Source organism: Wyeomyia smithii, chromosome 2 (genome assembly GCF_029784165.1).
Source record: "Wyeomyia smithii strain HCP4-BCI-WySm-NY-G18 chromosome 2, ASM2978416v1, whole genome shotgun sequence".
In the NCBI taxonomy this organism is placed as follows: domain Eukaryota; kingdom Metazoa; phylum Arthropoda; class Insecta; order Diptera; family Culicidae; genus Wyeomyia; species Wyeomyia smithii.
The window spans coordinates 253,212,836-253,357,014 of NC_073695.1; the positions used below are offsets into that span (position 1 = coordinate 253,212,836).

The window sequence follows — 144,179 nt, forward strand, 5'->3', positions numbered from 1 at the left end:
GCAGGTAAACTTTCTTTTTTGCAACAGGCAATGTTCGATCTTATGAACGCCATGTTGCAGGCAAAATCAATGATTGAAGCCATTCAAATAGGCACAAATTTTACTATTAAATGTGCATATTGCAATTATTACTGAAACATTTTTGAAACCTAACATAAAATTAAAATATGATCCCAATTACGTGGTTCATAGATATGATAGGATTCAGGGTTCCGGCGCTGGAGTTGCAATTGTTATTCATCGCCGAATCAAACATCGTGCTCTTCCCCATCTTGAGACGAAAGTTATTGAAACTTTGGGAATTGAAGTTCAAACTGAACTTGGGATTTTGTTTATTGCCGCAGCATATTTACCATTTCAATGCACACGCGAGCTCAAAAATTATTTTAAAGGTGATTTACAAAAACTCACCAGAAATCGTTCGAAATTTTTCATAATCGGCGATTTTAACGCTAAACATCGTTCATGGAATAACTCTCAAAGTAATTCCAATGGCAAAATTTTATTCAATGATTGTTCTTCAGGATACTATTCTATTTTGACTCCGAATAGTCCTACATGCTTTTCTTCTGTAAGAAACCCTTCAACAATTGATTTGGTGCTAACAGATCAAAGTCATGTATGTAGTGATTTGATCACACATGCTGACTTTGATTCTGACCATCTTCCAATAACTTTTTCTTTATCACATGAATCAGTTTTAAACCCTATGAGCTCTGTTTTGACGTTGGACTAACGTCTATATCGAAGTTAGGCACCTGAATTTGAAAATCTAGTAATTCAACCGGGGAAAACCAGGGAAAAGTGGTCAGGTTTTGAGCGCTTATATATCAGTCATTTCTTTTCAGAATTTCGAGGTTTTGGCATCAACCGATCAGAAATTCTTTTACGGTTGAATTTATGTAACAAAAATAACCTATTGTTCGAGATACACTATTGAAAAATTGATAAATCACATCGATTGTCTAAATCATACCGAGCAACCAATCACCACCTCTCTTCACAAGCACAGTCGACACTAACGGATACAACCGATCTGACTTTGTAAACAGTCTCACAGCTTTCAACCAATAACGAGCTCGCTTTCGGTAGCTGCAACAGGTGTTTCAACACCGTTTTAAAATGCTTCTTTTATCATTACCACTGAACAGATTCTAAACACCAATGGCTTGATTGATAGGGGAAATATTGCGCAAGATTGTCATATAATAATTTAAATATGTTTTCGATACTAAACTAGTTAAAAGTTGTGTTAAAAGTCGTGCACATTCAACCAATCACAAGCTCGCTTCTTGTTTGCTCGCGGATGGATTTTTGCTTTGGGCTATATAATAGCCTGTGTCGTCTCATAGCAGTCATCAGTTAACAAGTGAAAGGCCACCAGGCCGGTCTTGTATAATCAGCAGCGGTGGCTGATTCCAGCGGCCAAACTGAGCTGCAGCAGAACCAGAGCGGTGGTATCAGGCAGCAGCGGCGGAGGTAGTTTCTTCATTCTTCAGTTCGGTGCTCCTTCGATCTGAGTTGGACCCCACCAGCGGTAATCCAATTCAGATATCGTTGGGTGAAAACGTTGGGTGTGTGTGCTGTGTGCACATATAGCGTATGTGCATCTGTATTGCTATGACGTTTGCGATGATAGGGATGGCGCTGTTGCGTGTGTATGGCTAGCTATAGCGTGTGTAAGACACTAGCATGTGTAGCATATTATGGCTATTGCGTGTATATCTTCAGCGTGTGTACGGATAGTTATAGCTTGTGTGTGGATAGCTGCTGCGTGTGTAATGATTAGTTATAGCGTATGTATGGATAGTAATAGCACATGGTTGGATAGCTTATGCGTGTGTATAGATAGGTGTATCGGATGTATGGAAAGGAATAGCGTGTGTATGGATAGCTATAGCTACAGCGTGTGTATGAATAGTTTTAACGCGTGTTTAGATAGTTATAGCATGTGTGTGAATAACTATAGCGGGTGTTTATCGAAGATTATTATTGTCATTGAAAATATTAAAACGTCTTAACGAACACAGTTGTGAATTTGATTTTACAGCAGCGATTTTAACTTCTTCAGCCAGTCTTCATTCATCGAGGAAAAATTACTACCTATGAATGATCAACACTTATTTACTAGAAATTTGATTTAGATCAAAACGGGTTCTTTTGAGTATCATAAGTTATTGGTAAAAAGAGTTGCAAGTTTTCTCAATGAGCATTCATTAAATTTTCGTTTTTGTTTCTCGGTGCGCGGTTTTGATTTTGTTTCTCGCACACAGAGAAAGAAACAGACTTGTCGCTATCAAACAATTAGAAATGCTCTAAATCACAACTGAAGAAGTTAAGATATTTTCCTGTCACTCGCCCAAACCTTGATAACAACTACCGAAAAACGTGTGATTGAGCTCTTGCTATATTGAGTTATTGAACCAAACGTATTTTTTTCCAAATACATGAAGTTATATGCTGGGCTGGAACTAACCTAGCATGAGGTTTATCGATTAAATGTCAAACAATTTTCAAATTTAAAATTTTCGGTTGAATCGTTCTGGGCTCCAATTTCAGATAGTTTCGTAAAGTTTGATTTTTGCTTAGATAGGAAAATTTTACCAATTCGCTCAATTAAATGATTGTCTTGGTAGTGCATCAAACAAAGGGTTGATTCGAATATGTATGAAATGACAGCGATTAAATAAAAGATATCCATTCTTTTAGTATATATTATTATTTATAACGTTTTAACGTCTCAGCATCCAGAAATGCACTGTTAGATAAAATTGCAGCAAATACTAGAGTTGCAATTCTCTCTATTATTTGTTTTAATGGAATATAAGAATACCATAGTCCAACGTCATGCGGTCGTGTCTTGAATACCACCCTCCTACTTTTTATTTATAACAAGGCTAATTGGGAAAGATACAAAACTCATATTGAGAGAAATTTCAATAATGAACTTGATTTGCAAAACGAAGTGAATATTGATTCTGCTTTGGAAGCATTAAAATGTGCAATTGTTGATGCAAGGAATTATTCTGTTCCAAAGGCTCAAGTGAAATTTGATTCATCAATAATTGACGAAAATCTTCAGCTTCTAATTCGTTTGAAAAATGTCCGCAGACGTCAATATCAACGTTCTCGTGACCCTGTTTTTAAAACTATTTATAAAGATTTACAGAAAGAGATTAAACATAGATTTACTCTTCTGAGAAATCAAAATTTTGAGACTAAAGTTGAAAAATTGAAACCATATTCAAAACCATTTTGGAAGCTGTCGAAGATTCTTAAGAAACCTTCAAAGGCTATTCCAGTTTTAAAAGATGGTGAACGTTTTCTTGTATCCAATGAACAAAAGGCTCAAAGACTTGCTCAGCAGTTTGAGAGTGTTCATAACTCAAATTTGAATTTTGTGAGTCCAATTGAAAATGAAGTCACACGTCAATTTGATTTAATTTCTTCCCAGAATGTTTTACCTGCAGAAATAATTAAAACTAACTTGAATGAGATTAAATCAATTATTAAAAATTTCAAAAATATTAAAGCACCTGGTGACGATGGAATCTTTAATATACTAATCAAACATCTCCCTGAGAGCACAATGGAATTTTTAGTGAAAATTTTCAATTGCTGCTTCAAAATTGCATATTTTCCCAAATTATGGAAAAATGCAAAAATTACTCCCATTTTAAAACCGGATAAGAACCCAGCTGAAGTTTCAAGTTATCGACCAATCAGTTTGCTTTCTTCAATAAGTAAACTGTTTGAGAGAATTATTCTTAACAGAATGATGTCACACATCAACGAAAATTCAATTTTTGCAAATGAACAGTTTGGATTTCGCCATGGGCATTCCACAACTCATCAATTGCTCAGAGTTACTAATATGATACGAGCTAACAAATCTGAAGGTTATTCCACTGGAGCTGCTCTTTTAGACATAGAAAAAGCATTCGACAGTGTTTGGCATAGAGGTTTGATTGCGAAATTGCAAGCTTTTAACTTTCCAATTTTCCTAATCAAAATTTTAAAAAATTATCTTACTAATCGAACTCTGCAGGTTGTCTATCAGAATTCAAAATCTGATAGATTTCCTGTTAGAGCAGGTGTGCCTCAAGGTTCAGTCTTGGCTCCAGTCCTGTACAACATATTCACTTCAGATCTTCCTGATTTGCCTCCAGGATGCACAAAGTCATTGTTCTGCGATGACACAAGCATTTCCGTAAAAGGAAAAAGTCTTCGTGTCATATGCAGTCGATTGCAGAAAAGTTTAGATATTTTTTCTTCCTACTTGCAAAAGTGGAAAATCTCTCCCAATGCTTCTAAAACTCAAATGATAATTTTTCCGCATAAGCCTAGGGCTTCTTTCCTCAAGCCAAACAATAATCACGTTGTCAAGATGAATGGGGTTATTTTAAGTTGGTCCGACAAGGTTAAGTACTTGGGACTAATTTATGATAAAAAACTTATTTTCAAAGAGCACATTGAGAGTATACAAGCCAAGTGCATCAAATATACGAGATGTTTATATCCTCTTATTAACAGGAATTCTAAACTTTGTTCAAAGAACAAACTTTTGATTTACAAACAAATTTTTAGACCAGCAATGCTTTATGCTGTACCGATCTGGTCAAGTTGCTGTTCAACAAGGAAGAAAACGCTCCAAAGGATTCAGAATAAAATTCTGAAAATGATTTTGAAGCGTCCTCCTTGGTTTGGTACACTCGAATTACATAGACTTACTGGTGTTGAACCATTAGAAGCTATGTCAAATAAAATTATTAACAATTTTCGACAAAAATCGTTGCAATCCTCAATTGCTACGATAAGCTCTCTTTATAGCCAATAAGTTAGCAATTAAGTTAGTTGTAAGTTTACTTCCCCTTTTCTGACAAGTAGGTTTAAACCCCTACGAATGATAAGTCCTAATTGCGAAAGTAAACAAATCCTAACAATTAAAATTACAAATTTCTAACAGTGTTGAGAAGTCACCATTTGTGATTGGACACACATACTCATTATTTACTAATATTTATCATAAATACTTAAGCTACTAACAAATCCCCCCTTAAAAAAAAAAAAAAAAAAAAAAAAAAAAAAACAGATCCTGGATTAGTTCAACCCGAATCAGCCCAATGATGCCAATGAATGTTGAACATTTCTCGACTTAAACTGAAATTTAATGACATTTCCATCATTTGGCAGTAATTTTATGAGCATACAACAGATGCCGTTTGACAGATAAAATAACATCAAGTTAGTTCAGTTTTGTGTGTGAACTCAGTAGCAATATCATGTCGAAAGAAGTACAATATTCACGGGGTATTCTGAGCAAATTCGGGTTAAGAATAGCTGAATATACGCTTTTAAAGACCTATAAAAATATTACGTCAGATTGGGCTCAAATTGACGAAAATTTCTTCTGAAGACCGAACAAATTTCAAACGAAAATGGTCCTGAGTTGTAATCTGAATGGCAAAAAAAATGCAAATTTTGATTTCCACAGCAAAAAACGAGATATCTAGATAAACATTTCACAAAGTCCTATCTGCTTTTATCGTTTTTCCGGAGCGTCTTTTTATTTTGGTAATGGTTCAGCTTTGGTAACTCTCCCAATGTTTTCGTTCAGAAGGCTAAAGTGATCCCTCCACTATCAACTTGTGCAAATAACGTGTCATAAAAAATGTTTAATAAATTGTAGTGGTTAATTGAAAGTAATCGATCAAAACATCGTTCAAAGCAGAAAGGACTCTTTGAAATGTTTTTCTAGATATAAGAAAATGTTTCAACAATGACCTCAGAATGGCGGAAAAATCACATTTTTGAAAACAAAACTTAGTTAAAAAAAAAACAAAACGATGTCAAACTGAGCTTATAATAACGAAAAAAATACAACAATGAAACTGATCTAGATCCAGAATGGCGAACAAATGCCTCAAAACAAAAAGGAAAATATTCTCAAAATGAATGGTGCCAAGCTATAAAACGCTTCTGAATGCCGAGAAACAAATTTAAATTAATTTGAGCTCAGAATGTTAAAAAAGTTTATGCCAGGAACGGTTAAAAATGAAAATGATTTCCGATTGAGCTCTTGATGATAAAAAAAACATCGGTAATGAAAAGAAAATCATTCTAAATCGAGTTTCAAAAGTGAAAAAACGCTTTTAAAGGCCCCAACAGGTCAAAAAAAAAATCATGCCGAACTAAGAGCAAGCCCACCAGTGGCTAAATTGAAGTTTCTAAAGCTAGTTTGGCAACTCCCACCATAACGCGGCAACCGCACCGGGCGTTGTTATGTTGGTTTGGGAAATAGCAATCCCCACCTCGGGTAGTAGCGAGTTATTAAATTTGGCAACGCGATAGCAACGAGCCGAATCGTTGCTATTTGATGAAATGTCAAACTGTTGTTTTTTTTGTGCTCGATAGTGAATGTTCGTAATAATATTACGAAGATGATGAGTGTTTTGAATGCGGACTCAATTGGTCGGCCTCGGAAGACGAAGTGTTTTGCCTCGCTTGTTAAACACGTCGTAGGACGCAAGTGTCGGCGTGAACCACTACTCAATTTTATTTCCGATTGAGCTGAATTTTGCATAGGGTGTTTTTTCGGGCAGGTAAACATTTTGTATAGGTTTTTAATTGAGATGACCATTTTGGTTGGCATTTTGGTCTGCAACCTAAACGATGCGGAAAACTCAAATCCTCACAAGATTGGCCAATATTATTCAATAAACCTGGAAGGTTTAAGCAAATTTGCTCGGGAGTATTACCAACTATTTTCCCGTTTCGTTCGGTCGTTGTATAAAAAACAACTTTTCTTCTTTACCGCTGTTTCAAAAACAACCTAAGATGCGTTCGAAAGCGGCGTTGGAAATGGTCATCGGTATAGACCGTTGTTAATACGCTGGATGGCACATTCCTCCGTTTGGCGTTTTATTTTTTGGGTATTTACTAGGCTGAGAGTCGCCCCGAATCTTTCCAAAAACCATTTTCTCAATCGCGTATAAGGAAATTTGTTTTGCGAAATCACTAGAATCAATCAAATAATCGAAAACAATTTACGCGTTCTATATTTAAGTTTTTTTTGGCGGCAAATTTTCAAATAATAATAGCAAACTGTGGGAACCAAGACAGCATGAAAAACAGAATACAACTAATGACAGTTCGCCAGCTTTCAGTAGAAAAGTAATTTAAGCCAACGTTGCAGGACGTGCCCAGTTTTACGGAATTTCTTTAAATTAACATGTAAGGATGAAAAAATTTATGGACGCACAAGTAAAAAATCTGCAAAAGAATTATGTTATCGATAACTTGGGAGAACGGAAACAAAGTTATGTGAAATGGAGGGAACATTTTATGAAGTAGAAAGAACGTAGATCATTCCGGAAACGATTGACTGACGGATAAGTTGGTTATTAGATCCGCAAAAAATAATCGAAATACATCACAAACAAACATTTTGCCAACGCTGGCTAGTGACGGTCTTCAGAAATCGGCAACTGCCGGTGTGAAAAAGAAATAGTGGAATTGGTAATCCCCATTAGCAACGACCGGTGCGAAAATCGGTTGCTATCCAAAATAACAACGGCCAGCGTTGTGAAAATAGCAACTCAAATGGCGACTCACCGGTGCGCTTGCTCTAAGTCAAGAAAATCTGAAAACGTTTCAAAAAATTAGAAAAAGTTTAATTCCATAAATGGCGAAAAAAACTTATTAGGACCAGGGAAGAAAACCTAACCGCAAAATAATCCAGAATAGAATTCAAAATAGTGATTCCCAGTAAAGCTAAAAAGAAGTTTTGAAACGCTAGTGAAGAACATTGAATGAAGAATTTACCAATATAGGAATGCGAATCCAATTAGGATCAGCATGACTAGACAACGCTGGAAAAGCTCAATCAAGGATGTGAGGTGTAACGTTACTCATAATAACTTGGAATGATAAAAAGGTCTCTACGGCAAGAGAAAGACAACGAAGGAAATTACACCAAGTTTAATTTAGAGCAAGCCCACCAGTGGCTAAATTGAAGTTTCTAAAGCTAGTTTGGCAACTCCCACCATAACGCGGTAACCGCACTGGGCGTTGCTATGTTGGTTTGGGAAATAGCAATCCCCACCTCGGGTAGTGGCGAGTTATTAAATTTGGCAACGCGATAGCAACGAGCCGTATCGTTGCTATTTGATGAGCTAAAATTTTACACAGGGTGTTTTTTCGGGCGGGTAAACATTTATAGTTTTTTTTTTCAATTCGAGATGACCATTTTGGTTGGCACTCTAATCTACACGAAGCATAAAGCTCTAGTCCTCACAAGATTGGTCAACCATGTAATTATTTCAATAAACCTGGGAGGTATGAGCGAATTGCTCGGGAGTATAACCGACTATTGCTGCTGACTCTTTTGAAGGCATGTTAGTCTCAGTTTCCCGTTGCGTCCGGTTGTTGAATAAAAAACCATTTTTCGCATCTACAGCTGTTTTAATCTTCGAAAACAACGTAGGACGAATTCGAAAGCGGCGTCGGAAATGGTCATCGGTATAGACCGGAGTTTCCAAAAAAAAAACATTGTTAAAACGCTGGATGGCGAACTTCCTCAGCATAGCGGTCAATATTTTACCGTTTTCCAAGCTGAGAGGCACCCCGAATCTTTCCAAAAATCCTTTTCATACTCGCGTATAAAAAGATTTGTTTCGCGAAATCATTTTCTTCGTCACTAGAATCAACCAAATACTCGAGAACAATTTCCGCGTTCTACATTTAAATTTTGTTTGGCTGCAAATTTGCAAATATTAAAAGCAAATTGTAAGAATCGAGATAGCACAAAGTACAAAATACAATTAATGACATTCCGCCAATTTTGAGTATAATAGTTATTGAAGGCAACGTTGCGAAACGTTTCACGGTCTTACGCAATTACTTTAATTACACATACAAGGATAAAAAAAATCCATGCACGCACAAACGAAGAAACCTGCAACAGAATTGTGTTATCGATAATTTGGGAGAACGCAAACAAGGTTTATACAGAGTTGCTTGAAATTAGGGGATATTTTGTGAAGCAGAAAGAACGCGGATCTTTCCGGAAACAATTGACGGACAGATAAATTGGTTATTACTAGATGCGCAGAATTTTTGGGGGAAATACGGCACACACAAACATTTTGCTAATGCTAGCTAGTGACGGTCTTTAGAAATTAGCAAATGCCGGCGTTAAAAAGAAATAAATGAATTGGTAATCCCCAATAGCAACGACCGGTGCGAACATCGGTTGCTATCCAAAATAGCAACGGCCAGCGTTGTGAAAATAGCAACTGAAATGGCAACTCACCGGTGCGCTTGCTCTTAGAATGACGAAAAAATGCTTCCGAGTAGGCAATAGGCGATGCAAACGAAAATGATCCAAAATCAGATCGACTTGAACTGTCCTACAGTACGGTCGCATTCTACCAACAGCTCGAGGCTAAGTCTTAGACTACCGAGAGATATTAAAATTTTGTTTTTCGCTTTCAACAGGTACTCTTTTTAAAAGACTACCTGTTGAAAGGCAAAGCAATAAATTTGTTTTTAAAGTTAACGAGTGTTTAGTGAATTAATTTGGTTTGAGATATTTCTACTTAAATTCTATAGTGAAGTGAAAGTGTAGTGAAGTTGTCCAGTAATGCCTGGAAAAAATAAAAAAGCTCGCTTTGATGCGGCATCAAGGAAACGTGAGGCATCTCCTCCAAGTGACACTGAAATTTCGACTAACAGGTATGATATTCTTTCTTCTGTTGGGGATCTAGAATTCCAAACTTCTCATACTGAGCATAAAGCCGTTATGAAGAAGGTTAAAGTTCCACTTATTGTGGTATTTGTAGCAAACTTTAAAGCATTTCGATCAGAACTTTCATCATTTTTATCGAATGTGAAAGTTAATTTTCAAATTGGTCGCCAAGGCGAAATTCGTATTTTGGCCGAATCTTTTGATGGCCATAAACATCTTTTACAGTATTTGACTGAAAAGATGTATAATTTTTACTCTTTTGATGCCAAAAACGAGAGACCGTTTAAGGCTGTGTTAAAAGGTCTCTCAAATGATCAAAGTATTGATGAAATCAAAGATTGTTTGTCAGAATCACTTGGTTTTGCCCCCAACCAAGTAATTTTGATGAAACGAAAGGCAAATGCCAAAATTTTTCAAAATGGAATACACCAGGAAAACAACTTAGTACATTTTGATCGTACCAAAGTACATAATTTAAAATGTTTGAAAAAAGCACGTGTTTTATTCAACGTGCGAATAAAGTGGGAAAATTTCAAGAGACATGGAGGAATCCATAATCTTACGCAATGTCGGAATTGTCAAGCCTATGGTCATGGAACTCGAAACTGCCATATGGCTGCAAAATGTATGATTTGTGGTGACACTAGTCACACGAAAAATATCTGCCCCGTGAAAGAGATCACTAATAGTTTCAAATGTGTAAATTGTGGGGGAAATCACAAATCTAATTTCTTTAATTGTCCTGTAAGGTCAAAAATTATTACTTCTAGACAACGTAGGAATTCTAAACAACCGGTTGTCAATGTGGGTAATCAAAAGACTTTCAGTACTGTTCAGGCATCACCAGCACTTTCATTAGCAGGTGTGTCTGTAGGTAACAATTTAAATTCAGATAACAAATTTCAGAAAAATAATCCTGTTCAGGTAACACCAGGCTGTTCATATGCCAATGTCCTTTCAGGTAATATTTCAAATTCAAACAGTAACAAACCATTCGTGTTTGGTGCTGAAAAGTCAGCCAGTATTGATTTAGGTAATCCAACTCCCGAAAAGATTGAATACCTACAACAATCCATGCTGCAGCTAATGTCCGTTTTGTTGAACTGTAACTCGATGTACGAGGCTGTTCAAGAAGGTATAAAATTTACAACTAATATTGTTATGAAATTGAAATTCAGCAATGATTTTAAATAATGCTGTAAATTTTCTAAATTGGAATGTTCGCTCTTTAAAAGCGAAAGAGAATGAATTTTTCAATTTTTTAACAGTCCACGATGTGCATATTGCAGTTGTGACTGAAACGCTTTTAAAGCCAAATATTAAACTAAAAAAGAACCCAAATTATATGGTTCATAGGTTTGATAGAATTGATGTTGCCGGTGGTGGAGTTGCAATAGTTATCCACCGTCGAATAAAACATCGTGTTTTACCCCATCTTGAAACCAAAGTTATCGAGAGTTTGGGAATTGAAATTGAAACAAGTATTGGCATTTTATTTATAGCCGCAGTGTATTTGCCTTTTCAATGCACTGGTGAGCGAAAAAATTATTTCAAGGGAGATTTGCAAAAACTCACAGGAAATAAATCTAAATTTTTAATCATCGGTGATTTTAATGCGAAACATCGATCTTGGAATAATGCTCAAAGCAATTTCAATGGAAAAATATTGTTTAATGATTGCTCGGCTGGATTTTATTCAGTTTTATTTCCAAATGGTCCTACATGTTATTCTTCTATTAGGAATCCATCTACAATTGATTTGGTACTAACAAATCAAAGCCATTCATGCAGTGATTTATTAACTCATGCTGACTTTGATTCTGTTCATCTTCCCATAACATTTTCTATTTCCCATGAAACTTTTTTTAAATCCCACTAGATCTGTGTTAAATTATCACAAGACTAATTGGGATAGATATCGTTCTACGATCGAGGAAAATTTGAATGATGATATTATTTTACAAAATAGTGCTGACATTGACAGAGCATTAGAAAATTTTAGCAGCTTAATACTCAATGCCCGGAATTTATCAGTTCCTAAGGCAAGAGTGAAATTTAATGCACCAATTATTGACAGTGAACTTCAACTTCTTATACGTTTGAAGAACATACGGAGACGTCAATACCAAAGATCTCGTGATCCTGCTTTGAAAATTATTTTTCAAGAATTACAAAAGGAAATTAAACATAGATTCACTCTCTTGCGAAATGAGAATTTCATGAGAGAAGTTGAACAACTAAAACCTTATTCAAAACCTTTCTGGAAGCTTTCGAAGGTTCTTAAGAAACCCTCGAAGCCCATTCCAGTCCTTAAAGATGGTGATTGCATTTTTCTAACGAATGAACAAAAATCTCAAAAACTTGCTCAGCAGTTTGAGAGTGTTCATAACTCCAATTTGAACGTAGTAAGTCCTATTGAAAATGAAGTAAACCAAAATTATGTTCAGATCACCACCCAAGAATTTCTTTCCGAAGAGGTATTGGAGACAAACTTGAATGAGGTGCGAACCATTCCCAAAAAATTCAAAAACATGAAAGCACCAGGAGATGATGGGATTTTCTATATCCTCATCAAAAGACTTCCCGAAAACTCTCTAAATTTCTTGGTAAAAATTTTTAACAAATGCTTTGCACTAGCACATTTTCCTACGAAATGGAAAAATGCCAAAGTCACTCCAATTTTAAAACCCGAAAAGAATCCAGCTGAGGCATCAAGTTATCGACCAATTAGTTTACTTTCCTCTATTAGCAAACTTTTTGAAAGAATACTTCTTAATAGAATGATAACACATATTAATGAGAACTCAATTTTTGCAAATGAGCAGTTTGGTTTTCGCCATGGGCATTCCACTACTCATCAGTTACTTAGAGTAACAATTATGATTCGAACTAATAAATCTGAAGGCTATTCGACTGGAGCTGCTCTTCTAGATATAGAAAAGGCATTCGACAGTGTTTGGCATAAAGGTTTAATAGCTAAAATGTCAAATTTCAGTTTTCCGCTTTACCTCACAAAAATGATACAAAGTTATTTAACTGACCGCACTCTTCAGGTTAACTATCTAAATGGTAAATCCAATAGATTGCCTATTAGAGCTGGTGTGCCTCAGGGGAGTATCTTGGGCCCAATCTTATATAACATTTTTACCTCTGATCTTCCTGATTTACCACCAGGCTGTGAGAAATCTCTGTTTTGTGACGATACAAGCATTTCCGCAAAAGGAAAAAGCCTTCGTGTTATATGCAGCCGGCTTCAAAAAAGTTTAGATATATTTTCTTCACACTAACAAAAATGGAAGATTTCTCATAATGCTTCAAAAACACAGTTAATTATTTTTTCTCATAAGCCAAGAGTTTCATTTCTCAAACCCACCCATAACCACGTTATTAAGATGAACGGTGTGGTCTTAAATTGGTCTGATCAAGTTAAATACTTGGGGCTAATTTATGATAAGAATCTTACTTTCAAGGAGCACATTAAAAATATCCAGTCAAAGTGCAATAAGTATATCAAATGTTTATATCCTCTTATCAACAGGAATTCTAGACTTTGTCTCAAGAACAAACTGTTAATTTACAAACAAATATTTAGACCAGCAATGTTATATGCAGTTCCCATCTGGACAAGTTGTTGTGCAACCAGGAAGAAGACACTTCAAAGGATTCAGAATAAACTTTTGAAAATGATTTTGAAGCGTCCTCCCTGGTTTAGCACGAACAAGCTACATAGGCTCACTAATGTAGAAACATTTGAAAATATGTCAAGCCAAATTATCAACAAATTCCGACAAAAATCGTTGCAATCCTCAATTGCAACGATTGGCTCACTTTATAGTCAGTAAGATAGTTTTAAGTTTATTTTAAGTTTAGTTTTATTCCTTTTATTCCTTTTTTTTTTCTTGACAAGTAGGTTTAATAATTTTCCTACAATTACATTATCTTAACTGCGAAAGCTAATAACATTCAATAATACTAAAAAGCGTACAAATATATATAATAGTGTTAAAATGTCACCATTTGTGGCAGAACACACAATACTAATTCTGAATAGATATTTTAGTACATAAATAAATCATTACAAACTCCCCCTCTATAAAAAAAAATGATCCAAAATTGTGGTTAGAATGGCAGGAAAGACTCTAAAAGATCCAAAAAAAGAGAATTAGCTCCGAATCGCGACAACTGCTTATAACGGCTTGAAGGTCAGTAAAGAAAATGAGACTGAATTAGGTTTTCGGAATGGCAATAAAGACTACGAAAAGTTAAAAAAAAAAAAATGATTCCGAATTGAGCTAAAAATAGCAAATCAGTATGAAAATGCCTAATAAGTAAGTTATTTCAAATCGAGCTCAGGATGACAAAAACCAGTTCCCAAATGATAGAAATGGTAAAAACAAAAATTCAGCTCTTACCGACAACGATCAAAAATTGAACTTGGAAATTTGAATTTAATAAATATTTCAAATGGGCCAACTTTAAGTCAGAGAACATAAACAACATAAGTTAGGTAGAGGAACGTGCGGCCTGGTAGTACATACCTTATCGGGGAATTTTAGGTATACATTTCAAAAGCCATGAGAAATGATTACCATGATCTCTGTTGAAGAGGGTGGCTGGGTTTTGTTTGAAAATTTCTAAACATTCTGCGATATCTAATTTCCAACGGGATGTTACAGATCGAACTAGACTAATATTGTCATAGCGTGGTCTTCGTGAAAAATATGTTCGGCTTCTTTGGATCTGAAATGGTGAGCTGTTCCCTTTTCAGCGTCTTTTTTAGACTTTAAGTGTTCTGAAAAATGTTCTTTAAACCGAATGTCTAAATTTCTTTTGGTTTGGCCAATATAAACTATATCACAATGTGGACATGCAACTTTATAAACATCGGCATTATGTATTTTGTCAATTGTATCTTCAGTAAAACCCAATCTTATTTTGATTTGGTTGTTTCTACTACTGTAGATAATATCCATACCAAATTTCCTAAATTTTTCACGACGTAGTTTACGATGAAATCAACATCGTATCCAACAACTACTCTTTTCCGATCTTCTGTTGGTGTTGGGAGTGTTGTGTAACATTTCCTATGTTGGATTGGTTTCTTTTAATCACTAATAATTAGAATGGTTCCTCTATTGTATCCAGTCAAAAATATATTCCAATTCGTTTTTCTTTCCTTCATTACTGAGAGGTTAAGATTCCATGCAGTGGATCGTACGGTAAAAAGCAGCCATTTTATGTTGGAAGGAGTGGTTAGAATTGCTAGGTATTTTTTTTTTTTTCTTCACATAACATTTATTTGACACGGCACAAATACAATTTAATGTTTAACGGCGCCAATTATATCTGATGACTTAAAAACTAAAGCAAATTTTTTATCCTCGCTGCCGACTACGAGCTGAAATTAAGTCTAACTTAAAACTAGCATGGGATTTCCAATCAGTGTTTTGTTGTTCAATGGTCGTCTGATAATCGTCGAATGGCATGTATGGATTCGTTCTGCTGAGCCACGATGTCGTGAGTTGGGACAGAGGCTCGTAGTCCTTGGGTCCTGGTTCTATTGTGCGGGGTCTGGTTGCTGGTTTTGTGCTTAAGGTTCAAACGTGTTCTTGTCGTTTTGTTGGGTGTAGACGGAGGGGAACGGGACTAGACTGGGGCGTGGATGGATTTCAGGAAAACGTATATAAGGGACATGTAGGATAGGTCACGGCTCGCCAAGACATCACGAACAGGAACAGCCGGCTGTCTACCCTCGGCCTGCAGGGAAGCTATTAATTTAGACCTGGCGTCACGGTGTACAGGGCATGACCAAACCACATGCTCTATGTCGTGATAACCTTCACCACAGGCACAGATACCACTTTCCCCGAGCCCAACACGACGGAGGAGCGCGTCAAATCTATAGTGATTGGACATAAGCCGGGACATCACGCAAATGAAATCCCGACCTACATCCAACCCCTTGAACCACGGGTTTGTCGATACTTTGGGGATTATGGAATGTAACCACCTTCCCAATTCCCCTCTGGTCCAAGCATTTTGCCAACTGATGATCGTATTCTGACGTACAAGTGCGAAAAATTCATTAAAGGCAATTGGTCTTTCATAAATATCACCGTTTGTTGCGCCCACCTTAGCCAAAGAGTCCGCTTTCTCATTACCCAGTATCGAGCAGTGAGAAGGGACCCACGCTAAGGTAATCTGAGTAGATTTTTCGGATAAAGCACTCAGATGTTCCCGTATTTTCCCCAGGAAATACGGAGAGTGCTTAACATCTTTCATCGATCGGAGAGCCTCAATGGAACTGAGACTGTCCGTAAAGATGAAATAATGGTCCGTGGGCATTTTTTCGATAATCCCTAGGGTGTACTGAATTGCAGCTAATTCTGCGACGTAAACAGAAGCAGGATTATCGAGCTTATGGGAGACGGTTAAATTGTTATTGAAGATACCGAAGCCAGTGGACCCATCAAGAAGTGATCCGTCAGTGTAGTACATATTGTCGCAGTTGATGTTTCGATATTTATTGGAAAAAATTTTAGGGATCTGCTGCACGCGTAAATGATCCGGGATTCCACGAGTTTCTTCTATCATGGATGTATCGAAAAACACAGTAGAATCAGAAGTATTTGATAAGTCGACACGATTTGGAATATTCGAAGAAGGGTTAATATTTTGGGACATGTGATTGAAATACAATGTCATAAAACGGGTTTGAGAATTAAGTTCGATTAACCTTTCAAAATTTTCAATCACGGGACGGTTCAAGACCTCACATTTGATTAGAATACGAGAAGACAGGCTCCAGAAGCGGTTTTTCAATGGCAGTACTCCAGCTAAAACCTCCAAACTCATCGTATGGGTCGACTGCATGCAACCTAAGGCGATACGCAAACAACGATATTGTATTCGCTCCAGTTTGATCAAATGTGTGTTTGCTGCGGAGCGGAAGCAGAAACACCCGTATTCAATAACAGACAATATCGTTGTTTGGTAAAGCCTTATAAGGTCTCCTGGATGGGCTCCCCACCATTGTCCGGTTATTGTACGAAGAAAATTCACTCTTTGTTGACATTTTTTCATCAGATACCTCACGTGACAACCCCAGGTGCCTTTAGAGTCGAACCAGACACCAAGATATTTGTGTACCAAAACCTGAGAAATCGTTTTACCCATTAATTGTGTTTGAAGCTGAGCAGGTTCATGCTTCCTAGAAAAAACTACTATCTCAGTCTTCTCCGGAGAGAATTCGATACCTAGCTGTAAAGCCCAAGCAGACAAATTGTCCAAGGTATCTTGCAATGGTCCTTGCAAATCGGCAGCTTTGGCTCCTGTAACAGAGATTACACTGTCGTCTGCAAGTTGTCTTATCGTGCATGAATTTGCCAGACATTCGTCGATGTCATTTACATAAAAGTTGTAAAGAAGGGGGCTTAAACATGAGCCCTGGGGAAGACCCATGTAGCTAATGCGAAAAGTTGCCAAATCGCCATGCGTAAAATGTATGTGCTTTTCGGACAACAAATTGTGCAAAAAATTGTTCAAAATTGGAGAAAATCCTTGTCGGTGAAGTTTACCCGAAAGAATGTCAATAGAAACGGAATCAAAAGCCCCCTTAATGTCCAAGAACGCAGACGCCATTTGTTCTTTACGAGCATACGCCAGCTGAATATCTGTTGAAAGCAACGCAAGACAATCATTCGTCCCTTTGGCACGGCGGAAGCCAAATTGAGTTTCTGATAGTAGACCATTTGATTCGACCCAGTGGTCTAAACGACGGAGTATCATTTTTTCCATCAATTTCCGGATACAGGATAGCATTGCAATCGGCCTATAAGAGTTGTGATTAGAAGCTGGTTTCCCTGGTTTTTGGATGGCGATCACCTTCACTTGCCTCCAATCCTGCGGTACAATGTTTTGCTCCAGGAACTTATTGAACAAGTTCAACAAGCGCCTCTTGGCATTGCCGGGTAGATTCTTCAACAAGTTGAATTTGATTCTATCTAATCCAGGCGCGTTATTGTTACAGGACAGGAGGGCAACTGAAAGTTCTGCCATCGTAAAAGGTGATTCTATCGCGTCGTGGCCCGGAGACGCATCGCGAACAATATTTTGCTCAGGAACAGAGTCCGGACATACTTTCCTGGCAAAATCAAATATCCACCTACTTGAAGACTCCTCGCTTTCGTTGACCGTTACGCGATTCCGCATTCTTCGGGCTGTGTTCCAAAGAGTGCTCATCGATGTCTCCCTCGACGTCTCGTTCACGAACCGACGCCAATATCCACGTTTCTTTGCTTTAGCCAAGCTTTTAAGCTTGGTATCAAGCTCCGAATACCGTAAATAGTCGCCAGGTATACCTCCCGTCTGGTAGGCCTTAAACGCGTCGGATCTTTGCGTGTAGACATCGGAGCACTCTTGGTCCCACCACGGAGTGGGAGGCCGTTCTTTGATCGTTACGCCGGGATATTTCTTCGTTTGGGCTTGCAACGCGGCGTCGAGAATCAAGCCCGCGAGGAGGTTGTATTCTTCAAGTGGTGAATGATGTTGAATCGACTCGACCGCTTTTGAAATCATTTCCTCGTATAACTTCCAATCGACATTTCGTGTGAGGTCATACGGAATGTCAATTGGTCGCATGCGAGTTGACCCGTTAGTAATTGAAATAAGAATAGGCAGATGGTCGCTACCGTGAGGATCGAGGATTACCTTCCATGTGCAATCCAACCGTAGCGACGTCGAACATAAGGATAGATCCAAAGCGCTTGGGCGCGCTGGAGGTTTCGGGATACGTGTCATTTCACCGTTGTTTAAAATAGTCATGTCGAAGTCATCGCAAAGGTTATAGATTAAAGAGGAGCGGTTATCATTGTATGGGGAACCCCAAGCCACGCCATGAGAGTTGAAGTCTCCCAAAATCAAACGTGGCGAGGGAAGAAGTTCTATTAAATCAAAGAGCAGCCGTTGCCCAACCTGTGCTCTGGGAGGAATATATATTGAGGCAATACAAAGCTCTTTACCTTGTATTGTCATTTGACATGCGACAACTTCGATGCCTGGAATCGAGGGGAGGTTAATACGATAGAAAGAATAGCACTTTTTAATCCCTAAAAGTACTCCCCCATATGGGGTGTCTCGATCAAGGCGAATAATATTAAAATCATGGAAGTTGAGATCAATATTTGAAGTAAGCCAAGTTTCACAAAGGGAAAATGCATCGCATTTGTTTTTATTTATCAAAACTTTAAACGAATCAATTTTTGGTAAAATACTTCTACAATTCCACTGTAAGACAGAGATAGAATCCTTCATATACGCAGTTGAATTAGGCATCGAAGGATACAATCGCTGCAAGGAGAGGCCATTGGGCAGTCAACTGCTTCAAAAATGATCTAACTGTTGGGAGGAATGCTGTAAGAAAAATTTTAATTGGATCGGGTACATTGAAAGTTTCAAAAATCCAGTCCACAATGTCAGAAAATTTCACTAATCCAGAGTTTGTTTCATCAACTGGGAGTGTAAAAGGAGCAACTGGGGTTTTAGATGTTCCTGGCAGTGCTGGGAACTCCTTCTGGGACTTTAAATTTGCCAGCCCAGGAGGAGTTTGCTTCGGTTTTTCCGCAGCACTGTTTGGTTTGTTTGTAACTTTCATTTCACTTTGAGAAATCTTAGGACCTTTTCTGGGAAGTTTAGGAGAGGAAATATTTTTCCTCTTTCTAGACTCCCCAGGATTGGCGTAAGATGCTCCCGCTGGTGAATCGTCAGAATCGGTTTCCTCAGAGGGCAACAGATCGAAGGGGTTCGAAGTAACGGGAGAAGTGGTAACGGTCTTCTTCAGCATGTCAGCGTAGGAACGCTTTGAACGCTCTTTGAGAGACCGTTTTATTTTATCCATGCGCTGCATGTACACCGCACATGTCGAGAGCTCATGCAGATTTTCTCCGCAGTGAATACACTTTTCAGCGTTAACACTGCAAGAATCTTCCGCATGAGACTCCCCACACTTGCCACAACGTGCCTTATTGCAGCAGTAGGCGGCTGTATGGCCTAACTGCTTGCAATTCAGGCAGTTCATGACGCGGGGCACGTAGAGCCTCACAGGGAGACGAACCCGGTGGATCGAGACGTGGCTTGGTAGTGCAGACCCGGCGAACGTAACTCGAAACGAGTCTGACGGAGTGTATACTGTTTTGCCACCGATGATCGATGCTGACCGCAATTGCTTGCAGTCGAGCACCTTTACTTCGGGACACGTTTTGTTCTTAAAGCACCCTTTGGCACTTTGCAGTATACACTCGACGGACAGACTCGAATCGGTTATGACACCGTCGATCTCCACGTCTCGTGCGGGTATGTAAACGCGATACTCGCGTGTGAAGAGCTCAGAGCAAGCTATATCGTTGGCCTCTTTCAGGTTACCGACCACGACACGGAGCTTGTTAGGCCGGACCTTGGAAATTTCGGTCACGCCCTTGTACTCCTTCGTCAGGTCTTTAGAAATCTGCAAGAGGTTCAACTTTTTCGATTTCGGTCCTGCCTTTGGCCGAAAATAAACAGTATAGCTGCCCTGGGCTCCGTCTGGGTAAAGCCTGGGGCGAGGGGGGACTGAAGAATGAACAGGGGAGGGGGTAACAGAAGGGTCAGGGTCAGAGGGGTTCGGGGATGGTGGCGCGGGAGGCGAGGGATCTACATCCATCGCGCTATGTTTAGCGCACTAGCGCTGACAAGAACACGTACCTTTTTATTTCTCCCTTCCAGTAAGGTTGGTTGTCCGATCGTTCGAAGTAGCAGCCGTTACAGCCAGCAGCACCAATACAGCAGCACCAAACAGCCACCAGCAGCGAGCCAGGTGTGAGATCACTCCACACAGCGATACGACTCGCTGACACTGATGGCTTCTTCTTTTTCCTCGTTTGTGTCTCGTCCACTGCTGTAGCACAATCCAGCCAGCAGCCAAATCGGCTTACGCACCAGCTGGCAGTCACGATGCGAAACAGTTGCACAAAGGAACGACCTTGATCCCGGATTTATTTCACTCGACCAGGCAAACAATGCCAACACTTGTTCACACGTCTTTTGTTTTATACTCTATCGGACCGATCACCAAACACGTCCAGTACTGATGCGTGTTCGGCACAGAATGAATTGCTAGGTATTATCCGTTTTGTATGGGTTGGTTTCCTGAAGATTTCGAATTCAAAATGATTGGAGTTTTAACTAACGATTAAATCCGAAAAAGGGAGCCTGTTGTTTTGTTCAATTTTAAAAGTAAACCGGATGTTTCTATGAACATCATTCAACATTTCAAAAAACCTTTCCAATTCCCCCTGTTTAAAATGCAAAAAATATCATCCACATACTTCCACCATCTATGTGGTAAGGAGTCTTTTTCCTTTAATTTATTTTCCAAAGGTACCACAAAAATTTCAAATAGAAAAGATAAAAGCGCGTTCCCCATCGGTGCCCCTTGTGTTTGTTTGTAAAATTTATCACAAAATAAGAAATAGTTGCCTCCCATGCAAAGCCGAGTTAACTTTAAGGAACTGCGTACTTCAGTTTTTCAAGAGCTGCCACATCGTTGAAAAAGAAGCCAATTCTCCAAGAAAAAATATAGCTTCTTCCACTGGGGCTTTCGGAAAGAGTGCTGTGACCTTGAAAGAAACCATTATCTCGTCAGTATTGGAACCCCCTGAGGACTTCAAATTTTCGACAAAATCTCCTGTGCTTCTAACAGATCGACTAGGAAATTTGTTAGGCATTGATTGAAATTCCATGACCAACCATTTTGCCATTTTTTCCGTTGGTGCCCTACAGCAAAAACGATCTGTCTCATTTCATTACCAGGTTTATGTACTTTTGGAAGACCCTTCATTCTGGGATGGGAAGGGTTTGAAATACGAAGACTTTTTAAAGCATCGCCAATAATAGGTTGTCATTCTTCAATAGTTTTCGCAAAATTTTTCACCATGTTGGCAAGAGGGTTTACTCTGTGTTGCCTATTTGGGCCATTATTAATTTTCTCCAACGTTTGTTCATCGTAATCATTTTTGTTCAAAATCACAATTTTATTCCCCTTGTCAGCTTTTAACTAGAAGACAGGTTTATTACGCAATTCTCTAATCGTCTGCGAATCTGTGTCATTATTAATATGATGTGGAACTTATTTTGAATATATCAAAGAATGATGTACGCATCTCACTAATTCGTGCGGTTGAACATTTGCAGCTTCCTATCCCACTTTCAATATCAATGATAGCCTGCTCAACATTTGGATTAGAAGAAATAGCAAAGCTGAGGCCTTTGTTCAAAAGATTTTGTTGCTGTCGAATTGAATACAAAATGTTCTATATATTTTACCTAAGTTGTCGTATTACTACTTCTATTTCGTAAAACCAACTGTTTAATCTTTTTTGCACTCAATTTTCGGTTTCTTCCCCTTTCACACTGTTCCGCAACTTTAACTTCGGTTGAAAATTCTGGGAACCCAAAGGGAAACTCTTTGGCCAGTTTCAAATGAAGGAAGTAGCACTCTAAAGTGACTGAATTTAATTTACTATAGAGAAATTTCATACTACATATTTTTTCCCCATTCCAATTCCATTTTCTTAATGAAAAAAGTAGGGGTTAAAGTCCTAATTTAAACCTCATGACTTTTAGGACTCAATCGGTATTTGACTCATTGCTTCATGAATTCTTGCTATTTTTTCCCACAATCCCAAAAACTTATTCGGTACAAAAGGCTTGGATGCCATGTTGAGCTATTGATAGAATACTCGTAAATTTTCACTTTTGAATCACTTCACTTTTTTCACATATGGAAAAAATGTTTAATAAACAGATACAATTCCGAAAGAACCTCTCCACAATTCACCGTTATCCACGACGGGTAAGCAGACCAACCTCGGTCACCGTCGGCGTGACAGAAAGTGCAGCCGCGAAAAAAGAGGAGGAAGCGGACGCAACGTGAACGGTCAACCGCTACTTGTGTATGACCAATGTTTCAGCCATGAGAAACCGTCAAAATCTCACTTCGGTGGCGCGGTGCGTACCGACATCACCGTACAGGTAGGTGCAGTGAAGAAAGCGCTCGCACGGTCGCCAGTGCGAACGAACGGGGTGACAAGACAAGAATGGCTGACGAAAGCAGTCAAGAACAAAAGGAATAAAAACAAGTCCCAGCGGGTAGGCGAAAGCAGGGAATAGGCAAACGATGAAAAAGGCAGTCACGCACCAGCAGTAATGCGTGACCGGCTGAAACGCACACCAGCAAAGTCAGCGCAGGTTCGGGTTTCGTTCGGCTCAACCGAGCTCGGGTTTGCTTCTGGGGGTGGGGATAAACGTCAAGGCGCAAGATAAGCAAGCCCATGTGTTGCGGATCGGTACGGTTGCCCTCTCCACCGACAGAGTCCTAGTGGTGGGAGGTGGTTCGGACAGGTTCGTTCCTGCGGAACTATCGAAGTCGAATGAATGCAATTAAACTTTATGGGTGTTGGTGTCCTGGCCTGCACTGGGGTGAAGTTGGACAATCATTAGCTAGCTATTGGAAGCAACATGCATAATAAGAAAACCGGAGGGTGAGAGCACGTGTGTGCTAGTGATTTCGATGGCTGATGCGTTTGGTGTGGTGTGGTGTGGTGCGGTAACAACAACAGTCGTACTCGGGGTTTCTCTGTTTTGCTTCCCCCTCTGGTTCGGCAAATGTGTTTTAGTTTAGTTTCGTCGTGACATCGCTAGAGATAAGTTGGATTTTTCGCTGCGCGTTGTTTGACCGAGTCGAACGGTAGAGCCTTGTGTACAACGAAGCGTCGGTTCTGTCGCGCGGCTGGATTGTCGTTGTTGTTGTTTTTTCTGTTTGGTCTTCTCTTCGCCACGGATTAGAAAGACGGTGAGGTTGTTGATTTCGTCGTGTGTTGACTTAAACCCAGGACGTGCTCGAGCACAAAACTGAAGCAAAAGCATAATTGCACAACGTTATCGAATTATTTGTGGGTTGGTGTGGTTATTGAAAAGTGCTGGGAAGAAGCCATTGATTGATGGATTTGGCTGCAGTGTCCAGGTGTGACTAAACCGATTACGGATTACGTCCAACACGAACGGAAATCGGTGTGGTGATAAGCGATGAAGTAATTTTTGTAATGGCAATGGTGAGGCCTTCGTCAGTTGAAAATGTGATAAGCTTACCCTTTGCAAAAGAGTTAAGCTAGGAAAAGTGATCCACCGAGTCAATATTTGGAGTGTTTAATTTTTTTCGGAGAAAAAAGAAATAGTGGAAACAATTGTGCCGGTGAAAAAAAGATAGAAGTCGTGAAAACGTAGGCAAAATTTCTGGTTTTATCAGTTTGGGGCAAATATTATACCACAGACCACAGAGGAACCGGCGAAGAAAACAAACCGTGGAGTGCTGTTTGCTCGAAAAACTTCCTGTCGCTGGCTTATCAAGGTTGGTGCTCCAGAGTACGGTTTTATGCTAATTTATTCCCTATGAGACGGGGCTAGAAGTGGTTCGGAAATAATTTCCAACAGTCGTAAACCTCATAATATGCGTTGTCTCATTTCCTGGTCGAAAACTAATAAACGAAAGCGGTGTGTTGTGCCATGCTTTCGAGCGCTCCAAATAGCTGTTTTATGGTTCTTGAAACAAAAGCTGAATAAAGAGTTGGAGTGGATTTGTGCATCGCTTTGGTCGCGTTTCATTTGCTAGCTGAAACACTCGAAAAACAGCTTCCAAGGTTTGGGGAAACGAGCAGAGTAGAACTGTTCAAGGAGGAGGGCTTGAATTAATACGGGCCGTGAATTTTCCGTTGCAACATCCGAGTAACAGTTATGATTATGGAAGGAAGCAACCGGTGGGGGGCTCTCTGGTTGCGAGGAATGTTCGCGTGGGAACCTAATTGAGTACAATTTTCAAATTCAATTAGATTACGAAAAATGGTTGCACTCATACGCAGAGAAATGAGAAGAAAACCTCCCAACCACCGAAGAGGCCTCTCGCCACTGCCGGATCGGATTGGAATTCCTCGCACGGTTCGAGGGGGGAGAAAATATGATGAATCATATGAAAATTAGCTGCCTTTCTCAAGAGCTTCTCCAAGTGCGCCGGCAGCCGAAGAGTTGTGCGAAGCAAACAAACAAAGTAATAACACACAGAGTTCGATTATTACTGTCCGTCCATCCGTCCGGAGAGCAGCTCGAAATACTTGCCGAGTGTAGGAAATCAATGGCAAATTAACGTTATGAATAATTGCTTCTCGGGGGGCGATTCACGAGAACATTCCTGAGCTGCGGATTCTCCGCGCGGTTTGATATGGGGCCTAGAGATTCGGATGTTCTACGAACGGCGTGCACCATTGGGAACGTTTGCTACGAGAAGGTGGCCAAAATTTTGCATGGTCTCCTTTGTTCTAGAATGACGCAGGATTATGTCTTTGTTTTCTATGCTTCGTCAAGTTGAAACTGATCTTCAGTGTCACCAGTGTCAATTTTTAGTACAAATCTGGTCGGTGAAGGAAATGAGATATCCTATTTAATATCCAATACATTGCACGAAGTCGATGAAGTAAATAAGCAGTTGAATCACAGTAATGGTGTTGATCATTATTATCACTGTCAACTGATTGGTATTGAAAGTAATTTTCTATTACGTCATTGCGAGTTTCAGTGAACGGATTTCTTACAGATGAGTTCCAAATTACTCGATCGGTGCCCCTGAAGTATGGTACTGTTTGTATTGCTTTTAGAGCCTTCTACCAGGAACAAAAGTGACCCCAGTTGATAAAAGAAGTTGATGGTTTCAAAACAATGGGAGTAAAGTTGAGAAAAAGTTGGTATTACAGTCAATCATCACAATATTAAGGACAACTATGCAGAATAATAAGATAAGGAACCTAAACCTAAACGAAAGATGAGTTGTGTTGAGTACTCGTTTCAAAAATATGTGGACATTTCATTTGGAAGGGCTTTACATTTAGAGTATAACGAAACCAGTTATACCTGGATTAGTCTGGTACTGATAGATCCAGAAGCTAGATTGAAAGCACTTTGTGTTGGAAACTTGTTATATAGTACAAATCAGGACGGAAATTTCAGACAAGAAAACGATCGTGTGGATTTTTTGGTTCAACAACGACTGACGAAGAATTCCCTAGAATGGATTTCAATAGTTTTAGATGTGACGAAAAGGCTTTATTTAAACTCAACTAAATTATTGTACGGCTATTTTGTCAATTTGAACAATTGTGTACCAAAATTAGAACGAAAAATTGATTCTGATTGGGTGTAGGAGAACATTATTCACGATTTCCTAATAAAAGAAGATCACTCAAATTAGTTCTGCTCTGTAAATAATTTGATTCCAATTGATGAAAAACTCTTAGCCTACAACATTCGAAAGATATAAAAAATGTGTGTTACATGTGAAGCTAAAAAATACTAGACCACAGGCTTAAAAAATGTGACGAAGCAAAAACAATATGGAACTGGTACTGTAAGGTCATAAAAATAAGAATGGGTGTGTTCATTAACGACATTGAATATATAAACTTCTAGGAAGTACGTTTAAAATCTAAACCGTAGAAATACGTGTTATCGCGTTTAACTTAAAGAATCCAGGTTCTAGTTTATTTGTATTTAAACGACAGTTAAGAGAATTACGATGGAACAATAAAAAAATATTTACAAAACAGTTTGAGACCTTTTGAAATATTTGCTAAATTGCTAAATAGAAGGGCCATGTACTGTCCAATTCAGGGTGCTGGAATAATTTCATAGTGACTGAATGAAGGTAGGAAGTAACATATTTCTAATGATGTATTACGATCAAAGAAATCTGGAATGCTTTGTGATAAGGTCGTTTGTCTAAACGAAAACACAACGAGTGAGAGATGATTTGAGCTTGTGAAGTACAAGGGATAAAACTCTCACTCGTTTTGTTTACGTTTAGACATGCAATCTTATCACAAAGTAGTCGAGAAATGTGATTCAGATTTTTAGCCAAATATTTTGCACCAAACACTCCAATGTGCGCCGACTTCCAGTTCAACCGTGTGCCGTTAGGTCAATCGGAGACCGCCACAGCACCCAGGCTGATGTGCGTTATTTATCAAGACATCAAGACATCGCTAATTTGTTGGTGGGTGTAAACGACGGCGCATCTGTCGGGGCATAAATTTTCCAACCCAGCTCCGGTGGTGCAAAATTGTCGCACTCTTTTCGGAACTGGTCGTTTGGCGTTAAAAATAAAGATATTTATGTTTTCATAATCGCTTGAGCTGTGTTTTGGCGGGCGTTGTGCACTCCAGTTGACGCAGAATTCCAATCGAAAAGTTTACTATCAACAGTTTTAATACTTTTCTGAGCTAGATACTGCATTAAAATCTGCACCACAACCGATCCTAAACTTTACTATCGTCAGCCTGGGAGACGCGCATATCATAAATTTCCTCCAATGGGCCATGATCGGATCCGCGCGATGACTCTTTCAAGACAATTTGTGCCTACGCGCGGGCCGAAGCTGACCCCCACACTCGAGGCATTTTTTGGAACAGCTGAGTCGCATTAGTTAGCGCGGAACCGTGTGCGCATATCCAGCGGGAAAAGTGGTCCGGCTTGTTATGAAGTAGGTGTCGACCTCGCCACTTAGCTCCACTAATATCGATCATTAAAAATAGAACGTGTTCGTCATTTCACAACGTTCCACCAGGCAGGCCGGTGTTTGTGTGTGTGTCTCGCAAATCAGCAGCATCATGAGCGTCATATTTTTTCCTGCCTTTTGAGAACGCATCTGTTGGCCGGATTCTGTGTGTCATTTACTAAACGACTTTTTCGTCCTGGTCCTAGGATGGCAGCGAGATATTACTGCAGTTGGCCACTCCACCCCCTGTAGTGATATTAATTAATTCCGAATCGAGAATCGAGAGGGATCCGATGTCGCACGTAGCGGCTGCCATCGTTCAAACAAACATCGATTTAATTTACTTGGTACGTTCTTTCCCTTGTACCGTGTGTCACATTTCCGCGCGAAGACGATTTTTAGTTTTTATTGCAATCGTAAAGTTCTATAAATTATGCTATCTGAAAGAGGGCAGTGCTGGCTGTCGGTTCCGAAACGGCGGCGGCGGTGGCGGCATAAAATTTAACAAGTCTCGGAATTCATAATTGATCAGTGCGTCATACGGAGACCGGCTGTGGCTTTTATGACAGACGGTGACCCCTCTCCGGATCGTATGCGTCGTCGTCGGTTCGCGGGTACCGGATTGTTTTAAAACAAACAAAAGCCCAGCTTGCGGAAGAAAACAGGAAATTGGATTAACGTTGCCGGGGCGTTTACCGAGGGCGGTCCGGATCGCGACCGTAAAGATCTGGCAGCGAGGAGACGACCAACAACAAAAAAGTGTGGTGTAAATATTTATCTGTTGATCCCCGAAACCTTGGAATAGTTCGAAAATTCCCGAAGAAGGAGAGAGCGAGTGTGTTCAACTTGGAAAGTGAAGTGGTTTTACGTAAACCCTCACGTGTTTTTTTTCCTTCTTGTGACTTGAGCTATTGATCTCGCCAGGCAAGCGCAGATCCTATGCCATATGGTCGGGATGCCAGGCAGAAATTTGTATATGTACGGGATGAATAACTTACGAATGTTATTCTAGGGCTCTCGAGGCGAATGAATAATGAGTGCGCGAGGTTTTTCTCCGGTCCGGGACCTGCTCGGCCACAGCCGCAGAGGAAACATCGCCCATAAAGATAATGAAATGCTTCCTTTTGTCGATTGCGGGATACATCTTGCAACTGCACAACCGCGCTCTCAAGTGGATGCGGATGATGGAAGCCAGCAGGGCAACATCAAAGACCCTGGCCTGATCCTGCTGCCAATTGAAACTACTTTCCCGCTGGTAATGGATTACTTTCGGCTACCATAATTAGCTAGGGATTTGTTAGGCCGCATTTTGTACGCACTGCCGGTTAATGTGACACAGTAGACAGATGTAATTAACTGGGACGCTTCGGGGAGAACATACTTCAACCTGAAAGGAAACTATCTCGTCACCCAGTCGTGTTTTCCCATCGCGCGCCGGGACCACCCAAACGAAAACCGGAATCCGACCGAGCGCTCCATATCGCATTACACAACATCAGACGAACAAGTGTGCCCCCGATCCAAGAACCAGCGTTTCGTAACCCTACACCTGGCTGCGTTCCAGTTTCAATCGCGATGCGAAAGCGATGGAACAAGAGTGGGCAAAAATTCGATCCGCATCTCAAGTAACGCCCGATAAATCTCGTCGGGTGTAATTTAATTTCGGTTCGATTAGAGCCCCCGTGGAAGGCGCAATAATTGGCACCTTGGCTTGGCGTTCATGCAATTTATACTCCGAGCAGTAGCGCAGTGCGGTGGCAGCGCGCGACATCATCTTGATGACCACCATTATAATGCGCCAGACCCCCGCGGGAGGCGGCTAGCCAAGGTCGCTCCAAGTTCGACCGGCTGACTGTTACACCTTTAGATTGTATTGTATGTATCGCATTGCCGCGCGGGGCTCTAATTATCGGTCATATATTTTGTGATTGATTTTTCGTTCCACTTGAGAAAAAGCACTCCGTCATGCCAGCTGGCGGTCCCACAATCCGACAGCGAAAGCCGTCTTTTTCAACAACTACATTCACTTCAACGTGTATCTCGACCAATGATATGCAAATGAGGCCGAAGTGTTGTTAATCGAAATATTTTTGACACTTTATTTCGCGAAACTGGTTTAATTATTTGCATCACCGCATTTTTTTGTTCTTGCCAGCTCCGGTGATCGTGATGAGGTCCCGGATATCACACTCGGCCCAATTGGCAGCCCGTAACCGCGTCCGCTTGCGGTATAAATATTTACACAACCGAACGCCACAGCCTTCCCTGTGCAGTGGCCCTGTCAAAACTTCATATGCCACGGTTTCAATCCGCTTTGCTCGTTTGGCAGCTTTTTGCCACCGCAGCCGCTGACACTCGAGAGCTGGTAATCCAACACTTCCCGAAAAGGGTTTTGCTGGAAATTAATTTGTTCCCGAGCAGCAAAAAACTGTCCTTGAAAAGTCCACGAGACCAAACTTCACGCCAACTCGGGGCTCATTCGCTACGGATTGAGTTTGATGCGATATTTTATTTATCACATTTTTTCGCCCAATTTCTCCTGAAAGCTGCTGCTGCTTCTGTTGTCGTTGTTGCGTGGCACAGAGAAGTATTGAATTTCAAATCAGCCTTTTTCGGTCTCCTCAGCAGCAGCAGCCTCCGGCAGAACGGCGGCGGCGGCCGGAAAAATCTGAACGTGATCCAGCCGACTCGAGAACTCTGTTTACTTTCTCACTCATAGTGAACGCACACACAGCCTCTGCTCGACCCCGAGCGGTGTTGGAAATTCTTGATCTCGAAAGTTTTCTTATTATTCGCAGTCGGCGTTACTGCGGTTCAAGCTAGTCAGCCAGCCAGCCATGGTGGAATGTTGCTTGGCAGCAGAAGACGAACCGAAACCAAGAAGAAACGTTAAGAAACCTGGCGCAAACTTATATGGATCGATGCGTCCGGCCCCCGCACTCCGCGCGTTTGCCCTCCGACGGAGAACCACAAGTGTGTGTTTTGGAAACTGGTTTTTTTTTCTGCCTCATACTACATACCGAGAGTTTCCAAAAGCCACGGAGATATTTCCTGATAAATCACCATTTAGTGTCAGCCGAAAACACGGCACGGAAATGTTCGGAAGATTTGGACCGCGAACCGTACCGACAAGCCGTCCGTCGGTCGGTGACTCACGTGGCGAAGGCGGTCTAATTGATGCATTCGCGCTGGAATGGATTGGGTATTGAGTTTCGGGAGTCAAGTTAGGGTAGCTTAGAGTGGCTAATATGGGAGGAGGATGTTGGGCGCAGGAGAGAAACAACAACTTGTTTAGTGTGACGCTTACAAATTACATTGTTGAATAGCCAATTTTGGGTAAAGTGTCCAGTATACTATTTGGGGTATGCTATGCAACTCACTGATTCCAAAAATCACTCTTGTTTTCTTTCATGAGTCTATGGGATATTGCAATAAGGTTAGTTTTAGCATAAAGTAAAATTATTGTTTAGATTGTAACATTATTTTTGCTTTCAAACAAAAACAACGTAATTTTGCCTAAATTTGTTATTTTTTAAAATTTCTATCAGATTTCATCAAAAGTAAATGATTGTCTATTCATAAATCTTCACCATAACATTTAAATATTATTTTCGTCGAAAACTGCTTCAGAAATCTAAAAAACCAGGATGTCTGAAGCATCGGAACCCGAGAAATTTGATATTATCTGGAACCTGTGCTACCATTCTAAGCATAGTTGTCCCATGTTTTACACAAACCTACGCTGGGACAATCATGCTTGGAACGGCAGTGTGGAAGTCATTGAATATATAAAAGTGTAATCCTAAGAAACTTGTTTTGCTTCTTGTACATTCGAATATCAAACATTTTTCAAAATTCGTTGTCCCTATTTTTTCCACGCTGGTATTTTCAACCAACTTTGCTATTGATTTGGTATCCATAAACAGTGAAAAATCTAGTGGAAAGTTTTTCTCAGAGCACTCTTGACAAGAGCATTAGGGTGGGACAAAAAATAAATTCTAGCTCTCATGCACTTTTCGTGTTCCTTATGGGTACTATACTGCCGTCCCAATCATAGTAGTCCCATGTTCTACACAAACCTTATGCACGCTGGGATAACTATGCTTGGAACGGCAGTGTAACAACCGTGTAACTTTTCAGATCGATCGGTGGGAACTATATTTTTGCGCCCGATTTTTAAAGTTTACATACGATTTTATACGGGAAAATCCACTTTTTTAAAACTTATTCACTAGAGATGTCCAGTTAGCTCCTAAAAATATAAATATAATACATGAAATTTGTAGGGACTTTTCAAACTGATTGAATGTGTGACGAACGGCTCACTATTGAACTTTAAGCATATCGCTTAAATTTCAAGCTTACTTCTACGCGAAATTATGTCTCATCCTTAAGTTTGAAATAGCATCATGTTGTAGCAGTGTTGCTGAAAAAATTCAATGGTGGGCCGTTCGTCAGACATTCAATAAGTTTGGGGTGAATAACTTTTCCTGCAATCATCGTAGCGCCTTACGGTCTTCAGAAGAGTTTTTCCCAGGAAAATTTCCTACAAATATCATGTAACGATATATTTTTAGAAGCCAACTGGAAATCTCTAGAGAACAAGTTTTGAAAAAGTGGATTTTCCCATATAAATTCGTATGAAAACTTTAAAAATCGGGCGTAAAAATATAGTTCCCACCGATCGATCTGAAAAGTTACACGGTTGTTATAGAATTCATAAGGAACACGAAAAGCGCCTGGGAGCGAAAAAACAACACTGTCGCTTTTTTCGCTTTTTTCCCATATAACCGTGTCCCAGTCTAATGAGCATGGTAATTCCTTCAGAGGATAAACAAAGATGGAAAGCAATGAGGATTACATCAATCCACAAAGAAAAAGTTACTCTGAATTAAAAAATGTAAAAGAGGTTGTCTATGAGGCACAACCGCGAGAGTAACTTAGAATTACGACAGTTTGTCCGATGTCAATGTATTTCTCGACTGGGGTTAATCAATTTTGTTATCTGAACCAGTAAAATTCAGAAAGATTCAAAATGGTAACTGTGGTCGATTTACTGCCTGTGGATAGCAACTCGGTACCGAAAAGACTTATATTTGGTAGCATTTGGCCATTTTAGGCTGTTTGCTAGAAACTGGAAGTCATTATCATTTTCAAAAGGCTTCTGAGGTTTATTTTTAGCCTCTGTGCATCATTCTAGCTATCGAATTATCCATATTGGGTGGGATTCAGTCATCTTAGGCCGAATTTCAGAAATCGAAAACGCCATCTTGAACTTAAACATGGCATATTGGGTCGATTTCCGGCTTCTGGATATCTCTCTAGCTCCGAAAATACCCATATCTGATTTGGCCTTGGTTTCAGCTCTGATTAGTCGAAATATGCGTTTAAAGCAAGGCTCTAACTTTTCAATAGTAAAATACATAGCCTGATAAAATAACAATTTTCCGCAAATCGGTGGTCGCTCAGCTAATTATTTTCCAATAGATTGCTGCAAGAACAGAGGAAATTCGTCAAAAACTGACTGAGTTATCGGTATTTAAAGTTGGATAATTTTTGTGGCGCTCTAGATATTTCGGGTAGTTCGATTTGCACTCCTATTTCAGAATGTTGCCGTTAAACGTAATTCTATATTAAACTGCAGATCGTTCTGATAGCAGCTTTTCCACTAAATGAAGGGCTTTGACGAATATAGAAATGAAAACTGAGCATAAAACAGCATCAGATATTGTTTAAAAACTCTATGCATGAGGAATCGCATCACTGTTTTTAAAAGGTTGCTATGAGTTTGATAAAGGAGTGGTGTTATACTATTCTACACTTATTCCATAGCCAACGATTAGGGTTTGAACCCCAGCAGAGGCGTCGCGAGGCTGATTTCGTTTCATGTGCACCAAACATTTATTCAAGTTCTTTTTCCTCGAATGAAATAGGAGAATCAAACCAAAGTGATTGATGCTTCAAATTGAAGGTTTTTGCTAGTATGCTTACTTGTTCTAACGGATTATAATATTTCGATAATTGCATATGCTTGAATATTGGGGAATAGGGTACCTGTGCAGTGCACATGTTGCACAGGTGGACCCGACGCCACTGAACCCCAGTTACACTTCCAGTCAAGAATCCAGTAGATGATAGCATACCAATTTCTAACATTGAGATTAACTGGTAGGCCACGGAATATGTCAAGTCTTTTAGCCCAAAAAATTGATGGTTGCTAAGGCTTTCTGAAAAGGCAAGGTTTTTAGAAAAAACCTGCGAATCGTTTCTGGATAAAAAAGAATGCTGCTTAGCGATTTGTATTCAGTTAGTTTGCTAATATTCACGAATTGTACATCTAAAATTTTATTCAAGCTACTCTCCATAACGTCACAGTCCGTCGTCGCAATAGGTCGACAGCAAATGGATTAAATGTACCTAAAATAGCCCCAATTAGTGTTAACGATAAGCATAAAAAACTGATTTATTTTCCCCCGAAGATGTCTCTGATCAGGGACGAAACGTCAGACAGTAAAAAACAAAGATCGTACTATTTTTTAGCTCTGTCGAAAATATACCCTCAACGCTTCAAAATTCTGAATTCTGTGAGAATCGATCTTCGAGGTACATAAAGCTTTATCACATGTACTAATGATCCGAAACATTCCTTCAAAAGCCACATTTTTTTTTATTTTGAATGACCTTTGAAGGCGGTTTCGGGTAAATCGAAACTCAATTCGAACAAGAGTTATTTATTCTGAAGATGTCACTTAGTGGTCCCCGTGGTTCTGTGGTTGGCGATGTCGGTCGGCTAGCTCTCCCACACGGTTGTGATATCGGGTTCGATTCCCGATCAGGTCGAGGAACTTTTCGAGCTGGAAATTTTCTCCACTCAGCACTGGGGCACGGTGTATCGTTGTACTTATCCTACAACATGCAAAATGTGCTGAAAACAGTATCGATAACGAATTCTCTCAACTAATCTAGTTGATCGAGACCGCATTAGCCCCCAGGCTAGCGTGCGATATTGTTGTTATGTCACTAGTTGGTGACGAAACGTCGTACAGTAGAAAAGAAAGTTGTTCTAAATTTTTTGAGACTGCTCAGAACGCTCAACGCTCTAAAATTTTGTATGATGTGTATTCTGTGACAGTGTTTGTTTTTAGACGTACCGAAAGCTACATGTACTAGTGCTTTTAGATGAGAAAAAAATACTGAAAAAAATCCTCCTGACAAGCTGTCAAAAATCAGAGAATGTTATTTCTGAAAGTTGAAAGGTGATTAAATACACTGAAAATTCAACTTTCTTGAAGCAAATCAAAGAGAAAAAGATCCGCAAAATTTCGAAATGAACTCAATTTAATTCAGAATTACTGAAATTTATTTGGAGGCTTGAAAGATGATTCTGCAATAAACTGAAAATCGCCGAAATACCTTCAAAAGCCAGTTGTTTGCGTTTTGAGGGGTCTAAAAAACGGAAACTTAATTTGGAATCATGTTCATAGTTTTTACTCTTTGTTTGAGGGCTACACTACTAGGTAAACTAGGGAAATATTTCTAAATTAGCCATCTAGCTTCCAATGCCGCCTTTTGGCGGGCTTCAGTCTACCTCTAAAAAGCTTCAAAAGCTTAAAAATTGCTGGTTGCGATTTATAGTGATTTTACCGAAGCCCGTCTAGAAATTAACTTGGGCACTAGAGGGTTAAACTCAGCTTCACCTAGACTCGCTTTCGAAGAACATAACACAAACGATGATATGTTAGAACACTAGATTCGGCATGATCTCAAATTAGGCTCAGAATTAATGAAATACGTCTCTTGATACTTAAAAAAAGCAAAAAAGTCAGATTCAAATCGCTTCAAAAACATGAACACCAGAAAAAGCAAAAATAAGGCCACAAAACGCAAAAGTATACGGTTACTATAATATACATAAAATTAACCGTTATGTACTCGACAATTTTAGCACACGTAAGTACTCGGCAGGGTACCCGGGGACCCACCAAAATGTAATGCTTCTTACTTCTTCATTTCATGATCGATTTTTGATCTAGACCCGTCAAAAGATTAGAGAATTTGTCTATTTTAAGGATACAAGACCCAAGTAGCCACTGGTATGGTTCCCATAAATGCGGATCTCCGGGACCATGTTCAAGATCCGGAATATGCTCCGAAATGGCCATTTCGGACAAATTATCAGATGGATTCAACTCGTGAAATGATTTCATGAATTTTGATACCAATGTTGTTCGGTTTTATTGACAATAGTACTGATTTGTCTATTCGGAATATGCTCTCGAATATCCGGATTTGCAGGAACCAGATGTGGTCATAGGTTCCCCTGCTGCTATAAACGGTCTGAAGATGGAAAATGGTTTATTCCCACTAATGAAGAGTGTTCCATAAGTTTCATCTGGCTGAGATAAGGTTATCCTGGTTTTTTAAAGTAATAAAGCTTTCGAAGACCATGCAAAAACTGGAGGTGATCCCATATCAAACCAGAAAAACAAATCGGCAAATGCTTGTGCAACCACAAAAAAAGGAAATGAACAATAAAACACTTTTTTGTCAGTTTCAAAATCGCCTCAAAGGACACAAAAGCCCCAGAAAAACAGAAAATCTGCTCATATCGATTTTTTCAATTGATGGAAATGGATTCTGAAAACATTGTTTTCTAACATTCCAGAAATTAATATGTTTCCAAATTAAGCACAAAATCTCCGAAACGTGTTTGCAGTCCATTAATCTCAAAAAGTGAATTGCCAGTTAAAGGGTTATATTCCTTTTTGGTCGAGAGAAATAAGGGAAATTTGAATTTATTTTTGAGTGCATAGCACCATTTTTATTGATTAGATTTTTTTTGAAAGTACAGTTTATCAACAACAAAAAAATACGTTTGATTTTGAGATATACCAATTATTACTGGAGTAATGGCCGTTTCCCCGAAACGCTTTTTTTTTGCAGAGGCTTGCGGTAATCTTGAAAGAGATGTTGTACTTCAAGATAATGCAATGAAATTTTTTTCGATTTTTTTGGGAACTAAAAAGGTACATAACCCCTTATTGCAAAACATGATCTCAAATGAAACTGGAAACTGCCGAAAAACGCATTATAATAAGTACAAAATCCAATGCAATGATTCCAATTTAAACTAGTCAAAACATGCTTTCAAAGACTCAAAACCACGAGAATAAGAAATAATTCGAAATTATGCCCCAAAACCTAGAAAAAGCTAGAAAATCCACAAAAACTAAGATCTTCAAATGCGGACTCAGCGATGCGGAGCATTTTGTAAAGATTGCTTTCTTTTGAATTTTCTGGTGTTTTGAATTATTTTTCAGCTATTCCAATATTTATTCCCATTTTTTCTGCCCCACGTTTTCGGTGAAGAAAAAGGTAAGGTAAGGCTATAGATCGCAAAAGTCATGAAACCATACAAAAATCATGATTCTCATGATAAAAAATCGAAATGGGGAGAGGTATGCAAAACGCATTTAAAGACTATTTACCACAAAAGGTAAAAGGATAGAAAATGCAAAAAAACTCAAACCGACTCCAATTTAAATAATCCGAAATACGCTGTTCAGGTTCAGAATTGCTGCCGAACGCTTTTGAAGACGAAAATCGCAAAATAAATCCAAAATTTTGAGGAAACGTTTCCAGAGACCACAAAACAAAAGCAATTCCAATTTTAAGGTTTCCTGAGAATTTTCACATGTTTATTGTTAAAGTCTACTTCGCAAGAAAATATTGTCGAAGAACTGAACCTATCGCAAAGCGGGGTTTGGATTAGTTCTGGGACTATCCGGATTAAAATATCCGGATATTCGACCTCGGATATCCGACAAATATCCAAAATCCGGATCAATCCGATATCCGGATATTATCCGACAGGATATCCGGATTTTCGGATAGTCGGACATCCGGATATCCGGATTTTGTATCCGATCATAGTTTAATCAGAATTATGTAAATAATTACTCTCGAGGAAATAGGGGATTGTGAAAGGAGCCATTTTTCGTGTAACGTTTTAGTTGAACGGGCTTCAAAAGACAGAAATAAACTGCGGATATCCGGATATCCGAATATCTGACTATTCGATTATCCGTATCCGGATATCCGGTCATCCGAATAGTATTCGTTCACCCATCCGTGATCCGAGATTCGGAAAACCGGATCACGAATATATCCGGTTAAAAGTCCCAGCACTAGTTTGGGTATGACTTTCAATTTTTTTCTACCTGAAGACAGATTTTTGTTGTGGTGATGTTATAATTCAATTTTCCACCACTTGAGTTGTCATTCTCCTCCCAGTCCTTCTGGCTAATAGTTTTACGAGTGATAACGGCTGATTGAACGTTTTGACTGTATTTTCATTATTTTTTGTTTTTGTTTGACAGTATCTATAAGTCGTTCAGTAGAACCAAAAGAATAAATAAAATCATAAAACCCGTGGTTTAAAAACGAAACTTTCCAGTCTTATTTATTGGAGGATTTTTGTTTTAATTTTTCACCTTTCTTATTCTTATTGGTTTTAATGCAAGTCAAGATATTTTCATTTCTATTTGTCCAGTTAGTAAATTTTTCAATCGTCAACCCCACATTTAATTTGTTACAATGAATTAATTTATTAGGTATATGTCAAAAAAAAGCTAGTATGCGCAACACCAACTTAGGAAGAAAGACCTGTGATTGTTTTTGTATTTGGAGGTAGAAACTGTTCAACGAAACTAATATTGGCCCAATTCAGCTCAAAAAAGCGAATCATGAAAACATAGTCTCACATCAATACCATTCAAAATTTAGAGTGGTCATTCAGATGATATCGGTCCGCCCGTTTCTCTCTGTCCATTCCAAAACAAATCATTCATTTACGATTGTTTGTGAAACAGTTACCAGTTGCCACCTCTCGGTCCGTGGGGGCTGATTATACCCATACGACAATCGTTTAAACGTCTCCCCGCCCCTCTCTCAGTCCCCCTGACCCAGCCGACCAGGACCACGTTAATTGGACTCAATCCGAAATATGTCAGCCGCAGTGTCAAGCTGTCACCCTCGGACATGGATCACCATGGCACTTACTGTGAGCGTGCGACGCGGTGGACAACACTGTGGAAACCCGAAGCGAGGGTTCCTAATTTTTTAACGGATCTTTTCACGTCGATTCGTTTTCTCCATCCTCGCACACCTAGACGCTCTGCTGGAATACAGCACCACTCTCTCGTCACCGATGGAATGGAATCGATTCCTAATTCACAGATTCCGTTCCGCCTTCTCCCGTCGGACCCAGCGGACATCGAACCGACGACGACGGCAAACAATTGATCGTTTCTTGGCGATAATACTCTCTGCGTCTTTTGTTATGGTGGCCGTTGCAACGGATTGGCTATTTGTGTAGGTACTCACCGTGCAAGAACTGGGTCCAAAGCAATCTGCTGCGTGACCATAAATGAGCTAGTAAATGTGGTCGTCTCTCCGGCGGCGTTGTTGCGTGCCGGCAGCCTCGGGCAGTGTTTTAGTTTCCAATCTCCCGCCTTGCGTTCAATTTTCCCTCTGTTCAGGTATTTGACCAAAATTAACTCCGGACTATAACACCGGAGGTCTGCGTGCGTGCAAAGCGGAGAGGCGAAATCTGGTCAACACGTAGTCAGCTTGCGAGGCTCGAGAACGACGACAGCAAAGCAGAATCAGGATAATAAAACAGAAATAAAATATTTTCTTACATCAATATTCCGACCCTTTGTATTCATAATTCTTTTGTGTGTTTTGACAGCGTTCATTCTATTATTTAGACAGAGTAATGTTTCTTTCTTCGAAATGGAAGGCACTTTTTTGGCTTCATTACCACGGATCTGTGTGTGCAGAACTTTCGGAAGAGGCTGTCCCCGGAGGGACAACAACAGGCAGGAAAACTATTCACCAAGACCCGGGCTGCCCATCGCATCGAAACGGAGGACCGGGCGAATTTGTTTGTTTATGTAAAATATGAATTTCTGTTTACACGCCTTTGTCCCTGCCTGACAACTGTGCCTGATGAGTGCCTTTTTGCGCTGGGAAGATCTCGATGATCGTAAAATTTCACACCTTTTCTCATTTCCTTCAAGTCATTTTGCGAGCACCACCAGCATTGTTGTCCCCTCTGACAGTTGTACCTCAAAATATTGTCATTTCCTAGACAATGGAAGTTTCCTTGCTGGACAGGTTTGGCACGTTTTGTGCCAGCAAGGAGGAGGCGGAGCAGTACCAGAATGATAAATCAAACAAGCATTGCCGTGTTTCACTTCGAATTGAGCATTTTGCCAAAAATCATGGCCTGTCAGAGCGTCCGGCACAACCTCTCCCATTCAGGTTTTCGAATTGAATTTCCTTTTCCAAGAATTCTGACAAACTAGACAGTTTCCAGACAATGGGCAAGAACCATAAATTCCAAGCTCGGCTTCGGAAGAGACACAACCAAAATATTTATATTAATGAATCGACTGCTTACGTGTGCTGCTAGCGTCCTCCTCTGGGACCCTGCGAGCTGTGAGTTGGCAGCATATCATAAACAACCGGTCCTTATTGGCGACTGCGTGTGCATGCGTCGAGAACTTCATTTGCTGGTCCTTCATGCTGGGTCCGCTGAACTGGGCGGGGACGACGGGAATCCTTCTGACTTTCCTGATATTGGAGTGGAGTTTGGAATGATTTATCGGGCAGCCGAGCCCATGGAAATTCGAAAAAAAATAAATGAAACCTGATGGGAAACCGAGAAACAAGAGTAGAAATTTATGAAGTTATGAGGAACTCCCTTCTGCCAGTCTAACACGGGAGGGGGAAACGAACCGAACGTTGATTAAATGATTTCTGGTAGAGTTTAATTACCGCGAAGTCTCGGCCCTTGTTAATGGGTGGAACTAATATCTTTTTCGAAAAAAAAGACGCACAAAACTGAAAATGAAGAACGAAACAGTGCATAAAGTAGGTTTAAGTTAGTTACTTTGTTGCGCCTTGTTTAGACGGTTTTATGTGGTGCGGTAATTAAATGCACGAAAACTTTACGGCGCTCAGGGCTTTCGGCAGGGCGAAGATGGGCCACTTTTTTCTTTCTTTAATTGTAGTCCGCAATTATCCAAAATCGTTAAATTAGTTTCGAAGATTTTGGTGCGTGGAGAGGCGGGAGAGTAGTTTCAGAGGTCCGGCGTGAAACCGTTTTGGAAAACGCTTTATGTTATTTTTGGTTCTTTGTTTCGGGTTCGAGATAGAGAGAGAGAGAGAGAGAGAGAGAGAGAGAGAGAGAGGGAAAAACCGAAGAACTAAAAGTCTAGTCCAGTGGTGGAGACGATCGGAAATTATCCTATTAGAGTGATTAAATTATTCACCTTTTGAAAGCCCTCCAGACGGTCGAGGCCAGCGTCTGGCATCTCTTGAAAGTTTTTAGTTTTTTTTTCTACTATTGTTGCGCACCGTCTCGTGCCCCGCAAGGCGGGACGAAAAAATCAGTTTTCAAAGTGGGAAAAGAGGGCATAATAAAAAATTTACGACTGGTTTAAGAAATTATCAACCGGACCAGAGTCTTTCGATATGGGATTCAGGCTTTGCTCCATATCGAGTGTGTCTGACTCATTGCCCCCGGGGTCTCTGCGTGGCGTAATTCCACGGTCGGTGAGAAACGACGATCGATTCAAATGATGATATCTCGAACTGGCGACGGTGACCTGTCAGTTATCAATGGGACCACTGGCGGCGGTTCGATGCTAGTGAAGTCAAGCAAGGCGGCGCCGTTTTAAATGCTGCGCGGTTAGCTTTGGTGGAGATCAATTGGAGTTGTTCCGTGGATGTAAGATTAGTCAGCGTGTGGGGACATCATTGTTGAGATTTTTCCTAGAAGTTATTTAATATTTCTTCGGTTCATTCGAAGATGATAATCGGATACCAAATTCCAAACACGGTGTGGGAGACAATTCTTGAGAATCAGTTATCCAATCCTTTGAGTCCATACAGTTTTCATTTGATACCAACTCAAATTCAGATATTTTTGATAAACTTTTGGGTGCATTTGTCTACTTTCGCACCTCCCATGCGACAGATCTTCCTGTCTCGCTGGAAAGGATTTTCCACGCATTTCGTTGCCGTTTTAACGGTGCGAATCGTTCCGGGATCTACTTAAGTGGTTTCCACCTACTACCGTCATCGTTTCGCATCCCGATACGAACTCGTTGCGTACACCAGCACTTACCCCAGGTATGATGCCCGTCATTGTTCAGCTACCGCCTTCAGGCTGCGCCAGAAATTCGAACCCTCTTATCGTTCGGTTTTATTTCCTCCGCTCCATGCTGGTGTCTGGCGTTCGGGGGCATGTAATCAATATTTTTTCCCCAACAATATCGCCTTTTTGCATGGGCGAAAATATTTCACCGTTAATAGGATGAACGCTGGTGAAGTCTGCGAAAATCTAAATTATCCCATATTTACACCTCCCTTTTCACGCATCCGTCTAGGCACGCACATATTGAGCTTCCCGGGAGAAATGCGGATCCACCATCGCCACCTTCTGCCATCTATGATGGCGCATATGGAGCAGCTGGCTTGCATCGAAATCCAATACCAGCGAGGCAGCGGGAGGGAAGATTAGCATTGCAAATTCTGCGTCTAAATGGGGAAAAACCCTGTGAACGAATTTCGTGCTCCAGCGGGACAGAAACGATGGCACGTATTTTAACGCGATATTATGCTGCACCAGCTCACAGGTGCGCGCTTCATTGTTCGCGGTAGAAACCAATAAAACCGTTTTGGTGCTACCGATAACTGAAATCTAATAACCGAAAGAATCTGAACAATTCCAGTGCAAACACACGCGACGCCCGCCATCTTCTTCGAGAAGCAATTAATGGCACCCAAAATTTATGGCTGGAATTTCGCTAATCTATTTTCCATCGGTGATTCTTTTCCTCCGATAGGTGGTGTGTGTGTTCGTATATATGCACTCATAGGAAAACTCCACCGAACGAAGCAACACCACGTAGTGGCCCCACACCTCCCCGGGACGGCGAAATGAATTTAACGCAAACTTTTTAATCCAATGCGCAATCTTGCCTAATTCGGCACCATTAAATCCAAATCCTTGTGTTTTACACACGTTTGTCTCCGACCGAACGACCGAGCCAAAGTTGGTTCGTTTCGTGCGGCGGTGCTTGGCTTGGGACCCACCCCGAGGGGGCGCAAATTTTTCCGACTTTTACGAGCCGCATTGTGGTACAAATTCTACTCCCAACCTCCCGGCCGGGAGGGAAGAAGTTCATTCGATGTCTACTTCCCATCCGGGTTTAGTGTTTTTTTTTTCTTTCTTTGTTTTGATTCGCGCGTTGAATTTTCTTCCTCCCCCTACCCCTGATTTATGTCACAATCGCATCAAGAAAAAGGGGTAAAAGATTTTATGCAATCTTTTCGAGAGAGCAAGCAAGCGGATGTATGTAGGGAAAAGTTTTTCATGTTATCCCCGTCGAAGCGAAAAGTTGGCAGCTGAAGTTTGCTTTCCACTTGTGTGTGTGAGTGTTTTAGTTGGCGCGCAAAGTAAGCAGCAGCGCAGTTTTCCGGCAGGACCGACGATGACGATCGGGACCTTCGTCATCATCATTTTCGTCGTCGTCGAACACTAACTTTTTTTTCGAAATTTGCAGAGAGACTGGATTCGGAGGGATAATAGGGATGAAACTGTAATTAGGATGATGCGAAAACTTTCGCAGGTGAAATTATCTTCGTTAACGGGAAGGTGGGAATTTTCTGCGTCTCGAAAGGAGCGGTTTGTCGTTGGAGCTATAAAACATGATGAAAGGAATTTTCTCGTTTTTTTTTTTCGTGCGGAAAAAGAAAACTGTTTTGTACGATTGGGTTGATTCTCGTTTATCGTTTTTGGTCCGATTTTCAGGATCAATAAAACTGTGAAGTACGGGAATCTTTTTTTATCTGGTTATTTGTTCTACCCAAGTGAGCGAAGTCATAAATTAGCTAATGATTTTGATCATTTTATTAACATAAATGTAATGCAATAACAGTTGTTATTGTAAACTAACTCAGTTTTGTTAATGAATAAAGTGATTTTTTTTCCATTCAAACCTAGGCTGTGTTGAAAATCTTTGAATATTACCATGTACAAGTGTGTAAAATACTTTTTTAAGATTGACTTTTTTGAAGGAAACAATTTGAATTTTTTGTCTAATTCTCGGCATCAAGGTTTCCAGTACCATCGTAACTTTTTTACTATTCTTTACTCCCAACCGGGGGTTCCTCACATTGAAATCGCGAGTGTTCTCAAAAGGTATACTGAAAAAGGACAAGGAGTCATGAATGAGAATCGCGTACACCCATCGGATTCGAAGCCTTTCATTTTCAGAATTGGGAATGCCTGGACGAACACTTAAGTTTCGCATAGATTCTTGAGGAGTTCTCCCATTGGAAACGTATGCGCCAACGATAAGGAATCCTGAATTTTGGGTCCAATTCCTCTCACGATTCATTTGCTCTGATCTTATCGGTTTATCCTTATGACCACAGTTCTAAAATACTGATTTTTCAAAAAAAAAATCGTCTAAGATCCTATAAACTCTGAGATCCGCGTATAAAAAACCGCATAAATTCTGGAGTTTGGGTTAGGAAGACGTGTAGAAATAAGGAAGCCTCTTCAAAACCCTTCTAAATGTACAATTACCTACTCTTGCAGTACCCAGCGGACACGATTGTCGCTGCGAGTGAGCGAAAGTCGAACTAACTAACTTGTTCACTGGTAATTTGATGATGACGGCGAAAGGTGAAGCAATTTTTTTCAATACCCTTGTATGGTCCTGCCATCTAATTTTTAATATCCTTACACGATGCGGCCATCTAATTTTCAATATCCTTATATGGTGCAGCCATCTAGTTTTCATTCTTATCTGGCGGATTATGCACGACAAATCGATTTTGCTAACAACCAATTTTATGCGGATTTAAGTCATCAGATGGCAGCACTAACCGTTGTAAGATTGTCGTGAGCAAAATGTATGATAAAACTGGAAGTCAGGTATCTTGTTCTAGTCATCTCTGCCAATATACATAAGATACTATTACCAATAAATATTTCTTTACCGTAGTGGTTTGTTGTCGATCAAAAACATCGAAAACACTAAAATGATACGTGAAGTTGCGTTACTACTCAGTCAAATTTATAAACAAACATGTAGAGCGCCCATGGAAAGTCCACTTTTCACTGAAAAACTTAAAAAGCCATCAAAAGATGATAAGTTAAAATGCACTAAGCCGAAGATTTCATGTTATCTGTTTAAGAAAAATTTGTAGAAAAATCAATTTTGGGATGACGTTTTTGTGATGCTTGAGGCGGAAAAAAATTTATTCAACTTTGAAAAAATAAAGCTTAATCAAAAATATATTTTTTTTAACTTTTGCATGAGCAAAATGTACGGAAAAAAAGAGATGCAATTTCAACTTGAAAGTACAGGTCGGACTCGATTGTATATGTACTCGATTATTTTACGATTTGATTATACAGTCATACCTCGATATAAGGCAACCTCGATATAATGTAACTCGATATAACGTAACTTTTGCCTCGTTATAACGTAACTTTTTAAAATATATTGAAATTGAAAATAAATGATACAGCAACTGTTTTTGGGCTATAAATTACTCCCAGAAATGTTTGTAGAAAGATTTGAAACCAATGCGGAAATTGTCCAAAATAGGCATAAGGAAGGTTTAAAAATACTAAGAGATGATGGAAGATAGGTTTTCACGCATCCTTCAGTAACAATTCACAGTCTTGCATCAATTAAAATTTTTTTTTGCTTGTTAAACCTTTCTCTAAATGGGCATAACAAAGGTTTAAAATACTGGTAAGGTAGGAAATAGGTTTTCGCGCATTTGTGAGTAACTACCAACTGTCTTGCACCAAATAAAAAAAAAAATTTCTGCTTGTTGAAAATGGTTTAAAAATACTGATAGATGATGGGAAATAGGTTTTCACGCATCTTTGAGTGACCTCTTGTATCAATTGGAAAAAAATATTTTTTTTGCTCCTGAAAATATTTCTAAATGGGCATAAGAAAGGTTTAAAAACACTGATAGGTTATAGAACATAGGTTTTCGCGCATCTTTGAGTAACCTTTAACATTCTTGCAAAAATAAATTTTTTTTTTGCTTCGATATAACGTAACGAAAATAAAAATAAAGTTGCCTTATATCGAGGTATTACTCGATTATATATAGGATGAAATTTTTTTAATTAGTTTCAAATATCACTTACCTGAAGCTGAAATGTCGTAAGGTAAAGTCCATAAAATACGTAACACATAAGAGCGTTGCGGAAAATTATGAGAATCTATGCAAGAGGAGAGGGTGTTGGAAAAGTTATGTTTGCGCTGCGTAATTGATGGACGTTTTCGAATTGATTCTTGAAATAAAAAAACATAAAGGAAACTTAAAAAATAATACAGGTAGCACTCGATTATATATTGACTCGATTACATATGATTCGATTATATATAATTTTAGACTCAATTACATGTAAATAGCGATAATTTTTTTTTATTTTCAAATATGACTTATCTAGATATAATATGTCGTAAAAAAACATCCATAAAATACGTAACGCTTAATGGAAAGGGAAAAAAATAAAATAAAATAAAAAAATAAATAGCAGCAATTTTTTTTTTAATTTCAAATATGACTTATTTAGTTATAATATGTCGTAAGAGAACATCCATAAAACACGTAATGTTGATAGAAAGGAAAAAATAGAACAAAAAATTTAAAAACTTAAAATTTTTGAAATCTTTTTGAGGTTTTAGGTAATCGAATAGTTTTAGGTAAATCGAATAAACCCAGTTCAAAGTATTCTTTTCGTTTGACTGCATTTACCGTGAAACTATAATAGAAATATAATTTTATCTTGTAAGAAATGTGTTTCCTGACTTTAGGTGAGTTGATCAAAAAAATTCTTTTTATTTTGAGAGTCTATGCAAACGAAGATGGTGTCTAAATAGTTATTTTTGCGCTGCGTAAATGATGGGCGTTACCTATTTGGTTCATAAAAAATCAATAAAAAACAAAATAAATACTTTTTTTACGAATTTAATAAAAAAATAAAAAAAATCAAATTAAAAAGTTAGGCGTCGTACACAAATTACGTAACCGTAAAAACCCGGATTTAAGACCCCCTCCCCCAAATGTAACGATAAGTAACGTTCAATATGACTCCCCCCCCTTAAATTACGTAACGCCTACTCTAAAAAACTTCGATTTCGATGGAAAACCGCAGTTACGTAACTGTTACGTAGCCCCCCACCCCTTCCGCATATGTCACAATAAGTAACGCAAACACAACCCCCCTCCTCCCCCCCTAAATGCGTTACGTAATTTGTGTACGACGCCTAAATAAAAAAATGGAGAAATAAAAAAAAATGTAAATTAAATAATGTTAATAAAAAGGTATAAGAATTGAGAAACAAATTTAGAAAAAAAATAGAAGAAATAAATATAAATGGAAAAAAAAAAACAAAATTAGGAGATAAATTGAAATTCAAAAACAAAAGTGCTAAAACCTTATCCGAGAAAGTTGTTCTGAAACATCGGAAAGATTTTTTTTTATATTTTTCATCCGCCGAACCAGTAGCCAAAACACAAATGCCATCTATTGATTAAAATTATTGTTATACGCCTCAGATTTGATTTATTGCTAGTAAAATATCCTATATAAAAAAAAAGTAGCTAGTAAAATATCCTATATGTAATGGACATTGGTTGCCATTGCATTAAACACGCAAAAGTTGAAAAACTTATGAAAAAACTAACGAGCAAAGTTAAATTTTCGCCTGCCTACGAGTCAAGATGAAAATAACCAGAAAATTCGTTCAGTGTATATTGGGGAACTTATTTCAAACGATATTTTGAATAAAAGAGTGCTAAAAACTTTATAAAAATGCATCAATTCTGAAATTTGTGTTACGCAAAATTGTTGAACTGATTTTTGCTGTTTAAAAATCGAAAAAAAATTGGTGATACGCTTGGCAGACGTTGCGTTATGCCCAAGATACATTATTTATTCACCTTTTCCATTTAATAAAATCTCAATCTTCATCTATGGAATCATTTGCAAAGTAGCTCAAAAATCACTAAAGGCCAAGCTTGTTTATGCAAGTGAGTTGATATTAAATTTAACATTGATTGATTTTTATTACTTTAAGAAAAATTAAGAGAAGATAACATATTACGTATTACATGAGTTTAACCGTATTTAAGAACAAACATATGGAGCATCCATGAGAAATCCACTTTTGCTATCTATTTAATAAAATTATGACATTTGATTTACACTACAAATAATAGACTATCCAAATCTACACTTGTTGTACAAACTTATCTTCAATTTTGTCCTGTTTTGTCCAGGGCGAAACCTGTGTTTACCATTGTTATTAAAGTGGTTTTTGCTAAGCAGAAAATCGAAAAACTTCGATGATTCCTTATTGAGCTTCTCAATTTATTGAAAAATTGCGCTTATTTGACACAATATTGATTTGGTTTCGCACTTTCCATCTTTTATGTGTACAACTAGAGTTTTTTGCAAAGTGCACTAAGGTCGCTTTTTACGCGGGTTTTTTTACGCGGATTCCAGAATTTACGCGTTTTTTTCTACACGGATTCCGGAATGACCGCGTTTTTTTTACACGGATTCCGGAATATACGCGGTTTTATTTTACGCGGATTCCGAAATTTACACGATTTTTTACGCGGATTCCAGAATTTACGCGGCACATGTCCCCTGCATAAAAAGCGACTTTAGTGTATCTTGAAAAGCACTGATGGCCAAGCTTGTTGAATGTTGAATAAGTGCCATAATGAAGGTGATACAATGGAGTACAGATATGTTCCAAATGATAATCGAATTATTACCAACGGTTTGTTGATATAGTGATTTTTGAAACAGTACCAGAATGCTTTCATTCTAGAGATATTCTGAAGGGATAACATCAGGGCCAGATTTAGGCGCTGGGGGGCCCGGGGCAAATTTGTTTGTAAGGCCCTCTGTCCTTAAAACATTTAGAGGGAACGTCCGGAAGGTGACGAGCAAAAAAAGGTCGCCTTAGGACTAGGAGGGCCCCTTCAATCGGGAGGCCCGGGGCATTTGCCCCTTTTGCCCCTCCTCAAATCCGGGCCTGGATAACATAATAAGCATTACAGCTTACAAAATGTAAAGTTTTTCTGTGGATGTCTCAGTAGTAAGACGAGCTCAATCGTATTTTATAAACTAACATTTGGAGCACTCATGGTAAATCCACTTTAGCTATGTTTTAAAGAAAATGTTATTTGAATCCATAATGATAATCAATTTACGTTTAAAATAACAGACTGTCGAGATTTACACTTTTTATTTAAATTATTGATAATGTAATATTCAATAAATATTAAACGGGACACAAACACTTATGGTTCTCACAATGTGAAAACTACCTTTTTACCGACCGGTTTCGGGTAAGGACGGGTAGGACTCCAACATAATGCAGATTGGGACAACGCGAAAATTTTGAAAAGTGTGAGGAAATCGTCGCAACTTAATGCATGGGAGTCGATACATATCATGACATCGGAACAGCCGCTTATGAACGAGGATGATGCTCCCATACTGTCGCCTCTCTTCCACCTCACCAAACTGAAACTGTAAACCTCGCCGATTAATTAGTTGGACATCGGCCCCGTAGATGGGTAACAGCTTACCCGAAACCGGTCGGTAAAAAGGTTATTTTTACATTGTAAGAACCATTAGTGTTTGTGTCCCGTTCAATATTTATTCATTAGTTCTTAAGTTGCACCAACATTTAAAATATAAAGTGAATGTAGTATTTTTTTTAAATTATTAATTTTCATACTTTTTTTCTTTTTCCTACCAGGTGCAACCGTGTGCAGTGCGTAAGCTCTGCCCTCGAGAATGAGTGAAGTACGATAGTGCATTCGGCTAGTGTAAAGTGTAATTTCAAGCGTAAAATCGATTGTGAAAAGCAAAAATAGAAGAAATTAAATCAGTTCCCCATTACCCGCGACAAGTTCAAAATCAAAATGCATTCAACCAAAGTGATACCGCGGCTAGTGCTGCTAGCGCTTTTCTGCCTTCCATTCGCCAGTGGGGCCCACTGGGACCACGCGGTCGATCTGGACGAAAACTACCGGCTGCTGTGGAGCATCAACAATCAGGATATTACCTTCGAGGTACAGGCGCGGACCCTCGGCTACGTCGGCCTGGGCTTCTCGACGGACGGTTCGATCTACGGGGCCGACATCGTGATCGGTTGGGTCGATAACGGACAGGTTCACTTCCAGGTAAGTGCGTGACTTGGGATCCGCTGTTTTCGGGGAAGGAATAGGTAATTAGCGGGTTTAGAAAGTTTCTCCTTCTAAACAACAAATTAGGGGCGATTCGTTTCGTTGATGACGTCAATCAAACACGATCGCTATCGAGTCGAATTTGAAGCGCACTCATTTGGCAACCGATTCGGTAACAATTTTTGCTTAGTTAGTTTGAAACCAATTCACCAATTCCACCCACGCCAAAAAAAAGAAACCGGATGAATAACTTTTCCAAAATATCACCGCGTGCATTTGGTGGCCTCAATGCACTAGTATTTAGCGTATTAACCTACAATTCTAGCCAGCCAACCGCGCGCTCGAATTCGTCCACTCGAGCAGTCGAGACATTTTGGAAGCCAACCAGAAATTCGAACTGGCTCTCTCGCGCAGTCATTTCTCATACCCCACTTGAGCTGGTTGTGGTATTTCGCAAAACGTGAACACTAATTATCACGCTCCAGAAACAGCGCGTGCAATGTGGTCCGGGCATTTTTCCGATGCACCCTCCGGAGCGACACGACAGTGAGAATCGCGAGAAAAACGCAAGTCTTGGCATAGTTCCCGCCTTGCGCTGACGCAAATGAGACGGAAAAAATAATTAATTAATTCACGAAAATAAAAAACTTATGATCGAGCATACTGCAGCGTCTTGCATTCGACTCGGCGAACCCGGCGAACGGTTCTTGAGGTTTGGTTTAATTATTGCGGTTATGTCGAACCGCGCTTCTTTTCTTGTTTGCATTCAGCGCAAGAAGAAGCAACGGCTTTGTTCGACCTGAATAGAGCAGATTTGGGTTCGATGATAACTTAGATTCCGGTTTGTTCGGGCACTCGAAAGGGACCGAAACAGGGCCAGAGTTTCAATATTTGCTCTGTTACTTTGTGTTTTTCTTTGCCGTTTTTGTGTTGTTCCCGATACCTTGATTGGATGCTCGAGATAAGCACTTTTTCTGCCGGTTTTCTTCTCCTGTCGATTTTCCTCTTGTTTGATTGGAAAAGACTTTGTGGATGTACAACTTGGCACCAGTAATTAGTGGGCGTAAATTCCGGCCCTCCGGCTGATGTGGCTTACGTTCTGGAGTGGGGCGAGTACCGGAGATGATAGACAGGGCAAAATGTCGATAATCAAAACATCCGACGAACGTTCCGTTCGTTGCCGCACTCCAACAGCGGCAAGCTGCCTGCCAAACGTCTTTGGTTTCAGGTACAACATGAGAAAATTTATGTAGCGATTCTTGTCGCGCCCGCGTGTGTGTCATGCTGCTCATGGAACAAATTAGCATGACTGGAGATGGAGGATGCACCGGCGGCGGGGAGGCTGGTATTCGCGCCCACACGTTCGGAAATCCAAACACGTTGCTTTGTTTCTGGCTGGTTCGATTCTTTCGAAATTGTTCTGGCTAATATCGTCATCGAACGACGTCCGCAGGTACACGGAGCGCGGGCGGGGCGAAAAAAAAAATCAACACTTGTAACGAACATACCACAGATATGGCAAATTGAAAGCCACTCCCGCCCGACTCCTGCTTGCTTGCTGGCTTGGAGGAAAATTGTTAGACATCGTGTAACACTCGACTTGATTCGAGTATGTTTGTTTGTTTCTGCCAGTGCGAACATGGTTTGCTTTCGTCCGCCTTCCCTCCTCGGTGATGGATATTTAATAAATAGCCTATCTGTACGTTTAGACTAGCCTGTTAGTAAAATCGATTTAGAAACTCCTGAACAAAATCCTACCAAAGTTCGACTGAATGACGTATAGCAAGTGCAGTTGCGCAATTCTCCCGGTCAAAATGCAAAATTCAAACAATCACCCGAACAACCGAAATTGTCCCTCGAGTCGAAACTACGTTAACTTCTTGATTGTGTGCCCCGTAGGAAAAGTTCGAAATTTCAAATGCTCCAGCAGAGCATAGTTGTGAAAGAGCGAAAAACTTTTTATTTACTTTTGCTGATTTCGGACTGCTCTTGACTCCGCGTTTCTCCGGGGCCGGCGCTGGTGAAGGTCTCTGTCTGATTCGATCCGGTGACCCGCTGAGAGCCAAACGAATCTGCCGGTTTTCGATTTAATTTGACGAAAGATTGGTCGAAAAAGGCGGATTTGTTTGTTTTCTCCGTCGGGGTTGAACTAACATCAATCAATTTCGGACGATTACGTCGAGCAATTTTTGCTCCATCGTCCGGATCGGGTTGTTTCGGCAGCCAGCCAGCAGCTTTTCTCCGTCCGCACCGTGTAATTGCCAATTGATTCAATTCACTGGGATCGGTTTTTCCGGTGGTTGATCGGAGCAACAAAAAAAAAACGCTTCGATGTAACTTCAATCAGACTGATGTCGGTCTGGCTGTCCGATCCATAACCTAGCAATTATCGAAACAAGAAAAAAACGCTGTCATTAGACCGCGCAGTAGCAGCACCCTTCGCTGCTGACGGAGGTTTTCAATAGGCAGTCCAAAGTTCGCTTTTTATTGCTCAGTAATAAATCAAACAAATTAGCGGCAGAAGAATTTGCATTCAGTTTCAAGGTCCTTAGGCTGCGTAGCAGCAGCACCAGAGACACAGTCGATGATAAAAACTTTACCTGCGGCTGGGATCGCAATTTTATTTTTGTGCTTCGTAGTCTTTCTGGCCGCATTCCATGCAGGCCGCACGCGAGAGAGTCCTCTAGCCCAGGTAGCAGGGAAGCACCCCTCCTGAGTGTGAGGAAAGAGGGTCGAGGCTCGAAAACCGAAATACCTCCTACCAAATTAATGCTTCGACTGTTTATCGGTTTTCTGGGTAAACTTCGGGGCACCGATCATAAATCTATATTTTTCGGCTTAATGTTTGTTTGGAGGGCAGTGCTTTTGCAATAATGTGCACTTTTTCGGGGCTCGCTTTCTTTACGATTTCGATTCCGGCCCGGCAGTTTGGGACGTTTGTTTTTTTTTTGTTTCACGGTAAATGGAATTCCGGTGCGTCTGTCTCTGTGTGCGGAGAGACTCTTCGGAGGAGGAATTTGCATGTTTCGGTTTTCTCGAACGAGCGGCTGTAAATTTCCAAACATTTGCTTGTTGTAAATCAGCCGAAAATCGGCAGCCAGCAGCAGTGGCAGTTTTTCGGCTAGGTTCAATATTTACGATTAGAAGCCGGTAGGTGGCCCATTTGGCTCGCAGATAAGCTATTGCCTAGCATTCTTCCGTGGAATGAATCGTTGGACTTGGTAATGCATGCAAAATGGTAACAAAAATATTAGGAGTGGCTGAAGAAGTGGCAGTTACAGGCGACATTAGAGCAAATAACTGTAGGCAATTTCTAAAATTGATTTTGGCCGAATAACTTGAATCTTAGTCAGTATTCGATACATGAGTCTATGAATGTTTCTTAGGAGCAAACACGAAGCACCTTGAAAAGTTGAGCATCACCTGCAATGGACAGATTTATGTTACTCTATCTTGTGATTCTAACAACTTGGAGGGTTGTAGTCTTCAGCAAAGTTATTCAGGAGGTCAAGGGCTTTTATTTGGTGTACAGTTTGTTTCGAAATTCAGCCGCTACATGGCGCTAGTGTGCATATAGTTTTGGGTATTTTGAATATCATTTATCTGGTGGATCCAACCAGTTGAAAAGTTGTGGATTTCAGCAAAGTTGTTCAGGATGAAAAGTACTCCTGTGTTTTCATAAAGTTTGGTATGGAATTCAGTCGCTAGATGGGTAATTACATGAACAATTTGGAGTGCTTAGAACTAAATTTATCTAGCGAATTCCACCACTTAAAAAGATGTGGTTTTCAGGGAACTTGTTCAGAAAGTTATGCGCTTTTAATTTATGGACAGTTTCGTTGGAAAAGAGACCAATACATTGCTCTAGTGTCCGTTTTGTTTTCAATATTATGAACTAAATTTATCTCGAGACTTCAACTACTTAGAAACTTACAATGAGCTTTCAGAAACTGATTGAAACGGAAGGAAATGTCGACATTGAGACAGCTTAATTCCATACAATTTTGCAAAATATTACTTCTTTTCTTTCAAAAAGTTTGTACTACATTCTGCAAAAAAAGACCGCGACTGTGATTTCTTTACATTCATCCTCGAGATCTCCAACGAGGTACAACCAGGTCAATTAACACGAAGTCTAGAAAGCACTCAATAGCTTAGACGCATCAAAATGGCCGCGACCTGATGGAATTGCTACCGTGTTTTCGAAGAATCTTTCTGAAGATCTTACGGTTCCATTAGAGCGCAGAATTGAATAAAAATTTCGATTCAGGTGCAAAATTTGACGTTCGTAACTATCGAGGAATTACAACAGTTACAAAAATAACCCATTTTCACTCGTTTCGTCCCATCGGGATGCGGTATATTTTTCCAAATCTGTATCACATTTCCAGTTCGCTTATTTTTCGCTCGCTTTACTTCACATACTGTCTGCTTAATGAACTTGCGTGTTAACGGGAAAAAGTCGGTGTCAAAAATAGAAATTTAGTTTGAAAAACCCGTTTTCACCTGTCTAGAAAGTTATAATTGCGGCATAAGTTTAGGTGAAATACGTGCACTCTGATATTCTGAACAAGTTCACTGATGATCCCAACTTTCCGAAAAGCCTCAATCACGAAAATAATTAAGATTAAAATACGGGAAATTTCTTAGCGGCAGCATTCTGTGCTGAGCTGTTCCTCGGCCACAAGTCATTGATCTTATAACAACTTGACTGAAGAACGCAAGTTTATTGAAGGTTGGCGTCGTGAGATAACTTAAAGTCAAAATACAAAAAGTTGCGTTCACACTTTCACCACGTACCGGCAGAATGGCACTGACTCTTAACCTTCTGAAAACAATTTTGCTGAAGACCGCAGTGTTCTAAGATGTTGGAATCATGAGATAAGTCAAGATAACAGTACGAACAATTGTGTGCACACTAGCGCCACAACTGTCATCCATCCAGAAGCCCTTAACCTTCCGACCAACTTTGTTGAAGACCGCAGTGTTTAGGAGGTTAAAATCATGGAATAAGTAAAAGGTCAAAATACGACTAGCGCCACGACGCCGTGGAATTCCGTAGCAAACTATCCACCATAAAGAAACTCTTGAGCTTTTGAACAACCTTGCTCAGGCCGTAGCTTTCTAGGAAGTCCGTATAAAAAGGAGCAAGTGAAATCATGATGTCAATACTTTTTATTGAAGTCAAACTGAAGTACTATGAACTCCCTAAGGCTCCATTTGTAGCAATCCACCCATATTAGAGTACGGCGAGCATATGTTACAGTAGGTTTTCATATATTCAAAATACTAATTTTTTTGCGTTAAGAGATAGAGGAATGGTTAATTCGGCAAAATTTTAAAATAGGCAAAAATATGAATCTTTGCTGAACAAATAAAATTCCTATCTTCATTGGGTACAGAGTTACAGCGTATATTCTATGAAAGTTACTTAAAAGTTAGTTTTTTGTATTTAACTTTTGTGGGTTACATTTTACGAGAAAACGTTGTTTTAAAGAAGCATTTCGGCATACAAAACACACGTTATTGTCGAAGACCACACATCTCCAGGACTTTTTCTTACAAAGTTATGGCATGTTTTAGCTTATTTGTTCGATATAGTTATAAGGTCAAAACACAAAAAAAATTTCACACTGAAAGATGCACTTATGACGAACCCTTGACCTTCTGAACAAGTTTGTTGAAGACCGTAGTTTTTAGAAGGTTGAAAACGTAAAATACATATGTAAAGGTCAAAATACGACGAATTCCGAGCTCACTAGAGGCACGTAGCGAAAAATTATGTACTAAATTTTTTGACCTTCTGAACAAATTTGCTAAACACCGTAGTTTTCTAGGTAGTCGGAACCGTGAGATAAGTAAGATCAAAATACGAAGACTTGCGTGCACACTAGTGACACCCAAAGTTGAATAACTTTATTAAAGACCGCAGTTTTCTAGGAAGTTGAAACCGTGAGATTTACGACGAGTTTCGTGCTCACAGCGCCACGAAGCAATGGCATTACACACTGAACTGTCTACCATCTAGAAGCTCTCGATCTTATGAACAAGTTTGATGAAGACCACAACTAGGTCTAGGTCTGCGAAAACACGAGATATCTGTCTATTCCGGGTTATGTAAAACATTTTGGGGGGTGCTGCAATATTCAAACTGGATGTTACAATACTCATTGAAGCGATTGCAAACTAATGTCAGGTAGTGTACATAGAAACTGTGACGTACGCGTTTTACGAATCAAAATATTCCCCGAACAATATTTCGATTGTCCCAACTTAATCAATTAAAAAAAATGTAAAAATAACAATAAAATTTGCTGTTTACTCTCATAAAAAGTCATGTAACAACTTTGGAAATGAAAAATAAGGAGGGTCAAAATAAAAATAGTTCAATGTATTATGCCATTTCATCCTGGAAACCCAAGTAACCAGTAAGCACTAAATCATTACCTTACAACAATACTATATTCGATTACAGAATTCAGGGTAAGAACTTATTCTGACCTAAATGCTTGTATATATCTGATATAATGTTAAAAAGGCGAAATAGCGAGCTGATAAAGTGCTGCAGGTGGCAACCATTAATATGCATCACTAATGCTGATTTGGAGCACCCATGAGATTTCTCTTTTCTGACATGTGAGTTAGGAAAACAAACGAAAAAAAATTTAGAACCCTAATTATTTGGTGTTTGGAACGAATGCAAAAAAATATTCAGAAGTAATACATATGGTCTAAAAAGGTATCTTGGGTGGCAACCCGGGAACTACTAGAATCAGACTTTTTTTCATCTTCTGATATTGACGGTTCAGAAACCACGAGCCCAGGAGATGTAGATCCTCGATCAAACTCACTAGTTTGCAATTGTTTTGAATTGGGTATTTCGGAAAGCTTTCATGCTTTACCCGAGCTTTGCGTCGAAAATTCCCACTTCTTGAAGTTTTTTTTTCATCTACGTGGAGTATCCATGTTCCGTCTATTTTTAATCGACACATCTATTCTCGCTCGTTATTGGCACTTACGAAGAAATGTAATGCGTCTTCTGTATGCATTTAAAACACTACATCGTAGCACTTATGGTAACCCTTTAAGCGCATATTTTGTTCTCAGTAATGCTAGTTTAGCAGAATGCCCTAAACATTAAGAAACATGATATAAAGCTATTTGGCATTAACAAGGCTAAATTAGTGCTAATAAAATGCTATCTTCTAATGCCTATGGTTACTTGGGAAGATTGACAAACGAATAACGACTGCAAATCGTAGATATTTATTGTCAATGGGACGTAAGCAAAATTTCAAAAACGTAAAAAAGCGGCAATTGATTTAGTTTACATTTCTGAGACTACAAAAATAATATATCGATTTTTAAAAACTCTACTATCTGTGATTTCTTATGGATCACAAAAGTGAAATTCTGACCGCATTGAAGCTTTAATTCCTGAAGTCCGATTAAGCTCAAATTATGCAATTATGGTTGAATGAAAAAAAAAATACGATTTTTTTGAGTTTTAGAAGATGTTCCAAAGTTAATTTTTCCCATACATTTTATTAGCATCATGCATAATTACACACAAGAACTGGAGCTTAGGACTAGGTTTGTTTATATAAAATGATATAAGAGAAATGAATAAAAGTCTGCAATTTTAAATCGATTTACCAATCATTTGCATTGTAGAAAATATTTTCCGGGATCCCGAGATTTTAATGAAAACTTCCACGGGAATCCCGGAATCTTGAAAAAGTGGTGCAAAATTGCTCCTTATATACGAACTATTTGAATGTAACTGTGCCCAACATTTGCAGGAAGTAATCTTTAAACACAATTTTAGAACAATTGAAGGCTTTTTGCTGTATGAAAATATTATTGCTCTAAAGATCTCTACTTTTAGTGCTATCGAATTTTAACCTTTTTTCAACTCAAAATTTCTCAATTTTTTCTTGTTCCTATTTTAACGCTAATATGTACCTATATTTGTTTGGCAGTTTCCAACTAACGATTCGGTATCCAAATGCTTAGGATATAGGGTTCGATTGTTTAAGAAATGCGAATAAAACTTTTTCTTATATTTAAATCTCCTGGTGTGAGCATAATAATTGATTCAGGGCCTAAAGCAAAAGTTGAGATTTGAGAATAACAAAATCAATCTGGAGAAAAAAAAACTTTCTCAAAGAAAAACTGGCAATATATATAAAGGGAATCTTTACCTGAGCTGGTAAAAAAAATCATCTTGTTCTGGTTCTTCTGGTGGAGAAGACACCGGAAACTCTTACTGTTTTAGGGCCTTATGAATGGGTAATAAACACTGCTCTAAGCCAAGCTTAATAATTAACTGCTCTAAGCTAGCCTAAGCAAGGATTGCAATTCTCTACCTTCTGTAAAAAACCGTCAGTAATTTTCTAATAAAAAGTCATGAGTAATTTTTTTCGAATACAACTACTTTGCAAGCGATTACCATTAGAGTACTTTTCCTTCACTTTCCATAGTTTTTATGGCTATAAAGCACCCACTAACGACAGGCTAATACATAATGAAATTATTTCAACTAAAATCCCAAGCTCTAAGTACGCATCAAAAGACACAACCAGGCGCAAAAACGCACTTCAACCACAAGACACGAATGACGAATGACCGAATCACCCACAGCCACCCTAAGACTAGCCCATCGTTACACACGTTTTCTCTTCTACAATTTTTCAATTTATCCATTTAATTTCAATGCTGCTTTTTATGGGCAGCCACGACGCTACCGAGTGCCGTCTCTGCGAAGGTTAGTGCGAGCGCTGGTTTCACGCAGCTAGCCATTCCAGCTTGGATTAAAGCATATGAAGAAGTAAAAAAAATAGAGCCGAATGTGAATCGTACAATTACCGCAGTCGGATTAATGTGGCGGCATTAGACTGAGATAGCTGCAGCAGCAGCCAGCAGCAGGAAGCGGTAGTAAACGCGTTTACGAGGGTCGTAATGAGTTCCGGTTTTTTTTTTTCGTCAGCATAACGAGATTTCAACCTGCATGGGTTGAATGAAATGTAAATGATTTCAGTGATGTGTGGGGAAATCGTAAACTATCCTCTTTGTCAATGTTTATTTGTGAAACAATTCTCTTCCCAGGCCTGAAGGGAAAGGCAGATAAAAGCGTCTTATCGCGACATACTTCCCATTCTATCCAACAAGGTCAACTTCAATGCTCCCTTCAGTACTGTGCACATGGCGCTGATGGCGCTTGCCTCGGCTCACTGGCAGAAAACGGTTAGACGGCAGTCCGGAAACTGCTTAATTAATAAAAATTACCAGCAAGCTTTGCACACATGTGCGACGCCAAACAATTACTACCAGCAGCCAAACGATGATGATGATGATGACGCCGACTATAATCAGCATCATCATCATCTTCTCCTGCCAACTGGAACGAATTGGCAAACAGCGTCATCTTCAAAACAAGAACATTAACCCCGGCCCTCTTTGCTCCCGCGTACTTTGCTCCGAAATCATGAGGTTCGTAAATATCCTGGCGCATTTACCCCCCCTAGAGTTGGTAACCCTATTCGGGCAAATGGACCCATCTGCGCGACACATCGCGAGACTCCTCGGGCTTGTGATTATAATGCTCCCAACCAGTCGTGCCACAGTCAACAAATGAGAAATCATAAGAACACGAGAGTTTTCTCGCCGTAACACACTTAGTACCAGCAAGAAGAACTTTTTCGGCGGCGAGTCTACAAACTTCGTCGCTTTTGTTTCCTTCCAGAAGGAGCGCACTGTGTGTATGTGCATGTCTGCGAGTGGCAAATTATTATTGCTACTGTTATTGTTTCTTTCCACGCTACCCCGCCGCTTTGCTGGTGCCACCGTGACAGCAGATGGGTAGGGAAACTTGTTTGCACCATAAGAAACAGATCGTCGTACCGACCCCGAGCCAGAGCGCTCCCTGGTTTGAGTTTCCTCACACAAATTTTATTAGGTGTACGCTTTGTGATCTTTGCTACAATTAATTTGGATTTAAATCCGATGCCAGAATTCAATTAGGCACCCCACAACAGGGAAACCTCGACTCCGGCACGATTCCATAAACTTTTACCAAATGTATCCATTTCCTAATTGAAATCCTGAAATCCCACACTCCGGGCACTGCTGATCCCTCGGACTCATCCCTTGGTCCCTTCATTAGGAAGGAAAACTAAGTTGCGAGACAGCGTCTTACGAAATCTATCCCTAACTTCGAGGGGATTATCTGAGTTGGCCACCATCTCACTCCCTCTGCCACTGTGGTCTGGAAGAAATCCGATTGTAGTACTAATTTATGGACGCATCGGAAACTTCTACCTGACTGTCTCGAGACGAAACATTTTGAATGCAAACCAGTCCACAGCTGATCCTGAATTCCGTTAGCTCCGTTCGCTAACCTAAATTGATCGACCTGAACCGCGAAATCACTCTCAATTGAATCCAATCGACTAACTGATTTTGCCTTCCACGTCACTTACGCCGTTCGCCTGTTGAAACAGATGGCCCTTTCCTCGATGGACCCAAATTAGAACCACAACGACGACGACGCAAAATGGATGTAACCGTTGTGCTCATCTAGGGGATGCTCTTTTCTCTGTCTACTTACCCGCATTGAATGTAACGTTTCGGAAGCCTGGCCAGACGAAAACAAAGTGTTTCCCGAATGAACTGAACCGGGCAGCCTCAAGTTAAATCGTTGCTAATAAAAATCATGATTGCGGCAATCAAGCTTGCTCACGCTCCAACAACTCAAACCCACGCACACACACATACGCCAACCTCAAACCAATTCTGCCTGTAACCGTAAACATCAATTGACTCGAATTCGGGTCGATTCGATTCAATTTAAACCCAAAGGGACCTCCGTGGATTGATTGTGACGAGTTTTGTCGTCTTCACCATCAGTGTTTTTTTTTGTTTTTGTCTAACGCCGTGACAAAATCAGCACCCAGCACACACACAAAAAAGGATTCAGGTTACTAGGAAGATTGGCTCTACTGCCGGCACACGAGAGAAATCAATTATGATAAATTTTCATGAAACTCCAAAGCTTCGCAAAATCAGTCAAACATAGCTAACAAGCTTGTTACTTGATGCTTGCCCCCATCCCCATCACCGTTCATCCTGTTGATGTTACGAGCTCGCCGGTGGGGGGAGGAGTCAGCCCTCGAGCAACGTGTAAACCAGAGAGACAAAGTGTAAGGATGGCAAACAAACGTTCGGCAAGAAAAGAAACACACCCAAGAGCAGCAGTGCACGAATCATAATTTGCATAACTTGTTTTGCCGCGTCTAGTCGTGCTGCGTTCTGGTGAAACTCCTTTCCCAAACAGCGAAATTCTTTTGTTTTTCTTTATGATTTTTGATGCTCACTCTTTGTTTGCTGATTGGTGCGCGTCCCGCTGGAGAAAGCTTTTCTAACGGGACGACGGGGTCGTCTACGTTATTTGTTAAAATAAGCTTCGCTAACTATTATTTCTGTCAACTGTCAATTCTGTCAACTCTGTCAATTCTGTCAACTGTCAAAATCTGTCAATTGTTAAACTAAAACAGTACCTTACTGGTATTGATTTTGCGAACATAAACCGCTTAGCTCTTTCAAATTGGACACCGAGACGAGTAAACTTTAACTGAAAGCCGCACCGGGAGCGAAAATAAAAGTTAGAAAGCAGCGTCCTTTTTTTCCTCGAATATTTACGACAGCCATACCGGGAGCGCGTTTCAACTGTCACAAACTAAGCCTTTCGAGACGACTTGAAACCACCTCCGCCGGCTGTACCATTGGAGTAGCAGTCAGCCGGCCTGCGGAAGATGTTTTCGCACGGCGGAATTTTTAATAAGAACAGGTCGTAAAAGATGTGAATTTCCATTTCCTCTATCCCACGAGCCGAGATTGTTCTCACCAGAACTAGGAGAGGCTTTCACCCGAAGTGGGGCCATTTTGTACGGGAGCAATTAAACGACCTCGGTGCCGCACACGCTCCCCGGGATACGGTTACGGAAAACTTCAAGGACAACGATATCTATGGTTAGGTAACTTTGTCGCAACCTCTCTCCCTGCACCCAGCCGCCATCGGCGTCGTTTCCGCTAGAGACGTCAACCGGTATTTGCATTTAGATTGAGTGCGACAGACGTCGCCTCAATCGAGATTGTAAAACGCAAAACCGATACCTTTCCGGGAGATTTACCAAGTGCTGGAATTCAATTGGAAAACCTATTCAAAGTGGAAATTACTTGAGCAACAAGTTTAGAGCGGCAGGGGAATTGCCTTTTGTCTGAGAGCAGAAAACCAATTTTTCAGTAATCCATCTAACCTTTTGCAAACACACAGTCTAGCCCGGTCATAATTTGATAGAAAACGTCCGGAATCGATACGGTTCTTGCCCATCTGCCAACTGACGGCTCTCAAAGGTATTTGCTCTAGTTAGTGAGTTGAGCTTGGGAAATTCGTTTGTCCCCTCCAGGGGTTCGGAAGAGACCACCTGAGGTAAGGAACGAATGTTATCATTTCTCTTCCTACACAAACAGTTGTATACTGTACCAGAGCCAGAGCATCATTCTTCTTGAGCAGAAACAGATTGGAAATTGACATCGACACGTGAGAAGGCTCAGCAGAATTGGAAGGAGAAATCAAATTTTCCCCCATTTTTGAACAACCATCAAACGAAAGGATCCGCTTCCTTTGTTCTCGCCAAGGGGCGTCCAGCAGCTCGTGGATTATCAACAATCGCCGAGTAGCGTCATAAAAGTCAAACCGAAGCCCAGCCGGACGCACATTCACACTCCAACGACGGCGGCGACGACGTCGGCGTCGGCTAGCATGCGGAAGAAGCCAAAACAGGAGGGTTGGCCACAATTTGCATACACTGCACACAGGCATCTATCACGCTAAACCTCACCGTGGGTGAGGCCCGAGTAAGGAGTACGAGAAGCGTACCGTCTGCGCTCGAGATATGAGTCCTTTTTCATTTCTGGATAATACCTTCAAGCTCTAAAGCTTGATGGCGGGTGTCTAACTGGAGCTGCCAGCAGCGCAGTTGGTGCCTCTGAAATGCCAATGCAGGCCCCAGCAGAGCAGACGAATTTACAATGAAGATTGTAGTGGTCCCACTCTCGTCTGATCTGGATCCGGTCTCGTACAGCAGCACGAGAAACCAGCGCAAGGCGCTGTAAAGCACAGGTGTGTACGTGTGTGTATGTGTGGATGCTGGTTGGATAGTGATAGAATGGAATCTCTTTTTTTTTTCTTACTTTCAGTCCATGTTGGTAAACGTTTTAGAACGAGTAGCAAGAGGACGAAAAAAACGCTCCGGATTGGATTGTCTCCCAGAGCTCGGAAACGGCGGTAGTCCTTGCAGCCATGGCCCTACAATGATGGCTTGCGGTTGCCGGCATCCTCCACTGGGAAGCTCGGTGCAGGTGCTACCAAGTGCGAGCTTCAAGATTTGTTTACCCATTTTCGGAATAGCTAGGTGTGTGATATTAAATTGTTTTATAATGTGTGTGTGCCTCCAAGGGCTAGAGAAGGTATGCAGTGTAATGGGAAATGGAGTACTAGCAAGGAATTCTGCGTTTTCTTGTGGTGAATACGACCTTTGGCCCTTCCCCGGCAGTGCAAAATTTCCATTCTACAGAAGCATCTGGTCGCACAACTCGCCAAGTGTTTGGTAGAAATTTAATATATTTTAATCTCTCAAACCCGGTACTTCCGGCCCCGGTGCATCGGAGGATAACAGTTATCCTCATCTGAATTTACATGAAAATACGGGAAGCTTTTTGCTCAAACAAACCGGTTGCGCGGAGAAAAAAATCATCTTTTCCTTCACGTTTCTAGCCAACACCGCCGCAGCGGAAATTGTACTACATCCGGAGGAGATTTTCTGCGGCAGGAAAAAAAAATCATCAGCTACAGGATTACATCCTACCGCGTTTCGGTGTACACTCGTGCGAGACAGCGAACACAAGGTTTTCCATGTTCGCATCGTAAAACCGGCCGCGGTCGGTCTGTCGGATCAACTTGACTTGACATTACTTTGCCGGCATGATCCGACAGTTCCTCGAAAGGCTTTAATTAATTTACCACAAGCACACGCCTATACAATCGTGGGCTGTTTGGCCGGGACCGTTTATGCAAAAGAGGCAGTGGAAAATGAATGCAAATCCCAACTGCTCCGGCTTAACCCATATCGGCATTCTCACCGCCACCGCGGTTACCGTATTACGATGATTAGCATCATCGCGCTCCTCGTCCGACTCGACGGTTATGATTGCCATTAACATTATTATTTTAAATAGGAATTTAACAATTTCTCAGTTTCACGGTCCAGGAAATGGACTTATAAAAGCGGAAACGCAAACCTAATCCGCTTTGGTGGCGGTCCCTGACAGGAATTGCTTCAACATCGTTTTGTTGCCTTTCGGGGTTTGGAATTGCAGTGCTGTCAGTTTAAAACAGTGAAAAGAATATATAAACTCTTGAGTTTGGTGAAATTTCCACGCTAAGAGAAAACTCACCTCACACCGTTGGAGGGATTCGAAAGGTTTAATTTTTTTTCCTTCATTATTAGTTTGCGGATCACTCGCTTCTGCAGCACTGCAAGTGCTTATCGCGTCGAAATGGAAGAAGCCAGGCGCTGCACTCAAGCTGCCCCCATTAACCGAAGAAGCATTCCGTAGCGAGCGAGCGAGGACTCGCTGTGGTTCGCAAAAAAAAGAACTGAAAATAAATACGGAAAAAAGCACCCCATAAAACCGGCACGTAACTTTTGCCGGCTACCGGTTCTTGTACTGTGAAGCGCTACGCAGCCCGGGATAAAGAGAGTGCCGGACAGCAAAAGCTTCATAATCATAAATGCAGGCTTTACACTGACAAAAGGAGAAGCAAAAAGCGGCATGGAATTTCACGGTCACCTGGCCTGGACACCGTCGCGGCCGGACTGGACACTGGGGACGGGTGGTGAATATTAAATCGGAAATGGTTCACCACTGGTGCGACGACTGTGGACTGTGGAGCGAAAGCAACAACAAAAAATCACAGACTTTAATGGGAAAGCGATTTGTAAGTTTATTTTTAATACCTTCTTGAAGTTTTACGGCAGTCGTAGCGCGTCCGCGATTTGAGTGCCCCGTGTGCATTAATGTTCGGGCATAATTTCACACGGATGTGCGAATTTGCAACTTACTAATTAAGGGCACCTGCACCGGCCCAGCAGCGGAGCGGGAGTGGTTTTCTAACGGAACGTAAAATGCTCTTGCTGGACTTGTTAGCTGTGGAGGAAATGTTCTGTCCATAGCTGCCGTTAGTGTCATAGATCTATTTCAAGGCTCTTGAATAATTTTGACTGGTTCGGAATCGTTACATTAATTACAACCAGTCATCGCGTGATAGTTATTAGAAGTATGTCTTCAGGTGGCGAACGGAGCTCGAAAGCTTTGCACGCGTTGTGCTCCACCGGATCGTATTATTCATCAAGATAAATACCCATCGCGTGACAGAAATCGGGATAGGTGTAATTGTGCTGAGCTAGTGTGTTTCGATCGCATGTTAGGAGCAGTAGGTATCAACCACAACAACATATTTTCCGTGGAGCATATCATCTCCGGAAATTAATTCCGGAACGCGTGAGAGTTTTAACACCCAACGCAAGGAGTCGTTTTGGAATTAAGATTTGGGAAGGTTTATCGATCAGTTGATTTTAAGTGGAGTCTGGAAGTTTTCATGCCATTAATTATGAAAGTGTAAAACTAATTGAATGGTTAAACAAACTTTCAATTCCAAATTAAAATCTTGCGCACCTTATTTTTCTATACTTGTTTGTTTATTCAAGTAATGTAACTTATTAACAAACCTCATTGGAAAAACTCAGCTCCACATCGCGCTGATTTTCTGATCCTCTGCGGTACTTGCTTCATAGCTTCCTGAATTCCGGATGTTTCAATTGTTTTGAGCTCGTTCTTGAGTTTTTTATCAAACAATCGACGTTTTTTGCTCTGTAACCTTCATGGTAGACCATTCGCTTCAAATTTGCTCAGAAATTTTCAATAGACTGCAGCTGTGGCACATTTTGAGGATTGTATCCTTTTGGAATAAACCCAATATTGCCTTGCCGCAAATTCGCTAAAGTTGCACTAGCATAGTGTGACAATGCAACACGCAAAAGTTGAAGTCTTGTACAATCATTGTGTCTTCCCGATTCGCACAAATGTTGCACAGAAATCCCACAATAAATGTGTGAAACGCATAACGCAACAGTTGTACTGTGAATACATTGACATAACATGAAATCAGAATATGTATCATACACCGACACTTTATTTCCCACGTCGAGTGTATTAGTGACTGCACGCGCTCTTTTCTCAAGCGACGAGAGAAATTTCTCTCTCGCTCGTAGAATTTCCATGGATGTGCGACAAGACTCGACAGGTCACATACAATTTGTAGGTTGCTCTTTCGCTTCTCTTTCGGTTCGGATTGCGACGCGCAAGACGATATCTCGTTGCTTCACGAAATGAGCGAGACATCCGTGCTGTACATACTTGATACCAGTGTTGTTAGTCTCTCACTCATATTGTCGGTGCGTGCTTGCTGCTAATCAGAGGAATGCATGAAGAAGAAAAAGTATCTCGAAAGCGTGTGTGCAAAAGACTTGAAAAGCGTAGCATATGTCTCGTCCTCAAGCAGAAAGGAGGAGAATGGATTTGCTTCTCGCTCGATTTGCAATACTGCTTGATACCAGTTGAAACTGTTTAGGTGTAGTAGTATGGAGCTGCCAAATACATTTAAGAAACGCTAAAGCATTAATTGCGTTATGCCCAACACGCAATCATTGTACTGGTTCTGAATTACATCAACAATTGCGCTTAAAACGCACAATTTTGTACTGGTTTCGCACCATCCAACTTTTGCGTGAAGGTCTGCCCAAAACACTACTTTGTTATTTTTATGGTACTTATATTCTAAGTTTTAAACCCATCATCAAGATACTTTTTCACCGATTTTGGATCAATCTGATATTATTTGTCCAGCTCACGATATGATTTCGCCGACCGACCAGGCGTTTCCGCCCTCAATTTCGCTCGAACTTTGCTCTGTTGCAAAGTGTATTGTAGTCCGGAACCAGATTTTCTTTTGAAGATATTTCCATTCTCGAAGCGTTTGTCAATAATGTATACAATTGTTTTTTCTTTATATATCCAAGATCTTTAAAAGTGTGGAACATGTCCCATTTAGATTTTTTTTTATTTCCCTCACAAAAATTGCAAATCAATTTACGACGATCTTCTTCCGACCACGCCTTTTTCCCAACTAAGCGTTACTTGAAAGAATCGACTGGTCGTGTTACCAGTTATGTAAAAGTGGATCTTCATTTTGTGGAGAAGGATGTTCCGATTTGTACAGCACTTCGAAATGGTAGACCAATTTAAAAGTTGTTCGGAATTTTTTACAATTTACGCAACGATTGTTAATCATATTTCCATCCTCATAAAAATTTGATTCATCTAGATTTCCCTTGAGAATGGTTACCAAAACAGCCGATACGTCGGGTTGTTGGACTAGATAGTCGTGTAATTTTTTTGTCAATACTTTTTTTCTCTCCCTCAATTATTAGTACTTATGAGATAGCAGTTCTGAAACCGATCGTCATAGAGACAAAATCCTATTAAATGTTATTTTTATAAACAATTTCAGATACTTCAAGAATCAGGAGGAATCAAACACTTAGGAGAATTACTGTTCCTCCCTCACTGTTAGAAATACATTATTCCTCTTTTGACCTTACTTTTTACTATAATTTTATTTCACATAGAAAGTACAAAATTGGAGTTGAACGAGAATTATTTGAGTCTAGTCTACTTCAAATATCAAATACCCTGATTTTCAAGGGGTTTCCACATCACAAAGCAGTTATGATTTCAACGAAAGTTTATTCACAAGAACTTTGGGTTTCATGAGATCGTAAGAAGAAATAGTAGGAGGGTGGTATCCGGGATACGACCGCATAGTTGACGTAGAACTACAATTGTTTTATATTTTCCTTCGAGGCTCTGTTTGATTTGAGCTCGTTTTACTTTTGGGACGGTTCGATTTTGGCACAAATGTGCCAAAACGAGCGGTTATGTCTAAACACATTTCTTAGTCTTCTTGATTATTTCAAGAAATTTAAGCTCAACATCCTCCAAAAGAAAGGTATTTTGGTTCATTATGTTGCCGAAGCGAATGACCGGAATCGCTAAAACGGTTCCTGGAACATGACCGGAACATGTGCCGGTAATATGTATAATGATCATGATCTAAGCAGTACTAAGCCTCTAATTACTCGGGTAGTAATCTAGGTCATCAGGCTCAATTCATCAAGCGCCACCTCAAACGACTTGGAACTAAAACTAGTTCATTGGTGGAAATATCTATGAAAAAACGTCATGAAAATAGAACCGTTCTTTTTTGGCAAATTCTGCCATGTCGTGTTTGGAAAAATCCAACGGGGTCTGTATTTTGATTATTTATCTGCAGCACTTTATTTTAGAAGAAAAAATATTCGCTTCAACATTGATGAATACCTTTTATTCTAATACAGTCAATTTTCTTCAATAGGCGAAAAGGCAAGCTTCTATACAGACCTTAATTGTATACGATTTAGTAGCAATTAAACAATATTTATTTGTCTTGTGAAAGATGGCTCACTCTCCGCTCACCAAGCGGCAAAGATGACACATTATAAAATTTTCCTGCAGTTACAAGTTCGTGAAAAAATAACGTTAAAAAATTACAAAAATGTATATTCACAGAAAATTTAAAATGGACATGAGAACAGAGTGTAGAGTTCAACACTAAACAACGCATTTTATCTGTAAAATGAACTTAATTTATATACCCTGCTATCTGGCTCTACCGACACGTACAGAAATGACTGTCTCCGGTGGCGCAGCGTATTTTGCGGCACCCAAATGATCATATTAAATCCTGATATTTGCTACTAAATATACGAAACAAGAAGAAGAAGACAATTCAAACGGCAATTCGTTTGTGTTCCAGATCGCAAAACGATACCTACGCGTTAACCCAACACGCCCCACTGTGCGTCGACAACGGCAATGTAGTCTTCGGTTTGGCTGCACACAAATGAATATTGAGTTCTACTGCACTGATAGACGACGAGTGACCAGCGCTCTAAGTATACATTGCTCGGTGCCTGTGCCAGCATGTTTTCCATCAAGACATCAGTTTTAATAACATTCTGACAACAGAACTAACCACTTACTGTCTGATAGTGGAGGTGGTTACGAACTTCCCGAAAAAGCTTTACCTTCAAGACATTAATATTGTCTAGGCTCATAGAAGCAAACGTTAGTTGACCTGTTGGGACGGGGAGATTCTGTCAATTTTTTTTTTGCCACTGCTATACAGGATATCACAGCAAGCAGTTGGTGTCTATCCATGAAGTCTGTTCCAGGGGTGCTCGCATGTGATTGGTACATTTTTCGTGAAAATTCGACCTTGAAACTTTTATTCAATTTTTACTGTTAAATAATGAAATGATAATGATAACTGAGGAATCACAAAATTGTCCATCATTTTATCAATCCAACGACATATTAATTATTGTGATCCATCATGTGGTTACATCAGCATTACCGTTTGAAATCATTCATTCCAACCTTACACCTTGGTTTTAGCAGAATGTATCTCGATATAGTGCGGTTAGACGTAGTCCTACGTCAAAAAAATCAATCTACTGGGAGTTATAATTTACAAAAGCTATACAAAAAAACGCTGTCTAGGTTTATATTATTTATTCGTGAGGAAATTTATTGTTATCTGGAAAAGTGACATATTATTGTATTAATAATAATCGTGATTCATTTTGAGGTCGCCATTGTATGGTAAAATCTCGTTTTGTTTTTATTTTATTGTTGAAAACTAATTGATTAGTTGATAGATAGAGTTGTCCAATGAGTTATTAGTTTTTTACCATAACTGTAAAACTGATTAAAGCAAAACATGTCTGAGTAAAATCATTCCAAAATAACTATATTACATTTATAAGTATATTAAGGGTACTCCTGTGTTTTAGATTTTTTTAATTGAATGCATTCATTCGAAAGTAAGACAATATTAAAACAGGAAGGTAAACAAATATGGGCCCCTCTGCGCTTCAATTTTGAGTCAAAAACGAACAAAATTGATTCGAAAACTGAGATAAGATTACAATAGGTAATCGAGGTAAACTGATTTCTAAACCAAATTGTTCAATGGACAGCCAAAATTGAGCAAACCATGTGAATAATTTTAGTCAAGTAATGGTTTCTGATGGTCAAAATTGCACCATTTAGAAAATAATTTGAAATTTATGACAAGTTCAGTCACATTTAACTATTTCTTTAACTTTTTGTGATTTTACTTGATTCCGTCTTTGTTTTTTTTTCCAATTTGAATTCGATTTTTTCAATAATACAAACCGGGCTCGATTGTATATAGTGGCCATTTATTTTTTTTGTTTTGTAATTTAATTCAAGATATTTTAGAATTTTTGTATTTTTTTCTATTTTTCTGTCCGACGTTTCGGCCTTTGGATCTGGCCTTCCTCAGGGGATATACAACAACATGAAAACACTAAAATATTCTTATGCTGCGTCTCTCGCGCGTCTTTTTCACAATGATTTTCATTGAATTAAAAAATTATGAGTATTCACTGATTTTACTTGAACTTTTAAAATTTTTTTTATTTATTTTAAGCTTGATTGCGCAGGTGGAAATAATATTTCTATTGATTCTATTTTAAAAATATTTAGAATAAATGATCAAAAACCTTTGGCAAATGAAGTATTTTATGTGGATTTCGAAATTTACGCGTTTATTTACGCGCTACGTATGCTTGCCTGAAAAAAAAATTTAGTGTACATTGTAAATTAAAAAATAAGATGTTTTATACCAAAACAGTTACAGAAAATTATACCGTTTTTCGGTTACTATTAGCTGTCGGTATTAAATTTTTTTTTCTATTTTTTGTGGTGTGTTTGATTGTTTGATTTTTTTATGTTTTTATTTAAACTAAGGTCGCTTTTTACGCGGTTTTCGTTACGCGGCTTTTTCACGCGGATTCCGGAATTTGCGCGGTTTTTCACGCAGATTCCGGAATTTACGCGAATTTTTTTTACGCTGATTCCGGAATTTACGCTTTTTTCATTCGGTTTCTTCTACGCAGCACGTATTCCCCGCGTAAAAAGCGACTTTAGTGAAGTTTTATTTGAGAATCAATTGGGGAACGACCATTAATTGGGGAACGACGCAGCACAGCAATATTTTCGACCTCCTTTCGTTCTGTATAGATCTTCACAATTTTCGTATTGGCTTCTACACGAGCGTTACGTATTATGGCCGTTATTTTACCTTAAATCCTCTACCATAGATATAGACTGTATGTATATACAGTAGTTTAAAATTGTAAATAATCTAGTTTGTATAAAAATCGAATCCGACCTGTAGTTTTATTACGCTTAGACACGGTAGTGATTTTCTTCTCATATAATTTTAGTTGCGTGAAAATGTCTAATTTTGTCTGATTTTGGCAGGTTTTACTTTCCTCATTTCATGCGAATGAAGAAAAGGGCGGCTGAAGTGCATCGAGAGTTGAAAATTACGGAAATGTTGCTCTGAATGGAGCAACGTGCCGTAACAGGTTTCATCGCTTCGAGGATGACTAGTAGGTTTAAATCCCTACGATTGATAAGTTTAAATTGCGATAGCAAACAAATCCTAATAATTAAAATTACAAATTTCTAACAGTGTTGAGAAGTCACCATTTGTGATTGGACACACATACTCATTATTTACTAATATTTATCATAAATGAGCGGGGGCCTAGTGTGGTTGGTAACGTCTCCGCCAACCACGCCCGACGCCTGGGTTCGAATCCCACCGCCGATATAGGTGTCGATGGTTGTGAGGTGGCGTGATCCACTCACAACCAACCCAACTGGTCTAGATTCAATCCTAGCCGACACCGGGAGATTTTCTGAGGCGAAAAATCTCTGGGATCACGCCTTCCATCGCATGAGGAAGTAAAGCCGTTGGCGCCGGTCCGTTAATAAACGGGTCGTGAGTTAGGGACCTGGGTGTGGAGTCGCCTCCCTGGGCGTCGGTAATTGGCCACAACAGTGGCGGAAATAGACCGACGGAAAATAAGCGAGAATAAAAAAAAAAAAAAAAATTCTCATAAATACTAAAGCTACTAACCAATCCCCTTTATTAAAAAAAATCGCTTCGAGGATGTTCAAACGACCTTCGAAGACACTGAATTGGTGGAATTGCCCGATGAGGGTTAGGGTACAATGACTGTATGGAAAATTTCTCATCATCGAATTCAAAGAACCGACCGGGTACATTTTGTTTATTGACCCAAAGATATACTCGGTGCAAAATTTCAGCTCCATCGGACCTGGTTCAGAGGTGCCTCAAAGCGCTCAAAGTTGGGGTTTTTTTTTACCAAGAGAAGAGTACATGAAATTGGGAAAATCGATTTTTTTTTATGCCAAATGACTTGAAAATGCATAAAATATAAATTTTGGCCAAAAATCGATCTTGAGGCTAAACTATGCCCAATTGAGCTAAAATTTTGCACCGGGTATTTTTTTGGGTCAGTGAACAGAATGTGCTCTGTCGGTTTTTGAAATTTTACATTACCCTTTTCGCCATCACCCTTATGAGGGTCCATTCCAAGCGCAGCAACAACTTGCTTCTATATTAAAAGTTACCTGCCACTCCATTTCCAAGCGGTTGCGTGCTTCAGGAATGCTTTTAAAACAAAGAACATGGGTTTTTTATCATTTTAGGCCGAGAAACGTTGAGCGTGGTTTTTTCGCCTGTGAATAACTGCTCTAGCGGCAGAAAGGAAGAGTTTTCTTCATCGCATCATGATTGGTGATGCAAAATGGATTAAATGGATTCGAAGAAAAGAAAGACATGGGGACTGCCCAGTCATGCTTCTACATCGATGTTGCGGCCGACTATACATACTGCGAAGATTAAGGTGGTGGGACTAGCTCACTGGGGAACGGTAACAACCACATTACAACCACATTCATTACACGAAAAAGTGATTTTATACATGACAACGCTCGTCCTCATACTGTCAAAATCACAGTGTGAAAAGCCACAACGAGCAACTTTATCGTAACGGTATTCAAGCTCTGTCTGAAAGATGAGACAAAGCAATTTTGAATGATGTATATGATGAATAATGATGTACCTATTTTTGCCTTTCTCCTAGAAAGGTATAGCAATCACTGGAAAAACCAAAGGTATAAAAGTGGTCCCAATGGCCGAATGTCATATACCACTCGACCCCTTTCGACGAACTGAGCATTTTCTGTATGTATGTATGTATGTGTGTATGTGTGTGTGTGTATGTATGTGCAACTTTTTTTTCTCACTCACTTTTCTCAGAGATGGCTGGACCGATTTTCAAAAAATTAATTGCAAATGAAAGGTCTAGTTGCGCCATAGGTTGCTATTGAATTTCATTGTAATCGGATTTTTAGTTTAGAGGTTATGTATCAAAATGTAAAAATCACGAAACATCAGTATCTCAGAAACCACACAACCGATTTTAATAGAATTGGTTTCAAATGATCGGGCTGTCTCCAGAACCCTTAACTTTTGAATTTCGTAATGATTAAACATATGGTTCAAAAGTTATGTAAAGAAAAGTTATCCTGAGGTTGTTTAAACTCACTCATTTTTCTCAGAGATGGCTGAGCCGATTTTCACAAAATTAGTGTCAAATGGAAGGTCTAGTTGCCCCATAGGTTGCTATTGAATTTTATTGCAATCGGATTATAACTTTGTCCGTTGTTCATGAAAATGTGAAATCACATAATGAAAGTATACAAATTGACTTCCTCCTAACGATCACTGGCCAATTAAAAGGTAGAAAAGTGATCCAAATGGCCGAATGCCTTATACTACTCGACTCAGTTAGACGAATCGAGCATTTTCTGCATATTAGCATGTATAGGTGTATATGTTTGTGTGTGGGTGTGTACGTGTGTATGTGCACCTTTTTTCGTACTCACTATTCTCAGAGATGGTCTGACCGAACAGATTTTAATGAAATTAATTGCAAATGAAAGGTGTAGTTGCCTTATAAGACCCTATTGAATTTTATTGTAATCTGATTTTTAGTTTAGAGGTTATGTATCAAAGTGTAAAAATCACGAAACATCAATATCTCAGAAACCACACATCTGATTTGATTCAAATTAGTTTCAAATGAACGGGCTACCTTAAAAACCCCCAACTTTTGAATTTTATGAAGATTGAACATGTGGTTCAGAAGTTATGGAAAGAAACGTGTTCTGGAGACTATTTAATCTCACTCATGTTTCTTAGAGATGGCTGGCCCGATTTTTATAAAATTAGTGTCATATGAAAGGCCTTGTTGCCCCATAAGACCCTTATGATTTTTTTTACAAACGGATTATTACTTTGCCTGTTATGTTTAAAAATGTGAAATCCAGCTATGAAAAGAAACATATTACAAGACAACTTACTTGGACTCACACATATTTCTCAGAGATGGTTGACCCGATTTCCACAGAATTAGTATCAAATAAAAGGTCTACCTACCTCATAACACCATATTGAATTTTGCAGTAATCGGACTGTAACTTCATCTGTAATGTATCGAAATGTGAAAATCACGAAACTTCATTATCTTAGAAACTACACAACCGATTCGAACAATATTGATATCAGATGAACGGGCTAGTTAAGGGTTAACTGATGAATTAGGATTGAACACGTGGTTTCAAAGTTTGGCTGCCCCATACGTTACCTTTTCATTTGATTGTAATCAAACTTAAGCAAGCGTTATGTTTTAATTTGTAAAACAACGAAAGTCTATTATCTCAAGTATTACACGACTTATTTGAACATAACTAGTGTCATACAAATGAGTCATCTCTCAAACTTACAAATAACAAACATAACATCATAACAATTTGATATGCTGTTTAAAAGTTTTAGAAAGAAAAGAAATTCAAAGACTATTCAACACTTTACCTGCTTCGATCAATATATATGGCCTCAACATGATTTAAATGTGGTATCGTACTATCTGAACGTTTCCGGCATCGCTCGTGATTAAATTGTTCGAAATTAATAGTCATTGCTTTTATTTTGCTATTTCTTAAGTACTAACATTACGTCAATTTTCATATTTTATACTTTAATTACAACATCAATATTTTAGAACTCAAGGAGTGGATAAACATATATTGGATTTAAGCATTCATGTAAATCTATTTTTACAAATAATAAATTTGAATGAGAAAGGCTGATTCTGACCGCTAGGTGGATTGATTTAGGTTTTTTTTTAATAAAATTGCATTTTTATTAAAAAAATGCGAAAATTTAGTTATGCACCTAAAATCAATCACGAAATGCAATTCAAATACTCCAAGAAACATAAATATTAAAACATACATTGAAAGAATGTCATTTTTTCTTTTTCAAACGTCTCAAAACAATACGTGCGAACATCTAACTTAATTCCTTAAACTATATTCCGCAAAATTTAATCTATCAAGAACACATCCCTTCTCAGATGTATAGAACACCCTATCCGATAAACAGACAATTCGCTAGCCCACCCTACACGGCGACGTTTGTTTTTGTCTTGTACGAATCTATTCTCACCAAAACCAACAGCGTTTTTTTTCCTTTGTAAACGTCATTGGTCTTTCCCGACGCTTCGTTCGCTTCGCTAGATTCGTTCGCTTCCCTCTGCTGTAAGTCGGAATCGGGCGAAATTTATCACCATTAAATTTGGTTAAAAAGTGGGCACTAGAAAATTAACTAGATTTACGTACTTGTAAAATCCCTTGAATTCACAGAAAAATTTTAAATATTTTCGTAAAATACTATAATAAATATAAAGTTCTCCTAAAGTGGCTTTCGCAAATCCCACGTTGAATTTGCGGTCAAAGTTGAATTTTTTTCGTTCCACTCATCGATGACTGTTACTAATAGATAGTAGCTAGTGATTTTGTTCTTTGTAATATAAAAACTGTTGTTCTCATTGCACAAATTGGTATAGTATAAGAAGATGTAGTATTGCATTCAAGGCGTCTGTGGGTCGCTCCTGTCGTGGACTTATACCAATCTTTGCGATTTATTCAATATTTAGAATACGAACTGATTTTTTTGTAAGGAAATAGAATACGAGCGCTACGTTAAGACCCCTATTGAGTTCAAACCAAGGTAAAAATGATACAGACCTGAAACAAAAACTCATTTGTAAAACTTTTGTAATCAGTTCTTTCTCTCAATTTCAATCATTTTTCATCTTGCTAAAAATATGTTTTTTATTTTTATATTGCTTCTAAATATGTTTTTTATTTGGAATATTCTTAGTTCTAAAAAAATCAACTTTTGGGCTGTTCAAGTTTGTATGTACCACATTTTTCCATCAGTTTTAGGAAGATTTTAGATTCTGTCAATCTACTTTTAAAAGCTTTCCCACACAGCTTTACGCCAAAAGACAAGTTTTGATAAGTTTTCCCCTCAAACCTAGTTTAGCTCCATGTGCCAAGAACTCACAAGTAACGGGACGTAAGCCGTGCGTGAGGAAGCATCCAGGCCGGGTTTTGTTTGGTTGTCAAAATTGCTACCTTACGGAATGTATCCACAATAAGCAGCTTTCGGTTCCATTAGCCCAAAAGGCCACCGGATTGAATTTCGTCCGGCCACGGGCAACGGGAATGCAACGGCACGCAGTTGTAAACTTTTGCCATCATTTCCCACCACAACTTGTTAACATTCAAGCCCCTACCGAAAGTAGCTCCAAATGTAACCAATTGAATTAAGGCAATCCTGAAACCTCCGATAATATAACGCCCAAACCACGTTCTCGTTTGCCCGGATAAAATATGTCCCTTTCTCTTTTGTGACCAACCACCAGCCAACAAGTACGCAAGCCGACGACGACCGTCTTTTCGTTTCCTTCACCGCAGCATCGGAATCATCGACGAGGAATCAGAGAGACAGTCGGTCGGACAGCCGAAAAGTTCAGCCCGCATTGCTGTGCAGCGCTGACATCGGGGGAAAAAAGGATTAAAATGTAATTAAGCTCGGAAATTCTTTAAATAGCTTTCGAGTCTCGGTTTCTTCCATTTCGGTGCGGCGCAGATCAGCTCTTGTTGATGTCGTCCTTCGGTGTCATCAGCAAAGAATGTCACCTCGATTATCCAGCGAGCCGGTCTGATGACGAACGAAGATAACGCGTAATTTTTCCTTCCCAACCTCGCCACCCGATGACTTTCATTCGCAGCCCGATGATGGGAAAAGCCGGAAGTTTCGGTGTAAAGTACTCGGGGGATAATAAGAAGCAACTGTCAGTTTTGGTTTGTCCCAAAACGCGAGAGAGGGTCGTCGTGATACACATTTTTCGGGATCGGCCGTTGCTGCTGGCGGCATGGCATCTTCGCGAGGCAAAACCGGGCAACAACATGAGCGTACAGCTGGTAAGATTAATCGGAAAAGTTTGGCCGCCACAGCCGCACAAGAGCACGGTCATTATCATTATCCTCATGATGCTTTTGTTGCTCATACACGGCCCCGAGCCGACAAGGTGAAATGAGCGGCACATGGGACTAATCTACGGCGGTCTCGTTGCTCAAGAGTCGGGTTTGCGGGTTGGGTGATTAATTTTACACACTCACTTTTGGCGCGAGTCGCGGGCTGCACGATGGCCATCGGGTCGCGCTTTCTTGGTTCGTAATTGCGCTTTTATTGGTAGAAGATTAGCGGATTGACAGTTAGTAGACAGGCAGCAGGCGTTTATTACGGCGTCCGGTTGCAATGCAGAGCATGAAATAGTGAACAGTTGCAGGACCCCTCGACTTAAGCCAAACTGTAATAGCAATTTTTCATCTCCTCACGGCCGCTCTGGGCTTAAGGCATCCAGGTGAGAGGCAATTTTAACAACACATGAACCTAATTACGGTCTGTCTTTACCTTTCCTCCCCACCGTGTCAGCACTCCCGGGCGGGTCCATCCAAATCCGATCCGGATGTGGAGCGTAGTGTGAAAGTACTTCACTCGAGCATTTTCAACTTAATTTAATGTTTGATGATTAGCTGTAAACATCATTGAGGGCGCCGCAGCACGAAATGCCTCCGAGGGCAAAAAGTTCAATTTATGACTATCGCTTCCCATTGTGTCGCTGTCCTCACATTGATTCCGGCTGCCGATAGCCGTGTGTCCTGTTTGCCAACGCTTTTGCCATGGCACTGGTCACATAATGGACATCGTCCATCATCTTCTATGTGTACACATACACACACACAGTCACACACAGACGGTACGGTGCAATCGCAGGGAGCGGCTGAGATTCGAACTGTTTGCCTAACCTAAATCCGGCTCCTTCCCACGCGGCAACTGTCCGACACAAAAGATGACTGTGGAGTGAGATTAGCTGGAAGCGCAAACAATCTGTACCGTTTGTTGCTACTGAAAATTGAGTGCGCTCTTACGCTAGACAGTCGACGAGTTTTCGGTGGTCACCGAAGAAGAATCGCCAGTCAATCGGTAGTCTGAGGAAAATCAATCTATTTTATGGCTCTCCACCTTCCTACCGTAAGCCGGGGGAATTGGTCGCCGCCGCCAGACCCCGGCAAGGGGATTAGTTTCAATCATTGAATCTTCCGGACGCGTGGCTCATATTTCGGGGTTGCATAGAGGCAGAAACTCGTAAAAAACAGAACTCGCTTCGCTGCTTGTTAGCGTGATGGGGAAGAACCCAAGTAGGAGATAAAAATAAAACAATCGACTTGATTGAAATCGACTTCCGTTTCGTAATAAGTTTTCCTGACTGGTCGGTTTACTGCCCGCGGAGAATGTCCTGTACCTGAAGCCGGCGCAAAAATTTAGTTTCACACCGTCCCGGCCGTGTAGCAAATCATCCGAGAGAAAGGTCTCCCCGTGAGTCAATCATCTTACTTTACGACCTTGCTCAGCAAAAAATTTATCGACCTCGCCTTAAATCGAGCTACTCAGCGGGTTAATTATTATCATGCAACATACGCCGTCACCCGCACCACGAAATAAACATCCTAATATACTGCCCACCTGTGGGAGAACTTTTATTTATGTACATAATTTTCGGCCGGTTAGTGAGCACTCCCGGCATTCACGGCAGCAACAAAGTATCTTCAGTCCAATCGGAATTGCATCGGTCGTCATAAAATCGACTGTCTAATTAAGACACGATCGATAAACTGATCGATTTATGTTCGCTGGAAACCATCAAACTGTTCAATCGGAGAGTATCCAATTTCGGGGCTAGAACCGCTCGGAGTTGTGGTGCATGTCTACCACGTAGAATTATAATTAAAAGCTTGCTTCAACAAAAAATGTAAACGCGAACCCTCCCACTCCGATGGTGGACTAGTTCGGAAGCTACAGGGCTAAAGCTAAATAAGCAGTCCGTGTCCCACCGTATCTTGAACTGCTGATCTCTCGGTTACTGACTGCCGACGCCCACCGGTCAAAACGCGACCTGTACGCGCGCGCTTCTCTCTGTGTGTATGTGTATGTTTATGTGAATTAATTAGCAAAGCGCTCCGCCTTTACACCTTCCTAATGGAGGATGCTACCTGTGTCGAGCTCGAGCAAAAGCTCCATAATTTATTCTAAATTGTCCAGTCGTTGTCTGCTTTTGGTACGATTGTAATGTTTCCCCTTCTCTCGCTCTCTTCCACAGGACCGTCACTTCAAGATGAACAGCAATGGCGAACCGCATGTGGATCCCTCGCAGGATTACATCTTGCTGCTAGGCTACGAGAACGCCACCCATACGGTGCTCCGGTTTCGGCGTAAATTGGATACCTGCGATACCAACCAGGATGTTCCCATCACGGTAAGTTGTTTGTTTCGTTGGAAAACCGGTCTTTTGGGTTGAAGTTTAGATTTTATGGTGGCGGCTATGCGCTCCGGGGCGCGACCAAAAGTGTTTACTACTGTGGCGGCAGCGGCGGCGGTGTGTGTGCGCCTGTGTGATGCAGGCCAAAGTAGCCTACAGGTCTGAGTGACAGCTTTTTCCGGTGGAAATCCTGACAGCGAACGGTGTTTCGTTTGTTACAATTAGATTTGGGTCAGTTAGAAGAGCATATTTCACAGTGAAATATGAACGTTAGACGTGCCAACGGGGGCTTTCTTAATTAACAATTTTGTTCGGTGGGTTAGTGGAATGATAAAATGTTCTCCAGAATAAGGAAACTTGGTGAAGTGCTTCTGAGCTGCAGTTACTAGAATAAAATCAAATTAGGAAACTTACGGGAAGCTATCTATCAATTTTATTACAAACTTTGAAACACGAAAAGCTCATAACTATCGAGTGTAAACGGGAAAAATAAATCTACTGACTTGTTCCAATAGTTATTGCAAGAAGTATGTTAGTTGCAATCAACTGAAAAATAAAAATAAATACAGATTAAAATAAGAACAATTATAATCGAAACGAATCGAAAAATAATCCTACTTGGGTTGTTATTTGAGTGAAAAATGAACCTTAAGGGGTTATATACCTTTTAAGCTCTCAAAAAATCGAAATTTTTTTTTATTACATTATCTTGAACTACAAGATCTTGAGAACAATTTTACAAATTTTCGTAAAGATCTGAGCAATAGGGAGAAAGTTAGAGCGATTTGCAACACGCCTCGCTGCGGCCGCATAAGCTTAGCTTGAAACTTTCAACGCGATTATCTCGGAATAGTGTTTTTCGAAAAATCACTTTGCCGTGATCCTGATTACGGGAAAACTACTGAACCGAGCAATCAGAACTTCTTCAAATGTATCGTAAAACTGATACTGATACATGAATTAAGTAATCATTAAACATACGGACGAAAGCTTGACTAACCTTAAACAATGACTGGAATAAAATTAATTTCAAGTCATCCCAGCTCACAAAAATTGTGAAAAATGGTGAAATATAACTGAATGGTAAACTGCTATTATGAAGTGGGCCAATCCCGACCTTCTGAATTCAAAATACTTTCATAACAAACTAGGAGATGAATAAAATGTTAAGAGATGTCCTCAAAATTTCATTAAACAACAGAAAAAACTATGAATAATTATATTTTCATAGCAAATTATTTCCAAATCCATCATACAAAACATCATATAAACGATGAAAACTCATAGAATGGCTAAAGCTTGATGTTGAAATAGTGGAATAAAATTTGAAATAAAACTTTTCAAGAATAGTTTGACCGGTAGAATGAAAACAAAGAAAAATATAAGTTCTGTGTAACCAGCAAAAAGCCGAAAACGGGTGGAGAATATTCTGAACTGAAGCTCTGATACGTTAAAACAACCAAGTTGAAACCAAAAACTACCCAAACGATTAAAAGAAACAATAGCCACAGAGAATAAGCCAGGCTATTTCTATTTTAACTACTTGAATATGAAAAAAGCTACTTATCTCAAATAAATCTCCGCAGTTTCCCCTCAAGATGTCACTTATCAGTGACGAAACGTCGGACAGCATAAAACAAAGTTGTTTTACTTTTGTGAGACTACAGTACCGGGAATACACCCGACGCATATCACAAATCAACAGTCGGACTTTAAGTAACACTTGTGAAAAGCTCAGGCAAAATCAAATCAGTGAATTTTCGTGACTTTGGTTTTGAAAATTAAATCAACATTCGGAATGAACAATTTCATAAAATTACCCTTTTTTGAAAAATTCGCGTACATCAAATACGCGGGTAACCTTTGAACTCGTGTAGAAACGCGTTAAAATATTATTATATTCGCGTTGAAAAATTAGTTAATTTCGTGATAAGACTGGTAAAAGCCGCATAAATAGCCTATTATATTACTTAAATAAGACAACATTAAACGTGAAGTGGATTTAACCAGAAAAAATTTAATGAAGTGTTTCAACCCATAAAATAAGTAATTACACATAAAAAATAAGTACCTTCGCATAAATTTGGCTTGAAGTAGCAAAAAAGGTGTAGAAATGCTGAAAAACAAAAACACTACATTAAAACAGAAAAGAATAGAAGAACATGTAGCAACCAAAAAGCGGTTGATATCTAGAGCAGCCTAAAGCAATGGCTCAAATTAAATAAAGCTTAGGAAAAATTCAAACCACTTGAAACGACCCAAACAACACACAGCTGCATGTCATGTGATTAAAGACAGGGTGTAGTATTGATCAAAGTAAGACATAACTAAATTATTATTCTGTGGATTCCCTGAGGAAGATCAAATCCAAGGGCCGAAACGTCTGACTTAAGGGGTAATATCTACCAAAAAATTCTATTTCTTGTCTTTTTTTATTGGCTTAAATCATGCTAAAACTATCCTAGAATCAAAATTTACATCGCCCAAGTACTGATCTGAACTCAAAATTCGTTTAAACGATACTCGTTTTTGTTTTTAATTTTGAGGCTTTGTAAACTAGTAGAAGTTACCTATGATCAATATTGTGTTTTAAATTTGAAGTATAGAGGTCGCTGCATCAAGTTTCGAACGTTACAGTGTCTCTACAGCACGTGTTTATTCACAATTTTCATTTGTTTAGCCGATCAGCCGTTCTCGTTGTGTACGTTATTTGTTTGAGTTTTTTTATGCTTTTTAACTGTGGGTTATACTCATAAGTACCTAAATATGAGCCGCCATTTTGTAAAAATAGTAGCAATTTTTTTTTTTCTATCCTCCAAGAGTTGCTTAATCCAACGATAAATAATTTAAATACCTTTCATCTCAAATGTCCTTTAGAAAAATTCATGAAAAAAAACCTTGTTTTTTGAGCATTTGGTGGATATTACCCCTTAAGGATAGTAGCGTTTTGATCCATTTAAAAAAGTTTTGATCAATCTGCAAGATTCAAAATCCATTTTTCCCTATAAGCTGATGTAAAATAGTAAAAAAGTGTTCTTAAAAATAATTATACAAAAGTGAAGCTGCTTAAGGTTTTATGTTAGACATTTTTATTCATTTGATTTTTCTCATTTTCACGAAAAATGTGTAATCCTTACCAAATTCCCGCATTCCTCCTACCACTAAAGATCAAAATAATGGTCGCAGTGGTCCGAATCTTACAAAAAAAATTCTATAGTCCCTCAAGAAGTAACTGATCAGTGACGAAACGTCGGACAGTATAGAACAAAGTCATTTTACTTTTTTGAGCTTTCTCAGCCGGGAATGAACCAACAACACAACAGTCGAAGTCTTAGTAACAACTCTAAAAAGCTCCGGTAAAATCAAATCTGTGATTGTACAGAGGTAGACAGAACTTCACGAGAAATGAACCAAATGTGACGAAACCGGTTTATTTTACTAAAAAAATTCCCATAGTCATTATCGTAGGTCACGTCAAGTTCACAAGTTATATCAGGAAACTAGGATAATTTTCCAGTAAAATAAACCGATTTCTTAAAATTCGATTCATTTTTCGTGAATTTTACTTGTCTCAATCATTGTGTCTACTCCGTGTACGTATTTGGTTTTGAAAATTCAACCGACTCTTCTAACAAGCAATTGAAATATCTTATCATAAAATTTACCATTTCTGATTAATACGCGTACAATAATTACGCAGGTGATCTCGAAATTCGCTTATGAAAAATGCGTAAACTTCTATATTTGTCTTAGAAAATGTTTAAAATTCGTAACATGCGTTAAGTGTCAGATGAAAATCAACTAAAAAGCGTTTTAAGTTTATAAAATAATACAGTTGTGGATAAAACCAACAAAGAATTGCTTCAGCCGACAAAATTGGAAATTAAATATCAAAAAATAGTATGTAACAAAAATGGTCTAGAAATCTGATTGATACATTTAAATTAAATAGAAGATCATGTGGCAACCAAACAGCAGCCAGAACTTAGAGCAACCTATAGCAATGGCTTGAAATAAATAATGCTTAAGAAACCAAACCAGTTGAACTGATTGAAACAGTACACCGCTTTATGTTATGAGATTGAATATTAATTTTCTCATTTTGGAGTATAAAAATCCATTTTGTTCAGCAAAGTTGTAGCAAATTTTATAAGAAACAACTTTGTGGAAGGCATCATACTTCTATCTATCTATTTGAACAAACGTTTATGGAGTTTTCTATAGATTACAACTAAAAACCTTTTTTTTTTTTGCTATTTAACTTTTTATAGTGATTTTCTACAATGTTTGAATGTTTTACAAAATTGTTTGCTACAACGAAGCAAACAACATCTTCGAAGAAAGTTTTTTTTATTTTTAATTATACTTTTGGTTGTTGACGATTTCACCTAGTAATGCGCAAATTTACACTAACTCAAAAAATAATGATTTTGGAGTCGCGGTGTCTTCAGTAAAGTTGTTCTATTAATTATATTCCATTTCATACTAATTAGAATTTTGTGATTAATCTACCTAAAAGTGAGAAATGAGTTTTATTTTCCTCATTTTTGCATATAAAAATCCATTTTGCTGAGTAAAGTTTTAGCACATTTTGTAAGAAACAACTTTGTCGAAGACACTATACTTGTATCTGGTCATTTAAATGAACTATTGTGAAGTTTTCTCTAGAATGCCCCTCAAAATCATTTTTTCAATATAACTTTTTATAGTAATTCTCTAAAATTTTTCAATGTTCTACAATGTTGTTAAATATATTAAAACACACAAGTTCACCGAGAAAAGTTTATTTTTATCTCTTAAGTTAATTTAGTTATCAAAGATTTTTATTAAAATAATGCGCTTATTCATTTACAAATATCTTCACAGGAGACAGCGAGAGACAAATGCATATATCTGGATGAAATGATGTTTACTCATACTTAAATATAGAAATGGTTTAGTCTACAGATATTTGCAGATTTTGAAGATATCTGCTAGTAAATTAGTGCGTTTAAAAAAAAATCGTCAATAACAAATTAAATGTGAGAAATAAAAATAAATTTTCTTAGAAGTAATTATTCGTTTTGTGATAGGAAACAATAATGTAGAACATTGAGAAATTGTGGAAAACCAGTACTAAATGTTATATTGAAAAAATTGATTTTTAGTAGCAATCTGTGGAAAACTTCACAAAAGTTCATTTAAAAAGAAAGATAGAAGTATGATGTCTTCCACAAAGTTGTTTCTGATAAAATGTGCAACAACTTTACTGAACAAAGTGAATTTTTATATGCAAAAATGAGAGAAGTAGAACTCGTTTCTCACTGTTGAGTGGAATGATCATGGAATTGTAACTTCTATAAAATGGAAAATAATTATTAGATCAACTTTCCTGAAGGCACTATGCATCTACAACCTATTTTTAGGGTCAAAATAATTTCGACCACGTTTTTGCAGCTTTGGAAACAATGTGCGCTGGTGAGATTGAAAAGCCCCATTTCTCTCAAAACTGATTGAATTGATTTAAGAGCGATGCAAACAATAAATACATGTAAAACTAAAGCTGCTTAAGGGGTTATGTATCTTTTTTTTTAAATAAAAATCGAAAAATTCATTGTTACGATCCTACTGACACTAACAGTCTCTCCCGAGTCGAGACTCGAACCTACGACGACTGGCTTGTCAGGCCAGCATCGTACCTCGAGACCAGCTGGGAGGGTCTCTTGTTAATGCACAAAGCCTCATATTTTTGAAAAAAAAATATATAGTTTCTAAAGCCCAAAATATGGATTTCTTTAGGAAAACATACCCGTTTGCAATAACATTTTAAAACAAATGTTTTTTCGTTGTTGCTGCTAGAAAACTGTACTTTGTGAACATCATAACTTGAATGTAATAAGAAAGTTGCTACACACCTTAAAAAATCCAACAGTTTCTCATTGTTCTCAACCATAAAACTCAGCTTAAAACTGAACATACACATAATTAAATAGAATGTTTGAACCGAATTATAAATGCCCTAAAGAAGGCCAAGTCCATAGAGTGAAACGTCGGACACGAAATATAGTAGCGTTAATACCGAGAGAGCGTATTAACCCTCTTAACCCTCCTAACTGATGTAATATATTTAACAACTGTCAAAAAAAATAAATTTACAAAACCGGTAGCTGCCTAAAACAAATGAAGAACATCAAACAAGGGCTTTTCGGTATTCAATTTACATCTAATGAGCAATGAATTTCCATATTAACAACCATTTTAAACTAGTCAAAACCCATATTGTTAAGGGTGCAAAAACGCATGACGGTAAAAAAGAATTTGATTAGTATACAAAAATAACTATGACATGATTGCACAAAAAATCCGCAAACAGTTTTCTAAGTCAACAATATAACATGCAAAGTTAGACGTTGTACGATTGAAGTATGCTATATAACTCAATAAAGACTTTGCTTTGAAACATTGTCTTGAAAATAAAAAACCCAAGCCTTGCCGTAAATATGTATGCATAATAATGGGAGTTAAAACAAACTAAAAAGCCTAGCAATTAATAAAATGAAATTGAACTAGAAATTAACACGAAACAAACTGTTGACCTACATTCAAAATTTGAATGAATCGCCGCGGTTAAAAATCACATTTTTGAAGAATGATGCGTACGATGAACATAAAATGACTGAAACGGTACAAACTATTTCAAAAATGAAATTCGGAGAAGTGATTAAGCAAAAAATAAAAATGAAAATGAAACAAATGTTAAGGCAAAGTTGACATAATTACTTGAAAAAATGCATAATATCGAAACAAATATTATCGAAAGAAACAAGTCATAAACATACGTCTTTTAGTTAAAAAAGATTTAAAAATTGTAATTTTGAAGCTGTCAGTCAGATCCGCTCAGTAAAATCAAGTTAGTGAATCAATAGAACTGACCTATATGTAACCACTGAAAGCAGTCTCAAGCAGTTAGGAGATTCAAAAATGAAGATGGTAAAATTCAAATTGTTCAATATGAAGCACAAAGCAAAATATGCACATGTTGCTAAAATATTCCGGAAACGAGCAAAATCTGTTGAAATCCGGCTTAGAAAAAGAAAATATGTTAGCGATAATTGAAAAAAATGAGACTAAAAAATTTCGCGCCAGCTCGATTAGATGTTTCGGATTTCAATAAATTTTTGTGTGTGTGCAGACCTTACCAAACTGAACAACTTTGTATACTTCTTGTTTGAATAAAAATATAGACTAACATTTAAAAATGGTTAAAATTTCAAAACCTTGTCTTTATCAATTTATTTATCTAAATAATAAGAAGAGATAGAGATGATTTTTAAATTTCAGAACCTACACTAGAAAAAAAATATTAAAAAATATGGGTTGAAGAACGGTCATTTTAAATCTATGCAACATTTTCATCGTGACACAGTCACTAGAGGAATCAAAACTGGAGGGCGAACAATCGACAGTCGCTCAATTAGTAAGAAATTCGACTTCGATAGGTTCGCTACTCAAAATTGCGAACCCTGCAGGGACTGCCACTCGAAAACGTTACTTTCCTCCAGCGCTCCAAGTCCAAGCTTGCGCGGGGTGAAATGGAAAGACACAGCCCTCTTATTAAATCTCTTCCAGTGCACTTTGTCCGGATGGTATTGGACAGCACGAAAACTTCTGTGCTGGCTGTGCATCATGGAAGACTCGACCCTATCGGTCGGCAATTGAGGCCAGTCGGGAGCACGCAGCAGTGATGAATTTATGCAAATTTTAAAATTGCGCTGTTATGAATGCAAATTTAAATTATAAAACGCTTATAACGAGCCAGCCAACCAGAGCCAGTTCAGCGCCTCTAGGGGGCGCGCTCGTGGGGCTTCGTGAGCGATTCCATTCGCCGCTGGCTCCGGGAGGCACAGAAGGTTGTATAAATCTCCGCATAGCAAATAGCGAATACTGCAGAACGAAAGACGAATTCCGTTTTGGCGAAATGATGTAAGGCAGGAGAAAAGTTTCGGGAGCTCATGCAGGTCATTGTGGCAGTAGGGTGTCTCGCGGTTCGCGAGCACGGTGCTTCATGCTCCGAAGAAGAACCACTCTGCCGCAGCCTTCAAAAGCCGGAAAGCAATGTCGAACACAACTGCTTCATTGAGCAGCCTAACGCTCCGGAAGGATGATGGCTTGTCTATCATATAACATTTATAGCGCGGGAGTTGGAGTACGGCAACCGAAACGCTAGTAGTGTGCCACTCCGCTGGTGGAAGAGATTTAAATAAATTTACATTTGAATAAACTGATAATTGGAAAGGAATAAGTGCCAGACTCCGGAACAGACCTAGTCGCACAGTAGATTGTGGATAATGTATGCAAGCATCAGTGCCACCACCGCCGTCGCTGGTGTTATTTCTGCTGATGACGACGACGACGACGACGACAAAGTGTTCAATTCCTCATTTTTTAACGTTGTTTTTTTTTGTCTTCTACTTTCACTCCCTTTCCAGAACGACACCATCCGCATCATCTACATGTACCACAACCGGGACCCGAAGAATGGGGCGCAAGCCATCGGGACACTGCCGGATCCGAACGAGGCATTCAAGGATTCGGTGCCGATTTTCCTCACCCAGCGCGTCAACCAGGTTCCGATCGAGCTGGACTCGCGAACCCGCATTCTGGAGCTGCGAAACCAGGATGTCGAGATACCGATGGGGGACGATAACCTGCGCTGGTGCAAGATGTTCAAGCTGGACCAGTTCGTGCGGAAGCAGCACATGATACGGGTGAGTGAGAGAGTGTGTGTGTACTTTAGGATTTGATGGGTGATCATGGGGGAATCATAAGGAAACAAAGGGAGAGCTGACAGCCAATAAAACTGATTTTATTTATTCAAATCAAACCTGACTGGAATGAGCCTGGGGGAGGTGAGATAACAAGAGGTTCTTTGTCTTTGGCTTGTTTTATGTTTTTGCTTTGCTGGAACGCAGAGCGGCGAGCGGGGTTTGAAATCAAACAATTGAGCTACTTGCCGCCCACGGTTTGCGGCGCGTCGTTTATTTTTAGGAAGATGCTCGTAATAGGCTAATGGAGTTCCAACGCGGACCTAGTAAAGTTTTATGATCCAACTTTACGGTGAGGATTACCGTGAAATAGGGCTTATTTGATCATTTGATTAGAGGTATTAGAGATGACAGCATCGATTGATTCGCTTTCGTTGGGCAAGTCAACCTGCATTTTCACCCGCGATCATTTTATCCAACAAATTTCGAAATTAACCCCGGAAACAACAAACACAAACGTTAATCGTTGTTATTACGCTTCGCAGTTGAACAAGCCTTCAACAGCGGGTTCACTTCCTCTTTTCCTGCACTCAACCACCTTCGGAGTGAACCTTACCACCCTGCATCGCCATTAATTAAGTCGATTCTCACGAATCTCGCAACAATTAAAAAAGTATCGTGTTGCCCTGTTTTTTTTCATTCTGTTTTCTTTCCCTCTCTCACTCTCTCTCCCCTTGCCACGATGTCATCGGTGGAAACAGAAAAGAAAACATCGAAAACACCGTTTTTGCATCTTTTCACTCAACCGCGCACCAGCAGCACCCAAAAGCGCTGGCTAACAAACAACCGCTGACTGATCATTTATTTCCTCTTCTCTCCATTCCATTCCATGTGTGCTCGCTTCCGGACCCATAGTACGAACCGGTGATCGAATCGCGCTCGAATCTGCCATTCATGAAGCACATCGTCCTGTACGAGTGCCAGGGCTCGACGCCGGAGCTGGAGATCATGTCCCGCGAGAATGGCCGCTCGTGCATCAAGTCCGAGAAGGAACTGCTGACCTGCAACTCGATTGTGGCCGCCTGGTCTCGTGGCTCGGAGGTAAGTTTACTGCTACTGCTTTATCACGGCACCAGACTCATTATGCAACAGAGACGGTGAACGGACGAACGGCCGACGGTGTGGGAGACAAATCACGTGTCACCTGATTCATGATCCGCTTGGATGAGGGTGTATGCGCGGGAACAATGTCCCCATTTTTTTCTGTTTTTGTTTTAATTCTGTTCGCTTGTGTCGGGCCTATTCAGCATTCCGAACAGCGCGCAAATGTGCACGCCGTTTGGCGGAACTTTTATCATTGTTTTCAGTTCTAGTGCTTTTTCACGGTTATGAATTGTTTATTATTATGCTTTTATTTCATCTGATTTCTTTAGTCGTCGCCCCTCTGGCCCTGCTGCGCACACCACGAATCACGCGGTGAACGCGGGCATCAATCTGTCATTTGTCGCTTTGCGTCAACGCCTACAAGGCCGAGGGGAACAGCCCCGCCCGGAGCGGTGGAATTCATTCCTCGAAAATGCGCGTCGATCCCCGCTCAGCGAGGAAGATGAGTTTTGTGCGGCCGTACCGAACTGTTTTGGAATAATAATTTTACTGCTTTATGCCCATTATGCATTGTGTATGGGTGGTTACGTTTCGACAAGTTTTATTGTCCCCCGGGTCGTCGTCGGCGAAACGTCTATTTTTTTTGCTGTGTGTGTGCGTGTGCGCGCGCGGTGAATGAGAAATTCAACTGGATTAATTTGATTCAATTTCGCCGCGATGATTCCACGAATCGGGGAGTGAAGATGAAATAATTTTGGCGGTTTGTCTTTGCCTAGAGAATGTCGTTTTTTGTTCTGCGAAAAATCTTGGTTATATTGAGCATCAGTGGCACCAGTAACTGTCAAACAATTTGAAACTTATAAAAAAAATTCAAGCAGTTTGATTTTTTAAATTCCATTTTTTGTTTATTTAAGTTAAGTGGAATTTGTTTAAAGATAGAAAAATGGAGAATTCAGATAAATATTTTCTTTTTAACAATTTCCAATCAGTTGCTGAAATATATGAATTTTAAACGAAATAAGTGGCTGGATGCGAGAATATCGAGACCACTCTTGAATAATTAAAGAGCATTTTTATGGTAAGTGATCCGAAAATTCGCAATATTATGATCGATCATTTTTTATTTAAATGAAATTTGGCATATGTGTTTCTCACGGGTAGATACATTTTTCAAATTGAATATTACTATGTTAAACGGGCGGACGCATTTTTTATAAATTATTTTATTTTTATAAATTTTTTGGAATTTTTTTATAAATATTTTAAACATTTTTCAAAATATTTATATAAAAATAAACTTTCGGATTCCATCTGTCATCTTCAAGTTATTTCGAATTAAATTTAACAAAAATTTAAAATTCATGATGGAGGAAAGTAAAACCAATTGTCACTTAAAACTTATGTCTTTATTTTTTTTTTTTTCAATTTTGTCGCTTGAAGGACTAATCAAATTCCCATGATGCAATACAATTTTAATAATAATTTCAAATCATTCAACCCTTGACTAATTTTCTAATTGCATTCATTTAAGAGAAAAAAATAAGTTTAAAAGTATTAAATTTTATAAAAAAAGACCTTTTCACAGACTATTTGTGGTTCTGCAACAACAAGCATAAATTCAATGAAATGTATGATGGATGTAACGCAATTCATTCTTTGACAGCAATGAGATAAATGAATTCTTATCTTTTTATCTTGAAGCTGCGTCACCATAAAGCATTACAGTAACCAAGCGCCTCCATTGAAGAACTGCAATAGTCTTATTTTTCTATCGTTTTCAAATCATCTCTTCTATCTTTTTTTCATTTGCTAAGTATTTGCTCAGTATTTGATCTGTCATTTGTCTTATCTTTTATTTGTTGTTTTCACTTCATTATTACTACACTAAAAAGTTCAAGTCTTGTACAATCAATGCGAATGACACCTTTTTAAAGTTATTTAGTTTTGCATTTTACTTGTCTACTACGCTCGCATATTTTTTAAATTTTTTCGTCTTTCAGTTCTCTATTTTATTTTTTCAGTCTTCCTTTCATCCGGTTTTCAGTTTTTTTTTTCATAGTTTCTTTGCGATTGTTACAATATTTTGTATGTAAGTTTTTCCAGTGTCTTATCGATTTACCTTCTTATTCTTTGAATTAAAACAAGACTATTTTCGCGAACAACAATTTTTTATTTTTCTTGCATACTTAGAATGTTTTTCTATTCTCTTTCCTCTTATTTTTATTTTTTAGATCAAATTCTCCGTTTTTTATTATAGTTTTTCTTCTCTGTTTATGTTTATTTTTCTCTAAATAGTCTATATAGTTGGAATATTTTTTCACCATTTTTTGTTACCTCAAATCACATTCTCGCTTTCACGCTTATTCGATTTTGTATGTTTAATTGTTCTTTCTCATTTTTTATTCCAATTTTATTGCTCTTCTTTTTTAGATTTTTTAATTTATTTTCTATATTTTGCATTTACGTAAAAAAATTACTTAAAAAAATAAAAACATTGAAAACAATAATAGCAAATATATAAGAAGAATTTTGGAAAAAAAATTAAATATTAAAAATAATTTAAAAAAAAAATGAGAAAATTATAATGAATTCTTTTAAAAATTTTGAATAAAAATTGAAATATACATAAGAAAACAAAAAAGCATTAAAATAAACTTTAAAAAAAATTTAAATATGAAAAATAAGAATAGATTAAGGTGGTTAAAGGTAAAAACTCAATCACACTGATCAAAATTTTTCTTTCGTTTGGCTGCATTTACATAAAAAATCAAATACATTAGAATAACAAAAAAATATTTTGAATGAATAAGTAATGTACAAAAAATAAAAATATTGAAAACATTAATAATAAATAAAAAAAGTAAAACAAATTTAAATTTTTATAAGATTTAAAAATAATTAACAAAAATAAAAAATAGAACTGTATCAAAATCATTTAAAAAAAATTCAAAAATATCAAGAAATATAAAAAAATTAAACAAGCTGACGTTTAAGGTTAATGATAAACTGTTCAAATTTTTACTTTTTGTTTGACTAAATTTACATGAAAAATTACCACACATAATATTGCCTTTTTGTAAAAACTGCGTTTTTTGTAAGAACAAAATGGGTTAGTTAAAAAAAAAAATCGAAAATTTTTTTTTTTAAAACAGAACAACAATTTTTTTTCTAATTCGATTCTAGTTCGAATTTTTTTTACATCGCCTATTTCCATCAATGATTCTTAGGTTCTTACTACAGTTTGCTCACCACTCTGATGACTCTCCCCTCCATGTTTTTTTTTTCTCTCATGCCGTTTTGTGTTTCATGGAGTCACACTGTTTCCTATATTTTTTTTTATCCAGGATTTTTTCTTTTCCACTTTTTATTAATAGCATCTTTTATCTTATAGCTTCTAATTTGTTCCAATGTTCTTTTACATATCATTTTTTCATTACTTCATTGATTCCTCTTAAGTTTCTACTCTTTTTCGCGTAACTGAACGTTGATAAATTCTGTTAACCCATTTTTTCGATGTCCATTTCTTCGTTGCTCCATTTTCTTTTTCATTTGACATGTTTGACTATTTCTTCTTCGTTTTTCATTTCCTTGTTTCTTTTTTTAACTTTCTCGCTATTTTATATCTTTGCTGTTCTTTCGATTTCTTTCCTCCTAAGCGATTTATAGTGTCCCAACTATTTTCATGCTTACCATTTATATTTTCGTTTATTAACTTTGTCATTTGTGTTTTTTAGATGTCTGTTAGTGAATTAGTGCATTATTCCAAAAAAAAATTCTCAACAACAAAAAAATATAAGAGATATAAATAAGCTTTTTTTGGGGCAATTGTGTGTTTGTTTATAGTAAACAACATTGAAGGACTTTGCAGAATTACAGAAAACCTCTATAAAAAGTTATAGGCATTCTATTGAAAACTCCACATTTATATAGGTAGATAGAAATATAATGATTTCAACATTTTTTTTCCAGAAAAATGTGCCCCAACTTTGGCGAATAGGGAAACCCTATCGTATTCTATCTTCGTTATTTACCTCTACACTTGGGCCTAGCGATCGGTATTCACTTGTGCGACGTTCTTTCGATCTCGCAGGAAATAAGGTGTCAAAAATCATTAGAGAATGTGGAAGAGATATAATTTTTCCCATGGGAAAACTAGGGGAAAAGCAAAGTGCTTTAGAAGCACTGGTAAAAAATAGTTAGTAACTATTGAGAATGTAATGTTTAACCAAATTTTTGAAAGAAGGTCGGTACACCTCCTCCCACTCACGAGTCGTAAGCCATCTTGCAGAAATGACTTATTCCGGTCACCCGAGGATCTGTAGGCGCGTAGCCACTATCTGGAATCAAACTAATGAAAAATATTTATGTTGTAACCACGATTGTTACTTTTTTTTTCGATGCTGAATGACTCGAAACTGCATCAAACGTCGAGATCTGATGTTATCTTGAAAAAAAAAAAAAATTGTCCGTGAATCGACCTTCTGGGATTTAGCTGTTTTTCTGGCAACCGAGGACTTAATATGGGATATTTTTGGATTGGTTTCTAAAACTGATTACTCACAACTCGCTACAAACCACATATAAATCATTTTAATAATTGGGCATACTAGGGATAGTTTTTCATTAGAGTGAGAGTTATTTTTTACTAGGGTGGTACTGAAACAATTGAAATGAAATTTATAGTGGCTTGGTTCGGAAAAGCACAACTCTTAGAAATGTTAATATTTATTTGCCTTAATGAAACGGGAATAGACCAACAAAATTACGAGGAATTGTATTTTAATTTATCTCATATGGTTCGTTCTAATAAATCTGAAGGCTATTCCACTGTAGCTGATCTTCTAGACATAGGAAAGGCAATCGAGAGTGTTTGGCATAAAGGTTTAGTTGCTAAGATGTCAAATTTTAGTTTTCCTCTTTACATAAAAAAAATTATGTAAAATTGCAGATTAAACATTAAGATGGTAAATTTTATAGATTGCCTGTTAGAGCAGTTAGGTGTACCTCAAGAAAGTATCTTGGGCCCAAGATTATATAATTTTTTCACATTTGATCTTCCTGAGTTAACAAGAAGAGTAAGAAATCTTTGTTTTGAGACGATACAAGTATTTTAGTAAAAGGGAAAATACGTTCGTGTATTCTTTATGCTTGCAAAAATGGAAGATCTGTTCTAATTCATCAAAAATACAATTATTTATTTTCTCATAAACCAAAAGTTTCATTTTCAAAACCTACCAATACTTTGTTAAGATGAACAAAAATCCAAAAGGGTCGATCTTAATCAATCTCTGACGCTAGTATCTGGTGAATTGACATTGACTTGAATACGACAAATCGACAAAAACAACCCAACATAAGTGCTAATCTGTGCAAACATCTAAAAACTAATTCTATCCTCTCCCCCACCCCAGGGTTTCACCTTCCCGCTCGAGGCCGGCTACCCTCTGGACTCGTACCAGGCCCGTTTCTACATGATGGAAACGCACTACATGGGCTTCCAGAGTAACTCGATCGACATGCGCCCCCGGATGGACAACTCCGGTCTACGACTATACTACACGACCGTCCTGCGCAAGCACGACGCCGGAGTCCTATCGGTAGGAATCCAACCGAACTGGCGCCACATCATCCCACCCGGCCAAGAGCGAGTCGTATCCGAAGGCCACTGCATCGAAGAATGCACTCAGCGAGCGTTCCCCCGACCAGGAATTAACATCTTCGCAGTGATGATGCAAACCAGCCACATGGGTAAACAGATCCGGCTGCGTCAGGTTCGGTACCGCGAGGAACTGCCCCCGATCGCGCACGATCTCAACGTTGACTCCAACTATCAGGAATTCCGTCGACTTCACAGCCCAGTCAAAGCACTGCCCGGCGATCGACTAATTGCGGAATGTTCCTACGATAGTACTTCCCGGAAAACCATAGCTCTGGGCGGATACACCTCTCGCGATGAAACCTGCCTGGTGCTCAGCTTGTACTACCCCCGCCAAAAGGAGCTCACATCCTGCCACTCGATCCCTAGTCTGCCGACGGTGCTACATGCCGTCGGCATCAACGAGCTGGCATCGGGAGCCAACCCCATTCGGATAGCTTCACCGCCGGAAATCGCCGGTATGACCCTCGAGGAACGATTGCTTTCCTACGACTGGAGAGTAAACTTCAATGCGTTCCAGTATGTGATACGAAAAGGTGCCTTTAAACCACTCTGCTGGAGTGCCCGAAACACTCCCATTCCGGTAAGTTCTTTTTTCAACTAACATTTTCATGCATAAATTAATTGCGGGAGAGATTGCCAAACTTTGCTCGTCCGGGAAACATCTTGACCCATATTACCCCCGACTTTTGCTGGAGCCGGCAACCGGAGCGTACAAAAGGAATGAATTTTCCCAGCTCGTCAAAAATCAGAAAACTAAAACCGCACCTCTTCAAAGGGCTCTCCCACTGCTACGAGGGGGAAAACTTTTCCTTCTCCGGTTGGCTTTTGTTCCTTTAACTACTTCCCCACTCAGCTCGAAAGTCTTCCAAAGCGGATTATTTATTGTAGAATAGTTTACCAAAGTACTTTATAAATCAATTTCATGCAAATATTGAGGTTTTGGCTCTGTTCATCACAGTAGATTTCCGCTCGGCTTACCACTTACCAGTTCAAACCAGACGTTCAACTTTCAACCATAAAATAATAAACGTATTTCTAATCCTTTCCCTGTTTATTGTCTCCTCCCTTACAGGGCACGGATAACATGGACGCATACGCACCAAATCTGACACGCATTTGGCGTCCAACGCCAACGTGCGGCGCAGCGGCCATCGGCTCTGGCGGCAGTGGCTTCAACAGTGTGAACCGCTTCGTGACGGAGCGGGAAACGAACGCGCCCAGCTGGACCCTGCTGGAGGACGACAGCAACAATGTGATCGAGGGAGCGGCCCGAAGCAAATCGATCCGCAGCTCGTCCGGGGCGGTGATGCTCAGCTCCGGTCAGGTCATCTCCAAGGTGGCACTGTTTGTGATCTTCATCAACACGGTCAGGTTAGCGGCGGGGGTGCTGTAGGGGATCCGGTGCTGATGAACGGGGTGTCCGCCTCGGGGTGGAGAGACCATAGAAACACAAGACTGTGCATATAGGGTAGGGAACAATTGGGCGGGGAAAGCAGCAAAAGCAAAGAAATGAACATTTTATCGTAGGATTTTGTACAGGCTATTAGCGTTTAGGAGGCAGCCAGGTAGAAGATTTGTTCAGTTTAAGGAAATCACTAGTCATTTGAGCTGATTACGTTGCATAGTATTTAACTGTGAGACGAAGGATCGGAAAATGGAGGAGAATATTTGGAAGAAAAATATTTGGAAACTGAAGGAAAAGAAAATAGAAACACTAGTAATAGAGATGCAAGCGATGATGGTTGAAGCGCTCGATTTTTATACCATTTTTAATACACTCTGCGCCAGTTGTTTACAATTGTACACTCTGTAAGTAGGATAGAAGATGCAATCTTTGTATTATTTTTGTACATAAAAATAGGACTAATAATAAATTGAAAAATTAAACTAACATGATGGTGCGATTTTGTGTATCCGAAATTTTTGTTTATTTTTGGTTTCTCTTAAGATTTTACACCCTATGGTAAGTTTTCTGTCGTTGAAACTGTGAAATTTTCTCGACGCATTTATGTGAAGCTAGCACGTTGTTTTAACTAGACAGTATTTTGATCAATGCTTTCGAGATATCATTTTGTAAAGATTTTTTCACATCATTTTCAAAAAAAAGCCATCTGTCAAAATGGTCTAAATACCGACGAAGAAGTCAGGAGTCCTTTAGTCGAAATACTACAAGGTGTACAGCCCTAGGGGTTGTATGGAATGGTGACGTAGAACAAATATAAATATTGATTTTAATTCTCGTTCAACTTATTTAACTACGCCTGCTATACACCGTGTATCTCACACAGGTACAAGGGCTCCATTTGCTATCGTGTTAAGGAAAAGAATGAAGTTCAATTTTCTACACGCATTTTTTGTAGTGAGTTGAGCGTATATTATTAAGGGGGGCTTGTGAGTAGCTCAAGTATTTATGATAAATATTAGTGAATAATGAGTTTGTGCGGCCAATCACAAATGGTCACTTTTTTTTACACATAGACAGTTTTTAATTTAATTAAGTAGAAATCTTGTCGGTTAGCATGGCAAATAAATTTTGATTGCGATTGTTTTGGCGTTTTCTTGAATCTAATTAGTACTCGGTCTTGTTAGATATGCATATTTGCATTTTGTAAAAATTTCTAGCTATGAATGCATGAAACTTTGCCAGTTTTTCATACTCAGTAGGTATCTTCGCTTCGTTATTCAAGAAGTAAGTGGTAATCAACGCGAAATACCGTGTCTCCGCGTATGCGTCGGTAAGAGGGAATAGAGCGGTCGCGCATAACTTTCCGGGGTAAACGTGTTTTTGGCCCAGGTGAGCTTTGCTCAAGTATGGATTTTCGGTGTTTTGTGACTTCCAAGGTGTACCAAACCATTTATTCGCAGACTGTCCACCCGTAGGTTCTATTCCAGCACGTAGTGATTCGGAGTAGGTTCCGTTTGTTCGATAAATATCGTAAATAATTAATCGCGACAAAACATCGTAATTAATCGCCACCAAATATCGCAATTATTTGCAATTAATATCAGGATTATACGCGACTCGTCTGTCAACGCACACATCCTTTTTTTCTTTTTCTTTCTTTTTTCGTTCGTTTCAAACGGCAATGGCCAAGCAAATAGGCCGTTTTTGAAGTTCTTTTGCTGACCGCTTGCAGTATGTGTTGAGGGCCTATATATTTACTTTTTTCTTGTTTTTGGTTAATGCATATCTGGTTGCTTCGTAACATTGTGTAGTCAGCTGAGATAAATCAATGAGAGATACGTTTCGGTAGTTGCATAATGACTTCATAAACAGATTTTCGAATATTTGAGTCTGTCTTGATTAGGTTATAGGTCCGGTATCCTTGTGAGCGCTTTATTTTTGCGGTATTACATCATCAACCGGAATGAGTTCGGATCGCGTTATGATTTCCGTAAAAGATATAATGAACTCGTACGCGCGATATTTGGTATTATGAACCTGGTATTAGAACTCAGCGCATCGTTTACCAAAACGAAACCTCCTGCAAACCTTACCCTTTTCTCCAACATCCCAGTGATTTCTCGTGGAAGTGCAGAGGTGTTCTCGGCTTCCAATAAAGCGAGTATCACGTCAACATATTCCTATACACACTCCTTCTTTGACCTGCATTCGGATGCGGCCGGCGCTGGTATTGCCTAATATAAAGATTAAGGTCACCAGTTTTTACACATTGAGGATGAATGTTAATCCCAAGCATCATCCATTGGTTCTCTGTGTGATTACAGCTGATCTGGCAATAACGGAGTAGCGACCGCGGGCGGTCAATCATGCTCATGCTCATGCTCAATCACAAATGGTCACTTTTCAACACTGTTAGAAATTTGTAATTTTAATTGTTAGGATTTGTTTGCTTTGAAGCGTTTTCCTCCTTGTTAAACAACAACTGGACCAGATCGGTACAGCATAAAGCATTGCTGGTCTAAAAATTTGTTTGTAAATTACCAGTTTATTCATTAAACAAAGTTTAGAATTCCTGTTAATGAGAGGATATAAACATCTCGTTGATTTTCTTGGTTTGTTTAGCCGGCCGTTTAGAGACGCCCATTTCGTCGGCGTGCGGCCAGCCCAAACCTAGCGCCAGAAACATCATTTCGAGTAATCGGCGTACAAAGTTTAATCACTGCTTCAGAAAACTTTTGTTATAACATCATTATGAACTGGTCGAATGATTTCTTATTTTCATACAAAATAGATCATTATCTTCACATCCACTGGTGTTAAAAACTAAATTGAAAAAAGGGGCTTGGTTTGGTCGTACGTTTTCCTAGAAGTTCTCGATGGGACGCAGTTGAAGGACGTTGGGTGGGTTTGCCGACTTTAGTACCACATCGCCCAGTCCACATAAATGACATGTTGGTGACCTTTAAGAGAAGATTCTTTTTTGTATGAAGAATATGTTCTGTAAATGGTCAGAAATGCTGAAAAGGCGTCGAAAAGGCGGGGCTTAGAGCCTTATACAAACTTTTGGCAATTGTCACTAAGTGGTTTGTTAGAAATATTCTACATTTAAATATTTTCAACTTGGTGATATATATAGGAGAAACTAGAAACGTTTCTATTTTTCTAAATTGTCACCGCGAGTGGTGTTTTCATCAATACATTCATGAATATTTTCCGTGACAAAGTTCCAAAATAAAATAATTTATTCGTGACTAACTCCCGAACATTGCAATTGTTTTTTTTTTTTATTTCGCTGATGAAATAATTAACTGTGTAGATATAAACAATAACATAAAACAAGTTGGAATTGCGATAAATGCCAAGAGCTATTCTCACATGCAATCCCATTTTCGTTGTGAAAGTAAATCGCCTACCCCTTAAAATTTTCATGCGCCCTCAGAAAAAGAAGGTTTTAGATAGCATTCGTAAAATTTTAAACATATTAGAAACACGAAAGTTTAAATTTGTTGCTCTTTTTGCGCAAATGTCTGTTCATATGTGAGTCTTGCTGTAATCTAGTTAGAAAATATATGAACATTTTCGAAGAAAACGTCCAAATCATATTATGGTTTTATTTTATTGTATATAATGTTACTGATTTTAGCAATCATCGTCTCCATTTTAGTAAACCAACGAATTCTTGGTGTTCGTCACCAATTATTCTTGGTGACTTCCGGGAAAAACATGCATTTTTTTGATAACGATTATAGATCCTATCTGCATTTGTCAAAAAATCAATTCCTATGAGGTATCTAGTGAGAAAATACTAATTGAACGTTAGATTAATAGATATGTGTTTAATACATAAGTGACTGTGTAATCCTTCCTTTGCTACTGGATCGAGAAGAGATGATTACTTAAACTCCGCCGAAATTTTAAAAAACATTACATATTCTTTTCTAACAACATTTGACATATATTTCCTTAAAAAATTCACTTTGACTAACTTGTAACAGTTGTCCGACAAAGCTCGATGTTTACTTTTACTGATATTTCTTTAAACCAGAAAAGACGACTATCAAAATCACTGTGACAATGTTAATAACTTATAAGTTTTTTTAAAAGGTCGCATATTATTTTAAACAAAACTTCTGATATATATTTTTCTTATGAGAGTCTCAGTGCCCAATTAAGGAAACTATTGCTATGAAAAGTTACCATGAACTTACCAGAAAAATTTACCCGTACCTCTTAATGGCTTGGTGACTATTCTAAGACAAAATGCCACTCGTACTTTAAATTATCACCGTGACTACTTAGTGGGGAGAACACTTTTGTTTCTAAAGAAAAATAATTTCGTCTGTGACTCTTCAGAGAAAAATAAATATATTGTAGTTCAATTATCACAGAGACAAAAAAAAATGAAATTTTGTTTTTAAATCATTGCATTCGTGTCTTTCATGAGAAAATTCGCACAATTTTGTTCTATAGAAAGTAATGGTTACTCGATTACAAAAACTGTTTCCATATTATTTTAAAAACATCCAGGTGACAATTCCCGGGCAGTAGAGCATAACAAAATCATAACTCATCAATAACATATTTTACTATGAGGACTTATCGTGTTATTCGAAAGATATTCACGTTTCAAACATGCAAATGAAAATATCATAAAATTTTGATATCAAATCTCGCTATGCCTTCATTTTATTTGAGTTGATTTTACAATATCTCAATAAAAGTAAGTTTTTAAGTGAAAATTGTTGGTTATTGATTATTTATAATATATCAGTTATGAATTCAGCATTCAATAAGTTGAAAATATCTGAATCGATCATTTTCGTGATTTTTCATGCGAATTATTGGTTTGTTATTGAAAAATCAAGCTTTTTTATTCATATAGTCTTGGAGGAACATAATTTTGGTATTATTTTTTGTTATTTTACCAACTATGTAAACCATATTAAGATCAAAATGAGGCGTATTTCCAATATCTGGTTGTGATATTATAATGATATTTTCTCCTGCTCGGGTTGTAACAAAAAAGCACTTTTTCTATGTGACTCTATAAATCTATAAATTTTCACTTCCATGGCCAGATCGAGTGAAAGAAGAGCGGCTTCGACATGTTCTGCCACCTCACAAACACTGGAAGACTCGAGGAACCATTTAGTTGGTCTCGTGGTAAAATGCTGGAGTAACAAGCCAGTCGTCATATGATATAACCTCGGCTAAGAGAGACGACCGTAAGAATCAATAGGATCCTAGCGCCAGCCCCGCAATTGTTCTGTACACTAACAGTTGGCTGCGATTGTTTTTCTCTAATTTGTTTTCCTTCTCATTCGCACTAATTAGGGCCTCAACAGTAAGTGGCGATCAAACATCAAAACAATCACCACTTTACAGGATCAACGTCTAATGTCATTTATGTCTGAGTTTGTTTCGAAGTTATGTACCGAATTATTCATAATTGATGTAAAAATATTCTTTAAAAAGAAACAAGATTTTAATCTTAGGTTGCAAATCGCCAACAAAAACCTACAAAACCCAGGGAAGGTTAGAACTTTTAATTACTGAAAAATATTTTGAAGGCCAGAGAAGTCAAGAATGATTCCAATCAGGTTTTATATGTTAACTTGAAAAAGGTAAAAACTAAACTATGATAAAAAATATCCTAAACCCAAAACAAGTAACGCCTCCATCAACCACGCTGAATCTGGGTTCGAGTCTTAATGCCATAGGTGTCGATGGTTGTGTGGTGACGTTATCCACTCACAATCAACCAAAACTGATCTAGATTCAATCCTCCGGAGATTTTCTGAGGAGAAAAAAATCTGGGTTCTTTTATCGCATGGAAAAGTGAAGCCGTAGGTGCCGGTCCGTTAATCAGCGGATCGTTAGTTAAGATTCTAGTTGAAGTCGCCTCCCCGGGTATCGGGAATTGACACAATAGTGGCGGAAATAGACCGACTGAAAATAAGCAAAAATAAAAAAGTCGTAACCTAACCCATTCCCGGCGGGTGATGCCATGTGGAATCACCTGACATTCAAACTTTGATTCGAGTTCAAAAATAACACTTAAAAATTTGCTCGACGGTACTATTCAGCATCGTTAGAGAATATATTGATGTTTAATATGCAATACAGTTTGTGTTAATTATGCATATAGTTGATTAATAATAAGAGTTTAAAGATCAATGTCTGAGGTAAAAACTGATTTTTTCCACCGGAAATGGGTTAAGCTTAAATCCGCTTGAGAAAATGTCTTGAGGCTAGAAATTTCAGAAATAGATTTTGAGGAATTTGCGTTTTCAAAGACCAGAGGCTACGGAAAGAATTTAAAATTCAATTCAATATTCATGAAATAGTATTCTAGAGGCTTAAAAATGCAGAGCTTGTCATTTTTTTCTCAAATTGCTTGCATACTGCTCTAAAATCAGAAAGACATATTTTTCAAATAAAAAAGTTAAAACTAAGGGCCATAGCGAAAATTATTCGCCTAAAATAAGCCTGGAACAATACAACCTCAGGATAACAATGGTATCAAATTAGTATTTTCTATATTGTCGAGGTAATAACTGAGCCTCAAGAGATCCTTAAGAAAACGGGAAAAATATTTTGAACGACAGAAATACACACAATTGTTTATAATTCAGCTCACAATTGCCATGAAACGTTTACAGAGACTAGAAAAAGATAATAAATATGTTCAAATGTTTCCAACGCTCTTCGATAAAAGTCAGTAATCAGATTTTAATTTAAAGTCAGCATAACACCAAAAACATAAAAAAATTCCATTATATTATAAAAGTAATCAATTCAATTTTTTTAAATAGATTTTTGTTGAAAATTCTGAAATTTAGAACGCGGTTTCAGAAAATACAAAACAAGCTTCTTATGTAGCTTAAGAAAGGCAAAAATTGTTTCTAAGTAGCAATAAAATTGTATTGAAGCCCGGGAGAAACTTTCAACCTCAATGTAAAACCAATTTCAAAGCTGAATAGTGGTCCCCGTGGCTCTGTGGTTAGCGATGTCGGTCGGCTAGCTCTCCCACACGGTTGTGATATTGGGTTCGATTCCCGGTCGAGTCGAGGATCTTTTCGAGCTGGAAATTTTCTCGACTTAGCACTAGGGCACAGTGTATCGTTGTACTTATCCTACACATGCAAAATGTGCCAAAAAATAATATCGATAACGAATTCTCTCAGCTAATCTAGTTGATCGAGACCGCTATTAGCCCCCAAGGCTAAGCGTGCGATATTGTTTGTTCAAAACTGAATCTAGAAAAGTGTTGAACATCAAAAAATGGGTAATAATTAGGTTGAAAAATGCAAAAAATTATTCTCAAACAAATTTAAAATTGCCAGAAACGGCTATTATTGCAGTTTCAGGCAAGGCGAAAAACTATCTCGATTCGGGATAAAAAAATGTGCTCTAATTATTTTAAAAACTCTGAAAAATAAGAAGAATATTTCCTCCCAGGCACTAAAATTGACTATTGAAAAGTTATCGGGAAAAAAGTTAAAAATTGTAAAAAGTTTTTCAAAGTCAATTTAGTTTAATTCTATTCCATTTAAAATTAAGTTTTAAAAAAGAAAATGATGCCAGAAATGGAGAATTTAGCTAAAAAATTGCTAAATTGTAATCTGACTAGAAATCAGAATAAGAAACCCTAGAAAAGATTCTAAATTCAATTAAAAAATAAATCCACAATCATATTTAAAATTAAATGAAAATAAATTTTTATATTTTATTTTTAAATAAGCACTTCGAATAAGGTCAAAATCGGTAACAAAGCTTAAAAACAATAGATGAAATTTCTCAAAGCTTGAAATGATAGAAAATGGTTTTAAAGATTTGTCGTTTCCGAAGCTCAACAGCAGCCAAAACAATTTTAAATTAAATTTCAAATTTGTAGAAATATATATATATATATATTAAAGGTTTAAAAAAGTAGAAACCAGTTCTACAAAACGCCGAAAACATCAACCAGAGAGTGCAGAAAGTTACAAATATCGCTTTAGTTAAACAGGTTAATTGAACCAGCAGTTAATTGACGTAAGTCTAAAATGACAGAGAATTGTTCCATAGAACGGTTAAAAATAAAAAAATTAATTTAAAATTTATGTGAAAATATTCTGAAACATAAAGCACAAATTGATGGGTGAAATAATCAAAATTTTGAAAGAATGACAATTTCTGCACGTTACACGTTTCGAACAGCCCCAAATGTGCTCTTTCTACTAGACACAAGATAATACCAGATACTACCTCGTTTTGGATTACCCAATGGACCGAGTTGCATTCCTCAGCCATGAAAAATCGAAAAATCAACAACAAACAGATGTTGGCCGAAGTAGTTAGTAGAGTGTCCCAAAAAAAATCGATGTTGAAAAAGTCAAGGTGCTCAGCCCTAAATTGAAAGATAATGTTATTTATAGCATTTTTGTAGAACATTTCGACTTTCTAAAAAATTGTTTTCAGGTTGCCCAAACGTGATTTATGAAAAAATGACTTTTTCCAGCTACAAACCCACTATTTTGCACTTTTTTCAATTCTGTTCGATTCTAAAATTTTTCCATATATTTTTTTATTTTTTTGGGGTTTTTTTTTTGAATATTTTGCATTTTTCGGTTCAGCATTGCATTCATATTTTGACTCCTAGAGCCCATTAAACATTACAAAAGAATTAAATTTTTCTAATAATTTTTAGATAAAACCCTACAAAACACGAATAAAAAAATTTTTTGATCAAGAACTGAAATTTCCATTGCAAAGCGGGATTTACGACGAAAGTTTACATGCAAAAAGATACTCGATGTCTTATCGGGGAGCTGAGATATTAGCATTTTTATATGTGATGGAAAACTATGCATTTTAAAAAATATGTTAAATAACTGTTTTATTTTGGGAGATAAAAAATAACAATGTTCAGAAAACAAATGCATTTTTAGATGGCTAATAACTTAGCAGAAGGTTTGAAAATTCGGAAAAATTTGCGAAAAAAGTTAGAACGGATATTGTGAATTTTAGTGCCTTCTATTTGAAAACTCAATGTTGCTCGTAACATATAAGAGATAGAAACATGATGTTTTCGGTAAAGTTTCTTGTTTTAATATAACCTAAAACTTTGTCGAAGACACCGTGCGTCTATCTTATTCTGATTAAAAAGTAAATTTTTTATCTCACTCATAGGTGAATTGATCACACATCTTTCTACATCAAAAGATGCATTTTTGAATATCCTGAAACTCCTACGAACATACCTTATGGCTATAATCATCATTTGAATCACTATTATGAAATAATACGCCAAACGGCAAAATAAAACACTGTGCAATGGAGATATTGAGCTTTAGTGGCATTTTTGACAAAATGCATAGTTTTCCATCACATGTAAAAACGCCAATATCTCAGTCCCCCGATAAGATATCAAGGATCTTTTTTCATGTAAATTTTTGTCTTGAATCCCGCTTTGCAGTAAAAATTTCAGTTCTTGATCAAAAAAACTATTATGTGTGTTTTGAAGGGTTTTATCTGAAAATTATGAGGAAAATTCACTTTTTTGTGATGTTCAATGGGCTCTGGGAGACGAATAATTGAATGCGATGCTGAACCAAACCATGCAAAATATTCAAAAACAACCCCACAAAAATAAAAATTATATGGAAAAATTTTGGAATCGAACAGAATTGAAAAAAGAGCAAACAAAAGTGGGTTTGTAGCTGAAAAAATCACTTTTTCATAAATCACGTTTTGGCAACCTGAAAACAATTTTTTAGAAAGTCGAAATGTTCTACAAAAATGCTATAAATAACATTATGTTTAAATTTAGGGCTGTGCACCTTGACTTTTTCAACATCGTTTTTTTTTTGGGACAGCCTAGTAGTTAGCCTTTTTGAGGATTTTGAAATGGAATAATGATATTAAAAACACAATTCTCTCACAAATTTTGTTGGGTACTGGTTCGTTATCTTCCGTTAATTCTTCGATAGCGTTGAGGGCCTCCAACCCAACACTCGTAGGAATGGCTCCGGTGGAAGACGCGGAAAATGGTATCCAGGTTGAGCGAGATCCAAAATCCAACTCGGAGAATGTCCAATAAAATCATCAAACGCGCCGTACTATATCACAACACTTTTATTATTTTAATTTAGCTTCTAGAAAAATGCATGCCTTTTAATTAGATTTAAAAACGCTTTATTTTAAAGAAACAACTGCATGCTTATTTTAACTTTATTCTTAAGTTTAAATTAATACACTAGGGTTAATTTAAGCAATCCGTTCTGCTGTCGAGGTGAAACGCGACTCTAAGATTTATCAGATTAACTTTATAGGTTCAGCAGCAACTGAATTCTTCTCCGGCGATGTTTTCCGATCCGATTAGAGTTGAGAATGATCTCCTATCAGCTCCCATCCTCTCCTATCAGCGATCGTTATCACTCCCACGGGCGACTAGCAGTTGATGATGATGATAGTGCTGCGATGACTCTCCTTTGGCCTGGCTGGGATGGTTATCGGCTACATCGTTCTCGCGTACGGTTTCGGACGAGAGGTTGTGATATCTTTTAGTGTCATCAGGGTTGAAATTATGGGTGGCGTTACTTCTCCAGAACAAATTTATTTTGTCAATGAATAAACGTGGTTGACCTCATATATTCATGCGTTTTAAAATCGGAAAAAACATCTATTTCTATCCGAGGAAACCGAGAAAAAACCGGGAATTCGAAAATGAAAATCTGCTAGCCACCCTATGTGAAATAAATTTCACCTCGCAGCTCACTTCTTTCGTAAGGGAAGTAAATTACGAAGTGCCCTGCCGGTCGTTGCCATCCCTGGTAAGATAGAGCTTCTCGTCGCTCAGGGTTGTCGGCCGCCTGGACCAGGCTTTTTTTAGATGCTCTGATTGTTGTCCAATAGTGTCAAGGTGTTGTAGGCGCGGGTTTGAACGTGCACACTTCTAAAGGGAGCTTCACGTTTTCGCCATCACGGCTAGAGTTCGATTGATAGTGCCAATTTTTTTTTGCTGTTGGTGTTGTGTGTGTGTGTGTGTGTGTGTGTGTGTGTGTGTGTGTGTGTGTGTGTGTGTGTGTGGTTTGATTGTAAAAAATTCATTTTTCATTTTAATCCTAGATAAACCTTCCAATAATAAGAACGTAGTTGGGGCCACGCACAAATGTGTGTGGTCTATCTAGGTAATATCAAAAGCAGGGTCGATTTTAGGTGCTGTGTGGCCTGGTGCAGATTTTTTTTTTGTGGGGAACACTTATATAAAAAAAAACAGTGGTAAAAAAATTTTAAATTTGGAAATAACTTTACACTTCGCTGGAAAGATACGAGCAAAAAAAGGTCACCACTCTGTCTTCACGTATGGCCCAGAACAAATTTTGAAAATCGTAGCTTGATGAAGTAATCATAATCATGTCCGCGTAATCACGCAAGTCATGCTATTGATTATTATTTGAAAGTGAAACTACAAACCGATAAAATAAAAATATAAATTTGCATTTGAAATATATTTTTTGCCAGGTGTCCCCGTGTGAAATGCACAGGTTGCACCTATGAACGAGTCGCCCCTGCTTTCAATCCGGGCCTGAACAAAAGTGTATTAAATTTACGATTTGAAACTGGTTTGAACCAACAGGAAAAAACAAAATAATTTTCTTTTTACACGGAAATATTTCTTACGCGGATTTCGCCGGTTGATTTTTACGCGGAGTTTGGAATTCTCTTTGTTTTATTATGCAGACTTCCCAAAAAAGTTGCAGTTTATGTAGCATGTTTTAATAGTTTTCCATTTTCAAATCGTTTATTTAGTGTGTCCGATGAGCTTACTAGATACGTTTACTGGATTCAGCTATTCCCACACGGTCTCGAGGTACGGCGCTGGCCTAACAAGCTAGTCGTCGTGAGTTCGAGTCTCGGTTCGGGAAAAACTGTTAGTGTCAGTAGGATCGTAGCGCTAGCACAGCAATTGTCCTGTACACTGAAACAGTTGGCTGCGAAGTCTGTGTAATAAAACATAAATGCGAAGTCTGTGAATAAATAAACAGAGTTCCGAAACGAAATGTAGCACCAAGGCTTTGCTTTACTTTTTGACTGAATAAGCCTAACCAATTCACATATTTTCTTGGCTTTCAGCGCGTTTCCAAGATGGAAATAACAGATTGAAAATATTTAGCAGAAATGACTCAAAACTTTTAGTAAATGACGTTTTTTTACACGGATTTCCGAATTCAATCGTTTTTTCATGCAGATTTCGAGGTTTATGCGTTTTACTGTGTTTTTTTCACGCGATACGTATTCTTTGCGTAAAAATAAAGATTAGTGTATTTGCACAGAAAGTTAACATCAGACTGGTTTTTTCCTGAATATATGGAAAGAGCAGCGTGAATATTCATTGCAATTTTTTGCACCACACTTCTGCCATCTGCTTTGTGTCGTGTTTCTGCCGCTCGTAGTAAAATTAATACACTTGCTGTTTACACCACAACTGAGCGAAACATCACTCTAATGAGAATACACAGAAGTACATTGCGCTGTGCACGTCTGAGACAAATTCGACAGAATTCGAAAGCAAATATACGTGAGGGGCGGCTGGATTTTTTTTTCAGTTTACTATTTTTCTATCTAGAAGCTCTCCTCATTTGATATATACTTGAAATATACACAGCAAAAGCACTGCAGTGCGCTCTGTTGTCTAATCATTGCTCACCAAAAAAAGACATTCTTCTACACGCTGGTGATTTACTGAGAGAAAAGTACAAGCCTGGCTCAGATTTTGGGTTAAGAATTTTTTTGTTGAAAATCAATCTCAGTTTTCAAAATTGGATGAAGGCTATATATTTTCTAACCAACATGAGGAAAAATCAAAGTAATAAGTCACTTTTTAAAAGAAGTTTTTTTTGTTCAAGTTTTGAAGTATTTTGGCTACCGAAACTTGTGATTAACTTTTAAAAGAACATACACAGACAGGAAGTTCCGTACGTACGTTCATCGACCGTAGAGAGTACGCGCTGAGCAAAGATTAAGTTTCCAATGGATGGAATCCTATTGGCAAGTGTGAGGAGGAACGATGGGTGACGTTACATCCGTCCCACTTCGATGTGATGTGAGTATTTTTGAAGAGAAAGACAAGGTATGCACTAGAGATGCACCGAATAGCACTATTCGGCCTTCGGCCGAATACCGAATAATCTTTTTCCAATATTCGGTGAGACGAATATTCGGCCGAATATTCGGCCGTATATTCGGCTGAACACAACGTTGATCGTATGATAACAAAATAACCAAATGGTCATTGTTTGAAATTTAAATTGTTTCTTTCGCTTTCCAATTGTTCATGTGCGAAAACGATTGAAAATTGTCCGAACTATTGCACAAGAAATAATTAATTATGCGCCTATGGAATAAGGCACGCTAATACTTTTATAATATTTTCTGATAATCGTTGGCCACTATTCGGCTTATTCGGCATATTCGGCCGAATAATAAACTTACTATTCGGCGAGCCGAATATTCGCAAAATCCAATTTTTGCTGATATTCGGCCCGAATATTCGGTGCATCTCTAGTATGCACCATATTTCCATTACATATCATACTTCAGTTATTTACAATATTGAAGTGCTACGTGCACAAATTGGAGAACACCCGGTTGTCTCCTTTCAGCTGGCTCTTCACTGCCTTCATTGGCTGCTGCTGGGTTGCCAAATTCATACTATCGGTTACGGGCGAAGGAAGGCGAGAGGAGTGTCTGTGGATGTCGAAGGATTTCATCAGCTGATTTATAGTTGGTTTCGTCTTCAATAGTAATGCATGGTCGAAAAAATCCATTTAAAACTAACCGAGTTATAAGGATTTGAAATAAGATCAATATTTTTTCATACCTTTTTAGAAATTTTCCGTCAAAGAATCGCTACACATTTCTAATAAAAATCTAAGCGTTACTTAGGTTTCCAGCAAAAAGCAGATAACTCTAATTTTTCAACATTTTTAACTTTACTATTCAAAGACATTAAGTTCGAACTTTCATACAATTGCAGAAATTTTATCCGAAGTGGTCGTACGCAACTTTCTTTTTGTGTAACAATATGACATTAACGCACACAAACAAAGCAAAGTAAAGCAAAACTTAGGTGCAAACGTTCTGCTGTCTAAACTTTTGTGTTCAACGGAAACAGACTTTGTAGCAAACTAGTTAACAAGTCCATCGCGGGGCTAGATCTACGATTTTATCTGCACTAATAGCCTCTCCCGAGCAGTGCACAGTGGGGAATCGCTGGCCATCAGCCAAAAAAAAATTTTTTTTCTTTAGCTGTTTCATAATATTTTTATTTTATTGCTATAACATTCAAGTGTCTAAATCCAAATTTGGGCGCAATATCATGAAATCTGAATTTTTTATGAATTTTCAAAGCTTGGCGAACTGCTTATTTTTGTCTTTTTTTTTTAAAAAAGTACATTACTTTGAAATGCTCTGTAGCTTCAATGATAGCTTGGATTTTTTTTACGTCAAAGCAAAAGTGGTTGTAAATATTGTGCAAAACAAACCCTTTTTATTAGATATCGTAAAATTTGTTCATAGTAGGCCTGACACTAGAAAAAATAAAAAAAAACGTGATTTTTTGTAGAAAAGTAGCATACAAGTTTAGTTGCCGCAGTTTGCCACGGTTGTGACTACATTTAATATTTAGGTAAAAACGTAAGCATTCAAATGCATACTGTCCGCTGTAGCGCAAAACTACGCAAATTGTCACTTTAGTGAAGAAAGCGATAGCAGATTTTTTTAGTTTTTATTTTTGAAGTTGAAATTTCATCCACGATTAATTTTAATCATAACCATGATACCCCATTAATGAAAATTTATGCTATCGTACTCAATCCGTAAGGATAGAAAATAAATCTGGGCAAAAATCACAAAATTGATCAATGAAAAGTTCTAGCTTATGTCAAACTTTATCATTTCTGCTAATTTAAAACAATATTAAAAACATTCAGCCCTTTATCATCATATTATGATCATGAAATTCGCTAAACTGATTGAAGTGTCAAATACCAGCAGCAAATTCATACCATCTAACTCCGGTTAACAATAGCCCGTTTGCTTTTGCTTCGCACTCGTTTGCATACAAAAGTTAAGCACACATTTTGCTTTATGAGAAAAAAAAACAGTCGTCGCCCTCCGCATCTTTTCGTATTCATTTAGAACGTTTTGTCATTCCAGTGTCTTGGTTTTCAAATTCATAAATTCGTTGAATTTTATTATGGAGCCTTCAACTTCAGCGGCACCAACTAATTCATTGCCTAGTAAGTTGTCAATTCATGGTGTTATACATGTATTTATATGTCCTATTTCAACCATAGAAACCGGATTAGGGAGATAACATATTTATGAAACAATGAAACATCGAAAATTACTAGAAGAAATGAAAATTGCAGCGAAAGACATTTTTCCTGCTAATAAGTATATTGAACTCCAAATTTTCTGGAAACAATTCAAACCAACGCGGAAGATGATGATGCTGATGATGATTTTTTTCAATTTGTAATTAGTTTGTATTACTTATGTGGTTTAATTTTATTAAAAAAATATATATATTTAGGCAAAATTTGTTTAGTTCGAGGGGTCGTCCATAAATAACGTATTTTTTTTTTTCAATGGGGAGGACGCCCGGTGGCACTACTTGTAGTCAAAGATCATATCTTCTACTATATAAAAATGGAATTCCGTAACGCTTGATCTTATTGATATTATTCCCTCAGTCTCTGTGGTGTACAGTATTCATCATCATTTTGAATCGTTCTAAATCAAAAATAATAAGCGGTGACATGTAGGTTTTTTAACATGAAAATGTTCGCTGATGTTCAGAAAAGAAATTAGTTATAAAAAAAATAGTTATCTAATTACTAAAACTTGAGATATTATTCACAAAACTACGTAAAACATGCAAAATTATGACTTTCTGTGCTAAATTTGCCTCTAAATCATAATTCAAAGCGATGACATATGATTCTTTTTTCACTAAAATGTTTGTTGATGTTCAGGGAAGACATTCGAGGAAAAATAATTAGTATCTGATTACTAAAACTTGAGATTTTATTCACAAAACAACGTGAAACATGCAAAATTATGACTTTTTAAACTTAATTCGTCTCCAAATCAAAATTCAAAGCGATGACATGTGATTCTTTTTTCATTAAAATGTTCGTTGATGTTTAAGAAAGATATTTGAGAAAAAATAATAGGTATCTAATTACTAAAACTCGAGATGTTATTCACGAAACTACGTAAAACACGCAAAATTATGACTTTCTGTGCTAAATTTGCCTCTAAATCAAAATTCAAAGCGTTGACATATGATTTTTTACACTAAAATGTTTGTTTATGTTCAGGAAAGACATTTGAGGAAAAATAAATAGTATATGATTACTAAAACTTGAGATATTATTCACAAAACTACGTGAAACATGCAACTTTATGACTTTTTATGCTGAATTTGCCTCTAAATCAAAATTTAAAGCGATGACATGTGATTTTTTTTACATTAAAATGTTTGTTAACGTTTAGGAAAGACATTCGAAGAAAAGTAACAAGTATCTGTTTACTAAAACTTGAGATTTTTTTCACAAAACTACGTAAAACAAGCAAAATGATGACTTTTTATGCTGAATTCGCCTCTAAATCTAATTTCAAAGCGATGACATGTGATTCTTTTTTCATTAAAATGTTTGTCAACGTTCAGGAAAGATATGTAAGGAAAAATAATTAGTATCTGATTACTAAAACTTGAGATATTATTCACGAAACTACCGAAAACACGCAAAATTATGGCTTTCTGTGCTAAATTTGCCTTTAAATCAAAATTCAAAGCGTTGACATATGATTTTTTTCAGTAAAACGTTTGTTAACGTTCAGGAAAGACATTTGAGGAAAAATAAAGTGTATATGATTACTAAAACTTGAGATATTATTCACAAAACGGCGTGAAACATGCAAAATTATGACTTTTTATGCTGGATTTGCCTTTAAATCAAAATTCAAAGCGTTGACATATGATTTTTTTTTCAGTAAAACGTTTGTTAACGTTCAGGAAAGTCATTTGAGGAAAAATAAAGTGTATATGATTACTAAAACTTGAGATATTATTCACAAAACGGCGTGAAACATGCAAAATTATGACTTTTTATGCTGGATTTGCCTCTAAATCAAAATTCAAAGCGATGACATGTGATTAATTTTTCATTAAAATGTTTGTTTATGTTAAAATATAAAATGTATGTTTGAAGATGATTTTCTGTATACAGCACAACAATATTGCAGCCTTCTAATAGCGCTCTCGATCAACCAGATTAGATGAGAAAATTCGTTATCGATATTGTTTTAGCACATTTTGCATGTTGTAGGATAAGAACAACGATACACCGTGCCCCAGAGCTGAGTCGAGAAAAATTGCAGTTCGAAAAAATTCTCGACCTGATCGGGGATCGAACCCGATATCACAACCGTGTGGGAGCCAATCGACATCGCTAACCACAGAGCCACGAGGACCACATACAGCATACAGAATACTGAAAATCACCGAAAAATATTTTATTTTAATTTATACGTTTTTATACGATTACATGCGAAACTTTGACTTTTTATGCGCAATTCGCCTCTGAATCAAAATTCAATGATTTGTTTTTTTTTTGCAATAAAATGTTCGTTGTTCTTTCTTCTACAATTTTTTTGCAGAATAACCCATGTCTCGAGCATGAACATTTTACATTCCTGATGTTTTCGTAGTTTTGTGAATAGTTACATTTTACGGCATTCGATTTACTTTTGTACTTTTGAATTTGAATTTGATTTTTATTAGAGAGCTTTTAACCAGAAGGTCATTCAGCTCTTAATCTTACTGTTTTACTTTTTTTGCGTAAATCCAAACTAAAACTCACATTTAGCTGCAGGAATGGTTACGATCCATTTGTTTGAATATCGACTAAGAGGCAGCTTAAGCATTAAAAATCTTTTATTTTCTTATTTTCTACAAAGTTTTGTGGATTAAAAAATGGCGACTTCCGGTTCCACGAAAATAACCTAAAGTGATATATGGCCAACAATTTCAATACTTCCGAAAGTGGACCTCCATACGTCATTTTAAAGCGATGACACATTTTTTTTCATTAAAATGTTTGTTAACGTTGAGAAGACCATTTGAAGAAAAATAACAAGTATCTGATTACTAAATTTGATATATTATTCACAAAACTACATGAAACATGCAAATTTATGACTTCTAAAGTGATATTTGGCCAACAATTTCAATACTTTCGAAAGTGGAACTCCATACGTCACTTTGAAATCCAAAATGGTGACTTCCAGTTTCTGTAAATCAGCCCAAAATCACAAAAAACAATCCAATATGGGTATTTCCGTTCTGCGCGTTCTCAGAATATTGAAGTAGGGTATCGAACGTCTTCGTCAGTGGTTTTCTTCGGTAGTTTTACTGGCGCAATCTTATGCAAAAATGGTCCGAAGAAAACCACTGACGAAGACGTTCGACACCCTACTTAAAGTGATGATGGAAGTATAAGATGTAAATTATATTTTTGAAGTGAGTTGAGCTAATGCAGCAATGAAATATAAAAAAAAAATCTGTCTTTGAAGCCTTTGATCCCGAGCATCGCCGGGAATGTTCAACTAGTAATTATATAAAAAAGGAAAAAAGTGCCAAAAAAATATTAAAAATTGGAATTCGTGCTTTATGGACGGCCCAAACAAAAAATGGATGCCAAATTCGTGTTCAGCGCCCCAAAATTATGTAAATACCAAGTTTTTGTTGCATTTATCGACACTTTTTTTGCTTGGCCAGCCTTTGTATGGAGTGGCCCCACTGTGCTCGCTCCCCACTCGAACATACGCGAACAAGGAAAAAGTAATACTTTCCAGCAATCGCTTCGTTAATTATCATCGCCACCGACTCTTTAGGTGCCGATTCGGGATCCAACAATTTAATTTTTATTGTGTTTAGAATCTCTCAAACGTCTACCAGTCAAGAGAATGTTGGTAACATAAAATCAACATTCGTTATAAACTTAGTATCAGAAAAACAGACGTCAAACGGGGCAGGTAGAGCAAAACTTTTGCTCCCAACGCTACCCTAAATCACCACGCTATTTATCTAATCTGTAACAACAATTTAATTTTAAAATACTTATCCCCCTCACTATATCCTACAATTCTAGGCAAAACGTTCCGACAGAGAAACTCATTCATCCTTGCGCAGCGCATGGCATTAGCATAGCAAAGGCATCCATTTCAAGATCAAGCAAAAGCATCGCCGCATTGTACCGTGTACAAAGGTCAGAAACGGAAACGGGTTCTCGCCCGGCGGTGGCGGCTGGCAGTTCCGGCAGAGCTTTTCACCCTGGACCCTGGCGGAGGGGAACATATATTTCCCACTTATCGCCGGAGAATATCAACTCTCGTCCGAAGCGGCGATGTGATTTTCTGTATTTATTTCCTGTTGCTGTTTATTAAACAACACTTTCGCTCGACAGTTACGGTTGATTCCGACCCCGGCAACTCGGGTCCGAGTTACTGGGGCAAGCCAACGAACGGGAGGGAAACATCGCATTTCTCTCGCCATAGAACTACGCTCGGGTACACGGAGTAGAGTGGCGCACGCCAAGCCGAAGTGAACAGAGCTATAAAATTAAATTGAACGGAAAAAAAGTTTGGGTGAAATCTCTTTTTAATTTATTTTTATATCCTTTGCTTAAACTTTTGCTCGGACGGATCGGGCGTTCCTGCTGTGCGGACACTGCGTGTCACAACGTAACGTGGATAAATGACCGGCAGCAGGAGAAAATGAAGTGGCCACTCTTAAGGATTAACATCCATCCAGGGGGTGGAGGGTTATTTACAAACGTTAAATAGCGGAAGGTTTAGCGCACAATACTTGCCGGATGAATGTGCTGTATAATGAAGGGGATAACATTACTGGCTTCATTCAGTAGAACATATCTATTATCATTCAATGGCGATCAGCGGATTTAGTTCAAATCCACCCTTTGGGATAGGATAAAAGTTGCACATTTAAACGTATATTAGAGATATTAAAGCTGAATTGAAATGCGAATTTCCGTGGAGGGTGAAATTATATCTAACGGTTCAATGCAAATGAACCTTTCTCGCATTCAATCTCAATCCCCCATGAAAAAGTTCGAACACAGCAAAACATTCGCGACATGCTCCGACCCAAACTCGCCTCCACCAACTTCATCGAACAACTTTATCAATGTCCTGTTTGTTTTTTTTTCACTGCCGCTACCACAGCAAGCAACTCTACTGTCGTTAAAACGGAAAAAAAACGGGTGAAAACTCTACTCGAACTCCCCGGGATGAAACCACAACTGGGAACGGATGAGCAAAATCGCTGAAAATTAATCCACTTTAATTGAAATTTATTCAATTTCTTTCTCGATGGTGTCCAGCGTCGGCATCAGCTAGGAGTGGGTGCCAACATTGTACATGCGGTTGCAAAATAATTTTATGTGTTTCTTCTCTAAGCTAGCGGCGGCATCGCGAGGCACTACGCTATTTTGACCGAGCAAAAATCAAACAAGCTGCGGTTCCTGAAGATTTGAAGCGTTTACTCAACTGATTTGTGAGAGGTAATTGATTTTTACTTACGACTGGAGGAGAAAAAAATCAACCAAATGAATATTTTTCTTCACAAATGGAGTCAATTTGTGGTGCTTTCAATGCTGGGAGTGCGAGCAACAACAAAAAAAGCGCAGATACGAAGATTTGAATTGGCGGCTTCTGCTGTCACAAGCAATTTCTCCTGATGGCATGTTTGTCGAGCGATGCAATTTTCCGATCAAATAAATACATGTGTATCCCTTCCTATCCGTACAGGGTTGGAGCGACGGAGGCAAACCCGTAGTTTTCTTCTCGGGTGGCATTCGTTCGTTCCGGACCGGATACAGAGTTGAAATGGTTTGGTACCACCAGGCTGTGTGCTGGCAGGGAAAGTTAAACCGAGCGCAGGCTGGAAAATGAAACGTCGCACAAGTCAAACAATGTTTCGCTATTTGTTTAGCTGAGCGCATTAAGAAGTTTCGAATCGGAACGCCATTCTGGAAATGTGTTTTTGTGGTGGTTAAATCTACTGTTAGTAATCTATATGAAATAAAATAACAAGTATCACAAAAAGGTTATTTAGAAGAAATGTTTTAGTTTCGCTAAGAGAAAAATATTCAAATTACGATGGTTCGAAATTGTCAGTTTTGATTATCTTTTCTTTAAACAAAAAGTAAGGAAGTATTTCAGAGAAAGTGCAACTGTTCCCACTCTAAATCTTCAATTTCAACAGTATTTTTTATAATACCCGATATTTCGGTATATTTCGAAGAAATCCTTCAACATAATATTAGCTTGAGCTTGGGGAGCTTGGTGATCACCACCGGTTGCCACTTTGTTACAGACCAGGATCGGCCGGAATTGCACATCGAATTTATCAATTATTGCTTGGGATTTCGCATTCGTTGTGCATCTCCAATGACCCTTGCATGCTGATCAGTACCGACGCTTGCCGGTCCAGAACATAGATCAAAGGTAGAAAGCAAAGGAAAGTTAGTTCGATACTTGTTGCTACTAGAAGCCGGATATACTCCTACACACTCCACAAGCGTCACGGGTTGGGGGAGATTTTGTGTTAGCTGCTTGTCACGTTTCTTTTCGAAAATTTCTTCATATTTAAAAATGTATTCACGATTCCAATTCTATCGATTGCGAGAGAGCGACGACGCACGCGTCCGTCTACCTAACCCAATCGCAGAGACGTATGAATGTTCACGTAAGTTATTTCATTACGGAAACCGAGCGAGTTGTGGTGATGAGGAGCCTGAGAATAAACACATGCTGAAGTCCTTTGATAATCAAAAATGGCCTGCTCCCAACAAGATTCGAACTCACGACCATCTGCTAATCAAAGCGACTCTGTATTTTCCGGATGCTGGAATGAAGAAGTAAGCTCTCTCTCTCTCTCTCTGTGTCTGTCTCTCTCTCTCTTTCCCTTTCCAAAAAGAAATGAGTAAAGCGATTAAGCTTTGGAAGTGAAGCAAGAGAAAGTGTCTCCGCTGCTCGCCAAGACGATCGAAATCGGCAAGCTGCGGGATGACTTCGTCAAAACCTCCTCCTGAATTGACCACCGATATAATTCCAACAAGTCGTTGGGCAGATGAATTCAATGTCTACTCTCAGGAGCCCGATGTTTTGGTGTTCATTCGTCGCCCCAAATATTTCAACGAAGACGGTTGACGGTTCGACTCTTGTACATATATACTAGCATCGGTTATCCCACTAAAGTCAGGTAAAGATCTTGCCTCCAAAAAGAGATATCATACAATAAGCCTCCTTTCCACTCTTTCTAAACTGTTCGAGAAGTGCATACAATCCCGGTTGTTGAACTTTTACAGCACTCAAAATATCTTCCTTCAGGAGAAACATCAGCTTGTGGAACATCTGCTGAGGTACTATTTGACGCTGCAGAGATTTAATTTTCCAATCTCCCTGATGAAGATTATCCAAAACTATCTATCGGCTTAATAACATCTGGTCAGACCTCTCCAACATTGGTGCCGGGGTTCCCCAGGGAAGTTTCCTGGGTTCAAAACTCTTTAACATCTTTGCATCAGTTCACCTCCAAAGGGTGAACTATCACTGTTTGACGACGATACCGCTCTCATCTACATAAAACTCACATGATAAGAGCTCTCACAAAGACAGACTACCACCATCACTTCTGGTCACGGCTGAAATAGTTAGACTAGGCTCCAGGAGGTTGTTCAGCCAGAGGGTGTCCTAATACAAAAATGCGATATGCCGTAATTTAGTTCTCCAGTGATTGCCAATCAATCAACTTCCTAATCCAACTTCCAACGAATAAATCGTAAATAAAGGGTGATTTTTTAAGAATTTGGTTTTTCTTAAAAAAAAGTATAAAAATTACAAAACTGTTTGAAATCTTTATTTGACCCGATAAATTGGTTTATGCCATTTACCTTTTAAAGATAATTTCATTCAATTGTTGGCCACGGCTACGTTTTAAATGGTCCATACGTAAAGTCCAATTTTGGGTCACTTTTTCGAGTATTTCGGCTGGTATCTCGCGAATAACGCGTGTAATGTTGTCTTCCAAGGTTGGAATTGTTGTTGGCTAATTCGCATACACGAGAGACTTAACGTAGCTCCTCAAAAAATAATCTAGCGGTGTTAAATCGCATGACCTAGGCGGCCAATTAACCGGTCCATTTCGTGAGATGAATTGCTCACCGAACTCATTCCGCAATATGTCCATTGATTCGCGCGATGTGTGGCACGTTGCTCCGTCTTGCTGAAACTACATGTCAACAAGACCCAGCTCTTCCATTTCCGGCAAAAAAAAAAATCAGAAATCATAGCGCGATAGCGAGCGCCATTGACCGTAACGTTGCGATTTTGATCATTTTTGAAGAAGTGCAGACCAATGATGCCTCCAGCGTGTAAACCGCACCTAACCGTGCATATTTCTGGGTGCATTGGCGATTCTTGTATCGCCTCTGGTTGCTCTTCGATCCAAATGCGGCAATTTTGCTTATTAACTCTCTAGTGCCCAATACCGCCATTTGGCGGGCTTCAGTCGAAGCTCTGAAAAGCTTCAATAAATACTTAAAAAGTGTTTATAATGGTTCATAGTGATTTTTCCGAAACCCGTCTAGAGATTAACTTGGGCACTAGAGGGTTAACATACCCATTTTAAGCTTCTTCACTGAACACAATTTTTCGGTAAAAAAGTGGATTTTCGGCAAGTTGTTTTAAGGCCCATTCACCAAAAATTCGACGCTGCGGCAAGTCGTTCGGCTTCATTTCTTGTATGAGATGTATTTTGTAAGGCTTTACACCAAGATCCTTTCGTAAAATCTTCCATGAAGTCGAATAACACAAGCCCAATTGCTGCGAACGGCATCGAATTGACATTTCACGGTCTTCCACTACACTGGCTGATAAGGCAGTACGAACTCTATGTATACATGTTGATGGGTTTAAGTTCAACATAGTTAACCTGGTTTGAAATTTCGTCACAATAGGTTGAATAGCTTGCTCAGTAGGTGGATTATGACGACCATAAAATGGTCGTAATGCGCGAAAAACATTTTTCACAGAGGACGAATTTTGGTAATAAAATTCGATTATTGGTGAGCGTTGTTCAGGCGTAAATCTGTTCATGGTGAAATGGCAAACCAAACTGAGTACATTAGGCTTTGACAGCTGTCAGAATTCCCGTGTGAACTGTCAAATAATACACGAAAAACCAAATAGCCAAAAAAATCACCCTTTACTAACATCGATATGCCACGAGTAATCGCTTCAACTCATATACCAACACCATTAGAGGTAGACGTTTTGCTCCCTGACATTTATGCTGTCTCATCTGTAAATCTGCTGCTCACTGTCCTGTGTAGAGTGCGTAACATCCCGCTGTCTGTGAAGTTCCGGACCATCTCTAAGTGTTTGAAGATTCAGAACTGTCAACTTCACTACCGGCCTGTTCAGCAACTCGTTCCTCGTCGTCATGAATGCTCGCCGAATTTGTCTATCTTTCGTCTGGATCACGTCTATGACTCTGTCTCATAACCATCCGTTGCGTGTTCCACTCTCGACGACAAATACGAGGTCTTCTGTTTTCAACGGCTTAAGTAAGTTATGATTGGCAAGTACTCTCGAATCCAACGACTCCAGAAATGTTTTACCAAGCACTGTGCGAGGCACCAGGATACTTCCTTCCGCCTTCATTCATTGTAACCGAGAACTGGTAACGATACACACTTTGTTCCCAATAGCAGAAAGTTGTTTGACGTAAGATACGGTATGCAAACATGTTTAAAATATTCACTATAGAATTGTTAATGACGGTATGGCATTTTCTCAATTGATTTGGAATAGTTTACTGTAACCTGTAATTATATGCACTTTATCTTATTTTTAAGCTTTGAATGCATGAGCTGTGCCAAATTTAAAATTCTTAAGGTGTATTTCCTCCAGTTACGTTGACTTAGAAGAATATCCGCTCTGTTATTATTGAGAAAAAAATACCAATTATTTCCTCATATTCGTACTCTTTCAACTATTCTTTTTTAAGGTATATCTATATTAACTTTTCCGCGCGCAGATTTATCGTTTTGATTTAACACTACACAGTTCCGGGTGCTTTCTCTTATTTGCGACTAGTACTTTTTGCTTCGTTTTCTTGAATGAGAACTACAAATGGGAAATTTGTGTATTTTATAAATCAGACCAAGCACATGCACGCCTGGGTCCCAACAGAATATCAACTGTTGGTCTAAACGTGTACCAAATACGAATAAATTAATTCGCTTCACTTCTTCAATCAGCCGGCTGAACAAGAAATAAATAACTGAATACAGACAGATAGAAACTGTATGTATGATCGCATCGCTTATCAGAGTGTGAATCCTGATCCAACTTGTCCTTTCAAGCTGGAAAACCTGCTTCCTGTGACTTTTGTGGAGATGCAGAGGTTAACACGGTCTCCAAATAGCAATTGTCACACTGACATCTCTTCCCTCTTCCCATCTGATTGCGGGGACGTGGCCGGCGTCGTTGTTGATTTTTCAAAGTGTTCAGTCACTGAAACTTGTACAATGGGAATGGTCGGTCGCTCCCAGTCCCGTTCAGTTGATTCACTGTGCAATTTTACTGATTCGGAGCAATCACGGAGTGCAACCATTGATATGTGCAGTCAGTCAAGCTAAGCTAAGCTAAGCACTGATTCATCGTGATAGGTGTAATGCCGGTTATGCCTCACGATTCCTATGGCGGTGGGTTCATACGTCATTTGATGTGGAATTCGGTGTAGCACTCTTCCACTAGAGTCGTTCGTTTCTGGTTGCGAGCTGCGTCTGAATTTTACTTGCACCGCCTATAAAAGTGTATTTGGATTTTGGAATACACTAAGGTCGCTTTTTACGCGGTTTTTTTAACGTGGGTTTTTTTCACGCGGCATTTTTTACGCGGATTCCAGAACTTACGCGTTTTTTTACGCGGATTCCGGAATTTACGCGGTGTTTTTTTGCCTGGATTTCGGTTTCCCTTTACTCGGAATGCAAAATTAACGTTGGTTTTTTTTACGCGGATTCCGGAATTTACGCAGTTTTTTTCACGCGGATTCCGAAATTTACGCGGATTTCGGAATTTACGCGGTTTTTTTACGCGGCACGTATCCCCTGCGTAAAAAGCGACTTTAGTGTACTTAAAGTTTTCAAATAAAAACCATAATTAATCCACCTAGCGGTCAGACCCAGCCTTTCTCATTCAATTTTTTATTTGTAAAAACAGATTTACATGAACGCTTCAATCCAATAAATGTATATTCACTCTTTAGGTTCTAAAATATTGATGTTTTAATCTATACATATAAAAATGCAGTCTGGTCTGTCTGTCTGTCTGATCCATATAGGCTCGTAAACTACCGAACCGATCAACGTGAAAATTTGTATGTAGGGGTTTTTGGTGCCGATAAAGGTTCCTATGTTAGTTTGAGACCCCTCCCTCTTCTGGAAGGGAGGGTTCCCATACAAATGAAACAAAAATTTCTGCACAACTCAAGAACAAACCGAGCAAATGAAACCGAAATCGGCATGTGGATGTTTTAAGGGGTAATTAATATGTCCATAATAGTTAAATGAAACACAAATTTGTGCACATCTCGAGAAATAATCAACCAAATGGAACAAAGTTTGGCAGGTAAATGTTTTTAGTGGTAACAAATATGTACATAATGGTTTAACACCCGAATCCCTCTCCTATAAGGGAGGGGTCCCATAAAAATGAAACACAAATTTCGCACAGTTCAAGAACCAATCAAGAAAATACAACCAAATTTGGTATGTGAATGTTTTTAGAGGTAACAAATTTGTCCATAATGGTTCGACGTCCCTCTTCTGGAAGTACATGTTTCTTCACAAATTTCTGCACATCTCGCGAACTAATCTACTAAATGGAACCATATTGGCAGCAGAATGTTTTTAGTGGTAACAAATATGTTCCATAATCGACCTCAGGCAACATTTTGGATTGTAAGATGGCAACTTCCGGTTTCTGGAAAACAGCCAAAAATGGCTGATTTCCACCCATAATAATAATATCCGGATCTAGAATAATACACAGTAGCTAAAATCGACCACAGATAGCATTTTAAACAGCTGAAAATGACCAAATACCACCCAATATGAGTTTTTCTTTAATCAGTATGCCGTTCAAAATCCAGAAATTCAAAATGGTGACTTCCGGTGTCGGAAAAACAGCGCAAACGACCAAATACCACCCAATATGGGTATTTCCGGAACCAAAATGATGCACTGTAGCCACAAATCGACTTCAGACAACATTTTGAATTGTAAGATGGCAACTTCCGGTTTCTGGAAAACAGCCTGAAATGATTCCCATTAAATTCCCATTAAATATGAGTATTTCTGGAAACAGAAAGTTGCACAGAAGCTAAAAATTGATCACAGACACAGTCTTGAATTTCAAGATGGTGACTTCCGGTGTCTGGCAAACAGCCGGCAATGACCAAATACCATTCAATATGAATGTTTTCGGAACCAGAATTACGCCCAGATGACAGAAATTGATTTCACAGGCAATTTCAAAGTCCAAAATGACGACTTTCGGCTTCTGAAAAACAGTCCAAAGTGACCAAATATCATCCAATATGAGTTTTTCTTTAACCAGTATCCTTAATACCATTTTGAAATCCAAGATGGCGACTACCGGTTTGTGAAAAACAGCCTAAAATAAACAAATACTATCCAATATGAGTATCTATGGAACCAGAATGATGCAAGGAGCTAACAATTGTCCTCAGGCACCATTTTGAATTGCTAAATGGCAACTTATAGGCTACAGAGGGAAATGACCGAATAATACATGAATTTAAAGACGACCACTTTAATTTTTGGAAAACAACCTAAATAACTAAATACCTCCCAATATGGGTATTTCCGGTGTCAGATTGATGCCAGAAAATCTGCTGAAAATGACCGAATACCACTCAATATAAATATGTTTAGAATTAAAGCGATGTACACAAGCCAACAGTCGAGGATGTTGTCATTTCGATTAAAACCAATCATTTCAAACGAGTTGTTATTCGACTTTGATCATATCCTATGGCCGATTGGTTAAGCATTTGCAGACTTTAAACACATCGGAAGGAATCAATGAATTTGAAACGTTCAAATAGTACGATACCACACTTAAATTATGTTAAGGCCACATATATATCGATCAAATCAGGTATAGTTTTAAATAGTCTTTGAATTTCTTTCTTTCCATAATTTTTGAGCCACATATCAAATTGTTATGAAGTTTGTTATTTGTGAGTTTGAGAGATGACTCGTTCGTATGACACTAGTAATGTTCAAATAAGTCATGTACTCTTTGAGATAATAGACTTTCGTTGTATTGTTAACAATTTAATACATAACAGCTGCTTAAGTTCGATTATAATCAAATGAAATGGGAACGTATAGGGCAGCCAAACTTTGAAACCACATGTTCAATCATAATTCATCAGTTAACACTTAACTAGCCCGCTCATGTGATATCAATATTGATCAAATCGGTTGTATAGTTTCTGAGATAATGAAGTTTCGTGATTTTCACAAGTCGGTACATTACGGGTGAAGTTACAGTTCGATTACAGTAAAATTCAATAGGGTCTTCTGAGGCAGCTAGACCATTCATTTGACACTAATTTTGTGAAAACCGGGTTAGCCATCTCTGAGAAAAGTGAGTGAGTCCAAGTAGTCATCGGAATATGTTCCTTTGCATAGCTGGATTTCACATTTTCAAACATAACAGGCAAACTAATAGTCCGATTGCAAAACAAATCAATAGGGTCTTATTGGGCAACTAGACCTTCCATTTGACACTGATTTTATGAAAATCGGTTCAGCCATCTCTGAGAAACATGAGTGAGATTAAACAGTCTTCAGAACACGTTTCTTTTCATAACTTTTGAACAACATGTTCAATCTATAAACAATTCAAAACTTAAGGGTTTTCCAGGTAGCCCGTTCTTTTGAGACCAATTTTGTTTAAATCGGTTGTGTAGTTTTCGAGATAATGATGTTTTATGATTTTTACTATTTATACATAACCTCGAAACTAAAAATCCGATTACAATGAAATTGAATAGGGTCTCATGGGACAACAAGACCTTTCATTTGCAATTAATTTCATGAAAATCAGTCCAGCCATCTCTGAGAAAAGTGAGTGAGAATAAAAATCTGCACACACACACACACACATACACACACACACATACAGAAAATGCTCAGCTCGTCGAGCTGAGTCGAGTGATGTATGCCATTCGGCCCTTTGGAGCACTTTTATATTTTCGGTTTTGCAAGTGATTGCTATACCTTTCTAGGAGAAAGGCAAAAAATGCGATGGTTTTGTTTTGTTAGATATGTTCTCTTATTTCTATTTTGAATTTCTATAGATTTTGAATATTTTTTGACGTTGACTAACGTCTATATCGAAGTAAGGCCCCTGAATTTAAAAATCTAGTAATTCAACCAGAAAAAAGTGGTCAGGTTTTGAGCGCTTATTTTGCAGTCATCTATAATCAGGTTTTCGAGGTTTTGGCATCAATCGATCAGAAATTCTTTTACGGTTAAATTTATGTATCAAAAACAAACTATTTTTCGAGATACACTATTGAAAAATTGGTAATTAATATCGATTGTCTAAATCATACCGCGCAGCCAATCACTACCTCTCTTCCCAAGCACAGTCGACACTAACGGATACAATCGATCTGACTTTGTTGTTATTGTTGTTGTCACTTTCTGTTTCCGATGTTTATGCTGCTGCTAGCGGAAAAAACCTTGCAAATATGCATCTTTTTGTTGGTGTTAATTTTACGACAGCGGCCGGCGCCTCATCATTCTGATTCCAAAACCGCACCAGTGACATGCGGACGCTAGGTGATAGCAGCTGAAAGGAGGAAATACAAAATAGTACCGCTCATCTCGTGCCGGTTTCACCCGTAATGCTGGTGGCTTTAGTAGTAAATGGCTACTGCAAAACACTTAAATGGCTGGAATTCTGGACGGACTAACCAGGAAACTATAATCGGCAACTGGCACCCTTTGGTGCCTCGAAATTTTGGTACAGAAGCGGCTAATTGAATTTTCTGTTTTACCAAATGCTGCTGCTAGCGGAAAAAACCTTGCAAAAATGCATGTTTGTGTTGGTGTTAATATTATGACAGCGGCCGGCGCAGCTTTCAAGAAACATTTGTCTCTACCATTCCATCATCTATGTAGCCCATCCCTCTTTCTAATTATCTGACGAAGCCTTGGTATAAAACGTATCGTTCGAACATTTCACCCCATCAGTTTCATTATTAAACCGTTCCGGGTACATACGGACGCTCGGTGTTAGCAGCTAAAAGGAGGAAAAACAAAATAGTACCGGTCATCTCATGCCGGTTTGACCCGTGATGCTGGTGGCTACTGCAAAGTTCTAAAATGGCTGGAATTCTGGACGGAAACCAGTAAACAAGAAATCGGCAACTGGCACCTTTTGGTGCCTCGCAGTTTTATAATAGAAGCGGTTAGTTGAATTTTATGTTTTACAACTGCTGTTGCTAGCGGAAAAAAACCTTGCAAAAATGCATGTTTATGTTGATGTTAATTTCACGACAGCGCTAGGTGTTAGCAGCTGAAAGGAGGAAAGACAAAATAGTACCGGTCATCTCGTGCCGGTTTACCCCGTTATGCTGGTGGCTGTTAGTAATAAATGGCTACTGCAAAATACTCAAATGGCTGGAATTCTGGACGAGAATAATCGGAAACTGGTACCTTTTGAAGCCTCAAAATTTTGTTACAGAAGTTTTGTAAAAGAAGCGTTGCAATTCCCTCTACTATTTGCTTCAATGGAATATTTTTTTTTTAAGAATACGGTCGTCATGCGGTCGTGTCTTGAATACCACCCTCCTACTTTTTTTCTAGCTTCGAATAATAACAAGGTACGAAACCCTAATAATAATGACAACATTGGCATTTAGCAAATTTATTAGGAATGTAGTATTGTTACTTATGCTCACATGCTTTTTAATATTTTTCGAGCTTTGAATGCATTAGTGTTGCCAAGTTTCAAATTTAATAGGAATATTCTCTCGTGCGTCTACGAAAACGATAATCCCGTTGTTACTTCTTATTTTTCCTTACGCCGGTTGCCGTAGTGTGAATGATAATATTGATTATGATTAACAGTGAAACAGACTATTGACAAACTAACCTATTGTCTACACGAAAAACTGTCGGATTTTCCATCCATCAATCTACGCGAAAATAACGTTTCGTTGTTACCCGTGTGTACGGCGCGCATAGAATTTACGAGATTGATAGCTTCCATATCGGTACGTCGTGTTGAAATCGTATATAGCTAGCTAGAGGCTAGCTATTCGGCAAACTTTGTCCCGCTCATTTATACTTTCTTCATTTAATAAACTCTGGCCACCTTTTTTTTCACCAAATATTCGTGACATCAGGTTTTTCAGGTGCGTTTTTCGCGGTATCGTAGCGTTTTTTCTTTTAGAACCCACGAAGTCTATACGAGAGACGTCGCTACTCGATCTGTAAGGTAGAAAACTAAATGTCCGGTTGACCAAACCCCAAAAGACTCCGCGTCGATACATTCCATGAAGTCGTATTATCTACACTTTAGATTCTACAGATAAATCAACAACGAGCAATAGTTTTCGGTATACAATAATTTAATTTATTTCGTCAATCAATGTAGACTACAATTCTAATGTATACGTTAATCTTAAGCTATCGAGTTCTAGCACGTAATGCGCTTTTTAATGCGTTCCGGGACATGGTAACGTCTATAATCTCGCAGTGTTTGTTGTATGCGTTCATGATGCTGTTAATTGGTCCATGTTTGGCGTACAGTGACCGGTAATTATTGTTAGTAAAAATATTGCGCGTTCTTAAAGGACGAGAAGGAGCATAAAAGTTAAGAGTTTCCAGCAGATTTGGTGAATTAACACGTTGTGAGATCATATCGTTTATAGAGGTAATCATGGTTGTTTCTCGTCGTTTCTTCAGAGTTTCGATATTAATAAGCATGCAGCGAGATTCGTAAGAAGGGAGAGGATATGATGCCCAATTGAGTTTTCTTAATGCAAAAACCAGAAATTGTTTTTGAACTGATTCAATACGATTGATATGAACTTAAAGAGGATCACCTTACAAGGAGATGTCCGATTAAGTCCAGTATCTTTGCGTATGCTCATTATTGCGGTGTTATTTCATCAAACTGAAAAAGTTCGGAACACATTATGAATTTCGTGGCAGATGTAATGAACTCGACTCGGCGCGACATTTGGTCTAAAGAACCCGACACTCGAAATCAGTGAATCGTTCACCAAAACGAACCTTGCTGTATACCCTGCCCTTTCTCCAACATCCCAGTGATTTCTCGTGGAAGTGCAGAAGTGTTCTCGGTTTCCAATAAAGCAAGTATCACGTCAACATATTCCCATACAAACTCCTTCTTTGACCTGCATTCGGATGCGGCCGGCGCTGGTATTGCCTTACATAAAGATTAAGATCTCCAGTTTTTACACATTGCGGATGCATGTTGGTCCGAGCATCATCTGTTGGTTCTCTGTGTAATTACAGCTGATCTGGCAATAAGGGAGCAGCAACCGCGGGCGGTCAATCATGCTCATGCTCATGCTCAATAGCAGAAAGTTGTTTGGCGTGAGTGACTCCTGATCACCGACTCCACATTATACTTTACGTAAGTGCTATGTATAGATGGTGAACGATTTGAAGTGGTTGACAAATTCGTTTATCTTGGTACGCTTGTGACATGTGATAACGATATGAGCCGTAAAGTGAAACGACAAGTTGCTGCTGCGAACAGGGCCATCTACGGACTACGTAACCAGTTAAGGTCCCGTAGTTTGCAAACTCGCTCAAAACTAGCGCTGTATAGGACGCTGAATTTCCCGGTGGCCCTTAATGGACATGAAGCATGGACGCCGAAGGAAGCTGAACGACGAGTGCTCGGAGTTTTTGAGCGTAAAGTTCTGCGATCGATACCTGGCGGTAAATTGGAAGATGAATCGTAGACGCATGAATCACGAGTTGTACCATGTATACAAACATGCTGATATAGCGGGGCAGGCTTCAGTGGGCTGGACATGTAGCCAGAATGCCTGACGAGAGAGCCGCCAAAACTATCTTCAGTAGAGAATCAGGAAGAGGCCTTTGACTCGCACGCGGTGGATGTGCGCGGTGGAAGAATATGCAGGATCTGCTGGTGTACGAGGAGACTGTAGAATGGCTGCCCAAGGCAGAAGGACCGGTGAACGGTCCGTTAGCCAAAAAAGTAAAATAAGTAAGTGCTATGTAATTTTTTCTTATATGTATGTATTAGGGTGTGGAATCGTTATATGGAAAAAACGAAATTTGATAGCACAAAGCCAGAACCAAGTTTTCTTGTTCTGTTTGGGGCCCCAAAACGATCCTGAATTTATTGCAAGTCGATTGCTTTTGTCTCCGCTTGGCGCATTGCATTTTAAATTTATATGAAGATTTGTATGGAAAGACCAACTTTTTTGCATTTTCCATTCTAAAGATTTCAAAATGGCTCAAACCATAGGTTTCATGACTTCTAACGGTAGGTTTTTTGATGCCTAACAACTTGACCGAAGACACTAAAGAGCTAGGGTGAGCCAAAAAATACTAGAGCTGTTCAAAGTTGAGTATGTCGAAATTTATGTTGCAAACCATTTTTTCTGCCAACACTGCCAGTGTACCGACGTCAGTCAGATTTCCATCAGAAGTTCCCTCTGAAACACGTTGTAAATTCTATCTACGCCTAGAATATTGACCTAAATTTGTTTACTTGATCCAGCTGAGTGTATAAACTCGTTACGACAGGTTACTTCTGATGGGAATCCTACTGACGTCGGTACATTGGTAATGTTGGCAGAAAAAAAGATTTTCTGCATTTAAACCGACATACTCAACTTTGAACAGCTATTGCGCTTCTTAGGGACATTCTAGCTCTTTTGTGTCTTCTACAAAGTTGTTAGGCATCTAAAATACTATGCTTAAACATAATGTAGTGCATTATTAGAGTATTATTGAGCTCTCTAGATAAGTAAATGCAATAAAGTAGGTATTCCCATATAAATTTCCATACAAATTTGAAATGCAATACGCCAAGCGGAGACAAGTCCAATCGACTTCAGGTAAGTTTAGGGTTGTTTGGGATCCCAAAAGGAACCAAAAAAAATCACAAGAAGGTTGTATGCAAAGCCACCACCGCAAGGTTGAAGTAGAATACTTTTACAAGAAAGATAACCCGGCTGCTTGCGTGTCAGTTGGCAGTATTGTAATTTCTTTTTGTCTGATATTTTGAATGAAGTTCATTGAATATTCTTAAATTTTGTGCAAATGAGACGCTGAAGTGCTGCCGAATTGTAATATGCACATTTAATACGACATCATTAAACGGGAACGGAACAAAGGCTACGGTTATGCAGAACGCGAATGCCGGTGCGATGCGATTCGCCTTACCGTGGTGAATGTACAGCTCTTTTTAAGGCGAAGTAGAGCTATACATTTCAACAGATTTCGTCTTGCCGAATCGCATCGCGCCATTATTTGCGTTCTGCATGACCGTAGCCAACACTAAGCGACGCAAACACGTAATAAAAATCAGAGTATGCATGTAGATGAAGATAATTAACTTTGGATTATAGCGCAAAACGAGAAAATATTAACTCTTCAAATAATCATTTGTGTTCTTCAAATTTCAGTTGTTCAATTTAATATCCGATGAAATGTTTGTTTATTATCTGATGAAGCTCTTATATAGGCCAAATGATGCATTCCCAATTTACTAGGTCCATAACTCTGCCGACCGTGCTTGGGAAAGCGCGGTATGACGACCAATCAGAGGTCAAATTTTGTGTTTTGACATGGCTTAAGAGTTTTCAATAGTACAATAGTTCGAATGATAAAATTGCAATTTCATGCATTTGGTAGGAATCTTAGAAGATTTTCTAATCGATTGCTGCAAAAACGAAGGAAATCCATCTAAAACTAACCGATTTATTAGCATTTGAAATTTTTCTCACTTTTTTCAGTTTTAGATTTTCATTTCACATCCCTATGTAGCCGAAATTCCTGAGAGAAGTATTCCAATTCAAAATTAAATCTTCATTAATTCATTTGTTGTCCTTATAAGGACAATTGTTCAATTTATCATAGGATGTAGTGTTTATCTTACATCTCTGTGTTACCTTGATAGTGAGGACTAAGGCGCACGGTCAACACAGTGATAAAGGTGTTTTCACTTCGGAAACTAGACACGGCTTGTTGGCAAATGCATCTACCGCTAATACCACCGCTATCATACGAAAGCGCGTCGTTTCATGTGGGGAATATCAACAACGAAAAATGACGTGCGTCTAAGCATAACCCTAACTGTTTCGCCGTGCTGCTCCTATTTACCTTTACATCGGCCTCAGGGAAGTACCGGCTGCATCTGCATCTACCGCTGAGGCTGTCACTATACTGCTATTGGTACCAAAAGCTATTAACTCTTCAAACAAGTGTTTTATTTGTTCTCAAAAGAACAATTGTTCAATTCAAAATCGGATTTACGCAATCGCATCTCTGTAATATTACCGACAATAATATTCTTCTGAACAAAATGATACAACTTTCCCATTAGGCCTCTGCCATAATAGACGCGAAAAGCGACGCTAACCGATTCGCTCGGCTGTAGGTTGATGTTCAGCCATCAGTAGAGCTGTACATTAACCTACGGCCGAGCGTATCGGTTCGCGCCGCTGCTCGCGTCTACTATGGCAGATAGCGAACCTATAAATTAGAGAAATGACAAGACACTCACCGTTAAGGCAACTGTCAACATCAAAACGGATAACGGCAATGCAAATTTATACAGCTCGCCCGTTTTGATGTTGACAGTTGCCTTCACGGCGAGTGTCTTGTCATTTCTCTAATGTATAGGTTCGCTAATGGCAGAGGCCTTAGAGAAAGTTACTGGCTGATGTATTCACTTCATGCAAGCCTGCTGCTGATGCTTCCCGCTACCACGCTGAAACAGCATTTTAGTGAAGGGAGTGTCGTTGCATCAGCTGATCCTGCTACTATCGATGCTGATATACCCGCTGCAACAGTTACGCTATGCATGGCCATGCCACAGTTGTGGCCGCTATACGCTGGCCCAACTGCTGAGCAACTGCAACGCTATTCGCAGCCATGCCACAATTGTGGCCGCTATCCGCTATCGATGGTACCCACCGCTCGCTCCCGCTGCTGCTAAGGGAGGACTGCTGTCGTCGCTGTTCAGAACTATTATGAGCGGCTTCGACTAAAACAGGCTCTCATATAGGGATGAAAATAGGAATGAATTATTTTACGTACGTGGTGGAATGATATAACTTGAAAAATATGTGTGACTTCATTCCGGCTCAGAGCGATCATTTGATAAGCTCCACCTCTTTTTTCAGTTTCTAAAGTTTTTCCTCAGTTTCGTAGCACGGATGCACAAATATGATTTCTTGTCGAGCCGGACCGATAGCACTCTCATTGAAGCAACAAAATAACATGTTTTGTGTCGTGTTGTGCAGCTTGGTTGAAGAAAATGTTCCCGTCCCCGTGTCGCATGTAAGCAGATTATTGCGTTCAGTAGACAGTAGATAGTGTATCCAGCGAATAAACACCGATGGTGCTCTCACACACGCAACGGTTTTAACCCGTATCTTATTGCGGTTTGTAACATCAAGCGATTTCGTTTGCTCGCTGTTGCGTGTTGCATCATGTTGCAACTTGGCAGCTGGGAGACGACGAAATTCTGTTTATGCTGATTGACTGAATCGACTATATATTAGCTCTACATAGTCGAACTAACTGCTTTTGTGAATGCGTACTAACAGGGCAGTTAATTATTCAATGTGGGTTATGCTGATCGCAGCCTTTGCGCTGCCCCTACAGTGGGGGTTTACTAAATAAAGTGAAAGTAAAAATTAGACAACTAAAACAGAATTTGATTGCATTCCGCACAGAATGTCTGCTTGTGTTGATGCCAGAAAATTATTAACCTTCAATTTTTTTTATTTGCCTTGAAAAAAGCATTTTGCGGTTCAAAATCGGTTGCTAATTACAACCTTTGAGCTGCCCTAACATTGGTGGAATTAAGATACACGGACAACATGCACTGTGGAAGTGATTTCACATTCAGTAAATTAGACGGGTGCGACAAATTTTAATTGCTAGGATGCAACACAGAATGCTTGCTTGCGTTGACAAAAATTATTAACTTTCAATGACTTGTTTATTTGCCTTAAAAAAGGCATTTTGATTTCCGAAATTGGATTTCCTGATGGCAATCATCATGCTGCCCCAACACGGGGGGAATAATGGCTGTCTGGCGACACACGCTGAGAAAAACCGCGCTGCTCCTGAGACGTGGTGACCAACCACAGGGCTAGTGCTGCTGCTAAGGAAGGACAACTGCTGTTGTCGCTGTCTAGAACTATTATGAGCGGCTCCTGCTGAAGCAGGCTCTTATATAAGTCAAATAGCATGTTTTCAATTGCAAGGTATATGATCCTGTCGACCGTGCTTGGGAAGCAAGCATGTAACGACCAATCAGAGGTCGAATTTTTCGTTCTGACAAGGCTTGACTATTTTCAATAGTACAATAGTGTGAATAATAAAATTACAATTATCTTATTTCGGGAAGAATCCTAGAAGATTTTGCAATCTATTGCTGCAAGAACGAAGGAAATCCATCGAATACTAACCGATTTATTAGCATTTGAAATTGGACATATTTTTCACTTTTTTCGGTTTTAGATTTTCATTTCACATCCCTATGTAGCCGAACTTCCTGAGAGAAGTACTCTACTTCAAAACTTGGTTCTGGAAAATCGATCATTTTTCCCCACCCTAGTATGTATGTATTATGTACTCTATTATTACCGGCTCAAAAAGTCTGAATGAATCAGTGGCCGAAACGTCGTATTTCAAGAATTTTTCCGTTCAGATTATTTACTAAGAAGAACACTCAAAAGTAAGATATTCAACAATCGTCACAAAAAGCTGCTGCTGAACAACCAGATTTCAATCCCTAAGGTGTCCAAGGCGACATCGCCGAAAAGAGGATCAACACAAGCAGACCTGGGCCCAGTTCGGGGAGTTGTAGTTCAAGCATAAACCTCCGTTTTCCCCTCTACCTACTATGGGGACACACGCCAGAACGCATGTAGCAATATCCAATTGTTCAAGAAAAATCTGCTAGAGTTCGTTGTGACGCTCGACAAATAGCTTCATTTCTGGGTATGATTAAAACGCTGATCCATAGCAGAGGTAAGGATGAAGGGAGGAGTTTACTGCGAAAAAGGAAGAGCCGTTTTTCCCACACGATGAAGTTCTTGAAGGGGCAAACCCGAATGCACGAAGCGGTTGCTGTCGACCAGTCCTCCAAAAACCAGCATTTTCCATTGTCCTTTACGTCCACTCTTTTCAAGAAGCCAGCTCCGAAATTGTCAGTTCATGCAAAGTCGGATTCAATGAAGTGTGTGTCTCTTGCAGCAGTTCTCAATACTTGCCAAGAGTTTGTGAAGAGCTTATATTCGCTGTTTTCGAACTAACCCAGCCCGTTCACCGCAAAGCTGCAACTCAAAATGTACAAATTGCTGTTTTATGTGTTTTAGCACTAAGGTGATCCTCCTTGAGCTGGTAAGGGACCTCACAACCGCTGCTTTCCTGGTGGCCTTACGGGCTTCGCATCCCGCCGATCTCTACCAACCGAGATACAATCCGAAAAATTACTTCAACTTCCAAGGCACCAGCAACCATTTTCGAAAATATTATTTCCGTCCTTTTTCTGTGTGGTTAGAGCCGTAACAAAATATCTAAACAAGGCCTGGATGCTCTGACCGAATACATCAAAACTGGCATTTTTTTTTGTGAATCTGGCGATTAATTTTCTTTTGCTTCAAATTCCTTGCGTCTGGTTCTGTTGGATGCTACTTTAGACAAGCTTATCTTCGAGCTAGACAAGCCTTAGTTGTATCCTTAGACAAGCTTAGTTGTGTTATTTCATCAACTCCAAGTTGAATGTGAACAATAAGCTGGCTATCTTTAATTAAAGTTTCCGACCAACCTGAAAGACCTGTGCCCAATCGAACAAAATAAAGAACCGCTCCCGCTGGACTGCCACTGTCGCTGGGTAAGAAACGGTTGAAATCGGTAGATTAGGTTCCAGAAGGTTGTTAAGTCTTTCTGCCAGAGAGTCTCCCTATCCTAACACGCGATATTCCGGAATTTAGTTCCCTAATGGTTGCCAATCAGTCAAATTCCTAATCCAAATTCCGAGAAGCAAAATATTACCAACTTTGAGCCCGTACAGTTTTTGTGTTTGTCCTGGGTCTAATTCCGCAGCAGGTTTCCCGTTCCATGCAAATTCGTCCAGTAATCGCTATAGTAGGACTCCGGTGAATCCCGACGTGCTGCGAATCATTTGACGACTATTACGCAAACTGTGTGGGCAGGCTGTGAACTACTGAATAGTTATATTTTTCACCAATCTGCTATCTTGCTTAATCAGTGCTGGTCCCAGGTGTTACACTCCAGTATGCTTGAACGGTCTAACCATTCTTGTCACTCGGATGGTCCGAGTCAGCACGACATCATCGGAGGAAGTGATCTCATTACCAATGGTCTTGCCGTTTGCTCGAAGAAACCTCCAATGATACCTTAGATATTGTAGTCCTGCTTTTTATTTAGATGATGCGCATCTACAAACGCTAAAAGGTCATACAGTGGACTAAATTTCATTATAGGAATGTAATTTAAAGGATTCATTAGGTTACGCTGCTGAATCGCGTACTAATCCGTTATTTCAGCTTTAATCTCATATTACAGCTTTCACGTTAGTTGCTTCTGCAACAGTAGATACGGCTAGGACAGCCTCTAACATCTAAATCTGTGCTCAGCTCGCTGAACATAAGCTATCGTTCTCAGCAGCTGATTACAATTCGAAAACCCTGCGGCCTATAGTTTTAGTTTCTGAGATTTTATCCAAAGCCTTAGTCGGCCATTTCTTTCCGGTTTGGTACAGAATTTTCGCTGCACTATACCACGGACACCTTGAGTCGAACCTTTGCCCGACTTTCAGTACCTGCGTCGGTAATATTCAATTTCGACTAAACGTAACGCCACTCATCCACGCTAGCGGTATAAAGGATCTCTCCTACTCGGAAGGCTACATACTGGAGATAGCGTCGGCTGTTGGAGCGTAACAAACTGAGAACCGTTGTTGAATCTATCCACAAGGAATGTTTGCCTACTTTGAAGTCTAGTAAATTCAAGGTGGAATCCATCAGCCTCTCTTCGATCACCACCGTTTGAAGCTTAAAACGTGGGATGAAAGCGATTTCAGCGGTGCGACTTCGTTTTCGTGCCAGCTAGAGCACATCTGGGCTACCATTATTGTTGAAATATCGGGCGTGTTAGACCACAGCACAGATTAATTGGCTAGCGTCCACGAATAGATGTGCTTCCGTATCATTTCTTTTAAACCTTCCGTAAGAGGCTCTTCGCATTTCGTTCCAGTTCTCCAAAACTGTCCAAAGTCTTTCCATGCACAAAGAAGTGGGCAATCAGTCTCGACGGATCGAACAAGGACACAGTAGTTCGTAGGACCTGCCGTTTGCTTGGACTGGTTCCACTCTTGATTAGCACCTTGAGCTCCTCCTTCATGCTTTATACATCGAAGGTGGAAACTAATGAAAGTTTAGGAAGTCGTCCACGTGTGGTTTTTATTACTACCTTCGTCACGCAAGGGTGGCGCAAGGGTGCAGTCGATAGAGGAAGCGATAATGGAATATTTTTTTCATGTCGTCTACCATACCGATGTTTCCCAATCTGAATCACAGCACGACATCCGTCGAAGCTATTGAGAGATCAGGACCTTTTAACAGCGCGTCATTGAACGACATTTGTTCTAACTTCAGTGTCTCAGATCAGTTGCAGCTTGTCTGTTTTTTTCTGGGTTCTGTACTACTTCGAGGAGTAAGTACCAGACCTTGCTCGAATTCATTGGTTAACCTAATACGGTGGTCTTCATACGGCGTGATCTGCGCTCTCACCGTTGCTTCGAAAACTAGATCCTTACTTAGCGCTATCAGATAACAAGACTTCTGCGTCGATTCCATTGATGCGAGGATTTTTTGTTGACGATTGCTCGGACTTTGAGTTTGAAACCAGGGTGTCCACTGGAAACATGAAGTTCGAAGCCATCACTACGAGCCCGGACATAAATATGCGTAAAAATCAGTAGATTGACATTGCGCATTTAATTTTGTAGTTGGACCACTGCATCCTAAGCTGGGCTGGTAGTTTGTCTACCAGCTTGTGGAGCAGCGACAGGTTTCCCAGATGGTCTGTGAGATTTGCGGTCATCGTTACGATCCATAACGTTCTAAACTGCTATACCAAAGCTCATATGTGATTGCAAGTTGTCCATTTTGGGAGTGGGAACGCTCCCGAAATCGATTCAGGCGGTGGAGTTCATCGCGATGTGAGTCTCACTTGTAATCGAAAACGTTGAACTTATTGCAGGTTTGTTGAGTAATTTCCGTGTGAGAAACAAACTCATCTCTGACCCAGTCAAGTTGTCGCAAAAACCGTCTTGGGTCGAATTAAAATTAGAACGGATGAGAAGATGAGTGCACGCTTTAATGTTAAACAGTTAAATTGAATTTTAATGGCTATTTAGTATAAAAATCTTCAACCGCTATATTCCAATGTTGCGCATCCAGAAACAACTCCGCACAACCTTTCCCAGTGACTCTGGTACGAATCGGGAGGCAGGGCGAGTTTTCCTTTGCCATTTGTAGCTTGGTGCACCCAGGAAAACGTTTACAACAACAGGAACGCCAGTTTGTTCGGGAACATAATCAAAACTGATTTGATTTGCAATTTTCGTTCTATTGGCAACCGGGATCGGTTTTGGTGAAAAGAAATATATTTTATGGTTTGATTGATTTTTTTTTCGTATTCTGTTTCCGCGAAGAAACGATTTGGGCGAATTGACTGCCGGAGTGAACGGTAATCTGTTGACTTTTCATACTGTTTGAATAGCACGAAAAGTAGTTAGCATAGTTCGCGAGCGAACTTGTTACCGGAGGACTTAATCAGTGTTATTGTTCCATTTTCCTAAATCTGCACAATTCTTGCTTCCAATTAAATGTAACGATTTTGAGGCGACATTCTATCTCCAACACTTATTGCTAGCTGTTCCGAAAGCCGAAAACTTCTGACAGTCCATTACTGCCAACAAGCGAGCACTTATCTGCCTTCGGCTGAGGGGTTTTTAAAATTTTAACCCCGTAATGAAGCAAATCAGAATGGCCTTTTTGCGTTGTGCTGCAGTACTTCGGTGTATAGCTGTCTATTATGGAGACAATCTGAAATATTTATCAGATCGAATGTCCTCCCCGGAGGAACAAACGGCGAGCCGGCAGCTGAACGGAAATCAGCAGAAGCGTCACGTTCCAGTGTTCCGGCAGCTGACGTCGCCGGGCCGAAAAAGCTCGCTTCCTTCACCGGTTTTCTATAACACCGAGAGGTTGTGAAATGGATCGCTCTTGGCGGTGATAAGAAAAACGCTTCCTCAAGTTGGCAGACATGGCTAAAATAAACATCTTGAAGGTGGAGTGAGCTACAGGCTAGGTACTGCTCGGATTGAGAACAAACCGTGTCTGCTGCTAAGGTGATAAACGTAATGGAAGGACGATCCGTTCGCTGCGCTTGGGAATCGGGGGACGGGCTGAAATTCGACTGATAATTGGGGAGGATTTTGATCAACCAATTAAGTCTAAAGTTTGACTGTGGGCACATAGACGCAAAAGCATTGCGAATTATAAATTTGATAATCTTAAATTTTTTTTAAATCAAAATACTTTCATGAAAAGTTACAAAAATTATAAGTTCGAAAGGAAATAGTTTAAAACAAATCGAAAAGATGTGCCAATCCCAACCATCGATTTGCAACAGCTTCCGTGTTTGAATTCAACCAATACAATTCGCCGTTCGTGATCATCTCTAGCTATCTATTGTTTTCCAGCGAGAAATTACTCCACCGTTTTGCTGTAGCTTTTTTTTCTCTCTCCCTCTAGCGGTATGGAACCATCCCACAGGACAAATACACCCATAGGCCGCAAGCCGAGGCGCGTGCGAATACGGCGCGAGACTGCTGTCCCCCGCTCATTTATTTATTCATTATACGCTGAAAATTGTCCACGTCAGCCGGCGACTGGAGTCAGAATGACTGAAGGCACTTGCTGATAAGACCACGAAATGGGTCTATCTAGCCGTCCAATTTTGTGTTTGCTAAAAAAGAAAATCTCATTCTAAGTGAGGTGAAAAGCGGCGCCTGGACGAGGGGTCCGGGGTTCGGATGAATTTGGCCTGCTGCCGCCGCTAGTGGCAATCCGAGCGGAAAAGAAGAAGCGCACTTGAGATTGCAAATGAAATTCAAATGAAGCCGTGGACGTAGAAAAATCACTGTTGACAAAAATGTAAATGAGGCCGAAGTGTAGTATATAGTGGTAGGATGGATGCTCGATGGCAGAGCCCAGAAGTAAAACGATTTTTTATATGAGACTATTCCACTGTCGGAAGTGCTCGTTCAGGATGAATAAAAAGCATTTGAGGGTATCCTAATATTTTCACGGACAACGTCATCAAATCGCGCAATCGTTTGGTCAATAACTCATGCTGCTGCGCGTTTGTAATGACTTTCTGTAGGCTCTGTTGCTTTTTGGAACCTACTATAAAATATTTTCACAGTAATGATTTTGGGAAATGTTTAAACTTTTAATGTCAGACCATTCTCCATTTTTTTATATCTCTGACCTTGAGTACAGAATTTCACCATCAACTCGACTTGAAATGTAATTCGAGGTAACCAGCTTTTAAGCTGCTCTGTGGAGAGCGAAAAATCAATCTATTTTCGAAACGAACTTTGCTTTCTAGTTTGTAGAATAGATTGTCAAGAGCAGAAATCAGGGCTCGCTTCTTGAAACCCCCGACTAACATTGCTCCAGGCTGGAGTACAATTCAATATGTATACGACGCAGTGTAAGTTCGGAGTTTCGTTCCGGTTTTCGTTTGCGCTGCTGCTTTATGTGGTGCACTCTGGCCCCGACTGTGCATTCGTATAGAATAGTTGGGAAAAATTTATTTTTCCCCAGTGTCCGTGCATCGCACATGCAACAATGAAATCGTTTGTGTCCGTTCCAGCAGTAAACATAAGTTACCCTTTTCACAATTAATTGCAAACACAACAATGACACTCGTCGCACAAAGGGCAGACAAGAAAAAACTGTAATAGTAGGGTTAATTGTTCGACGTTAACTTGTTTTTTTTTATCGGTAATTTCGGATATCTATATTTGGAGTCACGATTTTTGTAGAATACCTGTTTGTTTGAAAAATTATTTGAAAGGATTTGTTCGAGCGATAGCAAGAATAACATAAAAAGGCAAATGTGAATTCAGAAGATTTCGAAACTTCCGGTCCTATATATTGAATTCCATATCATACATTGTAACTAACAAAATTTGAACTGCAAGTTTTAAAACACAATTCCGAAATTCAAAATACTAAATATAAACCACTCAATTCCAAACTTGAAATTCGACAATAATTACTCCAAACTTTTAATTCTAAAAACTGCAAATTATGAATTCGGAGCTCTGATTTTTTTACACACACAAAATTCCACACAAATAACAAATAACAAATAACAAATAACAAATAACAAATAACAAATAACAAATAACAAATAACAAATAACAAATAACAAATAACAAATAACAAATAACAAATAACAAATAACAAATAACAAATAACAAATAACAAATAACAAATAACAAATAACAAATAACAAATAACAAATAACAAATAACAAATAACAAATAACAAATAACAAATAACAAATAACAAATAACAAATAACAAATAACAAATAACAAATAACAAATAACAAATAACAAATAACAAATAACAAATAACAAATAACAAATAACAAATAACAAATAACAAATAACAAATAACAAATAACAAATAACAAATAACAAATAACAAATAACAAATAACAAATAACAAATAACAAATAACAAATAACAAATAACAAATAACAAATAACAAATAACAAATAACAAGTAACAAATAACAAATAACAAATAACAAATAACAAATAACAAATAACAAATAACAAATAACAAATAACAAATAACAAATAACAAATAACAAATAACAAATAACAAATAACAAATAACAAATAACAAATAACAAATAGCAAATAACAAATAACAAATAACAAATAACAAATAACAAATAACAAAAAACAAATAGTAAAAAATGAATTAAAAATATTTTTTTTGAAATGTTAAAAATTACCACTTGATGTGGTTTAACTTACCCTCAATAAGCAAACGATTTTATCAACCAGATTTTATCCGACTGAAATTTTGCCCAGAGGTTCATATTTGCTAAAGATATCATTGAACGAGGACAGTCAAATTTACTATAAAAAGAAAAAAGAAAAAAAAAACAGAACAGAAATTGTTTTTTTGATTGGCGCATTAAAATAGTAATAAAAAAAAGTTAAAACTATCCGACTGAAAAAATTTTCCACATTATTTTTATTTGAACGGATGAAATCGTTTTCTTCAACTTTCCAGAAGACTTCATATTGATCATACAAACCGTTTTCGCTCAAACATATCCTTACCATTTAAGAGCATTCCGCTTATAAAATACCCCCTAATTTAGATCTCCTGTACGCATGAAGAATTTTGTGCTGACAAATTAACGATGAATATATTTTAGAGTCGAAATGGTTTTTGTCTTCATTGAAGTTGTGGGTATTCATTTAGTCATTAAAAAAACGAAAAAAAAAATATATAAATAAATACTGTAGAAAAATATTCAATCAAAATAGTTTTTACGTAGGATTTTGTCTCATGGCAACATATAGAGTAAATATTAGAAAACAGGAATCACCAAACTTTAAAATGAAAGTTATCTGTGAGTCCACTAATATACGGTAATTTGAGATATTTTGACGCCAATTATTGTAGTACAGGTTGGACTCGATTGTTCGGAGACTCGATTATTTAGAATTTCTTTTTTTTCGAATTAGGTGAAAATAACACAGTGGAACACAAATTGACTATATTTTCTGCCTTGGCTTCTATATATATTTTTTTGTGTATTTTTATGAAAAACTAAATTTCCCCGAATTTGAACATTTTTCAACTTGAGGGGTAACAATGGCGCCATTTTGAATTTTTGAGAAACCGGTTTTTGTATTGTAGGGGAATTGGGGCAAAATCGACATTTCGCTGACATTTTACGTAAATCAGACACCTACCATTCGATTTCTGAAACTTTTTTACTCAAAATAAGATATAATTTGACCATCACTTTAAGATATTAGCGAATTACCATTAATGCTCAGAAATGATTGAAATTATTTTGCTTTGTGAAATATACTAATACTATGCCAAACCCGGTTTCGTAGAAACACCGTTTTGAGCTAAGTTTTTGTCCGAGTTAAGATCTGTTTTTTTTTTTCTAAAGATGGGTAAAAAGATGATAATATGCGGACAAACTCTTAGAATTTTGATATTTGGTCTTAAAACAAAATGACGTCGAAGAAACCTCAAAAATTTCCAGTTTCTCAAAAATTCAAAATGGCGCCATTGTTGCCCCTCAAGTTGAAATATGTTCAAACTCCGGGAAATCTATTTTCGCATCAAACTGCATCAAAAAATCATACATAGAAGCCAAGGCACAAAAATTGTTGCACTGTGTAATCAATTTTAAATTAATTTCTTTTGCCTCTCAAGCTTTTACTCTTTTTCGCCTCAGAAATAATTTCTGGTTACGCCACTGCATCATTCAGGTAAAATAAAAAAGGAAATATTTATTTTATGTTCGTTAATCGCTAATTTGAATATTTTTTTATTGTGATAATCGGATAATCGGAAATGAAATTTTTTATTAGATAGTCCGGATAATCGAGCTGTTTTGGGAATGTAGAACCCTTTCAAATGCTTATTTCAACTTACCAGAATTGAAAACACGGCCAATCATCAGGCGATGTTCTCAGTTTCAGCCTAAATCCAACTGATAAACCAATCACCACCTTTCTTCTTCAAGTCATTCGACATTGAAGTATATAAACGAATTGGCTCTCTAAACGAATCGGAGATTCAACAGTACTAGATTTTGAATCTCCCGTCTGTGTGGGAAGCACCGCCATAAAGGCATGCGATTCAATCCGGACCTGGTGCGTTCGCTCTCAGCCAGAGATGCCAGATGTTTTTGAAAAATGTCTGCAACTGCTCCAAAAACCGGAAAAATGTGCTCGAAATCTGAAAAAAAAAACTTTCCGTGATTCGAAAATATATCACTCGCGTAGGCAAAAGTCTGTAAAAATCTGCACACATTTTAGAAAAG

General features: G+C 38.6%; 1 protein-coding gene across 1 annotated transcript; it reads left to right on the plus strand.

Annotated features, from left to right (window-relative positions):
* Nucleotides 1-23,474: 23,474 nt before the first annotated feature.
* Nucleotides 23,475-97,025, plus strand: LOC129722468 (MOXD1 homolog 2-like). Its single transcript, XM_055675917.1, has 7 exons — nt 23,475-24,188; nt 49,274-49,700; nt 79,469-79,624; nt 88,096-88,374; nt 89,287-89,472; nt 94,887-95,714; nt 96,207-97,025. The coding sequence occupies exons 2-7, from the start codon at nt 49,440-49,442 to the stop codon at nt 96,525-96,527; spliced, it is 2,031 nt and encodes a 676-aa protein (XP_055531892.1). The 5' UTR covers nt 23,475-24,188; nt 49,274-49,439; the 3' UTR covers nt 96,528-97,025.
* Nucleotides 97,026-144,179: the final 47,154 nt, after the last annotated feature.

Excerpts from the sequence above, each read along its gene's own strand:
- LOC129722468 (XM_055675917.1), top strand. The coding sequence starts at position 49,440 with ATGCATTCAACCAAAGTGATACCGCGGCTAGTGCTGCTAGCGCTTTTC. Across the intron at positions 49,701-79,468 it reads ACGGACAGGTTCACTTCCAG|GACCGTCACTTCAAGATGAA; the intron begins GTAAGTGCGTGA and ends TCTCTTCCACAG. Across the intron at positions 88,375-89,286 it reads GGAAGCAGCACATGATACGG|TACGAACCGGTGATCGAATC; the intron begins GTGAGTGAGAGA and ends CCGGACCCATAG.